The sequence below is a fragment of the Astyanax mexicanus genome, chromosome 12 (assembly GCF_023375975.1).
Source record: "Astyanax mexicanus isolate ESR-SI-001 chromosome 12, AstMex3_surface, whole genome shotgun sequence".
NCBI lineage: Eukaryota > Metazoa > Chordata > Actinopteri > Characiformes > Acestrorhamphidae > Astyanax > Astyanax mexicanus.
This window is the reverse complement of record NC_064419.1, coordinates 35,102,249-35,212,512: the sequence shown is the minus strand read 5'-3', so window position 1 is coordinate 35,212,512 and position 110,264 is coordinate 35,102,249. Positions and strand designations below refer to the sequence as shown.

General features: G+C 37.0%; 4 protein-coding genes across 5 annotated transcripts; 3 read left to right on the top strand and 1 right to left on the bottom strand.

The window, feature by feature from the left end:
- The first annotated feature begins 2,031 nt into the window (after positions 1-2,031).
- Positions 2,032-48,216, top strand: loxhd1b (lipoxygenase homology PLAT domains 1b). The gene is made up of 41 exons (XM_049485562.1): positions 2,032-2,577; positions 4,930-5,044; positions 10,575-10,655; positions 11,428-11,612; positions 11,717-11,815; positions 12,596-12,744; positions 13,620-13,743; positions 14,253-14,503; positions 14,919-15,054; positions 15,460-15,620; positions 15,717-15,803; positions 15,889-16,024; positions 18,364-18,518; positions 18,635-18,795; positions 18,912-18,988; positions 20,470-20,666; positions 20,760-20,952; positions 21,090-21,250; positions 25,018-25,336; positions 26,662-26,813; positions 29,634-29,767; positions 29,918-30,063; positions 30,495-30,599; positions 31,861-31,989; positions 33,436-33,600; positions 35,152-35,333; positions 35,893-36,009; positions 36,811-36,973; positions 37,190-37,344; positions 38,166-38,375; positions 38,519-38,645; positions 39,511-39,719; positions 39,885-40,070; positions 40,220-40,347; positions 41,359-41,476; positions 41,703-41,880; positions 43,036-43,221; positions 43,918-44,088; positions 44,460-44,598; positions 45,889-46,041; positions 47,418-48,216. The coding sequence occupies exons 1-41, from the start codon at positions 2,301-2,303 to the stop codon at positions 47,896-47,898; spliced, it is 6,798 nt and encodes a 2,265-aa protein (XP_049341519.1). The 5' UTR covers positions 2,032-2,300; the 3' UTR covers positions 47,899-48,216.
- Positions 48,217-50,224: 2,008 nt separating this feature from the next.
- On the bottom strand, positions 50,225-67,521 carry rnf165b (ring finger protein 165b). 2 transcript variants are annotated; one of them, XM_007247211.4, is made up of 8 exons: positions 67,239-67,521; positions 58,030-58,339; positions 56,579-56,713; positions 56,059-56,188; positions 54,639-54,743; positions 54,317-54,412; positions 53,859-53,962; positions 50,225-52,883 (listed from the first exon to the last, which is right to left on the bottom strand). In XM_007247211.4, exons 1-8 carry the CDS (start codon positions 67,297-67,299, stop codon positions 52,766-52,768), a joined length of 1,059 nt encoding a protein of 352 aa, XP_007247273.2. In that variant the 5' UTR covers positions 67,300-67,521; the 3' UTR covers positions 50,225-52,765. The 2 variants fall into 2 exon arrangements, with proteins under 2 accessions (XP_007247273.2, XP_007247274.2); XM_007247212.4 differs by having other exon boundaries at positions 56,579-56,710; positions 67,239-67,520.
- Positions 67,522-72,006: 4,485 nt separating this feature from the next.
- ppp2r2aa (protein phosphatase 2, regulatory subunit B, alpha a) lies at positions 72,007-83,640 on the top strand. The gene is made up of 10 exons (XM_015605303.3): positions 72,007-72,271; positions 74,918-74,992; positions 76,312-76,409; positions 77,710-77,875; positions 78,265-78,377; positions 78,899-79,076; positions 79,246-79,410; positions 80,211-80,380; positions 80,742-80,833; positions 81,934-83,640. Exons 1-10 carry the CDS (start codon positions 72,265-72,267, stop codon positions 82,211-82,213), a joined length of 1,344 nt encoding a protein of 447 aa, XP_015460789.2. The 5' UTR covers positions 72,007-72,264; the 3' UTR covers positions 82,214-83,640.
- Positions 83,641-85,039: 1,399 nt separating this feature from the next.
- On the top strand, positions 85,040-101,616 carry bnip3la (BCL2 interacting protein 3 like a). The gene is made up of 6 exons (XM_007247210.4): positions 85,040-85,174; positions 95,491-95,752; positions 97,342-97,423; positions 97,602-97,708; positions 98,301-98,456; positions 98,756-101,616. The coding sequence occupies exons 1-6, from the start codon at positions 85,120-85,122 to the stop codon at positions 98,802-98,804; spliced, it is 711 nt and encodes a 236-aa protein (XP_007247272.3). The 5' UTR covers positions 85,040-85,119; the 3' UTR covers positions 98,805-101,616.
- The last annotated feature ends 8,648 nt before the right edge of the window (positions 101,617-110,264 follow it).

The following is a 110,264-nucleotide window of genomic DNA, read 5'->3' as shown; positions in this document are numbered from 1 at the left end:
TTTAATTAGCAATATGTTTAAATAACAATCAGAGCACTTACCTTACGTAGCTCCAGTAATGGGGTTGTAGGTTCAATCCCCATACTGCTCATTGGTCTGTGAGAAGCTTGCTGTGTCCTTCCTGCATCTGCATGGGCTGCGTTTAGGTATTCAGGCTTCTTCCCACCTCCCAAAAAGAAGATAAAAATGGTAAAAGTGCCCATGAGGGGCCTGTATACAAGGCCAGTAAGTAGGAACCAGTCCACTTTCTCCACAGGATCCATGTTGGCCGTACATATGTATATAAGGGTTTTTTTTAAACCAGCACTATTTAATCTAATTGGTCTAGTTAAAACCACTCTGGTTCAGCACCCTTGGTGTGGGTGTGAAAACAGTATTCGAATTCAGGTGCAGACCAAAAACAACCACACTGAGACCCACAAGAGGAGGTGATTCTGGAGCAGGTTTCTGATAAGAACATGATCTGACCCTGATCCGACACAACTATCAGATATACTCCACTTGTTTAAGCTAAACGGCTGCTCAGGTGCAGTTTAACTTGATTTATTACCTAGACATTACTACAGCTATAAACAAGCAAAAAGTGTTTACCAATATGAGCCCCACGTGAGTATGGTGGATAGAGGAACTGGCTATGCCAAATTGCCCCCCATACATCTGCTACATGACATGTTATTGGACATGTTAGAAAAAAAACAAATAAATTAATAAGCAGATACTTTTATATAGCCTTGGATTTATATTAATGCCAGACCTCTTAAATATTATTACTGGATATTCAGAAAAAATACCATGAAAAGCTTAAAAGCATAAGAATCTAGGAATAAAGCAGCATTCATCACATTAGGATACTTTAAAAATAAAAACATTATTTTGTATGAAAATCAGTATCAGTATTAGGGATGCTCAATATTTACAACAACAAAACAACGATTTGGCAATATTTTGTTGTTCTGCAATATTCCTTGCAATATTAAGAAAACTTTTCACTAGATTTCTCTAGAATCCTGTAGAATCATTGAGAATGCCTTCTTATATTAAAGATTGAAGTAAAGTAAATGACAAAGCATTATAAATTATATAAGGCACATTTACTGTACCCAAGAAACAGAATTATACTTTTTTTGAGTTAAGCAGACAAAAAAAAAAAGAAAATTGTAATTTATCATTGCACATGACATGAAGATTCTAAAACTGTTCATTATGCAGCTCTTATCAGTATCATATACAAATATCAATAGTGCTGAACAGCAACAGTGCTTGGTTTGATTGTTTGGTGGAAAACCGATCCTGGATGAATGTCTCCACCATCTGGTGGAAATGTGTATATTACTAAACATCATAAAATCACCTTACTATTCACTCTACTCTACTGCACTTTTTCGTCTAACACTCTCTACTATTATCAGCATTTAACTAGATCCAAAATATATAAAGTTTAAAATTATTTTAACTAAGTATATTATAGTATAAATTGTTAATATATATATGAAAAATATAGAATATCTTTAAGAAAAAGTTTTTGACAACTTTTAATTTATTTTCTGATGGTCTATAAATGTACTTATGTGGTACAAAATCCAAAATTCAGTTTCAGAAAACTAAAGTGAACTTCTTTTAAACTAAAGCCCTTCCGTCTCCCAGTGCACGCCTGCATAATGACTGAGAGGTGGTAAATTTTAATGAGCCCGGTGACTTAGCTGTTTGGGACAGGGGAAGGCCCTAATGTGACAGCTCTCTTGTATCCCCGGGCCCTGAGCTGTCTCCAATGACCTGTCCAGCTGGCAGGTCTCCCTAGCCTCACAGGTCAACCTGGGTGTCCTTCACCCGGACACGCGGCCAACAGTTAAAGTTACAAGGTAGTAAATAAATTAAAGATGCCCTCAAAAGGAAAAAAAAGGCGACAGGAAGACGAAACCCAAGAGGAAGATTCGGACGGAGAGGAGAGGCAATCAAAGTTGAGAGGAAAAAGCAAGAGCAGTGCTCCAGATTCGGGAAAGAAACGGACCACGAAGGAGGCTGACACGGACAGTGATGCACCTGAGGTGAACAAGAGCAAGAAAAAGGGAGAAAGTGATAAAAACAAGAAGAAAAAGAGCAAGAAGGCAAAGGAGGAGACTGAAACAGAGGATGAAGAGGTAAGCAGAAACAGTGAGGATGAACACAACAACAACAACAAACCAAAACCCAAGCCCAGGAAAAAAAGTGTTGAGAAGATTCCCGATGTTGTTGAAGTGACCAAGGACAGCAAAAAGGACTCGAAGAAGAACTCGTCTAGAAAAGGAAGCCAAGAAAGTGCGATGGGAGCCAAAGACAAAAAGTCCAAAGACGAAGGCAAGAAGCAGAAGAAGGCAGAAAAAGAGGAGCAAGAAGAAGAGGACGATGACGCGCCGAAAAAGAAAAAGGACAAGAAGGCTAAGAAAGGATCCACAGACAGCGACGATGAGGGCAAGAAAGGAAAGGGCAAGAAAAAGAAGACAAAGAATGTTGACTATGTGGAAATCTATGAGAACGAGTTGAGGAATTATGAGGCAGAGAAGGTAGAGAACTATGAGGATGAATATCATAAAAAGAAGGGTAATTAATGACATTTATTAATTTACAATATTTGATTCCTTAAGATGACTTGTTTAGTATGTTCATTAAAGTTGCCACTGTTACAGTAATTCAAAACTTTCCATTATAAATTTACAGTTTTAATTTACACTTGCCAAGTTACTGTGTAAGCATGCATCTGCTTTCGAATGGTATTCATTCTCATAAACATTTAGGATCATATACTGTATTAGTACTGTATTATAAGGGACGTTCTAATTCTGATTTTAATTCAGTACCTAGAAATTTGAATCATTTCTTTACTTTAAATGGCAGTTTGGCATTAAGGTTTGAAATCACCTTAAATATATTTAGATGTATGTAATATGTTTGTTGTAAGTATAACAGTAATAGTAATAGTAATTTCCAGGGATGTCCCGATCTGACCCAGTGACTCGGGAACGGCCTGATCAAGGCCTGTTTTAATGGATCAGGTATCGGCTATTTTAATACTAATCCAGCTCCGATGCCGTGTCCGAAATGGATCTGGACTCCCTCATTAGAATTTTACTATATAGGAAGCGAATAGTTTACTACTGTAAGTAGCGGTTGAAACACATGTGAATTCGGAAACATCCTCATTATCAACCTGCGTCAGCACCGGTCACATAAACACACCCGTTCGATTGGCTGAGCCGTGTTTAAAGATTATTACACAATGTATGAATTCTGAATTACAGTGAGTTGAAGCACTGTGCTGTTTACTGAATAATATTTTACATCATCAAATTTGTAACCATCATTAGTTCCATTAGGCTTTGTTTGTTGCTTAGTTGAGTGTGGGGACAATGCATTCTGGTCCATATTCAGCTCATTTCTATGATGTCTACATTAAAATAATTTCCAAGTTTATTGTAAAAGTTTATAGTGCCCATATTTCAGTCATAGTCTGAGTTTTTGTCTGAACTATGGTGTTTAGAGTGCCATCTGTGGGCCTTAAGGTGCCATTAACAGTCATTATTAATCAGCAGTTCTCATAAAGTAAATCAAAGAGTTTAGTTGAAATCTGCTGTGTGAAACTGATTACAGTGAAAACGTTACGTAATATTTACAACTATAGCGTATTTATTGTTTACCCGACAGATGAAATACATTACCCTGATCATCTGAAACATCTGGAACATTCTACAAGTCACATCTACAACAGAAGGGATTTGGCCTTATTGTCACTATAACTAAGAAGGCCAATCTTAACACTCTTTAGTGTTACCTAAATTATTTCTTGGATCTTAGTTGCTTAATTTTAAAATACACATTTTGGGAAAATCACTAGAATATGCTCAGTGTCCTCATGCTATCAGCATAGCCGCCTTTTTGCTAATTCTATGCTAAAAAAAACTCTGTCCTGTTACTTTTAGTCATAAAACATAAAATAAATAATAACTGGAATGAGTGCCAGTACCAGGAGTGAGTGCCAGTAACAGGAGTGAATTCCCGTAACAGGAGTGAGTGCCAGTAACAGGAGTGAATTCCAGTAACAGGAGTCAATGCCAGTAACATAAACGAGTTCCAGAAACAGGAGTGAATGCCAGTAACTGAAATGAGTGCCAGTAACAGGAGTGAGTGCCAGTAACAGGAGTAAGTTCCAGTAAATATTAGCTAGTTTAAACCACTTTTTTCCAATACTGTTTGGTTTATCATTTATCTATTTTGATCATTCGTTAGGTTTGGGTCTTTTTTATAAGATAAAAAATTACATTAAGGAAAACTATTAAATTAAAGAAATTACATCTTCGGCTTAGAAACATTGTAAACAAATAAATTAAGCTGCCTGAGTTTGACCAGTACAAGTTTTGAATATGTTGAAGTGGAGTTGAATTTTTTTTTTTCTTAAATAAGTTTTTGGAAGAGTTACAACAAGCAAATGGCACCCCTTCGGTGGAATGGCCCACAAATATTAATTTGTTATCTGTTTAGCATTAAGAGATTTAGATTGGACTGAGAGGCACTATAACCTGATCGAGACATCCCTTACAATATAAATCTAGATAGATGTATTTACAATGACAAAATTACAAATAAAATATCTATAATTTATTATATTTTATAACATTCCCACAATGATATGTGTTATATTGTTAGCTTCACTTGCCAAGACGTGTTCATGCGTTCAGCCTTGACACCTTGGATATGCATGATGACACTGCACTTACCAGCCTCTTCAGGCTGCGCTCTGCTAAAGTGATCTAAGCCTGCTTAGCATCGCCATATGCCTCCATTCTATAGAATCTAAATTATTCACCTAGGCTCTTCCTAGAACCTGCTCCATGTGCATCACCTGATACTTAACCCCAAAATGTCTGAAACTTTCTCTGTGAACACATACGCCCACAGTGTATGAAGTGGTCACCATCACTGGAGACGTAGCCGGGGCCGGCACCGATGCCAATGTCTTTATCTCTCTTTTTGGTGAATATGGAATAACTCCCAAGTTGCACCTTGCCAGCAAGTGAGTCCATATCTGGTGTTACAGGTTTAACTACAAAAATATTACTTTTTGTAGTTGTTCAAGCTCTAGAAAAGTTCACAGATTATTTTTTTCAAATAATATCAACACTACCTCCTTGTTTCTACCCCACCATAGAGCATGTATTATTGGATTGTGGGTCATTCTCAGAAATTCAGTGACACTGACATGATGGTGGTGTGTTAGTATTTTTTGCACTTGTGCAAGTGGATCAGTCACAGCAGTGCTGCTGGAGTTTTTAAACACTGTGTTCTCTCTATAAGGTGACTATCACACCTACCTTGTTTGATCCGAACCAAAGAACCAGGTGTGAAACGGACCTGAGTTTGGTCCGACCAAAACAGGTGTTGTTGTTATGGATCTACTGAACCATGTACTTTTCTAGAAAGTTCGGATTTTCAGACTAACAACAGGAAGTTGAGTCAATCGTTAACAAACCTATAGTTCCTGTATCTACTATAAATGTAGATTATTTATAACAAAAATAAAAAGGATAATCTATTACACTAATTCTGCTGGGGGGTGAGCGCGTATGCGAAGGGAAGTAACTAACATTCTACAAACCAATTAATACAAAGTATGGAGAGATGCAGCCCACATAGCCGATGACAAAAAACAAATTAAAGTTCTTTAGTGTGCTCACTAAAATGCTGTCTGGACCAAATGAACACAATGTAACAAACACAAACCCTGGTGCACACTCTGGTCCAGACTTTCAGATGTAAAAACACCATTGGACATTCCTACCTAGCAGCTCTGTCTTGTATGTAGAGGCAGAAGCTCATCTGTTGCTGCATAGTTTGTGTTGGTCATACTCTACACTGTAAAAAACAAAACTTTTTCTCCTTAATGTTATTTTTACATCAGCTGAACAAAAAATACTGAATTGCATCGTAAATTATAGCAAACTATTTGCCTCGAACTAACATTATTAAGTTTCTTGTTAAAAAACCTAACCTAATCATTTATGTCTGCAAAATTTACAAATTTTAGTTGAACCCTAGTTGAGGCCAAGCCAAATGCTCTGCACATGCTCAGTTTGACACTTTAGTTAAATGGGGTCTAATGAGCAATTTTGCAGGGGTTTTCACGTGATGTTATTAAAGCTATTTGCATATTGGGCTTGTCCTCCCATCTCTTAGGCTGCTTTCACACCTGAAAGTCCGGACCGTGGTCCAAACCAAGGTTCATGTGTTTGCTACATTGTATATATTTGGTCCACTTATTTTTGTTTTCACACTGCAGTTTAGAGAGCGCACCAAAGACCTTTGTGTGATACTCCTAACTACTTTCATCATCACTTACGTATCGATGCGTTTTCCTTAACTTGACGCTGATTGGTTTTACAAGGACATGCGTCTCACGTTGGCGTGTTGACAATTCAGCTGGTTGTTCATTCGGCAGAAAGCCGAACAGAATGAACAGATTCATTTCGGCTCCATAGTAGTGCTGCTATTGTGTTTTTTATACCAGCAGCAGCAACTTTAAGCACAGTACTGTAGGTTAGTTCAAATTCACCAAACGAATGTGCTTGTCCTGAAGCATCTGTATCCACGGCTCATTTTTCCTGCTTTTCCGGTTATTTTGAGAAGGTACTGACTGCAGCCTGCAGGAAGGCGGAGTTGGACATTGTTAGCGTCATGCCATCCAGTCCCGCCCACTTTGTCAGCATCATGTCTTAGCTCCGCCTCTATACTGTGTATACACTACAAGCTTGCGAGACTGATAAGGCGCGGCGTGGTCAAAGTGGGTGGGACTGGGCGTCCAACTCCGCCTTCCCGCAAGCTGCTGCCAGTAGTAGAGGGTTATTTTTCTTCTTCTGCTGCCGTTGTTGAGGAACGCCTGCTCAGCTTCCTGTAACTGGTCCGAAAGTTTGAACAATCTAGAAAAGCGCTTTCACACTGCAGGCGAACCGGACCATGGTTCAGAAGATCCGGACCGAGACCACCTCTCTTGGTTGGACCAAAATCTGGTCCTTTGGTCCGGAACGTGTTTCGCGGCCCCTTTCACACCTGCTACTTTGGTTCGGACCAAACAAGGCAGGTGTGAAAGCACCCTTACTCACCATCAAGGTTTAATCATTCCCCACAGGCTGCTTATTATGTGAGTTTGATTTATGTAAAATGTGATCGACACAAGTTAATTGTTAATTGTTGGTCTTAAAGGATCATTAGCAGAACTTACCCAACACATTTTATAGAACCTAAATTAGGCCAGAAAAAAACAAAGTGATTTTTTAAGTGGTTGAGACTTAATAATAAAGTCAGTGTCACTGCAATGGTGAGAATACCAGCCCACCTCTGACCCCTACCTGCTCTGTTGTGGTCATGTGGTCCCACAAAGTGTGCACAAACCTACGATGGACCACAGTCTGTAATCATATAACTACAAAGTGCTGCAAACCAAGAGGGGTGTTAATGTTATCATTGATCTGTGTATACAGTAGGTTATACACAGGTTATACAAAGGTTATATCCTTTGCAATCAAACTGGATCTCTAAATCACCTCTAAAGTGTTGGATTTTATTAACAACTAAACACAGTTTGGTGAAGTTGTAGAATTATTTAGGCATGCATGATTTGCATGATAACATTTAATGGGACAAAAGCTTAGATTGTTTCAGTTTCGTTTCTGCAGTGCATAACTAAAAATCACAAATTAAGAAAAACATTAAAAAATATATATATATTTTCAAAGAAGTTTCAAAGAGATGAGGTCTTTATACACGCTTCTGCTTGAATATAACATTTTTTTTCTCCACTTTTGTCTTCTTTCATCCCCACAGCACTGAAAAGAGGTATGTGACTGCTGTTCTCTCTTACATAAAACTGATTTTGTGCTGTGATGTTTGTTTACAAGGTTCATAATATTCTAAACCCTTTCATCATAGCCTAATGGCTTGTTTAGAGGGGCTGTGTTTGATAAAGAGCAACTCTCATTTCCCTGCTGCAAAGACATTAGACTTTGCAGAGAAATATAATACAAAATGTATCACCATTCTGCAAAAACTCAAGGAAATGCTGTAGGCCAATATCATAAGGCTTGAGCAAGTGTCATCTTTATGAAAGGATAGAATATTAATTGGTGTAGCATTGTGTGTTAATATTGGTGCTAAAATCACATTTTGGTTTAGTTTCAAGTTGGTGCTGTCTAATACATCTTATTTTTTAGGATTATACTCTTGGAGTGATATTAACTAGATGCTACTGAATTTTCTTTATTTTTAGACTGTTCGCCTAATCATGAATTAACCTACTCCCAGGTTATTTGTAGCATTGTCAGCTTCTCTTCAGAATGTTTTTTTTTTTTTTTTATCAAGGCAAGGATCACACTACCCAGTTTTTGGTGAGAAGAACATATTTGCCAGTGTATGTTCCTTTAATGGGCAATGCACCAATAAAACAACACTTCCACTTTTGTGGAAGTCATTCACATTTACATTTTCTAGCCTGCATTGCAGATGTTTACTCAGTGTACTCAACCAAAAGTTAAATTAATGTTAACTTTCTTCACAAGATACATTTTGTAGCAGTACTACTTTTTTCTTGGATGGTGCCTTGGTGCTTTCTAAGGCATTCCTGACCACTCAATCCGATTCTCTATTAGCTGAGCGTGATAGTTGGGGTATTCATTGCTACCTTGCATCACCTTGTGGTTATGTGAATCACAATTGTATGTAAATATATACATTAGATCATATACAGGTCTGGAAAAAAATAAGAGACCACTTAAAAATGATGAGTTTCCTGTGGAATATAATCAAGAGGAAGATGGATGATTGCACCAGGAGTGGCTTAAATTTATCTAAAAGCAGTGTGTAAGACTAGTGGAGGAGATCATGCCAAGATGCATGAAAACTGTGATTAAAAGATGCATAAAACTTTTTAATATGAACTTTTCTTTGCATTATTTAAGGTCTAAAAGCTCTGCATCTTTAGTGTTATTTCAGCCATTTCTTATTTTCTGCAATGCTCTGCAATGCTAAATGCTCTAAATTTTGAATTTGTAATTTGATATGTTTTCTGTAGTTTATAGAATAAAACAACAATGTTAATTTTATTAAAACATATACCTATAAATAACAAAATCAGAGAAACTGATTCAGAAACTGAAGTGGTCTCTTATTATTTTTCCAGAACTGTATCCCTTTATTCAATTCAATTCAATTCAATTTTATTTATATAGCGCTTTTTACAACAAAGGTTGTCACAAAGCCGCTTTACAGGAAAAACAGGTCCACGCCTCTTATGAGCAGCACCACAGAGATGCCAATTTTATGGTGACACAGTGGCAAGGAAAAACTCCCTTTAAGAGGAAGAAACCTTGGAAGGAACCAAGACTCAGTCCGAGGAACCCATCCTACTCGGGTTGACCCGCTCAGTACAAACAAACAACAAACAAATAACAGAACAAAAACAGTACAGAGAATTAATGTGAGAAAGATAGAGAGAGAGAACAGAGAGGGGAGGGAAGAGAAAGGGGTTAGAATGGTTTTATAAAACTCTGCTGGAGTGGGATGGGCACTGGTAGCAGCAGCTCAGGACATGGGGAGAGAAAGAGAAAGCAGATGATTAGGACAGGGTTTATATTTGCTGGATAAGCTGTAAGAGGAAGAAAATTGTAATGTAAATAGAAATGTTTTGAGGCTAGATTTAAAGATTGAGAGTGTGTCTGAGTCCCATATATTAATAGGGAGGCTATTCCAAAGTTGGGGAGCTTTATAAAAGAACGCTCTTCCTCCTGCATAGTTTTTTCTAATACGCGGGACTAATAACAGGCCAGCGTCTTGGGAGCGGAGTGAACGCGGCGGATTGTAAGGAGTAAGGAGTTCCTGTAGATAATGCGGGGCCAGACCATTGAGGGATTTATACGTCAGGAGAAGTATTTTATAATCTATACGAAATCTAACAGGTAGCCAATGTAGGGATGAAAGAACAGTTTTACCAGGTATAATTAAGTGACCGTCTATGTCTACAGTATTAACATTTATGTTTTTATCAATATTAGGACCTAATAGAAGGACCTCAGTTTTATCAGAATTAAGTAAGAGAAAGTTGTGTGTCATCCAATTTTTCATGTCTTTAATACAGTCTGTTATTGGATTTATACAGAGCTCCTCGTTGGGTTTAGCAGATATGTAAAGTTGCGTGTCATCAGCATAGCAGTGAAAGTTAATACCATGCCTACGGATAATTTTACCCAGTGGTAGCATATAAAGAGTAAAGAGTAATGGATCCAGTATTGATCCTTGAGGGACACCATATTTTACTCTAGACTGATAAGAGCATTCGTTATTTAAGTAAACACACTGGAATCGATCTCTCAGATAAGATCTGAACCAGGTGAGGGCTGATCCTTTAATTCCTATAAGATTTTCTAACCTATCAAGTAGAATAGCGTGATCTATGGTGTCAAAGGCAGCACTTTATCTATATATCACATTAATGATAATGTATTCTGGGTTAGGCTTTTAAAAATGCTCATTCTGAATTGGATTAATTTTCTTTGCAGAAATCGTACTGCTTTTGAGAAAGGCAAGACGGATGTCTTTCGGATAAAAACTCACAACGTTGGGTCTCTAAAAAAGATTAGGTAAGATACACTCTTTAAAAAATATGCTAAAAAAGAATTCTTTGAGGGAGTCCATGGAAGTATCAGTATTGGTTGGACAAAAAAAACTATGTAGCTCACATAGCTTACACATTTATGGTGAGTTTTGTCAGCCATCCACCACATGTCTCCTACCTTTAACTCTGTTATCTCTCCTTCCTGACTCTCTATATTAGGGAGGGGGACTGGCTTCTTACAACCAGCAGAAAAAAATCTCTCTCCTCTGTTTAGTTTCTTCCTGAATTATTCAGAATCTGATGGCATGTTCTGAACTTTCAAATCTTCCAAATTTTTGTAGACAAAGAACCATTTTCACCATTTGGTTTAGACCCAGATGAAATTTGTTCTGCAGTGGGAGTTGAGGGCCTTGCTTGCGAGCCCAACCATGGCAGCCTTTTTTTAATTCTGGGTTTTAACAGCATCCACAACTGCTTCAGTGGTCTGACCACTAAGCCACTACTGCCAGAATGATATGAAGAATATGTGAAGGATATGTTATGTAAAGAAGATGCATAACACTTTAAACTTGTAAAGAACTATTACATTTACATTTGTTTAAAGGTTTACATGTTCTTTAAATATACAGTGCATGTCTTTTACAAAAAATTAAATGGGTTATCAATGGCATCATTAAAAATACCCTTTATTGCCTTTGTTTATCTGGATAAAGCTCATATAAAAATAATGTGATACACAAACAAATACATGATGTGCGCCTTAAACTGCTGAACAAACATTTTCATTTTGTGTTAAGGATTGAACATGATAACACTGGTTTAAATGCAAGCTGGTTCTTGGACCGTGTGGTGGTGACAGACATGAACAGACCCCACTTGCGCTTCTACTTTGCCTGTAATAACTGGCTCAGCAAAAAGGAGGGAGATGGACTTTTTGTGCGGGACCTGCTGGGCACTGTGGACCCCTCGGATATGCCAAAATGTGGGTTATGCTTAGCATATCTGTACCAACATTTGAATTATGTAAATATACAGATTGAAAATCTTTTTGTCTGTATTGTAAACACATGTTTTTCTTTTTTATAGATAATAAATATGTTGTGAGTGTATTCACTGCAGATGTCAAGGGCAGTGGCACGGATGCTGATGTATTCATTAATATATTTGGGGAAACTGGAGATACTGGTAAATAGCATGCCTACCACTATTATGCATTAGCAAAATGACAAAATTAGCACAATCAATTCCTGAATTCCTGATTCCTTTTTGTGTGACCACATTATTATAATTTTAGTTCTTCAAACTTGTAACTTTCCTACTGATTTCACAGTAATTCATTAATTATAGTGCACTCATTGATAAATAAAATAACACAACAAAAAGAAGTTGTTGTAATCAGACAAAATTTTTATGTGTTAATGTAATGGTGATTCAAGTGACCTCAAAATAAAAAAAAAGAAAACCCTGTTGGTCCCTAGTCTGGATACATGATAGGATACGGTTGAGCATGATGGCATGCAGGTTCCGTATGACATCCTGCAGCACATTCGCCCACAGATATTTGCAGCTGGCATGTAGCTCCTGCACACATGTAGCTTGATTGCTGATAAAATTTTAATCATTCTTCACAATGCGCTATACTCAAACCCAACCATCTTGAAACCCATATAGAACCTGTATACATCATAAAAAACCATATGTTCATTCCACTTTGTAGCAGTCCAAGTTTCTTTCTCATAACACCACTGCACATAAAGGCGACATTGATTAGCTGACTTATGGCCAACATGGAAATGGCAATTTAAAAAAAAAAAAGACTGTAATCAGACCTCACTTGTGTAAGAACTAACAGCACAGCGACATTTACAACACTCCTGGGTGTGTTATTTATTGTCAATAAGTGTACTTTTTGAGTAGATGGTATCCTGTTTACAAGTGCATGATTTTCTACTGTGTTTTACACAGGTGAAAGGAGACTGGATAATGACAAAAACAATTTTGAGAGAGGAACAGAGGACAAGTTTACCATTGACGCGCCAAACTTAGGAAGAATAAGGAAGATCACCATTGGCCACAACAACAAGGGCTCCTCAGCTGGATGGTTTGTGGAAAAGGTCCTGTATAATAGCAGTTTACTCAATAATTTTGGTATATTTTAATATATACCAAGAAATAGTAAAATAAGAAAACTGATCATTTTGAAGTGGTCTCCTATTTTTTTTTAGGAGCTTTATGCGTCAGTATTCAGCTTCTTTTGTGGTGGATGGGTGTTTCTTTTCAAGTGTTTTCAAATCTGTTTGAATATTTACAGACCCAAGAACATGACACGTAATTAACTAATGAGGGTGTCATTAGCATTAATCAGCAAAGTACATGGATGGTTAATGTTTACTAATTCACGTCTATGATGACTCGCAAAATTACCCAAAAAACCCAATATATATATTTGTATATTTTTGTCTAGTAAATTGTGTATAAAACTCAAGGAACTCTTGAACTGTTAAACAGACTGTTGCTAGCACCGTACGGCTTTACCATATCTGGCACGTAATGTATCCTAGGCGTTGAGGTTTGTGCACGTACCTTCTTTAGCATGTGTGTCACTCAAAGCACTTTAGGATGAAGTCATTCTCCCAGGCTGTAGTCACCTTATCTACGCTGAAAGGAAACACCACGCTACTTTAACGGATTGTTTTTCCAATTCATGACCCACAACTGAGAGATTCGCACATAGATTGCATACATTAACACCATTTATTCAAAACGCACCTAATTATAGAGGATCATGAATAATTGTACAAGTGTTTTAAACATTTTTTTAGAAGTAGCTGCCTATTTTATTTATGTATTTCATCTTTTAAGTTGCTCAATTTGCTCCAGGCCAAATGTAAATCCTTAAGTCCATCTTCTGGTTATACTAAACAGAGTTTTTTAAGTCTTCAATTCAGTTTTTTTGTCACTGACATACTTTTATTTGCCTTCACATAAGGTGGTAGTGGATGACCTGGGAAACAAGGCCTTGTATGAGTTTCCTGTAAGTCGTTGGTTTGCCATAGATGAGGATGATGGGAAAATTCAAAGGGATATTCTAGTGGGAGGAAGTCAGCCAACAGGTTGGTGATGTGATTTTATGATTTTTTATTATGTTTGGAGGCAGTCAGCTTTAAAAAGTTTAATCGTTTAAGCATATTGACCAAATGTCAGATAGAAAATAACAATATATATATATTTTTTATATATAACATTTTATGAGACTATTTGGAGGAAACTGATAAGTTTATAGGATTCCTTTGTCCGCAGACCATACTAAGCATTAAGCATGAATCCAAAAATTAATGTTTTTTATGTTTGCTACCAGCATGAACAACCAGCAAAGAACAAAACGATTGACGAGATAAATTAAAGTCATAGTTCTAAACTTCCATCAGGGTCTAAGGAACTGTCAGCAACTGTCAGCAGATCATTTGTTTAAAATAAAATCAGTGTGTATCTCGGTCACTTGGTCAGTCAGTCATGCTCTGTTTCACGTCACACTTTCTTTGTGTTATTGATTTTTGTTTCAGTGGCTTAAGACTCAAGCTTAAGAGAATCTGATTGTGCTGCCTGTAACTCTATCTTGCAGGCATTGTTTACAACGTGCAAGTGGTGACAGGAAACATCAGGGGAGCTGGCACCAACTCCAAAATCCACATGATTATGCACGGCTCCAAGGGCTTAAAGAACAGTGGAAAGGTCTTTCTGGAGGGAGGCAAATTTGAACGTGCCCTCACCGACATATTTAATATAGAGATTGCTGCTCTGCTCAGCCCTCTCAGCCGTGTGACTATTGGCCATGATAATGGAGGGGTTAATCCTGGGTGGTACTGCGATAAGGTGAGATATTCTGTCAGTTCCTGTTTAAGATCATTGACAGGAAAAAAGATGTACAGGTTCAAGTAAAAACAGTGCAAATGTGTTAAGAGTGACCCTTCATGTACAACTGTGTCCATATGTAATAATAGTAGGGAAAAACAACTGTAAAGAACTACAGTACAAATGAACTAAAGGTACTAAAAGACAGACCCCTGAGGGTATGTCACAAAGCCAAATTAACTTAATGCTTCAATATTCAATATTCTCAGTATATCTCTAACTTTGAATAAAGAAAAGTAAAGTGATGCCACAATCTACTACTGAGACACATTGTATTGATGCACTGTTACACACCTGCTAACCACTGACCTAGTGGCTTTGAGGTCCCTGTCATCTTTAACCATATTGTCATTTTCTTCATGCTCTACCATTTCAGGTTGTAGTCTTCTGCCCATTCACTGGGATTGAGCAGACCTTCCCTTGTTGTAGGTGGCTGGATGAGGATGAGGGAGATGGACTGATTGAGAGAGAACTGTATGAGATGGTCTCACTGCGGCAGAAAAGACAGAAGAGTGAGTAAAAAATGTGTTTAAAAAATGACAGAAAGACAATAAAGCTGACTGAACAAAACATGAAATATAATGGGTTAATACTGTCTGCCTTTTTCACTGTCTCTCTCAGTACACTGAATTACTCTCCACTACTAATAACATTGTAATAACATGGTAATAACACAATTATATTGTCTGTCTACTTTATCATACTGTCTGTTTTCATTTTTATTTATCTGGTCTGTTTAACTTTTCATTTCCTTTTTTTTGCTTCTCAAGCCCTGTTTTTTCATACAGGAAATGCATTGTTTTTTTATTTGCATTTCTCGTACATCCAAATCCTCTTAGACATTGATTTAGGCATCACCAGACTGCTCTTACAGCTCTAACTTCACCTGAGATGGTTTATATTTCTCTGTTCCTCAGAGCATCCATGGTCTCTTTGGTTATGGACGTCTGATCTTCCTGGAGCCGGAACGGACGCCTCTATCCTCTTTCAGATCTATGGAGACAAGGGCAAGTCAGATGAAATGAAGTTGAACAACAAAACAGACAATTTTGAGCAGGGTCAGCTTGACAAGTTTATGGTAATTATGGTGTTTTGGGAAATGACAGCTTTTCAGAGAAATACATCAAATGTGCTGATTTTCACTGATAGATTCAATATTGATTAATGTCTGTAGATTGAACTGCCTGACCTTGGAAAGTTGAGAAAGTTGCGAATCTGGCATGAGAAGAGAAATCCATTCGCAGGCTGGCATCTCGGCCGGGTAAGACAATGTATAGTTCATTTGATGTGTTGTTGGCTTTAGCAGTTGGGTTTCTGACATGTAAATAATAATTTTGTATCCAAAGGTGACGCTAATGAAGACATTAACGAAGGAAAAATTTAAATTCCCCTGTGATCGCTGGCTAGATACAAATGAAGATGATAACGAAGTGGTCAGGGAGCTTCCTGCTATGGGGGATCTTATTGAAGAGCCACTGGCAGGTAAGATGTCCAGATTTTTCTTTATAGATTTTTTTTTATAAGAAAATAACTCTAAATGTAATCAATCAAGCTATTTGTTTTGTTTTTTTACAGATTGCTTAGACCAATATTAAGTTTATTGTAGATTATGTTAGTGCTTAACTAACACTAAACCAAACAAAATATAGTTTAAAAAAATGATGGAATCCACTGACAGGCATGAAATTTGGTGGGTATTCGTGCCTGGTGTCATGGAGAGCGGTGCAATGTTGTTTGATGCCAGCTTTGGTCAACTTTAATCTTCATTACAGACATATTGATAGCCCAAATGTATATTAATGAGTAGCTGAAACCAGTGACCCACACCCATCCCTGATTGAAAATGTGTGGGACACTACTGGATGTGCTATCAACACTCATCACAGGGCACTGTTAGAAAACTATACAACTTTTTTCAGATGTCTGGCATGTTGCATGTCTATATTAGTCTAAATTTCTAGTCTAAATCATCTATTGTTCTTTGTAACCTTTATCTTCCTTCTGAATAGAATTAAAATATGACACTTTCTTCTGGGCATAACTATTTTTGCAGTCATTTCTTTGATGATGACTGTATAAGTGTATTTGCAATGTGGTCAAAAACTATTTGCACTTTAAATAATTTGATTTGAATATTACATTACATTACATTACATTACATTTGGCAGACGCTTTTGTCCAAAGCGACTTACAATAGTCAAGTACAATGTAAAATAAGTTTAAAGGTAAAACATCTTTGGATATGGATAAAAGGAGGACAAAGGGGAGTAATAGGATAGAGGAGTGAAGGAGAGGAAGAAGGAAATGAGGTTAGAAGTAGTTAGTGTGTTAGAGGTGTTAAGAGAGTAAGTGCTCTTTGAAGAGCTCTGTCTTCAGGAGTTTCTTAAAGATAGCGAGAGATTCTCCTGATCTGGTAGTGGAAGGTAGTTTGTTCCACCATTGGGGAACTCTGTATGAGAACAGTCTGGATTGCTTTGTGTGAGTTTTTGGCAAAGCGAGGCGACGTTCACTGGAGGAGCGCAGCGGCCGGGAGGTAGCGTAAGCCTTCAGGAGCGAGTGCAGGTAGGAAGGAGCCTGTTCTGTCATCACCTTGTAGGCGATTGTAAGAGCTTTGAATTTGATGCGAGCATCAACTGGTAGCCAATGGAGCTCAATGAGCAGCGGGGTGACATGTGCCCGTTTTGGCTGGTTGAAGACCAGACGTGCTGCTGCGTTCTGGATCATCTGGAGTGGTTTTACTACACAGGCCGGGAGGCCAGTTAGCAGGGCATTGCAGTAGTCGAGGCGTGAGATGACGACCGCTTGCACCAGGAGTTGGGTGGCCTGTTGCGTCAAGAACGGTCTAATTTTTCGGATGTTATAGAGCGCAAAGCGGCAGGACCGAGCAACTGAGGCCACATGGTGCGTGAAGGAGAGTTGGTCATCAACCAGAACACCCAGGTTCCTAGCAACCTTTGTCGGTGAGAGAGAGAGAGAGAGAGAGAGTCGATACTTATAGAGAAGTTGTGTTGAAAAGATGGTTTTGCTGGTATAACCAGAAGTTCAGTCTTTGAGAGATTTAATTGAAGGTGATGCTCCTTCATCCATGAGGATATGTCAGAGAGACACTGCGATATCCGTGCAGAGATTGAGTGATCTTCAGGTGAGAACGACAGGTATAGCTGGGTGTCATCAGCAAAGCAATGGTAGGAAAATCCGTGTGAGCGGATAACCTGACCAAGAGAGGTGGTGTATATGGAGAAGAGAAGGGGTCCCAGTACCGAACCTTGGGGAACCCCAGTGGATAAGGAGCGGGCTGAGGACAGCTGTCCTTGCCACGACACCTTGAACGAGAGCCCAGTGAGGTACGATCTGAACCATGACAGCACATTGTCTGCGATCCCCATGTTTGAGAGTATAGTTAGGAGGAAGTCATGGTTGACTGTGTCAAATGCGGCCGAGAGGTCCAGCAGAATGAGCACTGAGGACTGACCTGCAGCTCTGGCAGTTTTCAACGCTTCAGTCACAGACAACAGAGCCGTCTCGGTAGAGTGTCCTTTTTTGAACCCAGATTGGTTCTGGTCCAGAAGGTCATTCTGGGAGAGGAAGCCAGAGACCTGATTTAAAACAGCTCTTTCTAGTGTTTTAGAGAGAAAGGGTAGCAGTGAGACCGGTCTGTAGTTGTCAACCTGGGCGGGGTTGAGAGAAGGCTTTTTAAGCAGTGGTGTCACATGTGCTTGTTTGAAAGCAGTCGGGAATATATCACAGAATGCTGCAAATATTCTCAAGGAACATATGTACTGTATTATTTAACATTAACTTAATTTTTGTTTTTATTGCAGTCATAAAATATCGGGTTACAGTCTACACTGGAACTGTCGGTGGAAGTGGGACCGATGCCTCAGTCTTCCTGTGCCTGATTGGTGATTTAGGGGACACAGGTGACCGGGCCTTGATCAACTGCAAGAACAATGTGAACAAGTTCGAGAAGGGCAATGTGAGTTAAAAGTTGAACTGTACATTTAGGAAATGCTTAATAAGCTTAATGAGACTCTATGCATGCATGGTCTTAGTTATTTTATTTTAAGGCTTTGCATCTGTGTTCATCCACAGGCTGATGAATTTATAATTGAGGCCGTGTCAATTGGGCAGGTGCGCAGGGTACGCATTGGCCACGATGGGAGAGGAGGAGGTTGTGGTTGGTTTCTAGACAAAGTCTTGGTTAGAGAGGAAGGTCAGACTGAGTCTCAAGCTGTAGAGTTCCCATGTAACAGGTCAGTGGTAAATGTATAAAAATATTGTAGCAATAATATTGTAGCAATTTTATAGCTTACAGTAATAAAGTAGTCTTAGTTTTTACAGTACAGCGTTTTTTTTTTTCGCTATTTAGATGGCTTGACCGCAATGAGGACGATGGTCAGATTGTTCGGGAGTTAGTTCCATTCGCTGATGGTCAAAGACTATTTAGTAAGTGTTTTTCCTGATGCCATGTTTCTTAATTTCTTATAATACATGACTTTTATTAAACCCTTTAGATTACTAACAGGTAAATATATACAAAGCAATTCAAACTCTCTAAACTCTTCTTAAGTTATAACAGCAGAGGAAAGGCCAGGAACCATTGGTGGTTCTGAGGGCTTTAAAAGCTTTAAAAACTTTCTCTTGGGCTCTTGTGTCCACACAGCAGGTAAAAGTAGCCCGAATCCAATCTTTTTCATTATTTGTCACACCAATGTGTTATCTGTTTGGGAGTGTGAATGACAAAATCAATATTAAATAGGATATTTTCACTTCTGATTTGGGCCACTTTCATCTGTGATCCTGAAACGTGCAACAGGATTTTTGGCAATTTATTGCAGGTCTGAACAGCCAGATTGAAATTCATCCTAATTTTACGTCAAGAAGAAGGGAAAAAAATGTTCCATAAATTGTTCAAATAAAGGAAAAAATCCTGAATTTAACAAAGAAAATGCTTAATAAAATGCTACATATTCTATTGTAAGTAACTTTCACCTAAAAGTAGTTCCACAATAATAATAATAATAGCCTACATTTCTACGCTACAATATAAAAAGTACTGTGCAAAGGTTTTAGGCACCAAAAATTACACTAATCCATCTCAGCAATATGCCTGAAATTCCCTGAAAAAAACACCACACATGATTTGAACAGATGCAAATAAACATACAAACAGTAAAACGCAACAAGGAATTCTCATTTTTAACTAAGTATGTTATATCCTGTGATCTCATTAACAAATTAACCAATTTACCAAACCAGTTGGTGATATGATGAGAACTAGAAATAATTCAGATTAAACTATTAAACAAATTAACCAATTAAACTCAGACGAGGAGAGATTAGGAGCTGCTTTAAGGAAAACAGGGCTGTAAAAGCTCTGCTCTTTGTAAAATTGCTGTTTGTATTTATTGTAAAGTGTTTTACTGAGCTAATAATCACTTACTTCAGAGATAAGACACTTATTCTTTACTGAAATTCTCACAGGTGCCTAAAACATTTGCAAAATACTGTATATATGGTTTATTTGCCATTCACTATTCTCTAATGAGTTTCTCATCTGCAAAAAAATTTTTTTTGCAGGCTTAAACGTAGGGTCATTCTTCAAATGCCAGGACAGACTAAGTGGAGGTTCAGGTACCTGTTGAGTCCTGTGTGGAGTCCAAGATAACTACTGATACTTAAGACTCACCCTTTGTTGTGCAGACAGAACCATAGAACTGTCCACATATCAGGTTCAACTCAGCCTTTTCAGTTGGTGCCAACATGTTAGCGGACTGATTTTATTGTAGAAAAGCTATGCACACTTCTTATCTAATCAGACTGTGAGGTCGGAACAAAGTGTTGTTTGATAGACAACATGACAAAAGAAATGGTTAACTTAACTTGACAATACTTTGCTTATAAACTTATCAAGTTTTGGGTTTCAGATGTCAGCTATCATGTCGCAGTGAAGACAGGCAACATCAGCGGCGGCAGCTCAGACTCCAAGGTCTTTGTAAAGTTATATGGAGAGAAGGGTGACACCAGTCGAATGATGCTGGTCGTCTCCGACAATAACCTGGGGAACTACTTTGAAACCGGGAGAGTGGATATCTTCACCGTTGACACATATGACATTGGACAAGTGTGTATTTTTTTTTGTGGCAGTAGCGTTATGAGAAAAAACCCTGTTCCCAATCAATCTCTGAAAAGTTACTCTCTCTCTTTCTGAGCACAGATCAACCGTCTGATGATAGGCCACACCAACGAAGGCATGAGGGCAGGCTGGTTTCTGGACAGTGTGCAGATCATGGTGCCCAATCACGGAAATCACTACATGTTTCCCAGCCATCGCTGGCTTTCCGAAGATGAGGCTGATGGCAAAACTGAAGTGGAGATCTACCCCAGTGAAATACTGGACCTGGAAGAATGTACTCACTTCTACTGTGTAATCTGTGATGTCTCTAAAACAGTTATCATTTATTTATTATTGCACATGGCTTTTTGATATTTATTCATTAGGATTAGCAAGAACTTCAAATGTGCCTCTTCTTTTTTTTCCACACAGTGAAAAACTATGAGATCACAGTGTATACGGGTGACGTGTTTGCAGCAGGAACAAATGCCAATATTTATATCCAAATATATGGAGATCAAGGGAAGACTGAAGTTATCACTTTGAAAAGCAGGTCCAATAACTTCGAAAGAGGGACAAGTGATACATTCAAGGTAATGATGAATGTTTATGGATTTTGACAGCATTAGCCTATAATATATTTTTGCCTCTTTTTTTTTTTTTAGATTTGCCTTGTCATATTTTACAGTGCGTTTTGATGATGTCTGATATGGTAGTGGTCTCTGCTAGGTCTCTGTCAGGCTCCTCCCACATGAATCTAGATATTTATATATATATATATATATATATATATATATATATATATATATATATATATATATATATATATTTTTTTTTTTTTTTTTTTTTTTTTAACCCCCAAGAAAAGCATGGATTTGTCTGTTTGTTCAGGCCTCCTGCCTAAATGAAAATGCTGTTTTTGGTCACTCAGTCTGGATACTCTTCAATGTGCAAGATTTTTTTCTGTATTGTTGTGTGGATGGGAAAAACAGGGCTTTATTAAGATGATGACATCATAGTGCATGCACATCGTCTGGCAGAATATCTTTCTATTTACTTAACTATAATTGCACTATAATTACACTACGTTTCAAATTTTGACAAATAAATAAATTAAAATAATTTTCTGTTACAAAAATAATATATATATATATATATATATATATATATATATATATATATATATATATATATATATAACCAAATACATATTATAGAGAAAATATAATGCTTTGTTTAGATTAAGTTTAAGAATCTTTAATTGTGTGATTGCAGTGTTACACTGCATGGAAAGTAGTGTGTAATTTGGTATTAAATCAAATGCTATTTTTTTGTTAGTATGCTTATACACGCAAGTGTGTATTTGTGTTGACCAACATATTTTTATGGCACAACACATTACAATTATATTCTTCTATTCTGTTATATCCTACCTTGAAAACAAGCTTGAGTGCCTCAGACTGCAACTGAGTACACACAGACTAAAAACAAAATATGCTTTTAATTTTATGTAACCCTGTTAAAATAATCATCCTGTAGCTGAGCCATTCTGTAGAGTCAGCCGACCCCTCCCACCTTTCTCTCTTTCCCCTCTCCCCACCCTCCTACCTTCACTCTCTACCTTGTACTCTCCCAGAGTGAGTGTGTTTAGAGCAGGTGCTGAGTCGCCATTTTCGGGTGCTGATTTTCAGTTAAAAACGCTGTTAAATCTTCTAAAAGAGACCTAAAATACTTTGTTTCTGTTCTGTTGGTGTATATGAGCCACAAGTTGGATAAACCCTCGTCTGTCTGTTCTATTTTGTGGAGAAACTTCGGTTGTTTTAATGGGCTCCTTGCACTCACGGCTCTGACGCATTTCCGTTTTCAAATAATGCGGCTCAGACGTTTCCGGTTGTATTGTTTACATTCGCCTGTATAGGCAAAACGTAAATTTTTTACTAGCGAGAGGTCAAAATGAGTATCCAGCGTGAAGTTTTCAAGCCGTTTTCAGCACTGTTGTGTTCCTTTTTGCACGGCGTCTGCTAAGTTTTAAGGAAGCTTTAAGCTAATAAATCTAATAAACAGTGGCTAATGAACATTAGTCGGGACCACTTTACCATTTCGCCATATTAAAGGTCTGTAGCAAACATTTCATACCAGACTACCTAGTTAAACCAGAAACGTCAGAAGCTTGGAGACGACTGGCAAAGCATGCAGTGCCACTGCTTTTTAAATGGAATAATTAACGTTACAGCACCCAGGCTCCATGTATTTGGGAGAGGAGATCAGCGTACTTGCCTGAATGATCCACCATCTAGCATTTTTATTATTATTATAGCGAGATATTATTATTATTGTTGTTATTATTATTATAATAGCTAATTATTATTATTATTATTATTATTATTAATATTATTAAAATATTATAGCTAGCATTTGTATTCTTATTTTTTACTAATATAGCTAGCGTTTTTATTATTAGTATAGCTTGATATTATTATTATTATTATTATAGCTAGCATTATTATTATTATTATTATTATTATTATGGCTATATATTATTATAAATTGTACTATTTGTATTATTATTATTATTATTATTATTATTATTGCTAGCATTTTTATTATTACAGCCAGCATTTGTCTAATTATTTTTATAATGATTATTATAGTTTGCGTTATTATTATTACTAGCATTTTATTAGACTTCCATTTGATAACAGGAGAAACTATCAATAATGCACCTAGCAAGCTAGTTAGCTATACTAGCTAATGCTGAGCTATGTGGGCTAATGTAAAATATAAGAAAAAAAACTTTGTAGTGTGTAGGTATGATATAGTTTATAGGCATATAGTTTAAAGCCTTTCTCTAGTTTTCTAGTGGTAGGCTTTACTGGTCTCCTTGACGTTGAGGTTAATTTTTAGAAGTTCTTGTAAACACCAGCTGATAATACTGCCATAAAGAGTGTATTGGAAAAGCCAAACAGGAAACGCTGGAGCAGCACTGATGAGAATGCGGAAGTAGTTGTGCAAAGAGCGCATTGATGGGGAAAACGAGCGAACTTTTTGAGTCCAAGATGGCGAGCCAACCCAAGACTACATGTTCCAGAATACTGTGCGAGTGACGTCTGCAGCGTGAGCACGCAAACTGCACAGCTGAGAGAGAGAGAGAGAGAGAGAGAGGAGAGAGAGAGAGAGAGAGAGAGAGAGAGAGAGAGTCAGACCACAGATAAGAGGAGCCAAGCACTTGATACACACGCACACAATCACTAGTCTACCCGGGTAGTGAAGATCTAAATACACATTTCACACACTTTGGGACAAAATTACACACACAAAGGGAAAAGAAGAGGAAGCCTGACAGAACATCGTTTAAACTCAAAGACTGTGACTAAAAGAACACCTTGATATTTATTATTTTTCCTTTGTATTACTGAAACTGGCCATTTTGTGTTTTTTTCCTTAATTGTTTATTTTCTATTTTTAACTGATCAGAGCCCCATTGAACTATTTTTCTTATTTTTCATACCCCCCTTCTGCTACTCTAAAACATTTTATTTGTTTATTTTACCAAATACACCTACACTTACACAGTAACAACAAATCATTTGTTAATAAATCTAAATTGTTAATTTTTACCCTGTACACTGTGTCCTGTTGCAAATTCTGTCCAAGCCCTCCTTAACGTACCTAGAGCAAGATTTATACTGGTCCATCCCCTGAGATTAGACAGGCCAAATCTATGGGATACTTTCCCCTTAGTAAATGCCATTGTGATAAATCTATTGAAACTAAGTTGACGTAGCTACGGTGTTAATTAAACACGTGCTACATTTATTTTTAGTCAGCTTTTTCTATACTGTAAACAATCAAAATAAGCTAAATTGTTCTACAGCAAAATAGCAAAAACTAGTGGTTTTTAATAGCAAGAACTAGTTCTACTAGTGGAATTTAATTTCTTGAAAACAACAGAAAAATTCTATGTGGTGCAGTGGTTCTTAAAGTGGTGTCCAAGGACCCACAGGGGCTCATAAAAGAGAGGCAGAGTGACTGTGATTTTTTCTTTGTAAACTAGAAAACTAGTGGTTGCTATGGATTTTCTAAATGCAGTTTGTTCTAAATGTCTGGCTAGCAGTTTCTACAGTATTACTATACAGGGTGTTTAATAACAGGCTACATGTATAAGCACTGATCATTCTCTTTTCAGACCAAGTATTCTTGGTAGAATTGGTATTCTTCTGAGAATCTGCAGAAAAAGCTTGAACCTTCTGGTCTATATGATTAATGCCAGCACTTTATAAAATAACCTACCAACTGACACTTATAGTTAATAAGAAGAGCACAAACCTTGTGACACTTTTGCCCCTTTCTCTTGAAACAGATTGAGGCTAAAGATGTGGGGAGCATCTTTAAAGTCCGCATTGGTCACGATGGAACAGGAATTGGTGCTGGATGGTTTCTGGAGAAAGTAGAGCTAAAGTACCTGATTATGGCCCTGGTGAAGAAAGAGAAGAAAGAGGACAAGAAGAAAAACAAAAAGAAGAAAAAGAAGGATGAGGACGAGGATGAGGAAGGCGAGGAGGTGATGCAGGAGGTGGTGAAGACACTTACCTTCCCTTGTGAGCGCTGGCTGGCTGACGATGAGGAGGACCGGGAGCTGGTAGTGGAACTTCTACCTGAGGATAATGAGGACCTGGAGGGTAAGAAAAAGCATTTGAGTCCTTCATAGTCAAGTACAGACATTTATTCATATGCATTTTTACCCTTTCAACTTTATTTGACTTACTGTAGAAATATATAAATGAAGAAATGTATGTGGTAGAAGCAGAAATGTACTTGGTATTAAATTGCACCCCACTCTACCAATAATAAGTGTACCAAAATAAGTAGCCAGAATAAGTTTGTACCTAATTCCAATATTCTTTCTTTGATAGTTCAAACGATAAAATGCTGATAATCATCAAATTCTAAACTGTGCTAATGCTATTATTCAGCTAACAACAAATCTCCCACAGCTCAAACAAGCTAGTAACTAAAATAGCTAGCTAGCTAGCTAACTTAGTTAGTTACTAAGCTAGTTTACTTAGCTGAATACACAAGACTATGTTTCAGTTTTCTGAGGCAAATGGTTGTAATTTTTATCAACAAATATGGCATTGTTAGCAACTACATTAATACATGAAAAAACCCTACTTACCAAGACTTTTCCTGTTTTTATTGTTGTATTTTGGCTATTATCTAGTTTGGAAGTTTGGTTATTCGTATTTGGTCTTTATGAGAGTAGCTACATATTGCTACAAACATTTATTGCTGTCTTAAACCTGTAGCTAACTAGCTAACTACCTTACTTTATAGCTAGCATTGTGTGTGTGAGTGTGTGTGTGAGTGTGTGTGTGTGTGTGCGTGTTTGTGTTTGTGCATGTAAAAGCTCATGTTTCTGAATGTATTATCTTCACATTATCACCTTTCTGAGTGGCACGAATATAGAGAACCTTTCAAACTAAAATATGGATGACGATATTTTAGTTTTTATGAAATAGTAAAAAACTATATAAATATCTTATAATGTATATATTTAGCCTATGTTTTTAAATTTAAAGTAGAAATAAGTAAAAGAACAAAAAAAGCTTTTTCACTTGTTTTAATTTTGTATTCCAATATAATAAAACCAAAATAAATACATAAAAAATATATTTTTAATTTTTTCCTATTTTACATGCATAAGAAATCCCAACTGGACACATATGTCCCACCTCAAAAAGCTTACCCTTTTTTGTAGAACGAATAAAGACTTTTTTTTACTACCCTTTTACATATATGCCTCTGGTTGCATAAGGTGTAAACAGGTGATTTTGCAAAAATAGCTATTTTATTTTAAAAACAACACTTTTGCTGTTCCAGATAGCAAAAAACAGTAGATATTCAGTTCTCCCGCATTTGTAACTCTGCCTCAGATTATAGTAAAATAGTTAGAACCTTAATTTTTATAATTTCCATTTTTTCTTTTTTTTTACATTTTCCAAAGAGGTGACGTACGAGCTGAGTGTCTTTACGGGGGACATGATGGGTGTTGGGACCGATGCTCATGTTTTCATCAACATCTACGGCGAGAAAGGCGACACTGGCGAGCGCCCCCTGAAGAAATCCAACAACGTCAATAAGTTTGAGCGAGGCCAGGTAAGTGAGACTCACATTACGCGATGCCCTTAATGTGCGCTACTGCTGCACCAGAGATGAGATGCCATTGCTATGAGACTGACCTCTAACCAACAGGAAGAGCCCGGGGAACTTGATCGAGTCCCTCCTGTTATTCAAAGTAGATGTTCTGGTATTCTCTTACTCATCTGTTAATGTGAGCTAATCAATAATTCATGTCACACATTCAGCATGCCCTTCTGATTCAGGTCTGTTCTGCGCGTCCAATCAGACAACCCGTCTGTTCTGAATTTTTAAGGCGGGCAGATAGCAACAAGCACTAGCCTACTTAGAGCAATGGCGTTCCCATTTCCAGCATGTATTAATGTTTTCTTTGCTCTATTTATCCTAATTTAACCCTGTAAAAGACTGTCAAGAGCTGATTGGTTCGATCACATCGATTAGAGAAAGGAGACACCAAATTTTGTTGTGCATGAGCACACCAGGAGAATAGCAAGCAAATCCCTAGTTTCAATCAGTGCAGTTTGTATTATAATAATGCATATTTTATAATTTATGTTGGTCTTTGTGAAGTAATTTCTCTAGTTTTAAATAATAAATATCCAATTTGTTTGCTTAACAATGTATAACATCACTGTAATCTGCCAGTTCTTTTTACATTACATTATATTACATTTGGTAGACGCTTTTGTCCAGAGTGACATACAATAGTCAAGTACAAACATAATAGAAGTTTAAAGGTAAAAACATCTTTAGATAGGGCTTAAAGGAGGTCGAAGGGAAATAATGGGATAGAGAAGTGAAGGAGGGGAAGAAGGAAATGAGGTTAGAAGTAGTTAGTGTGTTAAAGGTGTTAAGAGAGTAAGTGCTCTTTGAAGAGCTCTGTCTTCAGGAGTTTCTTAAAGATAGTGAGAGATTCTCCTGATCTGGTAGTGGAAGGTAGTTTGTTCCACCATTGGGGAAGAACTCTGTATGAGAACAGTCTGGATTGCTTTGTGTGAGTGTTTGTTTGGCAAATCGAGGCGCTGTTCATTGGAGGAGCGCAGCGGCCGGGAGGTAGCGTAAGTCTTCAGGGTGATCAGTGCAGGTAGGTAGGAGCTGTTCTGTCATCACCTTGTAGGCGATTGTAAGAGCTTTGAATTTGATGCAAGCATCAACTGGTAGCCAATGGAGCTCAATGAGCAGCGGGGTGACATGTGCCCATTTTGGCTGGTTGAAGACCAGACGTGCTGCTGCGTTCTGGATCATCTGGAGTTGTTTTACTACACAGGTCAGGAGGCCAGTTAGCAGGGCATTGCAGTAGTCGAGTCGTGAGATGGCGACTGCTTGTACCAGGAGTTGGGTGACCTGTTGCGTCAGAAACGGTCAATGTTTTCTGATGTTATAAAGCGCGAAGCGGCAGGATCGAGCAGCTGAGGTCACATGATGCGTGAAGGAGAGGAACTTTTGCAACTTCAGAGTTTTTAAAATGATCAGTAAGAAGCTATAAAAAGCAGCTACTAGCAATTTACATTTGTGAAAAGGTGTCTCCCAGTCCCCCAGCCCCAACCCCTGATACCTTATCAGATTGAAGGGTTAATTAGGATCAGTGATCAGCAACCAGTGTGATTACTTCAGTTAATGAACAGCTCTGACTTGGCTAGTCCTTTCTAAGCGGAGTGTAAAATGAACTTCACACTGTTGTTTGCTATACTAGGCTGACCACATTTTGTTTTTTATTAAAGAGGACACTGGGGACTTACTGGTATCTGCCATGGTTGGGATATGACCGGGAGGAGTTTGTTTCAAACCCTTGGTGCCAGGACAGAGTTGGGATGTGTGTTTTCTGTGGGATTTGGGGGGATGGTCGGTCGAGCCGAGCTGCACTGGAAGCTCTAAGAGGTCTTGGTGCTGATCTGGCTTTAACCATTGTCATCAAGTAAGAAGGAGCTGGTCTGTTTTTGGCTTTGTAGGTCATTGTCAGGAATGTGAAACTGATATGGGAGGCAACAGGAAGCTAGTCCAGGGAATGCAGGAAAGAAGTCACATGACTGAACTTCGGAAGATCATTCAGTGTAATGCTGAATTGTTTATTAATTTAAATGGTTTAGGGATCTTGTTAAAAAGTCTGACAAATAGCTATACTTTTAGACAACATTGAATTCCTGGCCAATTGCATTTTTTTGATTAATGAAGTTTGATCAGCGTTCTGAAAACACAAAGTAGGACTAATAGTTGACAGCATTAAATAGGATTAAATCTCCCATTAGTAATACAGTTTAGTGTTCCAGAATCAGTTATCAAGATGAACAAAGGCATCATAATAAAATAGAAAACAGGCGAAAAACTGACAGAGCAAAATTTGTCATTTACATTTTGGGTGAATAGATGGCACTTTCTTTACTTATAACTATCGACATGGGCATCTCTTAGCTGATGTATCAGAACTGGGGATATGGCTGCCTACTGATGAGAAGACTTTATTCAAAACTCTTATAACTGGTAAAGTTCATAGTGTCCTACAAAAAGAGATACAGTCCTATACTAAATTCATCCAATCCACTGTGTCTGAACTGATTAAATACTGGCCAAAATCACTGCATCAAATTTCAGAAGAAATCAAATGTATCTTATATGATCCATTAGCCTACACAACTATAGAAAAACTAAAGTCTTTGAACCCAAGTCTGCATGTGTTTAGAGTCTTCAAAGAAAAGCATACATAGAATATTTGCTTTACAGTTTGCCTAATGACATGCCTGATAATGATATTTGACATAAATTACCTAAATCTGCATCAACCAAATAATATACATTCATACATTGTGTTATTACATCAAGCAACTTATTTGTGTAATGCAGGAAGACGTGTTCTCCATAACAGCGATTGATCTGGGGGTTTTGAAAAAGCTAAGGATCCGTCACACTAACAACCAGACCAACTCTGCCTGGTATCTGGACCGAGTGGAGATTACAGACAATAATGAAGACGTCACGTGAGTTACAGTCAGTTTGATACTATTGTAAATAATAAAACAGTAGGTTAGTGTTTCTAAATCCAATGTTCTGTGTATATTAGTGTTTCCTATATTAGTGTGTAGAGCAGGAAAAACCCTAAAGCATATAATACTTTAACCCCAATACAGGTATTACTTCCCATGCAATCGCTGGCTGGCTGTGGATGAAGACGATGGGCAGATTGCCAGAGAGCTGGTGCCTGTAGATGAGGCCTTTATGAAGAAGGATGAAGACGAGGAAGGCTCAGGAGCAACTCTAGGGCTTGAGCAGAAAGGTAAGGGTTTACACCGACATGCTAAATGTCATGTCTTGTCTGTTGCTTTGAACAGTTCTAGCCAGATGGCACTAGTCCTGATCATTACCACCCACTGTACTGTCCGCTGTGGATGATAATGCCCCTATGACGTATTCCTGTTACACACATAACAATTTGGAATGTGATGGCGCCACAAATTCGTAAACATCGAACACACACAAAGCCTTGAGCAAACTGTAATTAATGTCACTCATAAGAAAACACATCACAACTTACACAAGCGTGGGCATCCCCAAGCTGTCCCCTAAAGTAACACTTCATGATCAGCCATGTCAGTGTAGAAACTATGTAACTAACAATGTAAATGATAAAGAAACATATTTAAAATATAATATATCTATATTGTGACTGAAGGTGTCTTACAAATGTGCATTATCACTTGTCTGCAGCCATGTCAACCACATACACACTGCGGATCAAGACTGGAGAGAAGAAATATGCTGGAACCGATGCCAATGTTTTTGCCATTCTTTTTGGAGAGTATGATGACACAGGTTAAAAATCATACAGTTCATCACAGCAGTTTATTTAACCCTTTAACATTCCCCTTCTTTTCTATCTTTTTAATATCCTAGTTTTTAAACTCTAAAAACATTTGTGGTAAAAGTCAGAACACAGTCTACAAATGCAAAAATTAACTATACAGTGCTGTGAAAAGTATTTTTTATATTTCTTTTGTTCTATAGATGTCTTTTTTTTTTGCTTTTCTATTATACTTATATTTTTCAGATTAACAAACATGTTTTAAAATCATACAAAGATAACCTGAGTAAATACAGATAGCAGTTTTAAATGATAATTTCTTTCATTAAGGGGAAAAGTAAATCTAGGTAAAAAGCAATTGTGCCACGCACAAGCAACAACAGCAATAAGCGTTTGCAATACCTGGCAATGAGCCTTTCACATCTGTGGAGGAATTTTGGTCCACTCTTCTTTGCAGAATTGTTCAAATTCAACCACAATTAAAGGGTTCTCGAGCTTTCACCTTTCGAACGACCTGTTTAGGGTCATGGTACAGCATCTTAATCAGACTTTGACTTGGCAACTCCAAAATCCGAAGACAAGTGAGACCTGCAGTTCTTTAGATTTTGTTCTGACCTCTTGGATGAGTTGTCCATGTCCTTTTAGAGTAATTTCAGAAGGCTGGTCACTTATGGGGAGGTAGACCAGAATTACATGTTTTCTCTATTTGTAAATAATAGCTCTCTCTGTGGTTCACTCGAGTCCCAAAACTTTAGAAATTATTTTGTCACCTTTTCCAGACTGATAGATGATCAATGACTTTGTGTTCTCATCTGTTCTTGAATTTCTTCAGATCGACAAATAATGTGTTGCTTTTTGAGATATTTTATCCTGGTTCATGTTGTCAGACTTTACAGGATTTTACAGGTCTGGCAGCAATTATGCCTTGTTGTGGCTTGAGAAATTGTAGTTAAAAAATTGAGTTAATCACAGTTAGTTCATACTTACATACAGAGAACCAGGTTTGTTTGGATGAAACTATTATATGCTAAAAAAATAAAATGCGTACCCTTATAAAGCATCCTATTAAAAGATATATTGAATTATATTAGCGTCATGTACGTCTGCCAATTGGTAGAGATGTTTTTAGGTTGAGTTCAGTTCAGCAATTTCTTCAATAAGTTACAGGTTAAGCAGAATGTTAAAGGGTTTAGGAAAAGAAATTCCTCCATAGTTTCAATTTCTGCCTTCTTGACACATCATCTGCTTATCATTTTCTTTTTATTCCCATAGGAACAATTAACCTAAAGGCATGTAAATCTCATAAGAATAAGTTCGAGCAAGGAATGATTGATGAGTTCACGGTGGAAGCCGTTGATCTGGGAGAACTTCAGAAGATCAGGATTGGGCATGACAACAAAGGTAAGCCTTGGGAGCACTGAACTAAAAAAAAAATGAATAGAGTCAGTTGAATTAAAACAGATTTATTTCATAAAAGTGAAGGTGAAATGAATGAAGCGCTGCGACAGAGAGAACTGAGCGAGGCTGTGTGCTGACAGGATGCAGTCGGCTGCTTCTAAAAGCTGCGAGTAAAGACAACCTGTCTGGTATCAAGTTGCCTGGCAACCTTACAGGAACTCTGTCCCGCTATTCATGTTTGATTAGTTGTCGATGGAGCTCTTAAAGGGTCCATTTAGAGGCTTTGTCAAGCGTTGAACAAGCTAGAGAGAAAGGAAGCAAATTACTCAGTTATCACTAAAATCTAGGTGTAGTACAGGCAGGTACATTTACTACTTTAAAAAGTCTGTATGTGTTCTATTTAGCAGAGGGTTGAGGTCTTTCTTGATGTGTACAACCATAAAACAGTTCTGTACATAAAGACTAAATCACTATTTAAACGTTTTAAATAGGGTTGCAATAGTATGAGATTTGTAAGGCATACAGTATAGAGTGTGTAGAGAGTGTGTAGGAATAAAAATCAGGTTGTACAGTAGTTAAAGCTTTTCAAAATAATAAATAAGAAAGTGGCATGTGAGGTTTAAGCTCTTTTGAACAATTTGATTTCTAGTTACCAATTATTTTATTTCTGTATTCATATACTTATTTTTCTCTATCAATCGGTAGGTTGATTTTTTTTTAAATATGAAATACGTCAAATATCTATACGTATTTTTGCAATAATAATTTTTGTTATTTTGCCTAATTTTGCCAACATCCACCTCAAATAAACCGATCAAAGTGTGATAAAAGTGGAGCTTTATTTAGAGTTTGAATCTAAATTACAGCAATTCTTCAATTTTAACAGGCAGCTTCAAAGTAATTTAAAAAGATAACACAATTATACTGTAAATACAAGTAATACGAGTAATATTACTACAAAAAGTAAGAATATCTCTATACAATTCAGATTTCTTTCAGTTACTTCTATCAGCAGTCACATTGTTAGTAAACAGCAGTGACCCAGTTCCACTATAGCAGCTATGCCATGACCGAACCTCCACCATGTTTAACAGTTGATATGGTATGCCACTCATGATGAACCCTTCTTTTCCCCCTCCATGCTGAAGTTAATCTTGGTTTTATCTATCCAAAGAATCTTGTTTAAGATCTAGACATGCTTTATATTGAGGCCTGTCTTTTTTAGGTATTATCAGTGGTTTGCATCTTGAAATAAATATTTTATTCAGATATATAAATGCATCTTTTGCATTCTTGACTTCTCAATAATGTTGTTCAGCTTAATAAGTATAAAGTAAATCAAAACATTTAACCCGTGTTGTAATGTTAAAGAGAGATACTTAGTATAAACAAGGTAAATGTATAAAAGTAGAAATATGACACTCACAGTCACTCTTGCTTCTTATTCAGGTGGATCATCTGGTTGGTTCTTGGACTGGGTGGAGATTAATGCACCTTCACAAGGTCAGAAACTCCGTTTCCCATGTGGCCGCTGGCTGGATAAGGGAGAAGATGATGGAGCCATAGTCAGAGACTTGTATCCAGCTGAACTACAGACTGAGGTTTACACTCCATGTAAGAGACAATCTGTAATAAACTGCATATTCAAATATTTAGGGAATATTTAGGGAACTTGTAGCTATGGATGCACCAGACCTTAATATGACTGTGCTATACACTGCTTGCTCCACCTTTAGTTAAGGTATTTAAGACATTTGTTAGTTTAATTAGATGTGGTGGGTTAAACATGTGCTGCAATACGAGAATAATCTAAAGTCTTACTACAGAAAAGCCAGAGACATTAAACTAAATATAATATTTTTCTTTTTAGATCTGATGAATGGAGCGCAATTTTCTCTTATTTTCTAAAATATAAAAAGGCTGTTTATTTGATGAGAGCAGTTTTGATGGAGGTCCTGCTCAGTTGCTAGGAGTCCTATTTTCTCTTGTTTAAAAGCTTCCTATTTTGAAAACCCCTTGTTTTTCACATATTCTCCCTTGCCTCTTCCTCTCTTTATTCAGATGGGTTATTATATATTTCAAATTGTCTTAGAAATACAGTGGTGTGCACATGTTTTGGCACCACTGGTCAAAATACTGTATCTTTTGCTATCTTTTACTGTGAATAATGTTTGTGCAGCTTTAAAGCACTGTTTGTTGCCAGCTAGAAGTTTTTCAGTTATTGTTTGAGAGATTTTTACCTAAACTTGCTTGTGAAAGCATTTACTTTCTCATTATCCTATAATAACTTTGGGTTGGCTTGAATACACTGGTTCTTTAATGTCTATTCTCCAATGTTTTATAATGATCAGGTTAGGGGAGGGTGATGGTCTCTTTTAATTGCCTATTATGAATTTTTAGGGTGGTTTTGGATCATTATCCTGCTCTAGAAATATTCACTTTTTCTAGAGTATCTTTTGTGATATTTGCCACCTCTATTTCCTCCAAAAATGTTTTAAAATCGTTTTGTGGTCAAATACTTTCCAAAATGTGATAGACCTCCTTTTAAAAAAATGCAGAATTCTGTAATCTAAACACAGGAAATATTTATTCTGAAAATAATGAAAGGCTAGTCAAAACCCCTGTTTGACTGCAAAAGACTTAATAAGATTTAGCAGAGTATGTTGCTCTTCCTCCAAGCAGCAACACCTTCACAAATATGATATTCATGGAATTGACATGGAATTGTTTTTTTTTATTTGCCTTTCGATTCTAAGAGCAAAAGTTTATTTTGGCTTCTAGACCTCAACTTCCCCATCCCTGTTACTTGCCATTTCCTAATCACTATAATTATAAAAATTATAAATATGTTACCTGAAGGTGCTTTACCCACTTCTCATAGCGTTCTCCTGCTTTGTGGCCACCAATTATTGTAGTTTTTAGATTGCTAGGCAGCTTAGTCATGGAACCCATGCCTGCTGATCATTAAGGTACTGTTTGAGGACTGAGAGTACATTGAACAATTACTGTGTGCAATCCATATGCCAAATAACTAACAAATAATTAAGGAACTGGGAACTTTGCAGCTTTTCATTTGTCTGCCACTCATAAAAAACTGTATATAAACAAATTCAAAATTATTTATGAGCAACATATATATATATATATTTTTTTTTTTATCTGCAGTTGTGCCTTACGAAATCTCCATCTTCACCAGCGATGTCTTTGGAGCGGGGACGGACGCAGATGTCTTTATTGTTCTTTATGGACAGAACAGTGTTTGCACTCAGCAGAAGTATCTCTGTGTGAATAAAAGAGAAAGGCGCATGTACTTTGAGAGGGGAGCAGAGGACATGTTTATTGTGGAGGTAAGTGGAGTGTATTTCCTGCTTTTATTCATTTTGGAACATCCTTAGTGAATGTATTTTGTTAATGAAGGTCTTCCTTTTTGCAATTGTGGTTAGGCCTTTCATTATAAGATTTTCCTGTGGACAAATATATTGTCCCAGAAATGATTGCAACAAACAATATTATTGTCATTTTAAGACTAATAAATTCCACTGACATAGTGATAATAAAATAGCATAATAAAACAATTGTACCCTTTTAAAAGACAACAAAATGACTCATAGTTTGAGAAAGATATTTTTTTTTTTATACGTCTACTGCAGTCCTGGAGTCCACACTATAGACTTAAGGATGCAAATAGGAATTAGAGGGATAGGAGGAGGAAAGGATGAATTGTGGTTAGAAGTAGTTAGTTTGTTAGAGATGTTAGGAGAGTAGGTGCTCTTTAAAGAGCTATTGTACAATAATAATTTGATAATTTAGTTATTGTGACAGGCCTAATTACGGTTTAAAATCACAGATTTTGGAAAAATGTAATCAATAAACTTATTTCTGACTTTTACCAAACATCAAACATAGCTGGAAGACATAGGTGACATCATTGAGAAGATTCGCATTGGACATGACAACAGTGGCACAAACCCTGGATGGCATCTAGACCGAGTGGAAATTAGAAGGCTTTTAAGGAAAGGAAAGGTAACGTGGGTCTTTTTTGCTCAATTTTATTTCTGTAAATAAAGTAACAATTAACATAGTCGTGATTCAATATCCAGCAGTCAGTTCCCCCTCTTCCTGGTTCCCCACCAGAATAATATGAATACAATAAATACAAGCACTCATTTTTGGCTGTTTTAAATTACTGACATGCCAAAGATCATGGAATAGGAGTATCTAAATGTATCATTAATGTTACATCAGGGAATGGCTTGAGAACATCCACACCTGTATACATTATGAAGTGCTATCTTGTGAGTGAGGTTCGGCACACAGCATGCTTTTAACAAGGTGATGTGAATTATTGGAGTTTGGAGTGGGTGCCATATGGATTGAACCCATTGTCGTGTGGGCATTTGACATCTGATCAGTGATATCAAATGTGGGTAATAGGAATCTGACAGAAATGCCTTACATGCATATCCTGCAGGTCAGTGCAGCATTATTAAGGTATCATGCAACACCTTCACAAATATGATATTTATATAAGTAACTCAAGGGTACTGACTTGCCTTCTTGATCAATCCTATAAGCAAAAAGTAATTGGCCTACCATATCTCTAGTTGGCCTCCATTGACTTTTAAATACTTTATGAACTGAGGAATCTTATATCTGAATATGATTGGCTATCTGTAGCCTTTTCCTGCTTTATGGGCAACCTTTATTTTAGTTTTTAGAGTGATAGGCAGCTGCTTAGAGGAGCCAGTACTTTGGACATTGTTTACTGTATCCCTGATATTTAGTAAGGTTACAAGCTTCTCTGATGGTAGCATTTCTGTTCAGGGCTCAGAGACTACCATCTTTCCCTGTGAGCGATGGCTGGCTAAGTCTGAAGATGATGGTGAGACGGTGAGAGAGCTGGTGCCTTCAGATATCATCACTGAGAAGCTCCTGAGAGACGGAACATTAAAGACCACAGAGACAGAGGTGGATGATGCACTGGAGAGTAGGTTCTGCTTCTTGAATAAACTGTTAAGGATACAAACATAATTTTATATAAGTTTGAAAATAACTAGCTCCAAATGATGTTATTTCAATTTTTATATAGATCTTGACATTTTTCATTGCAAAAACTTGTAAACCAGTGGGAAAGCAGCGGTGGTTTGGAAAGTTTTTTTTTTTTTTTTTTAAGAATAGTTTTCTTTTTTTTGCTTTTCCTCAGCTCACACATATAAAGTATCTGTGAGAACAGGCGACATGCACGGGGCAGGTACGGATGCCAACGTGTTCCTAACCATGTACGGAGATCTTGGTGATACAGGAGAGCGCAAGCTCAGCAAATCGGAGACCGGCAAAAACAAGTTTGAGAGAGGAGCAGTACGTCTTTCATTATTCTTATTATAAAAATATTTTCAGAACAGTAATTTTCAGTACATTTTTTAAGGGGTTAATTACAACGCATCTTTTGGAATTTTCCCAAATGTTACAAACTTGATTTAAGTAATTCTTAACATATTACCAAAAACGTCATGTGCTTAATCAGCAGTGGTAGAAAAGTACCCATATTAAAAAAGTAATGCATTGAAATTACTTGATTCAGATGTATACATAATCTTACACAAATATATGTGAGAATAGACTCGCATGCTAAACGCCATGGGATAACTGCATATAAATTGATCACAAAGTGTAAATATGTCATCCTGGTAGTGGGTGCCAGATGGATGGGGTTCCATTTCCAAAATTGTGCAGGCATCTAAAAATTACTCTAACCACAGTGGCACATGTGTGCAGGAAATTTGTCATAGAAGGCATTAGTACCATGCACATTGGACAGCGTAGTGGATAGTAATGTCAGTTTAAACAGATAAGCAAAATCAAGCAGAAATCACATTCACAGTTAATGCTGGAGGCCCCACACTTGTGCCACAGGTCAGTGCAGTATTATTTAGTTTCCATGGGACATGGCAAAAGTCATGGAACACTATATTAATTCCTGCCCTATAACATATTGCATGTCGATATATTGCATCAAAATTTCAGTGTTCATAACTAAAACAATTGTTTTGAGGTAATACAGTGTATTCATGTGACACACTGTGTGTATGTGATATACTGTATGCTACAGTATATATGTTTATTGATTTACTCACATATTTCACATCAATTTGTCACTTATTGTCCTCTTTTGATTGTAGGTTGATAAGTTCAGCATTGAAGCCGTGGACCTGGGTCAGATCTTTAAAATCAAAGTACGCCATGACAATTCTATGCTAGGTGCAGACTGGTACTTGGACCAGGTAGAAGTTGTAGATATCGACACAGAGGAGGTCTACATGTTCTTATGTGAGAGGTGGCTGTCGAAAAAGAAGGAAGATAAACAGATCGAGAGAACATTTTTTGTGAAGGTGAAGCTATACTCAGTTCCTCTACAATTATTTTCTTTTACTTTTAATTGAGGATAATAGATGTGATAATGCAAATTGAATGTACAGTTACTGACGTTTGTTGTATTTAGTCATTTAAACCGAGACCTGTCCCATTTTGTCAGGGTTATGAAGGTGAACGAAATCCCCAAAACACGAAGAAAGCTGTACAAAACTCGAAATCAGGTCTGGATAGCAATATGAACAAAAAGAAAAAGAAGAAGAAAGCAGCGGTTGTAGAAGAGGGTCCAGGTAAACTTTGCTTTAATATATTTCAACATTCTACTCATTCTTTTAGCAAAGTTTGTTTTTGTATCTTTTTACTCTGATGGTTATATGGCGTATATGAACTATCTATGAACTGTTGATTTGTATTTAGTTCAACTAAGTATACTATATTGCCAAATGTATTTGCTCGCTGGCATTACGTCTGGTGATATTAGGCTTGGATGGAGCTGCTCAGCCAGTTTAACAGTTTAACTCCAAACCCAGCTTTCTACACTCTACTGTGCTTGAGCCAATCTGAAGATCACATGAAGTTTGGAGGACTGTAGTGATTGACTGTAGAAAGTTGGTGATCTCAGCATTCGCTGACCTTGCTCTGTCATTTTACACTGACAGGGCAGGTTGCTTTCATTCTCAGTCACGTCCACTTTGTTATAATATCACTGACAGTTGACTGTGGAATATTTAGTCGTGAGAAAATTTCACGACTGGCTCCCATTCGAGCCACCCATTTTTTCACCAATGTTTGTAGAAGAAATCTGTATGCCTAGGTGCTTGGATTTATACAAATTTCGCCATAGAAGTGTTTAGAACCTGGGTTCAACGATTTGGATAAGTGTGAGCGAATGCTTTTGGCAATATGGTGTATGTACTGATTTAACGTAGCTTTCCTACAGTAACCTAACACTCCTAATTTATCCTTATCCTAAATTTAACTCAAAACCTAGACTAATTTTACAAAATAACTCTTTGCTGCGCTAGTAACCGTTTGTAGATAAGTGTTTAAAATGTGTAGATAAGATATAAAAGATTATTAAAAGTATGTGTAAGCATCATGTTCTTTGTATTCCTGGTGGTCTGCTTTTATTAACAACGTAAAACAAATTCCCAGTGATTCCATACCACTTCACGATATCAACGGGGGCAGATCGGGATGCCAGTACCACCAGTCGGGTGTATGTAATCATAATGGGTCCGGGCGATCTGGAAACAGAGCGGCTCTGGCTCGACCTTCCTGAAGGAAAGAAGTGCTTTGCTTCTGATAGTATGGAGAACTTTGAAAGCTACGGTTTGGATGTAGGAGAAATTAAGAGGGTAGAGGTAAGACCACTGTATCAATGATGTCTGATTTAATTTTCATTTAATCGGCAAAGCCTTTTTTTATTAATCAGAAGCCTCTTTTTAATGAAATAAACATAATTACAAAGTGAAATTGTAATAGGAAGTGTTTTACATGGCTGTTTTACAAATGATTTTGTCCTGCAGTTAGGCCACAATGGAGCCACTCCAGAGAGTTGCTGGCTGGTCGATGAGTTGTCTGTGGCAGTGCCAACCAAGGGCATTAAGTACATATTTCCATGCAAGTGTTGGCTTGCCAAAGACAGAGGAGATGGTCTTACAGCGAGAGTCTTTAACATTCTTGATGCCACTACTATCAGTATCATTCAAAAGGTCAGTATGAATCCTTAATACAGTAGAGCTTATCTTATATCATGTAACACTGACTGATGTAAGAGTGACTGTTTTCAGAGTACTGTACTGTACTGGTATGGGTCTGTGATCAAATATGACCTTGCATATATTTTTACCTCTTTCTTTAGGTCATCTATGAGATCACTGTTGTTACAGGAGATACCCAATATGCAGGGACAGATACCAATATATTCATAACTGTGTTTGGGGCCAACGGAACTACCGAGGAGATCCTGCTACAGAAGAATGGAGACAGGTGCTTAGAAATAATTAGCACAGTAAAATAGTTGGAGTGTGGATTTCAGCTTTAATTCGAGGGGTTTATCCAAAATACTACATTAAACCTTTATTAGTTCCTGTATTTTGCAGCTCACAATATAGAAAAAAATAACTGTACATATAAGAATATTTTTTTAACTAATTTGCAGTCAATTGGTAGATAAATGTTTTTCCATCACTTGTTCTTTGTTTTAATTTTATAGGTGGATTTCATAAATTTCATATATTTTCTTGTAACAGTTCCATAGCTGGAAAAAAACACAAAACTATATTATTTCATAAATAACTGAATGGAAATCTAATATAAACATGCCATATATCATGGGACAGGAACTAGTATCTACTAGTATGAGGCCTCCTGCACTGAATATGGATGTGATTTGAGCCAAAGTTGCCAAGTTGTCTGTTTTCACAGACAATTCTAGCCAGAAAACACCAGTCATGATTATTATTACCATCCACTAAGCTGTCTACGGTGGGCAGTAATGCCATTTTTGGTTAACTAGATTATTTGATCCCACAAAAAGTTTTTGATTAATGGACCAACCAAAATTCTAAACTCTTTTTACATTAACTTTCATTCAAAGAGGGTTTTATCTCTCTCCTGTAAAGTTGTTGTTTTGAAGATACATGTTTTTATTGGACAGAAACAACGATATGCTCAGTGCACACTTGATACAGTAGATAAATGTTAAATACCCACACAACTTTGGAAATGGAATGTCCCATCCATCAGGGCCTACAACGAGGCCTCACTATAACTCCTTTCCTTGCCATGAGCATGCTGGCCAGTGTTCACCTTCTCTTCCATCCTCACTAACTTATACAGATGTTTGCAATCCCAAGCTGTTCCTTTGGGTAACACCTCACAATCAGCTTGAACACTGCTGTCCCATGACTTGTGGCATGTCAGTGTACAAGGCAGCACTGTAACTATTAGATTAGAAGTTTCATTTGTCTGCTGTTCACTGATTATAGTTTGCCCTAGGTTTGAGAGAGATCAGGAGGACACGTTTAACCTGGAGGTTGATGATATCGCTCCTCTTAAAAAGTTAAGAGTTCGCATTGACGGGACAGGAAGTCGACCCGATTGGTTCCTTGACAAGGTTAGTTAGATGCATCTGAATGACCTTTAAAAAAGGCTGTGGACATCCGTGTACATTTCCTCTGGCAGATATACTGATGCCAGCGGTGTTTCGTTTGATTTATACTGACAGAACATTGAGTTACGTCTGGAGACAGTGAGATGGTTAAAGATGGGTGATGATAAACGGTGTTTAGGGTTTGTGTTGCCTTGTTGTCAGTGTCTTCTTGTCCTGTTACATGACCTAGATTATCTTGCGGAACCTGAGTACAGAAGAAGTGTCAGTTTTCACCTATGAGAACTGGCTGTCCAAAACTAAAGGGCCCAGAAGGACAAAGGTGTGTGAGCTCCCCGCTGTGGTGGATGACGAGGAGATGGTGGAGAAAACCACCTACATCATTCAGGTTAAAACCAGTGACATCGCTGGTAGGTCAAACACACCTTTTTGCATTTGTTTATTCATTTATTTTATGGGCTGATGAAATGTTCATATATGTCTGAAGTTAGAAAGCAACTATGTTTTCATCTTCTTCCTCTGTCTCTTCACTATATTTCCCATAATTCCTCTGACATCACCAACATCTGTCTTTAATCCTTCAATCAGAAACTGTTTTCATGTTTTTTGTTCCTTGTGTATTGATTATTGGTTGCCAGACATAAGTCTTAAAAAAGAATTTATAATTTAAACTGTGTTTAATTTTATATTAGAGGAGTTTGTTCTAAAATGCTAGAAACCATTTGGAAAACATCTTGTACATTAGAGAAATAAGAATGAAGCTAGTATAGATTTTATTGATTTATAATTATAAAAACATCTGATTTAATTAACCTCACCAATTGAACTGGAAAACTTTCATTTTAATTCATTCAAAACTATAAATTCTCCAAGTGGTCCTGCGGGCTAAGCGCTGCCACTATGATCAGTAGATCGCCGGTTCGAATCCTGTTCATGTAGCTTACCATCGGCTAACGAAGCCCTGCGAGAGCACGATTGACCATGCTCTCTCTGGGTGGGTAGATGGCGCTCTCTCCCCACATCTTCCCACGTGCGCTGTGATGATACTCGGCAATGCTGCATCAGCAGCAGTTCGTAAAGAGACGGTGGCTGACTTCACATGTATCGGAGGAGGCATGTGCTAGTCTTCACCCTCCTGGTGTTGGGGCATCACCAGTGATAGGGGGAGTCCTATTGAGTGGGTTGGGTAATTGGCCGTGTAAATGAGGGGGGAAAATGGGGACATAAATTAGAAATAAAAGTATATATATAAAAAACTATAAATGTTCAGCTGGGATCAGTCCAGTGGTCACACACTTAAACACACTGAATTTAAAGAACTTAAAGAAAGTCAAACATACTATGTGAGGACCTTTTATTAGTAACCAGTCTATTTTAATATTTTTGTTTAAAAGTAATTATTATGAAAAAAAATGTGCAGGAACCAAAGAACCCTGTATTTCTTTAAATAGTAAGTTGGATTGTAAGATAATTTTAGATATTTTAAAGAAAAGGGTTTGTTCATTTAGGTCGAGTAAAACTTTTGTCCTTATTTTAAACACCTGTATTCTTTTGTGGATTTGCAGGTGCGGGCACAGACGCTAACGTGTTCCTGATTGTGTTTGGGGAGAACGGAGACACTGGCACTTTAGCACTGAAGGAGAGCACCAACAGGAACAAATTTGAGCGCAACCAAGCGGATGTGTTCCGCTTTAGCGACATCCTCAGCCTGGGAGAGCTTTCTAAAGTCCGAGTGTGGCATGACAACAAGGGTGAGCAAGAAACAAGAAACATTCAATCATCAATCAATCAATATTTTCACATTACAACATCTTCTGATACTCTCCTGATCATCAGAACAGTAGAAACTAACATGACAAAGACACATTGTTTAAAAACTCCAGCAGCACTGCTGTTTCAGAGAGCAACACACTCTTCTAATGCAGTGTTAAGAATGATGATCCACCACCCATATGATACAGTACCTGCTCTAGGGTGATCCTGTGGGGTCCTGAGAATTAAAGAAAAGGGAAAAATTAGGTTAATAATGAAGTATGCAGAAAAATTGATACAGGACTACAATCTGTAATCATAGTTTTGATGGTTTTCATGTAGGGGCTGGTCTATGAATGTTCATGAAGAGAGTTGTGAAGAGAGCAGTACTTCTTAGACATAGAATCCCCAACCCTCAGAGGAAAATCTCTATTTTAGCATTTTGTTTAAGTAATAATTAATGATAATGATTATATTGTTGTAGGGTGTTTACCACAGCATGACTTAAGAGATAAAACTTGGATGTGAGAACTCCCAGTAATACAGAATGACGGTTAAAATATCAGAACATAAAAGGATGAGGCAATAAGATTAATACCATTGTGTAACTAATGTAAGAATTAAAATAACTATAATAATACGAGTTTAATAAAAATAACCTGAGTTCCAACATATTTTTTTTCTTTTGCTGTCAGGTCCTGGTCCTGGTTGGCATTTAGAAGGCATTGATGTAAAAGACGATATCATGAATGAAACCTTCCGCTTCCCTTGTGACCGCTGGCTAGCCAAAAATGAGGACGATGGTCAAATAATGAGGGAGCTGGCATGTGCCAACAATGATGTTCTAGACCTTAGTGACAAGACAAGTAAGAGACAAGCTTCACAATTCCAGCTTTCATCTCATGAGCTTTGTTCAATTCAGTGGTCTTCAGTCCTCCTCCTGGAGAGCTATAGGATCTTCAGCTGAAGTTTCAGCTTCAACACAAATAACACTGCATTCAGGCAATCATGGACTGTTGAATTCAGTAATTAAATGGATTAGATGGGTTCGGATCAGCATTGGATCTAAAGTCTTAAAGAAGAATCCAGGAACAGGGATGGAGATCACTGATTTAATTTATGTGCTTTCCTGTACTCCTTGCACTAACAGTGATGTCTTCTGCCAAGTTTGCATATTTGGCAACAGAAGCACATAACGCTCTGTATTCTCGCTCCTACTTTTTTTTTTTTTCTTCAGAATATGAAATTGACGTTACAACAGCCAGCTCTGACGGAGCAGAGACGAAGGAGAATGTGTGGATAGTGCTTGAGGGGAAGCGAGCCCGTTCAAAGGAGTTTATGATGGAGAACTCTTCAAAGAAAAAGAGATTCTTGCGGTATGAACTTACATAGAGTTCCACTAGCCTAGAGGACATTAAAAATCCAGTGACTGATGTTTAATTTATTTCTTGAATATATTAAATTCCGTTTTTTGCACTTGCGTACTCTGTTTTGAGCTCTGTGTAAAGCATTCTGATTATGAGGGCAACAGTGCTAAGAAGAAACAGAATTATACTATACTGTATATATATATATATATATATATATATATATATATATATATATACAGCTCTGGAAAACAAGAAAAGTTTCTGATGATTTTGCTATTTATAGGTATATGTTTGAGTAAAATGAACATTGTTGTTTTATTCTATAAACCACAGAAAAATGTCTCCCAAATTCCAAATAAAAATATTGTAATTTAAAGCATTTAATTGCAGAAAATAAGAAATGGCTCAATTAACAAAAAAAGAACTTTCAGACCTCAAATAATGCAAAGAAAACAAGTTCTTATTCATAAAGTTTTAAGAGTTCAATCTTTGGTGAAATAACCCTGATTTTTAATCACAGTTTTCATGCATCTTGGCATGTTCTCCTCCACCAGTCTTACACACTGCTTTTGGAAAACTTTATGCCACTTCTGGTGCAACAACTCAAGCAGTTCAGCTTGGTTTGATGGCTTGTGATCATCCATCTTCCTCTTGATTATATTCCAGAGGTTTTCAATTTGGCAAAATCAATGAAACTCCTCATTTTTAAGTGGTCTCTTATTTTTTCCAGAGCTGTAGATTAGCCATAACATTAACACCAAGTCCTGGTTTTTAACTAACATTGTGCATATATAGGCATTTTAGTTTTATAAGTCCTGGCCTTAGAAGAATAGGATGAAAAGGGGATAGTAAAGAATGCAGAGAAACAGATACAGGACTACAGTCTGTAATTATAGAACAACAACGTGCTCCTATATGGTCAGTGGAGCTGATAAAATGGACAATATACTGTATATAGAACCAGGGAGGTGGTGTTTAATGTTATGACAAAAGAACCGGCAAATTATAGTTGATGGTCAATTTTTTTGATAATTATTAAGTAAATTTTGACCAAAAATACAACAAAGCAGCATGAGGCAGTCACCTAGCTCCTTTTCTGGTTTGATATGATGGTTAACTTACACAGCTTTCTCATTTTTGTAAAATTAATCATGTAGGTTTTTTAATTGTGGTTATTTTTATCAGTGACAATTACAAGAAATAACATGAGCATGTTACATTCCTGTTGGGTGTCAGGGTGTTAATGTATTGATATTTTTATGTAACCGATCATTGAGTCTTTCTTTGCCATTGAAGGGGTGCAACGGATTCGTTTGAGTTTTCCTCCAAAACTCTGGGAGAAATTGTCGGCATCACTTTGGGCCATTTAACAAAAGAAAAGAAAGTGAAGAATGAGTCGTACTGGCATGTTCATGAAGTGGTGGTGACTGAAAAAGAACTGCGGAATAAGTAAGTTGACATACTTTACATTCTTATTTTACCTTGTAAGATTTCAGAATGCTGCATGATTTTGTAATAACAGATTGTGATGACGCAGTGGTGTCCTGTCCCACAATATTGCACTGACACTGAGTGTGGTGATGGGCTTAAGAGCTGTAATGAATAAAACTTGAGTAATTTATTAACCTACATTTTAATACTCTCTTCTTTCACTGTCTTCTTTATTTCTCTCTCGATCTTGTTGGGTGCATAGAGGAAAAACTGGTTGGGCGTACTCACATTGCCACTTCAAATTAAAGTAGTTTTCAAGGACATTCAGGGGATATAAATTGCGTTAATGTCTGATGCAAAGTTGCAGCAAATATACATTAAACGATAGATGGATTAAATAAAATTACAGTTAAAATAAATATATAAATGTGATGGTACCACTTTAAAATAAGACTACCTTTATAAAGGGTTTAAAAATGGTTTACAATTAGTTTATTAATAGTTACTAATTAGGTTGTAAATGCCTTAAAAACATTAATAACCAGTTATAACACATACGTAGAAAGGGCAACAATAACCTGTTGTTTGCCAAATAGTGAACCCAGAGCCATCTATATTGTTGCCTTTTCTTTCTATGTGTTATAACTGATTATTAATTATTATTATTAATAGGCATTTACAACCTAATTAGTAACCATTAATAAACTAATTGTAAACCATTTATAAACCCTTTATAAAAGTAGCCTTATTTTAAAGTGGTACCAATGTGATAAACAAGGCTAGTGCATACTAGCCTATACTAGTGTATTAAAGTGGGGGAATGCCAGTGCCAGTATAAACAGTAGTGCAAAAATAAAGCTGTTAAAGTTCTGTATCCATAGTTTCAAATAAAATGCACTTTGCAGAGTTTGAATTGATTTCTAATTTTATGACGTTTCATAAACGTTTCACATTCTGAAGCATTGGCAGCAATAACTTTGCAGCTCTGGCCCTGATGGGCCTGACTAACTAAATACCCCAATGCAACATTATGTACCTAAACAGCAGTTATAGAACTGGTATTGATACTTTTTAATACAGCCAGGCTAAATTCTGCTGTAAATTTTGCTGGTGTAATATTGTTTTCATTGTTTTCTCTGAAATTCCACAGATTTTGCATCATTGTCTGGCTGACAATACCTAATAGATGTTTCATTATATCTTACAAGCTTGAATTAAATTGGATTAGTGTTTAGTACACCACAGGGACATAGCATCCGTGACTCATGAAGGAGTTTGTAATGAGTTGATGATGAGTTTAATCAGGTCTGTTAAATGAGGGTGAACACTGTGGACTCTGAACTGGGAGATGCAGTAGGAATAAGTGGTTTTATCCATTTCTTTCACTTCTACAGGTACGTTTTCCACTGCGATGCCCGCATCCCTCTATCTGCAAAGAAAGACGAGTACATGACCTTCGAGTGCAGCAAGTCCATTGAGAGCTTTGCCAGTAAAGTCCGCAGCCTGGTCCCCGTCAAATACGAGATCATCGTCATCACCGGTGATGTGAAAGGAGCAGGGACAGATGCCAACGTCTTCGTCACCATCTACGGAGTCAACGGAGACTCCGGGAAGCGGGCGCTGAAGCAGAAGTTCAGGAACCTGTTCGAGAGAGGCCGCACCGACCGCTTCGTCCTGGAGATGCTGGACTTGGGTGACCTGCTGAGAGTGAAAGTGGAGCACGACAACACCAGCCAAACACCTGGCTGGTACCTGGAGTGTGTGGAGATTACAAACACTGCCAACTGGGTGACCACTATCTTCGTCTGTGGAAAGTGGTTGGACACGGCTAAAGGGGATGGAAAAATTGAAAGGGTTTTGTACCCAAAGTACTGACTGACACTCACACTTTTTTATTCAGATTTGTTTACGCAGGTCAGTACTTTTGTTTCATTTCAGTTTAAAACAGACAAATGAGTTGTATTTGTACTTTTTTTAAACAGCAATGAAAGCCAATGTTTGCGAGAAAGCAAAACAGCTGTTTTATCTAAATAACGCACAGACTAATAAACCATTTTGAAGCATTTTAAACATTTTATTTGAAAAACACATACAAAAAGGTCATATACAAGACAAGAAATTAAAAAAGAAAGAACAGTTTGGGTTAAGCTATGCAACTTTTTGCATCATTAGTAATAAATACAGTACAAAATCCACCAAAAGTGAATCTAAGTGTTTTTTCTTTTTTTTTTTTACGCAATATACACTTAATCTAGTTATCGTACATGATGATCATCGAGCTATTGCTTAAATATTGTCAATACATATTTTTTTTCTACTTGACTATAAAATATTAATGTCAGAAAACATTGCGCAGTAACAGCAACAGCAGTGTCTTATACAAAGATAGCCACTTCCCTTTCACTGGCAGGTTATTCAATATTTTTTTTTTACGTCAGCAGCAGAAAAAACATCAGAAAGATTTATGGTAAAATATTTTTAACATATCTATCCATTCTCATATGTATATTAAAACCTGAGAAAGACATGCATTATAGAGCTTGTGCTTTAGGATCTACTGTTCATTCTGTTTTGCGAAACATAATACTATTGCTGTATGTCCAAAAATCTGCTAGGGTGGTGGAGCAAAGAATAAAGACTTTAAGGCTGGTGAGGCAAATCATAGGACATGGCATGTCTTCACTTGTACCTTTTCTTTTTTTTTCTTTTTTTTTGTTTGCAAATAAACAGAGAATCCCAAGTGTTCGTTAACCAAGAAAGAACTCGTTCTAATGGCCTGCGTCAAAATCCCATTTGGCACAGACAAAATGAAGCAGGAAAGTGTTTCGCCATCTTCGTCTGATTTTTGCGTGTAGTGTTTCAACGTTTTGCACTTTTCAAACAATATCAGTGGCTCGCAGCAAAAATCTATTTGTGTGATTCTTTTTCCTCAAGAGAAAGGTCCAATAACGATTAAAAAAAATGTTTTTGTCCACATCTTTGTTAAAGTATCAAAAGAAATATATTAATGACCATCTTAAATGCACTACAATTAGCGATAGATACATCTTCAGACAGTCGTTTAGCTCCAGACCCTGTTACGAAGAACCACACACAAAAAATATAGTAAGGTAACAAATGGGAGGGGCTAGAAAGGGGGTGGAGTCACGTGGGCATCACAAACAGAAGTGTAAAACTGATGTGATCGTTTTCTATGTAATATAAATCCAGCTAATGTATAGCATTAGGGCGACTCATGGCTAATCACAGTACACCACACTCTGCACTAAGCTGTGTTTTATTTCCACCTTTTTTAAAAAAGGAAAACAAGAAAAAAAAAAAGTCAGAAAATTGAAAGTAAAGAGAGCATGGTGCACATTTTTCCAAATGCCAGTGAGAGGGTAGCCAAGCCGAGAGTGCAAAATAGGAGATACATGCAAAACATTTCCAGTCTAAAGCAGTTTGTCTACTAAATCACAGCTGAAATTGCATTAATGGAATGTAACCAAATCCACAGCACCACACACTAACACATTTCAGCACACCCTTTTTGATTTTTTTTTTTGTCTCATTTTGTCTCTTTTTCTCCTTTTAAAGTACAAATGCATGCAAAGCACTCCCATTAAAGTATGCACAATGAGGTATTTATACACGTTATGTCTATGTAAATAAATAAACAGATTAAAATCAGCAAACTAAATCAAAACTTAAATACGCACCCATAGTAGCTAAAGTTAGTCATAAATTATGATTGTTAAATACTTAAGGCATTTTTTTGACGCACAACATCCTGTGTAAACTATAGAATGCTGGACACAGGACACGAGTAAAAAAAAAAATAATTAAGAAAAAGAAAAAGAAAAATTTGCTCCGTACCCTCTGAAGTAAAAACGGACACTGAAGCCACAAAAGGAAGCTCGACGGAAAGAACACTGCTCACACACAGAAGAAGGCTAGCAAGGGTCAGCAACACTAAACTCTCACTGAGACAATCATAACAGTAATGCCAATTCATCACTGAATTAAAAACAAAATATACAAGTATGGAAGCCTGTTTCTGTGAGGTAGGAAGAAGAATAACTACATTTCCTTGTCCTCCTGTTTCTAGGAGCAATATATCACATGTTTGACTGATAACCTTGAGGGTTTGACATTTTATTTAAAATCAAACACTTTTATCAAACATTTAACAGATTTTTCCATACAGTTTTAACTTTAACTTAAAAGTGCTTTTACTGTTAAGAATAATAATTACAAACAATTACAAGTATAGTGTTATTATAGAAGAATAATAAACAATCATTTTTATTGTTTGTGTCAATCATACTTTGGGGCACATGACTTTTCAAAAATCATTAAGGGTGAAATAATATTTTATTCATTGAGAATTTTCTTCAATAATATTGAACCCTGCATTTAAAAGTGTAGTTTGTTGTAATTTTTGTTGAAATTATGTTTGTAAGAAAGCAATAGTAGTGTTTTATCTTGTAAATTTCAAAATAGTGAGTGGATATACTAACATGCCAAAAGTAACAGGATTGCAGTATGTAAATTCCTGAAAAAGTCCATGAAAAATCATTAATAATCTGATTAGAACTGTCAGTGGGAGCACTGTCCCATACTAATCCCATATCTCATGTGTAAATCATAACAAGGTCATTTATTAGCAATTCATTGTTTTAAAAGCTTTAAAGAACTTCAAGATAAAAAGTCAAACTTTCAACATTTAATGAGAAACTTCTGATACACAGCTGCCAGAAACCGAAAGCAGGAAAACCTACTTCTATCTCATAAAAACAGGCCTCCATACAATAAAAAGTTCTCCACGTCTTTCCTGCACAACTCGCCACAATGCTCAAAGTGGACACCTGGGAAGGTTGGTGTTAAAACAGAAGCGAGCACATTATGTGGGTCACTGCATTATGGGGTCTCAGCGCATTGTCGCCAAACCGTCTTCAGAAATGCTACCGAGCCATAAAGCCACATACAGTACATTAAAGCGTGACTGATGAGGGTTCAGCTAATGCTGTGGATACAAGTGGAGCTGAGTGGTGGAAGTATGGCTACGCTACTGTTTTTTTCTTTTTGGATGGAGTTTACTGTGAGGACCGCAGTGTACACGTTTCAGCACTGGTCAAGGAGACAGGTCACTGAGTGCAAATGCATAAGCAAAGGGACGAGAGAAAAAATTCACAATCACATCGAAGTCAGGCAACCTCATAATATAGTGCATTTACAAAAATAACAGCTAGCTACATTAAGACAACAATAAATATTATTCCAGCATTGCAGCTACTTATTTGAAATGGTGAGAAGCTGAACCAGCCCCACAGCTAGGTTGGCATAATTCATCAATAGTAGGGAAAAAGGGGAAAGAGGAAGAAGAAGAAGAAGAAAAAGAAGGAGAAGAACGAACGAAACAGAACAGGAAGAATGAAAACAATCAACTCAAAAATACAGCTTAGAAAAGTTATGTTTGGTATCTATAAAACAATGGCTTTTCTCCCTTTTCGTCTCCTCCAGAAATGGCAGCAACAGGTTTTCATGCACAATTTGACGTTAGAGCTGCTTTCTTAGCTGAGTAACTCTACATATACTGTACGTTCAAGCGATACCACACACTTACATTGCTAATGGAAACACTGAGAAGTAGGCTGTTGCTATTAGAATGTGTGCTTGTCCTACAGGCATTAAGGTATACATCTCACTCTTTGTTACGTCAGTGACAAGTTGAGAACACAGTGTCTTCAGAATTAGTAAGATATCTCTCATGCACGAACCATCCATCCTACCCATTATGTTCCCAAAGAAAAACAAAACAACCCCGAAACCGAAAACTTAAAGAAAACAAAAGCCCCGGCCACTTACAGAACATGCATTTTGAAGATACTTTTCTAAGCATGGAGATTTTTCACAAGCACAAATACATACTGTCACAGCTTAAGTCAAGCCTGGCCTTGCTGTCACCATGATTACAGAAAGTACATTAAGCATCACTTCTGATAATACAGTTAAGGATTGTTTGTTAGTATCATTTCATACAGTTGGATTACTTGACTTGTGAGAACAAGGTTATCCTTATGTGTTTCTAGCTTGGATTTTATCTGAAATCCATTTCGCTCCCCAATCTACAACTCATTAGGTTTCATAACGACACACAACATACCGTACCATCCCTATTCACAGATCATTTCCACGTAGCGCTCATTCGTAATATTTTATATATTGAGTTGATCGACTGCACGTCCCTAGGCCGTGGAAGAGACGGCAGTACACCTCTGAAATACACAACTGACTACATCTAATGTTTGGAGGTTTGGAGGTTTTGTGATGTTAATGTCGTAATGTGGTTGTAATTTCCGTTTGTCGACTGAAACATTGTGAGGGAGGAAAGGCTTTAGGTTATCTGTGGTCGAGACCTTCCAGGAGCTGCGCTTGCTGTCCTAAATACACAGGAGGTGCATGCAAGGGACCTTGATAGGAACCATCTCGATGACAGACTCGGCTAAAGCCCACTGAAGTCCCACTGAAAGCTGCCTTGGACGCTCGCGCAGATCCGAACATTCGTCCACCGGGAATCCTCCCGCTCCTTCCCCTTTTCGCTCAAGTTGTGGTATGTCTTTAATCCTACCTGCTTCACGTCTTCGGTTGGCTCAGAAGGCAAGGTCAAAGGTGAAAGGTGATGGAGAGACAGACATTTGGCAAAGTACCCAAGTAGGGATTGGGAGAAAGGGCAGGGCTTCAACCAGTGCTACAGGAGACATCAGCTGTCTGGAGTCAGCTGTGTCTCAATGTCCACCCTGCAAATTGGACATTTCTTATTGGTCGCAAGCCACTGGTCCACACAGGCCTGATGGAAGAGGTGCATGCAGGGTAATCTCCTGAGGAGGGGACAAAGATATGTAAGAGTTAATCCAAGGTGCTACAGAACCCATGTGCAAACAGAAGCAGTAATGGATCAGATATATTAAGTCACTGAGTAAATCTCATGTCATGTACAGAGTACTTAATTCTTTTTTTTAAATTTTTTTTTAATCTGAATACATCTATAGCTGTGGTCAATTGTTTATTGGGCTTTAAATATTAGTCTGAACTGTTCTTCTTCTGGGGCAGAAAAAGCTAAAACATAGTTTTTTTTGTAAGTTTTAATTTTGCCAGGGCCAAGACCTCTAAATGTCTTGATAGTGATCATGGTAGCTTCTCTATGTCCATTTTACAAATGGTTTGTTTGTGGCACTGACTGGGTTGACCAACACACAGTACAATAGGGAAAGTCCACAAAGCTTAGTTTTAATCTGAGAAGGAATATCATAGATTTGTACATAGATGTACAAGTCATGGATGTCTTATAAACAACTGCAGGTTCCAAAATCACCAGTCCAAACTGAGTACTTAGGTAGAGATGGTAAGGAAAAACCCTCCAAGAATCTTCAAGGGTTGCTATGGTTTGCCATGAACTGGAAGCCATTAGAACACCAGTGTCACTTTCTACAGCAGGGGTGGGCAACAGGGGCACGATTTCAGCACAGTTAGCAAATTTACAATTTCTGATAGACCAATAAACCTGTATATTCACAGTGGAGTTTATTCAAGGGTGCCTGACTAGAAAAGAAAAACAAAACACAAAATCGTGCATCGTGGGATCTGCCCGCCCAGGACATTTATAAAATGTTTGCCCCATGATAAGTGTAAGTAAATCTCGAACCACAACTGAATCTACAATTTTGAATTAAGATTGGATTTACCAACTACACACCATACTACAATTAGATCAGGACTTGATATTAGCAGACCAAAAGTCTCGATTGGGACATACCTATAAAAAATATATACAAGTTAAAAATGTTGTCAACTACCTCACATCCTCTCCATCCTCAAGCATTGACAGACATATTGTACACTTTTCGTCTGTGTCCAGCTCATCCTCGTCCATCCCTATTTTCAGCTCCAGTGGCCTTCTCTATAAAGAGAGTAAAAGAGGAAATATTATATACAAAGAAAACTACAAAAACAAACTAATTTATCAGTTTATCAATCAACAATGTGAAGGAGATTAATCCCATCCTCATTCAATACAGGTCAGTGCAGCATTCTTTACTTTCCATAGACCATGCCATAAGTCGTGGAATACGATATTATGGTAGTTCTGTTCTGTGTTTAATGGCATGTCAGTGTATATAACAATGAAATAAAGAAAAGTACATTCACTATACGTTATTACATAAAATGCATTTTAAAACACAATGCATGCATAATTATGCACATATTTCTACATACAGTGTACATTTCAATTAGAAGAGCTTTCAGTACGTACCTTTTTGTACTTATGAGGGAATGTAAACCTCTCAATGGTGGTTTGCACAGCCCCTCGGTTCACATTTCCGAGCCTGTCTTCCAGCTGTAAGAGCTCCTGGAATTAAAAACACATGCATTGGTGCTTTATCTTTTCCAAGTTGTCTTTAAAACAAGACCGCAGTGTCTAACAACCATCTACACAAAGCTGAGGGCTTGCGTTTTGGTCATGTCTAGTAAACTGAAGGTAATGTTCTGTGAATGAGTTGTTGCATTAATACAGTAAATAGAGCTGCATGCTGGGTTAATAATTGTTCAGAGAGAGACGACATATCTGACAGTACCTCGTAGCTTTCCCTCACAGCAGTGGCGTGGCGAGAGGGATTGAGGCCTTGCAGGGTCAACAGATGTAACTGGGGATAGGGGTAGTTTCTGATCTCATGGACAACCTGTAAAAGACAGAACCAGAACTTCATATGCCACTTGTGTCAGTTGCTTTGGGACTAAGTTAACAATTTAAAAAAATCTTTCTTTCTTCATTAACATACAGAAAACTGCAGGAAGGTCAGTGCCCATTAAAAAAATTACAAGAATTCATATTTGCCAGTTAAATAAAAAATCTGTTGTGAAACTGACTTTTGGTGCAGCTCTTTTTAAACATCATAAAGAGTACTAACTTTTGTTGAATAGCCCACCTTCGCTCTCCCTTAGCTTTCCGAGATCCGAGATCCAGGTTGTAAACAGTGTTTTTTAATAAGCTTCTTATGCCTTCTTAACCCTTGTGTGGTGTTCGGGTCTGTGGGACCCGTTTTAATTTTTCATCAAATGATACTAAAAAATATATTTTTTCTAACTCAAACTCATTGGCATTGGCTCATTTTTTGTGAGAAACATATATCAAAACACATTTTCGATAAACACACACTGTACACTCCCCACATACACATTTATGTTTGGCCAAGGGCTAATAAACATTGCTTCTTTGTAAATTTGAAACTAAACAAATTTTCTACTCATATCTTGAGTTTAATTCATTTTCTTTTACATTTTATTAAAAAACTAAAAAAAAAAAAAAAGAGTAGTACTTTTTTAAAAGAAATGTAACATAAGAAAGGTAAAGGGCAAATATTAACCATGTAAGCTGTTTATATTGCTTGCAATTTAGGTGAAGCAAGCATGTGTAAAGCATTTTAATGTAAAATTGCTTAATTTTGCTGAATTAAATACAAGTAACAAAGTAAACCAGTAACAAAAATATGAACACCACACAAGGGTTAAGTTATTAATGCCTCGTTTTGAATATCAGGGCTCTCTGGATTCTACCAATGAGGTGTGGAGCTACTTTGAGCCTGAATAAAGGTGTAAAAAGATTTATCTGCAGGGGAAAGTGGATGCCACGAAGCACCCGTTGTAAAGAGTACTGGGCAAAAAGCACAAAATTAGAGGATCTCGGAAAGCTGCAAACAGCGGAGGTGGGCGAATCAACAAAGGTTGGTACTCTTTATTATGTTTTACTACACCAAAAATCAGTTTTACACCCGAGTTCTCTGTTAAGTTGTTCAATATTTACAAAAGACCGCAGCAGGTAGTCTGAAGTTTGAAAATGACATCACATGCTCCTGTAAGATTATTAGTTGTTTTCAAAGTAGAAGACTGATTACTGTCTGACTTGTATGTATGTAAACACAAAGTTTTTCCCATTATCTTAAATTAGATTTGACAGTAATCTGATTAATTGATCCACAAATTAGATCTGGTACATACCACTTGTGCTGAAGATGCTGTCCTGGGAAAGTGGTGCAGCCTGGGAGAGGCCAAATAGTGCTGATAATGCTGAGGGAGCTGAGGGACATGGTACTGTGGGTGAGGGAGCCCTGGGTCCACACTCAAATCCCTAAGAAGTACAATGATGTCATCATTATTCATTGGAAAATCAGTTATTGTTTATTGCATTTAAATCAAGCATATTTCAATAACTGTGTTGAGCCACTGAGACTTACACTAAAATAATTACCAAGCAAATGGCAAAAGGCTTTACGATCCATATAAATGATTCTGTGATTGATTGTTTTGTGACGTCACAAAAACAGCAAGTATACACATATCCTCGCTCCACACTGAGGATTTGAGGACTGTATCACGCCAAATTTATTTTGAAATCAAGCACAATGCAGGACAGCCAATCAGTACACAGATCATGTATATCATAGCATTATAAAATAAAGCAATGATTTATAGGAAACCAAACTTCACTACAATAAAAGGGTCGTTCAAATTAAATTACCAGTCTGTTCCTTCAGCAAGGTAGCGTGGCTGCTGTGGGACGGGTGGCGGAGGAGGGACGTGGATGGAAGGAGCGTAATCATATGGTGGGCGCAGCGTCTGGGGATGGTGGGGCGTTCTCTCTTGAGCATGTCTGCTTAAAATAACCAGTTCCATTTGGATTAATTTCTAACGAATATCAGCTCATTAAAACTGACACTTTTATTGTACTGTTTTTATTGTACAAAAACATGTCACATTTCGAAACAGCTGAACGCTTCCCTCTCAGCAAACAAAACATTTAGTTGCAGTAAAGGAATAGGAATACCTGTACACCAACTTGTTTTCTTTCGTTTTTTCTAGCTGCCTGCATCAAGGCATGATTCCAACTCACAAGTCTTTCTTGAGAGGAACAGCAAGTATGTTTTCTGTACCCAGGCTTTGGGTGTCTTTATTTAATTGGCAAAAATCTTAAAAACACACTTCAAATCTTATATGCTTACGTGAAAAAACGTTTTGCTGCAGTTGTTATTTGCTCAGTATGTTGCATAAAAGACATAGAATGTGCTACTGTTTGTGTTTTATTAGATCAGATAGTTAACGCTGCAGTTAGAACAGGGTTAAAATATAAAGAGCCCTGTAAGTGTAAAATTTCCAATTTCCACTCACTAGCTAGTTAATTACTTGAATTTATTGCCCCATTAATGTATATAAGAGCATCAGATATGGTGTGAAAAGGTACAGTTGGTATACAGTGAATAGCCCTATTTGAGTAATGTTCTAATACATATTATGGTAAGAACTACTCAAGTAAATATACTTTAATATACTTTAAAAATACTTTAAGAGTATTTCAAGACTTAAAAGTATTCTTAAGTGCAGTCGCAAAGACCATCAAAAATGTTATGATAAAACTGTTTTTCATGAACGGGCTAACTGTTTCTAATCCGGCTACGTTTTGGTAATGTTGGCTGATTTTAGGGTTTATACTGGCCATATTCTGGGTGACCTTTGCCTAGAGAATGGCAGAAGTATGTTGGGCCAGAATTGGCCCGTCATTCTAAACCGCAACCAGGCCAGAAGAATATGGCGGATGTGGGCCAGATCTGGCCCGGCAAAAGTTTGCTATCTGGGAGGACCGCCAAGGAAAGGAAAACCAAGTGTTCCCTCTGTTGCACTAGATAAGTTTATCAGAGTAAAGTTAGCCTTAGAAACCGCAAGTTAACAGCACCCCAGATAAGAGCCACTTAAATGCGCCAGAGTATTTTGGTTTGTTTAATACTGTTAAGTTTACACCATAATTCCTTATGTGTTCCTTCATAGTCTGGATGACTTCGGTGTTAATTAAAAAATGCAAAATCTGACTGGTACTGTATTTGATTACATTTTGACACCAGGTATGTCAACTGTCTAGCTTGCGAATTAACAAGAACTTTCTTTTTCCTAGATGTTGCAAATACACTGTGATCTTACCTGGGCTGTGGAAGGATCCTCCTGTGCTGTGCCTCCAGGATCTGCTGCTGGATGAGGTATTGCTGGTGTAAAGCCTGAGGTAGGAAAGGGGGGCCTTGGATGTCCTGGAACTGTGGTGCTGGCATGTGGCTGAGGGGCGGATGGAGCGGGGCGGCTGGCTGGTGCGTCGGGGCGAGGTGCGGGTTCATCCCCGTCTGAGATTGTCCTGGATGGGGCATTGGGAAGTCAACAGGGATCTGGGCCTGAGGGCCTACGTGGAAATGCCGGCAAGAGGTAGCATGGCTATGCTGATGCCTGTTAAACTGAGATCCTGCAAGAACAACGACACCACGTCAAATAACATCAGAAACGGAGTGGCTGGTCTTTAGGTGAAAGTTTGTGCCCTGTTTGTTGGCACCTATCCTAAGCTTCCAGGGTTTCCTCTTGAACTAAAATCCATTTAGATTCATGACTGGTGGTAATGAGTGTGATCGGGGATGCAGGGGTGAAGCGGGGTGCTTTGTGTAGACTTTACTGACTTGAAATACTACCAGGGCTTCTCGTGTTAGTTGGCAGCAGTGCGTGTGCTTTGCTTTTGGTTCTCAAGGTCACGTCTCACCTCCCAGCAGCTGACACTTCGACAGATGTGAGCGAGCCTACTATTATTTACTGACTATTCCAAGCAGCTAGCCGAGCCTCTCAGAGGGAGTTCTTTTGGCCAGCTGATGGAGTCCACACCTGCTGCTTCAAGTGCTCTACTAAATCTGTGGCTTAATTTGACCCAGACTGATTCATCAAGTCTCCTCATGGTGGCTCCTAAAACTGTGGTAGCAAAGCATGCAATAAAATGTTAAAGCAAATAAACAAACTAAATCAAAAGAAAAGGGCCTGGCTTAGCTATATCACATAAAACAGACGTTAGCATGCATTAAATAAATAAGTATCTATGTACATATTAAGTGCTTAAAACATAAACATTGTTTAAATGCTGGTCTTAGACACAGCTAGCTACTATGCTAAGTTAGCTATGTGATTGTACTGAAATACACAGTGCTAAATGTTTAAAAATAATAACAAAAACTAGCTAGAATTTTGTTAAATCAAAATATGTTGACCTTATTTGATGTTTCTCAACATTTCCGGACAAGTTCCATGAAGATGTAAACATAAAATGGTGAATCTAATGTGGATGAACATGTCTACACAAAAAGAGAGATGCGTGTGAACCCCAACAAGCGTTAGCATTAGCAAGTAATTAGCCAGCAAGGTATGATCCATGTGTTTTTCACCCACTTAAAAAGTTTCTTCTGCAATCCCACACTAATTCCTGCATACTTCAGAAAAAGCTGGGACTTGCCCTGCTTTCTTTTCATTTTATCACTTGGTTCTCCGCCTACTTCTTTGAGTTTCTCCAGCTTGTCTAGATTTATGCTCCACATCCGCGTCCAAGACCACATACTGCCATTCTACACAGTGTAAACAGTGCATCACCATTAACTGGGGTGCATTTTGGAATGTGAAAAATGCATCCTTCTGGGATTTCTAAATAGTGTAAATTGCACAGGGTTTCACACTGATTTAATGTCATTGTTTGCTTCTACAGTTCACTTCTACTGCCATCCATTCTGTGTACAGACATTAACAGATTTATACCATGTTTAAGAGCAATAATAATAAAAAAACAACCAACTTGGACATTGAACCCACACAAGTTGTATTTATAACCTGAGTTGAAGTGGCAGAAAACAAAAAGAAAAATAGATGGTACATATATATTTTCTATATATAATTATTTAAAACAGCTCTGGGAAAAAATAAGTTAACTTCAGTTCCTGAATCTGTTTCTCTGATTTTTGCTATTTATAGTTATATGCTTGCATTTATCTGCAGAAAATGAGAAATGGCTGAAATAACAAAAAAGAAGCAAAGCTTTCAGACCTCAAATAATGCAAAGAAAACAAAAAAGTTCATATACATAAAGTTTTAAGAGCTCAGAAATCAATATTTGGTGGAATAATTCACAGTTTTCATGCACTGTTCAAGACACTGCTTTTGGATAACTTTATGCCACTCCTGATGCTACAATTTAAGCAGTTCAGTTTGGTTTAATGGCTTGTGATCATCCATCTTCCTCTTGATTATATTCTTAATATTTTCAATTTAGGAAAATCAAAGCAACTCATAATTTTTAAGTGGTCTTTTTTCCCAGAGCTGAATATTCTATTTATAATAATAATCTATAACATGTCTGCATTAAACTTGATAGAGAACTGTGCTATTTATTGTTTGTATACTTTGCTAGTGCAATGCAAGTGTTTAGAAATATTAAAATATTAAATTTCTCATGTTGCTCTGACAACAAAGCACTTAAATGTAACATGCTTGTTATTCTGACTTACCAATTGGGATGTAGATCCTCTGACTAGCACTCCACTCAATTTTCCCAGACAGGGATTAAGTCCATCAAGTTTCTGCCTGATATCACACGGCTAAATCTTTGGGAGTTCTATTCAAGCAGTAAACAAAAGGTTTTATGTATGATATTAAATGTTACTGAAAATCCTAACTGTAGTAAATCTGAAACTGTAAAAATATAACAATTTAAACCAAACCATTTGTTTCGTTACGGATGTCCAGTTTTATGTCTATTTTCAAGTTTAAGAATTTTAAGTGAGTGGACAGGCAGTTTCTCAGAGTGTCCAGTTGGAGTCTTTAACACACTTAAAGTTTTCAGAATGTAAATAAGAAAAAAATGGGTTTTGGGTACTGAGGGTTTTTAAATGTGTTGGTAAATTATTATTAATTTGGAACATCCATTTAAAGTCATGTGCTTCTTTTAAACTACAGAATCATTTTTGATAGAGGCCAATTAAAAACTTACATAATGGATGTACATATCCAGTGTACTAATTATTTATAATGTGCTGGTGATTCATTTCAAGATTTGTATTATTTAAAAGAAAAGTGAAAAAAAAGTGTTTTGATGGTACTTTGTATACAACAGTCTTCATTCATTTCTGATTCCTGTGTTTTCAGAATGGTAAATGTCCTTGACTTTCTTTGGATTTGGATTTAAATGAACTCACAAATTAAAAAAAATGTAACGGAAACTCTATTTTCAAGTTTAAGAATTTTAAGTGAGTGGACAGGCACTTTCTCAGAGTGTCCAGTTGGAGTCTTTAACACACTTAAAGTTTTCAGAATGTAAATAAGAAAAAAAATGGGTTTTGTATCACCTACACTTGTGGCCTGTAAACGGACCAAGGCCTGTTAAAGGGTTAAGACTAGTTTTAGACAGAAAGTGACTTTCTGTTGAAAGGACAGTATAGTCTATGTCTAGGCTTAATCACTGTCCCACCTTCTCTTTATCACTATCGGTATGTATGTACCTACAGCTGCATCACCCATTGATGCCTAAACACATTGGTATATAAACACCAAACAAGTTATGTTTGTCTGACTATTACAATGTATTGGTGTATTCTGTTTTGGTATGAAAATGAAAAGCTTTCTGGAAAAGGTGAACTTTACTGATTTTAGACCCTCAAGTAGAAATTAAAGTATAATTAATAAATATTTATGCACTAATGTTTAACATAGTTGCCTAGTTTTGGAGATATTCTAGAAATATCCCCCCTTTCCTCAACCAAACACACTGCCATGGTCCTGAACTTCGACTTACTTAAAGGTACCCAGAGACAACATCCTAAACATTTTTTTTTTTAGGTAAAAATATGGTCACCCTACATTAGCAGCAAATGCAATAGAAAAGGCAGTGAAACCAATGTTTACGTTAATATTACGATAATTACAATGTATTTACATACTTAATTATGTAATTATGAATGTGGTACTAATCCATTTTACCCATTTGTAGAATTGTAGAATCTGTATATATTTTATATTTGTATATTTAAAATATTAATGACCTCAATACAATATGCTGCCCTTAATATTGACCATTTAAAAATATGCTGCAGACTTCTGACAGGCAGCATGAATTTCCACAAAAAACTCTCCTAAATTGTCACACTGCCTTTCTGATACATTCTGATAAAATATGTGGCTTAAATATGTTACTCATATAAGTTATATTATGTTTCAATTTAAATTCAAATTCTAGTATTCTTTATTTTTATTTTTTTTACTTTTACTTATTTAAAATTGGGCAATTGCATTATTATGCCACTAAAATCTCATTATATCAGTGATATAAAATTGTCATAAATTGACAATAACACTGGCTATTAATTATTTCGGGAACAGTATTATCCAAAAAAAGGTTATCATGAAAGGTCTATTGTACCGTATTTGACAAAACATTTCACACCATTCTGCATTTAAAAAACACAGTAGCTTTAAGAAAATGGACCTACATACATATAGTGTACTGAGGGTTTTTAAATGTGTTGGTGGGCTTTTTGTCAGCTTACTTCTGAAAATGATTATTAATTTGGAACATCCGTTTAAAGTCATGTGCTTCGTTTAAACTACAATATCATTTTTGATAGAGGCCAATTAAAAACTTACATAATGGATGTACATATCCAGTGTACTAATTATTTATAATGTGCTGGTGATTTATTTCAAGATTTCTATGATTTAAAAGAAAAGTGAAAAAATAGTGTTTTGATGGTACTTTGTATACAACAACAGTCTTCAGTCATTTCTGATTCCTGTGTTTTCAGAATGGACAATGTCCTTGACTTTCTTTGGATTTGAATGAACTCACAAATAAAACAAATGTAATATAGTAGTGCTCAGAACACATTCAGCACTATAATTAATATTCAACTGGTAATCCATATCTAACAAATACTTAATTATTTGTCTTAACTATTTGCAACACATTCAACACAATTAATATTGCACTGTTCATCCATATCTAACAAATATTTAATTGTCTTAACTATTTGCTTTAGCAAATCTTGTGCAAGTCCCACAATTTAAAAGCCTAGGTAACTAATATTTGACAATTTCATAATTAGGAGGGATCTAATGTGAGAACTAATGTGTGGTTTAAGGTCTTACTTGCTGCACCAACATCATCAAACAATGTGGCCACATTGCAGACCTGTTTGTACAAAATTTCACTAAAATGTAGTGATTATATGTTCATGCTAACTAACTATAAATTAAATACATGAATTAAATACATTAACAGTATACAGTATAGTAGTATGTGGTTTTGGACACAGTCAGTGTTTACCCATGAATGCTGCTGGGATCTGGGAATTCATGATCTGGGTTAGGGCACCAAGCACTGGATTGAGACAAGATAGTACTGTAAAGAAAAATCATTCATTGTTGATCATTTAGTAGACAAGCATGGCTAAAAGCACTGACATCAACTTGCTCAGACAAAAGTGATATAGACGATATCACTAAATAATACACCCTTCAATTTAGCATTAGCATTTCAGTTCAAAGCTAATGGAGTCTGGATTAATGAATGATTATTATGTTAACTACATAATAATACAACCACTGAGATGTAAATGGTAATTAGACGCCTGGCCACACCTTCTGCAGTTTCTCAAGGTTATTGATGGCCCAAAGCAAGAGGGCTAAAGACATAAGAAAAATGAAATGGTGAACCTGATATAGATGAATAAGCACACAAAAGGAGAAGTGTGTAGACCTCAAAAGCAATGTGATTAGCAGGTTATGGCCCACATGTTTTGGGAGTGTGCACATTTCTAGTGTATCTTCAGCTCTCCCTACTCACTCACTAAAGTTAAATTAAATTAGAGTTAAATTACACTCCCAGGATCGAAGACCAAAGTATATAAATTGTGAACCAAAGGAAAAAAGAAATGGCTGAGGCATTGGGAGTGAGAGATGTACTGTAAATATGTTTAAATATATGTGCAATGAATTTCACCCAGTGCCAAAATGTGTTCCAAGTGTTAGTGGGGAAAAGAATAATCACAGAGATGGAATGTTTGGATACCTCCACACACCACAGAATTGGGACAAATCTACATTGCATCAGTATCGTTTGCTGGGAGAAGACTTAAAGGTGCAGTTCTAAATTTCAATAGCCAATAGCACATTTTCCAATTTGGGAAAACAATTATTAATAATTGCAGTTCAGTAAGTCCAATGCAGAACTGTGCAGAATTGTGCCTGAATGCCTTTAATAACGAACAATTTGTCCTATATAAATCTTCATACTGCACCTTCAAGTGCCTACATAATCAACAAAAATTACCACATATAAACTCATTAAGGCCTCATGATGAAAAAGCAAGGAAATCAATCTATCTTTCACAGCAGGAGGGAGGAGGTGGGGGAAGACAATAAATGGAAATCAGCAAGAAGCACACTGGAGGTTAGGAAAAATACTATATTCTTTATTGAAAAATATTAGTATAGGTGGATCTGTGTCATAATAATAATTCCATGCAACAAATAAAACAACATTGACCAAAGGCAAGGCCCACCATGCTCCGTACAGGGTTAACAGAACAAAAGCAGCATCCAATGAGCAGATGTGTTGGCTACAGCACATTACAGTACAGCAGGGTACATCTTTTCTACAGAAAGATTACATTGGAGTCTAATCAATGTAGAATAAAATAATATGAATAATGTGATTCATGCATTGAAGTCTATTACCAGAACAAAAGGTAGAGAAACCACAACCAAACAATAGACATTTCCACTCTAATAGAGGATATTTTTAGCAGTGCAAGGAAATAAACATCCCTGTGAAATGGATAGCATTTTGGAATCTGTTAGTGCAGAGATTGGGTAAAGTGCTTACTTGTTAATTGGTGTGATTTCTTTTTAGGCTTGCATTATTGGTAAGCTTTATTTACATTATATATATTCAAAGCCATGTATGTGCTCCATGTCTGGATGATAAACACAGGTGCAGTGTAACAAATCTGTGTGTTTTTTTTTTTTTTTGCTTGCTTCTGCCTCATTCTAATTCATTTTGAAACTTCTGTTTAAAGTCATGTGCTTCTTTTAAACTAGAGAAATAACTTTATTTTTATTATCATTCTTAGCCCAATTGGAAAACAATTGAAGTCCACATAAAAAATAGTCAGAAAGGGTTACAATGCACCTTTGTGTGTTTTTTGTTTTGGTTTGTGAAATTTGAACAGCAAAATGCATCCACTTTACAGGAATTTACACATGTTGACTAGCTACCAAGGCTGGATGGGAGGTACATGAGTCACTTGTCTAATGTTACTAGCAATATAAATATATATATATATAAATATGGGCTACTGCAATTTAACATAGAAAGAGACAATTTGTTTTTCTAATGTGTTAGCTATAATTAATTTTTTTAGTCTTTAACATAAGGGAGTACAGTCTTGGGTGCTCAAATACCAATGCCGTCTTCTGATGGAAAGAGGAAATGAAGAAGGGGATCACAAAACAGCTAAATGCAGAGAACAGGCAGAGGCCACACCACACAGCAGCAGATGATCATTAGCTACACAATGGAGGGGGGACGACAAAGATCTGATAATGCAGAATGTAGAGCCAGCCTCGATACTATGAGACAGGAAATAAGAACAGAAATAAAAGCACAATGAAATCGTTGATGCCACTCCATGGAAATCAGTGCCACGCCAGCTTTAGCTAGTAGTTAACTGGCTAGCTACGTTCACTCAGCTAGCTAGTCAGCCGGGCAGCTAGTAGTAGGACGATGTGAGCAAGCTAAAGCAGAGTTAGCTAGCCAGCTAGCGGCTAAGCTAGCGTCTCACTGACGCTAGATAGCTTAGTTGGCGGAAATCCTCGCCCGTGGGTAACGCTAGGCTAGGTTACCTAGCTTTGCTAGGCTATGTGAGATCCGTGAACAAATGTGAGCAAATGGCGACTCTGTACAAGCAGCACAAATATAACTAAGCTAGCTTAGCTTTGTAATTCGCTAGCAGGCCAAAACCAGGTGCCAGTGTTTGGTTAACGTTATTATGAATGGATGAGCTGTTAGCTAGCTAGCCTAGTTAGCTGCTAGGCTACCGATAGTTTATAACGCTAGTTATGAGGGTAACTAACTAGGTAGCTAGCTAGCAAACCTAGCTTAGCTAACTAGCTAACTTACATGGGCCGTAGATAGCAAACTAGCGTTAGCTAACCTATAATCGCTGTTAACCCTTTATGGCATAACAAAAACATTATTACCTTATTTTTAATTAATGTATTTGTTAATGTATTTTTATATAATTACGAGGCACATCTAAGTACGTCCAATACAATACGAGTGAGTCATAAATAAATGTGTGTGTTTGTTATTACACGTGCAAGAACATGTAACGTTAGATTAAAGAATTAGTTACAGTTTGGCTGTTTAGTTATATTATTAACACTATCTTAACACTTGTTGTATAGTTACCACAGTTATTCATTTACTGCCTTTGGGTAACGTTAATTAACTATGTTAATTTAACTAAAAAATCAGTTTGTTATTTAAAGCCAAAATAGAAATGTACATTTTATATATTCGCATGCACTCCCAAGCTTTAAAAAAAATCAGGTTACATTCCTCCCAAACATATTAATGCTATAGAGGGTTAACCAAACAATGCTAAACTAGGAATGCTGAAGGAACGCTTAGACAGCAGACAGAATTTAACTAAGTAATTAAACATCTAGGTTGCCTTGTTTTTGTTTGTTGCTGTATTAGTTTACCAGTTACCTAGCTTATCTAATACAGTTTTAGCAACGTTATATATGTCTGTGTATTTTTTTTTTTCACAAATGGGTCGCAGAACAGATGTAAATAGCTTAGCACGTACACCAACCAGCAAATGGTGCCTGCTTAGCTAACCTAGGCCTACGTTGTGGATTAGCTAAAGCTAGCTAGCCATCAAGCCCATTTATATCCAAAATGCTTCCAGTGCTTGACCAATCATTATCTGCATTTTACTAAAAAAAATCCATATTTCATAGCTAGCTGGCTAGCAAACACATTAGCTTGCCCTGAAAACAGAAATCAGTCATGCAGCGGTTCTGTTGAAACCCTCCCTGGCCGTTTAGCTTGCTTGCTAGCTGTTAGCTAGCAAGAAGAGGGCAAAACACAACCAGTCTGTTTATCACTAGCACACGACCTGAATCCTAACATTTACCACCAAGGTCGACTAGATCTATCTGCTCAAAGTGGTGGTCGTGTCTGGCTACGACAGCAATTTAGTGCTACATCTCCCGAAGACTCAGATCTTCATAACAATATTAGCTACGGGTTCAAGACAAGTAAACGGAATAAATACCTCTATTTCGTACTGAGCCGAAAACTGGAAGAACCAGGTATCCAACGTGTACTAACACCATCGTTCAGTTCCTCGTATCGTCTAACAGTCTTTATACAGATGGCTCAAAACGCTCCCCACTACAAAAAAGAAAGAAAGAAAAGAAAAAAATATCTAGTTAACGTTACATTCAGGCGGACCGTGCAGTTGCCTTGAGGACAAAGAGCGAAAACGCGGCGGACTGCTGTACGCTGAGCACAAAGCTCTGACATGAGGCTGTCTCTGCTGTAAGTCACCGCTGGGGGCGCTGCCGCACCGAAAACAGACCCCCACACAGTATTATCGAGTATTTTTTATTAATAATACTTATAACGTTACTTATTTTGTTTACGTACGTACGCACGTCCAGAAACATATTACTCTCATATTATGAGAAGTCAAAATGTATTTTATTATATGTATATATATGCAGTTTAGCTTGGTCCTGAAGTCTGAGATCATTCATCTTTCTCTTGATTACATTCCAGAGGTTTTAAAATTTATAAATTTAAAGAAACTCATAATTTTGAAGTGCTCTCTTATTTTGTTCCAGAGCTGTATATTCTTGATTTGGATTTAGATTTGTTTCAGTTCTTACATAACAACATAACATGCAAAAATAAGCTCCTTGTATTTAAGTTAAGTGCACAATATGAAAATTGTTGCCTAAGAAAGGAGTAGCCTACTGGGATTCTCTTTGACAGATTATACTGTATATGCAGAAATGTCTCTTTAAGAAAATCACATGAAAACAGTATTTTGATCAATCAAACTAATTTGATTAACCTGCTAGCACTAGTATCTACAGTTTTGATATACAGTCTGACCTCAAGTATTAAAAAACTGAACAATGGTTTGACATTATTAAATTTTAATTTACAAAGGTAATATGATGCTGATATATATATTCAAACCAAACATTTTCCACGTACAGAGAAAATCCAGTGTCAATGTGATTAATTTCCAAGCTACTTTTACAAAATCAAAATTGCAAAACGTTTGTAACAAGGTTTCACAAGGTCTCAGGGTATACATCAATTAGGATTAAGATATTTTAGATTTCAGAAGTCAAATAATGTTTTGGGTAGAATCTTTGTATTTTAAATGTGACTTCCTATTTCTGTATTAGAAGATAAAGTAAATTTTTTTCAGTCTAGATCACAGATTTGTTCCAGTAAAATGTAAGAAAGTAACATATAGGCCTGGTTTTGCAGACAGGGATTAAGCCTAGCCCTAGACTACACAGATTCTCTATTAACAAATATTTAGTCCAGGACTAGGCCTGATATCTGTCTGGGGAAACCAACGTATAATGTCTCTGAGGTAAAGCACAAATGTGTTTGCTATTGTTCTTCAGTTCAGAAGAGAGACATATTTGACCAGTTTTGGTATAGTTATAAAGAGATTTCTGGTTTCTCTAAACAGCGCCTCCGCGCTCACTGAGGGTTCTGTATTCTGTATTTTCTATGTTTAATGTTGTCCTGTGATCATATTTCTGTAAAGCTGCTTTGTGACATCAGTTGTAAAAAGTGCTAATCAAATAAATTTGATTTATTAATGTTAATACAGGTTTATTTAAGAAATGAATTGAATAGGCTCTATAGAATCTTCTAGGTGAATAAATTAATTGTGTTAGTAGTAAAAATCAGAGGGACAGACAGATATTGATTTATAATGCCTGGATTTATGGATCAGTTTGTAATCTGCAAGGCATGTTGATACTTACCTGTGCTTCATCTTTTTAAATGAGTTTATTAGTCAGGATTTAAAATTCAGGAGAATGGTCCCACGGTGCTAAAGTGGTGACATGTGTTTAAGTATTTATATGTCCACTCTGCTTGACTATAGAATATTAAGAAGCTGAAATAAGCTGTGGTTTGTAGAGTAAATATTCGTTGCTGTGCCGGAATGATCTAACAGTAATAACTGTTTCCACATACGGTTGTGTTTACAGTCATACAACTTTTGTTTCCATTTTAGCTTCCAAAAGCCACAATCCCCTGGCTTAGCTTTGTTTTCTGTCTTTTGTGACTAATAATACATTCTCCAGAAAGATGTTTTTTGTGGATAGAAAATCCTTTTCACAGTTGTATTTTTTCACTGTCCCAAAGGGCAAAAACGAAAAATCCAGTTGTCTCCATTCTTTTCATCCATTTAATCCTGGACAGGGTTGTGATGGGCCTATGTGAAATCACTGGACACAAGGCAGAAATAACCCATGAACAGAGCACCAGTCCATTGCAGGTATAACTGTACAGGTGAAAGCAAAAATGTATTGTTTTTATGTAAGTGAATATAAAAGGGTTTTATTCAAAGTAAATTTGGAGTATTTCTGATGGTCCATTAATCACATTTAATATCCACAAATGTCAGCTAGTCTGTTTATGTAAGAAGAATTAGTAAAACAAATGTTGGCTGTTTAGCACTGATCCATATTTGACAAAAAAAATCCTATTCTTTTAATATTTTAATATGAAATTACATTTACTTATTACAGACTCAAAGTATGCCAACATTTAGAGAAATCACATTTGTGTGATGTCAAAAATGGTATGTTCATAATTAAACACAAAACATATAATATTATTAATAGGAATAACAATGTGTCTTTTGTAATGTTTATAGTATTAAGATACAAAGCAAATATTTGAGAACTTTAAGGCGGTGAGAACTTCAACATGGTTCTTTGGACAGATGAAGATTAACTATATTAGCTAGAAAGTAAGGAACAGTTAATGATCAGAAGTAATCAGCTCATCAGTCAAACATGCTGGAGGCACTGTGATTACATGGCCGCAGACAGTAGGTCACTTGGGTTTATTGTTGAATAAATGTTGATGGAAGCAGCTGGATGAATTCTAATGTATATAGAATTATACTAGTGAAATATTGCAAAACTAGGATGGTGTTTCACTATGAACACTGTGTGTTGCTGTTGTGTGTGTTTACTGCAAATATGAATGGTAAATATGGTTGTGTTTGTCTTTTTTCTTTTTATGTGATAACAAATAAAAATAAGTAAAAAAAAAAAAAAAAAAAAACAACATAGTTAACATGTTGTCATCCAGCATTATGACATGTTTCAGGTTTTTACTAGTGACCAAAAATGCCTTTTGATATGAAGACAGGATAGTAAGAAGTATAGGTGGTCAAAGCAAAGCAACTAATGGACGAATTTACTTGACATCACCTAACATACAGCAAAAATAATATAATCATTTTTAGCATATTTTAGGAATAAACTGTATATAAGGGCTAGCATATCTATATTATCTTTATTAAAAGCCCTGTATTGTTAAAATATATTTATTGTAGAACAGGTGTTAAAATTAGCATTTGTATTAAAAGGGTTTGTATTAATACATTCGTTGGTTTGTATTGAAAACTGGTTAATTACTCAGAGTTTCTTTAGCAGGATAGAAATTGTGACATCTGCTGGCAAAGTACATGCTGTACAGTCAGGAAGTATGCACTGCCTGATCTGGAGTTCATTTAGATGTATGTGTCACTCTGCACGTGCACATTCTTAAGAGCAATTTCTGAATGATCTGTAAGGTTGATATATGTTCAAATGCTGACTAATTATTTAATGACATTTGTCATGGATATGGTGTACATGATTGATTACAGGCATGGTAGGCTGTGTACAGGCTGTGCACTTACATAGACTTACAAATGATGTGCAAGCATGTAGTAGGAAAATGTATAATTCAGGGATTTATAATAATACTGAACTGTAACACGGATCAAAATCACTAAATTGGTATATTGTGGATTTTATGGCATGTTAACATGGATATCAGCTAAATTCAAAAGCTTCATTTTCTGCATCACCAGCCAAACGATGACACTAACATTATAAAATCAGTAAGTAACGCGCTAGGACATAAAAAACAAGCTGCTGGACATTTTTCTAATATACTTAACCAGCTAGCTTCCGGACTCTCCCACTCCTGAACAGAAGTTAAAATGTACATACAGATGACAAATAGCAAATAATATGAACTGTACCACAGCGTGGCCGGAGGTAAGCGCAGTGACTCTGTTGCGATACATCTGCTCACAGTCGCCTTGTGCTGATCGACACCACTCTTTGGAGTGATGTGGGGGGAGAGCGCCATCTACCCACCCAGAGAGCAAGCTGCATAAACAGGATTCGAACCGGCGATCTCCTGATCACAGTGGCAGCGCTTTAGCCAGGTAAGTCCCATGTCCTGTATATATATATTTGATTATTTATTTATTTATTTCTGTTTTAAATATCTCATTTATACTTTTTCTTTCTTCATTTACGCTTTTATTAATTAATTTTATTTTTATTTTGAGAGTTCTAGTCCTCCATATGAACCAAAGACAATCAATTAAAATGAACCCATGATTGTCAAATTGATTAATGAACAAACTGAGTTTACATAGATAGCAACTTTTTTATTTTTTTATTTTTTACTTTGTTACAAAAATGAACAATAGTAAAGAAGACATGTTTTTTTAAGAATTTGGGGAAAATACGCTATAAAAATAATTATATACATTTTGCATAATAAATCAATGCATTTATTTTCAATTGTGACATTACTCTTGGAGGCAATTAAATGTTTAAATTAAACTTTTCGAGTTTAATAAATGTACATTTTTAATTGTAAAGGAAAATATGTATAACGTGTATTATAATTTAAGGGCACTTTTATTTTGCTTTTTGAGAGTCGCCATCTCCATCTTAATGTAAAAATCAGTGCTTTTACTTTGAAATCTCCAGCCGACGTGACTGGAAGTCGGAGTCGCGGCTGGGTCAGCTAGCTACTTTTCGCCTGAGTAGAGATGGTGTGGAGCTGCTCTACAGCGAAGAGCAGAGGACTGTCCGGATCTTTAGCTTTGTTTGATCGTATTTAGAAGCCGGTATCTTGCTTATTTGCCCATTTTGTGGTGTAGGAACCATCCAGAGCTCTGAGGAATACCGAACATCTAGCAAACACGAGAGGGCCCGGGCTCGGGAACATCCGCTCCTGTCATGGAAGGTAACTACGCTAGCCACAGCTTTAACCGCTGGATACGAGGAAGTGACTTTAGACTGTGGATAACTGTATATATTACATTTCATCTGTTTAATAACACATTTCACCACCGCGGAATTTCACCAGAACTCCTGAATATAAATTGTGTTAGGTAGCCTGGTCACCTAACCTATCTAGCTTCCCTTTATCGAAAGCTCCATAACAGCTAACCTAACGCTAGCTAGCAGCAAACTACTGTTCAAAATGTGGAATCGCCTGCAATGTGATTTGTTTATTTGGCTGTAGGTAAATCACACAGGGAAGACCTCATATTTAATATTTTTAAATTCAATAAAATAAACTAACGCGCAAAAAAATAGAAATGTACATCTTATTAGCAAGTTCTATGAATTTTAATATCTGTACCTATAGCAGGCATTGTCATCATATTGTAACAATCTAACCCTCTATAGCATGGTGTTGTTCTGAGACAACAAAACACCTTTTTGGCTGTTATACTGTCTGTTTAATTTCTTTATGTTCGTTTATTAATAAAATGCCACAAAATACATGGCCCTGCCAAGTAAAATTAGGGGTAGAGGTGTGTTAACATTAAATCTGTATGTTGAACCATCCTCCAAAGCCACATGACATACAATGCCAGCAGTTGGTTCATACATAAAGATTAAGGTTTTTAATGTTTAATTAAATACCAGTAAAATATGTATATGTATTCATATATGTAAATAAATATTAGTGGGAATTTAAAGATACATTTTGTTTCCATACATTCAGTAAAGCAGTGTTTTTTTATATTTTTTTTTTTTTATTCCTCAATAAAAAAATGTAAGATCGCCGGTTCAAATCCTGTTCATGTGGCTTGCCAAAAGCTGCCGGACCCTTGAGAAAGCACAATTGGCTTTGCTATCTCTCCACATCGCTCCAAAGGGTGTCTGCAGCACAAAGTATCTGTGAGCTGGTGTATTAAAACCCAGTCGCTGCGCTTTCCTCCGAGCGTGCTGTGATGCTACTCGCCAATGCTGCATCAGTTCGAAAAAGAGGCGGTGGCTAACTTCACATGTATCGGAAGAGTCTTCACCCTCCTGGTGTTGCGGCATCACTAGTGATAGGGGGAGTCCTACTGAGTGGGCTGGGTAATTGGTCATGTAAATTGTGGAGAAATTAGGGTGAAAATTCTAGAGGGTTAATGTTTCTCTGCTAATAAAAAAAAAATCTGATTAATATGGTTGGCTTAGATTTTGCCCTGCAAAGTGTTCGTTTTTATTTAGGTTTTAAGGTGAGAAATTCGGTGTAAAATAGACTGAGTGTAGTAAAGCATTATTGAGTATGAACTTTTGTCAGATAGCCCACCTCCCTTCACCCCGACATTCTGCCCATGCAAAGAAATAATTTTTACACCATTAACACTTCATTGGAGAACTTGAAAGTGAAAGTGCACAGGTAGTTTATTTAAAAACTGTGTTTGTACACACAGAACTGTGAGGTAGTTCTCCTGCATCGTGAAATTGTGTAACAATAAGTCTACTGACAAACATGAACAAATGGGTAGGATAGTAGAACAGACTGTAAAATTAATTCTGTGGAAATGCATAATTATTAAAGTTTTTTTTGTTTTTTTTTTAGCAACAGCTGGAATCTATGCTATTCCACAGAATGTATTTTGCAATCTGTTTCTTTATCTAGCTCAAGGTACTGTTTTTATGAAAAGAATTTATAATTATCTACCTATGCACCTTTAAAGTTCTCAATGCCTTTTTTAAATTGTCAGGATCCTCAAAATTCTACCAATAAAGTGTGGAGATAAATTAAGCTTGTTAATTTGAATGGGCAACACAATGCACCTATTGTTGGCGACATAAGAATGTTGGGAAAATCGGCTAAAGAGTTGTGTTTCAGAATCCTGGATGAGAACAGAGTTGGACTTTTCTACAAAAGTCTGCACTTGTTATCATGTTCCATTACACCCTAAGTTTCATTTCTCCTTTAACTGCTTCCACACTCAAAGACCAGCTTAGACCATCTGAATCCAGCTACCAGCAAAATGTGGTCTTGAGCTGGGATTTTCAGCGGACATAAAATATACATGCCTCCACCTAAATGTAGTTTTTTATATTAAATGCGTTAAACCCTACAGCAAGTGTGTAGGCAGTTACAGAGAGGCAATGAATATTATTGGGTTTGTGTATATATTTGCCTCAGGTAGAGGCTTCAGTGCATTTTAGTTAGAATGTAGAGTGGCTTAATGACATTAAGTAAAAATATTATTTGTTGAGGAAAATAATGACTTAAGTAATAGTATCAACTAAATGACTTTTGGCTCTTTAGCACATTTGTCTAAGTTTTCTAAGGACTGCCCTTTTCTGTTTTGGTTTTAAATTAATTTACATTAGGAGTAAAGTTCTAACCAATCAGGACAGGCCTCCCAATACATCAGAACAGGAGTATGAGTACATTGGTATCATCTTGAATTTGTGGGTTCTGAATTAATTGCGTGCCAAGACCTAGAAGCTCAACACCATCATTTTGACCTGTACTTTCTGTGGTCACTAATTCTACTAATTCTACAATCAATACATGCAACAAAAATGATTGCTTGTCCTAAAATATGGTCTTCACCTTGCGCGAACAAACTCTTTTTTTGGTTTTCAGGAGATGGGGGCAGCGAGTTCAGACAGTGGTGTCTCTCTCAGGTCAAAGGAGCCATTGACGATGATGTAACAGAAGGTAAGAAAAACACATGCTATAAATCTGCTTTTTATTTTATTATTGTTGAAGTGTGTGACACATTTGGAACAACAGACCCTGGTGTTTATTTTGGAGCTGTGTGTACATGTGGCAGAATAACAAGAACCAAGGTCAACTTTGAAACCACATGACCACAGACTTTGCATACAGTTGCAAAGCACGCAGATATTTCTTACACCATGTTTTAATCCTCTTTTTAGATTTGGTACAGTTGTAAACTTGGTAAAAAAAATTTTTGAGTTTTGCAGCTGGGGGTTATAATATTCATTTGCAATCTGGAAAATTAATTTGCCACTTTTTATTTTTTAAGGTGATGGACACTCAAAATTTTAGGGGATAGCTTTTTGCTAATAAATGGCTTTTGATTAATAAGAGCGTGTTCTTATAATTGCCTTACAATAATTAAACATGTAGAAATCAGGACAACGAAAAAAAAATCTGAATTAAGGATATGTTCCACAAATGTAATACCCTAAAACCTTCTAATTCTAAAGCAATGACTTTCAGTATTTGCTTTTTATTTGGAAAAACAACACAATGGTAAACGGTATTTAGGCACAAGCTACTATGTTCAGCAAGGAATTGGAAATGTAATCAAATTTAATTTAACCTGTTACAAAACAGACCTAAAATAATAGCAAATGTCCAAATTAAACAGACTTGTTATCCATATCTTGTTCCCCCTTGTTACTGTTTAGAAGCTCTGTTTAACAAAACCTTAACACTCTATTTTCTACATATTCTCTGCTGGGTAAGGAGATCATGGCACGACCCAGAACCATGCAGCTGCCAAATAAAGCCTCAAGACAGAGAGACTGAGCAGAAGATAGAAGGCGATTGTTCTCTATGGATATGGGGATGGGTGGGGGAGATTGTTGTTGCAGTATTATGTAGTGAACTAGATGGCACTGTCTGCAGATGCCTTGGGATATTTTTATGTAAGACTGTGTGTCAGTGATGCTGAATCTTGCACACAGGGGTCTACCACTCTGGAGAGTTCAGACATCTGGCATCCTATTTCAGATGGTCTTAAATGCTTTCATGTCCTGAATTAACTGTGATTGAGTGTGATCAGTAGGACCAGGACGGGCTAATAAGTCTGTTTGTACACTACATTTCGGTGTTTCTTCGACTCCCAGCACACCTGGTCCAGCTAATAAGCTAATTTATAGGCCTGGATTGAGTTGTAGTGGGTGTGTTAAAGCAAGAAGAGCAGAAAAATGTACAAGGCCTTCTAGACTAGTGTTCACAAATTGTACCCTAATACAATGTTCCCTTGCATGTGTGTGTTTTAACAGCTGATATTATCTCTGCGGTGGAGTTCAATCATTCAGGAGAGCTTTTGGCCACTGGTGATCGAGGTGGCAGAATAGTCATCTTTCAGCAAGAGCAAGAGGTAAGACATCATGTGTGAGACATACAGTATGCCACTCTCACTGACGTAAAAAAAAAAAAAAAAAATCGTGAAACGTAATGTGTGAATGTAACAATATAAATAAGTGATTACAATAACAGAGTGAAAGGCTAACTAGGTTTACTGTCGGAAGTTTGTGTACAATTAAAAAAGGCTCCGTCACCCTGTTGGGCCGTCTCTAGTCTGGATACAAGATGAGATACAGTGTGCATGGAAGCATACAGGTTCTGTGTAGCATCCTGCAGCACATTTGTCCACAGATGTTGCAGCTGGGACTGTAGATTCTGCACACTCAGGTTTTCAAAGTACGTGCCCTAAATGTAATATAATATTAAGTGATATAAACGGTGATTAATGCCTCTGTCTTTAGGCAATAGTTGAGGAATTAAGATGTTCACACTGCAGGTAAAAATGACTCAAATCTGATTTTTTTTTTTTTTTTTGCACCTTAAGTGGCACAGATCAGATTTTTTCCAGGCCGTGTGGACATCTTAAATCATATACAGCTCATCAGTTTCTCTGATTTTTCTATTTATAGGTATATGTTTGAGTAAAATTAACATTGTTGTTTTATTACATAAACTACAGACTCCATTTCTTCCAAATTCCAAATAAACAAAAAGTAATTTAGAGCATTTATTAGCAGAAAATAAGAAATTGTAAGTTTGAGAGATTGTAAGTTTTCTCTCTGCAGTTATTTGTGATCAGGAAGAGAGCCTACCTGGCCTCAGCTTTTATTGATGGCCCTTTCTCTGGCCTATTCACTCTGCATTACATTAACCAGTGCTGGGATTTATTAAATGACAAGACAGAAAAATATATATTGTACAATACATATTAAATGTAGCTAAACAAAAGACAGAAATATTGTGGAAGCCTTAGCCTTTATGTGAATTTTCCCAATAGGTGACCTAATAAATGATTATCTTATTTCTGTTTTGATCACTAGTCATTTTTACACCAGTGACTAGTGATTTTAGTGAAGACATCTCAAATAATTTCCTAAAATATTCACTTACCCTTGTTTTTTTCTTTCTCGTAGTCATAAAAACACTGCATAATTCAATAAATACCAATATACAATAAAAACACACAGAGCTGCTTGTTCCGTAGCAGTAAAACAGTTAGTTTAGGTCTGCATCAGCTGTTAAGCAAGCTGACTGCCTGTGGGGGAGAAACCTATTACAGTCTCCCCTACTGAGTGTGTAGTGATTCTGTGAGCTGTAAGATGTGTGGTTGATGAGTGGTGTGAGATCTGTGGCTCTCATCTTGTTTCATTCAGAGTAAAGCTCTGCCTCAGTCTCGAGGAGAATACAACGTCTACAGCACCTTCCAGAGTCACGAACCAGAGTTTGACTACCTGAAGAGTTTGGAGATCGAGGAGAAGATTAACAAGATACGTTGGCTCCCTCAGAAAAATGCTGCTCACTTTCTATTGTCCACAAATGGTGTGTACTTACAGTTTGGTGGTAAAATATAGTTTGGTTCAGTCTAGTTGTCCCACTTGGAGACCTACATCCCTATACTTTCTAGACCTATACATCTCTACCCTTTTATGTCTTACCTTTTCTAATCCAGTTTTGGATTGAGTGTTGTATATTTGGGCTAGAGCAGAACTTTGGCTTTAAAAAAAAAAATATATATATATATATATATATATGTGTGTGTGTGTGTGTGTGTGTGTGTGTGTGTGTGTGTGTGTGTGTGTGTGTTATGGTAGTGTATGGTCAATAAATTCTGCTCTTACAGAAGATCTACATATAAGATTTATTATTACATTTTTGGTTTGTTTTTTTCCCCAGTTGCTATAACAAGTTTTTTGTTCTTTAATGTGCAGATAAAACTATTAAGCTGTGGAAAATTAGTGAACGTGATAAAAGACCAGAGGGCTACAACCTAAAAGAGGAGGATGGGCGATACAAGGATCCTACATCTGTTACTACACTACGGGTGTGTACACCTGCATAATCACATGCTGTATTTCTCAATTTCGTATTACTCAGTATAAGAAAAATAGATTGGGTTTTAGTATTGAGGAGTGTGTGAGTTCTGCATACGGTGACTATGACTTTAATCTTGAGCATTTATGGCATATCGTCATATGAGATGATGGCATCGAATTCTTGTCAAATTCTATGTCAGGAATAGTATAATGTGTGCTGCACTGGGAATATGTCTTAGAAGGAAATATCATCTACATTCGACAATGCAATGGGTTGTAATGATTGTGACCTGCATTAGCTGTTTGGATAGAATTGTCTGTGTAGCAGTTCTACTCTGGCAGAAATTTCATCCACATTCAATGCAGGAGCCCCATATGCATATTCTGCAGAAGAGTGCAGTGTTCTGTAGCTTTCATGGAACATAAAAAAAATTCATGGGACAATTCTATAAAACTAAACATTGAGCAGGTTCCAATTATGAAGTCTATGAAATTTGTATTTGTTTGTAACCCAGCTTGTCTTACACAGGTTCCAGTGTTCCAGCCCATGGACCTAATGGTAGAGGCCAGTCCTCGGCGGGTCTATGCCAATGCACACACCTATCACATCAACTCTATTTCAGTCAACAGTGATAATGAGACCTACCTGTCTGCAGATGACCTGAGGATCAACCTGTGGCACCTTGACTTTACAGACCGTAGCTTCAGTATCCTTCCTTTGTGTGTGTTTGTGAGATTGTGAACCCTCTTAGTAGCCACATACAGTATAGCCCATCTTACTGGCTGTAAAACTTTTCCCTGCCTGACCATCTAGTCAAAGGCACCGCCATCCATTTCTGTTCTACATTGAGCTCTTTAACCATCGATTTCTCACAGACATTGTGGACATCAAACCTACGAACATGGAAGAGCTGACTGAAGTGATCACAGCCTCAGAGTTCCATCCTCTCCAGTGCAACACTTTTGTTTATGGCAGCAGCAAGGGCTCTGTGCGCCTGTGCGACATGAGGGCGGCTGCACTCTGTGATCGGCACTCGAAATGTAAGTTACATAAAGCTGCGAACCAATTTCTGACTCTTTTTAATGGCATAATTTTGATTGGAGTAACTGGCCGTAGCTTTTATTGAGGGTCCTTTCTCTTCCACATTATTCTGCATTTTGTTAACCAGCCTTGGGCTCCATTAACTAATATAATAATTAGTGTATATTACATTCTAATCGTATGTAAAATGTAATGTAAAAAAAAAATGGCTGAAATATTTTGAAAGCCTTAATCTTAATGTCAATTTCCCCACTATGGGACAAATAAAGGATTGTCTCATCTACAGCTCTGGGGAAAAATTAATCAGTTGAATCAGTTTTTTCTGATTTTGCTATTTATAGGTATGTGTTTGAGTAAAATAAACATTGTTGTTTTATTCTATAAAGTACCGACAACATTTTTCCCAAATTCCAACTAAAATATTGTCATTTAGAGCTTTTATTTGCAGAAAATGAAAAATGGCTGAAATAACAAAGACGCAAAGTAAAGAAGTTCATATTCATAAAGTTTTAAGAGTTCAGAAATCTATATTTGCTGGAATAACCCTGCTTTTTTTAATGAGTCTTACACACTGCACCAGTCTTACACACTGCTTTTTGATAACTTTATGCCACTCCTGGTGCAAACATTCAAGCAGTTCAGCTTGGTTTCATGGCTTGTGATCATCTTTCTCTTTATTATATTCCAGAGGTCCTACTCTTTTTGTTTTGCACGCTTGCATTTTGTGAAAGATAGTAGTTTTTTTATGAAATGTGCGATGTTTAAAACTATTTAGCAGCATATGCTTCTCCTTTCTCAGTGTTTGAGGAGCCTGAGGATCCTAGTGCTCGTTCCTTCTTTTCCGAAATTATCTCCTCTGTCTCGGACGTCAAGTTTAGCCACAGTGGCCGCTACATGATGACCCGTGACTACCTGACGGTTAAGATCTGGGACCTCAACATGGAGAGCCGACCTGTGGAGACCTATCAGGTGGGACAAAAAGCTGTTCATTTTCGATTGAAGATGATTCTGAAACTGACTCTAGTGCTGGTTCTCTAGTTATGTTGGAAGCATAACATTGGTTGGCTATTAATTATATAATTTGCATAAAATCATTGCTGTAAAAACAAGTTAAAATATAAATGTATGATTGCCTTTATTTTAAAATGGAGCATAAATTAGACAGACGGCTAATGCTGTGTTTAACCACAAGGGGGTGCTAATGTTACTTGTCTTGAATGTTGATTTTTCCATTGTTCCCTTAGAATTTGGACCTCTGATAATGTGTACTATATCTTCAAAATTTAAAAATATACGTTTTAACAGTGATGTTATTTTTTTATGTCCTTAGGTTCATGAGTATCTCAGGAGTAAGCTGTGTTCTCTCTATGAGAATGACTGCATCTTCGATAAGTTTGAGTGCTGCTGGAGCCAGGATGACAGGTGAGTTAAAGTGTAAATAAATATAATGATATTTCTAATATGGTAAAGTGTTGTTATATTTTTTAAAACCTATAAAACTAAAAACCCATTCATTTGTTTTATTCAAGTATTTTCAAGTATTCAAGTATTTTACAATATTTAAAAATAGCAGCCTAATCACTTGAGCTTCCTCCCTGACTGCATAACTGCATTATTTTGCTTTTTCTGTCACCTCAGTCTTGTCATTGGCTAATTATTAACCCTTGTGAACTTCATCAGGACAGTAAAGTACATTGTTGGATAGTTCAGGGATGGAGCAGTAGTCCATTTGATTTACACCACCAGTAACCAACTACACCATTTTAGCAGCATATATAGTTATACCATTAAGCAGTGATAGTTAACTGAATTAGTAAAATATTATTTTAATTAGTAGTAGTAGTAGTAGTAGTAGTAGTAGTAGTATTTGTTGTTTTAATGTATTTTTACGTATCCTCTTGTTTTCTTACAAAAACTAACCTGACGTTTTCTCCAATATTTAATTTTGAGAAATGACTGGGCAGAAGCAATAATGCAAAAATTATTTTGATACTGTGATAAAATCCAAAAGGGTGCACCCTCCCCCATGCAGCATATGTTTAGCCCCCCTATCAGAAACCCAGCCTTTATCTCTCGCATACAGGGTGATCCCCATACGTCACATACGCAAATGAGTGCAAAATGGCACTCATGCACACCCAAGCTTTATGTTGATATTGCCTGATATGAGTCTTTCACAAATGACTGTTTCTTCACCTTCAGTTTGATTCATTTTATGTTAATGTTTTGAAATTGTCATCTAAATGTTGGTTGTAATGGTTCTGCTTAAGATAAAATCTGACTTAAGTAATACCATTTCTGCTAGAACAACATGTTCCTGTTTTATGTCCTTGTAAGGATTTATTGCTTTGTGCTCTTTGGTACACACAATTTGTTTGTGTGCTTTAATTTCCTGACAAAAAAAATGAAGCTCTGATATTTTATATCGGAGTTATCATTTGTAAAAGTGTTCCTTATTCGTATTATTTGTATATGTGAAATTAAAGCAGTTTTTCATGCAATTCTCTCCATCTCTGTTGCAGTGAGGTGATGACAGGCTCCTATAACAACTTCTTCCGGATGTTTGGTCGTGACGGCCAGCCTGGGATGACCCTGGAGGCCTCATGGGAAAGCAGCTCACCTCGTTGCCCGCTGAGGCCCTGGAGAGTGTGTGCAGGGAGCAGGCGCAATGATGACGAAATCGGGGTGGACTGCCTGGACTTCAGCAGGAAGATTCTCCACACTAGCTGGCACCCTCAGGATGGCATCATTGCAATGGCGACCATTAATAACCTTTATATATTCCAGGAGAAACTGAACTAGGACTGATTTGGCTTAGTCTCTGGTTCTAGCTCCAGGAGTTCCGCCTATGTGGATATCATCAGATATCCATAACCGGTCAGAAGCTAGGACTGTTTACACATTTTGCAGTCAACTCACTGTCTTACCATTAACCCACTGTAGCACCTTGGAAAAAATGCTTGCTTTAAAAAAAAAAAAAAGAAAGAAAGAAAGAAAAAAAAAAACCTCTGCTACAAGAAAACCCTCTATGTGCATTTGGTTGGTTGTGACCGTTAAATGGTTATAGTGTACAATTTGTTACTTGCCTAATTCTTTTCTTTGCTTTTTAATGCATCCCACCCTAGGTTTTCATCCAAAGACTTTTCTGCACTTAACAAAAAAACAATTGAAAGTGCCATGTTAGAATTATTTGATTTTCTTATCATATTATTCACACTCATCTACTTACAAGAGCTTCTTTCATGTGTTTTAATATAAAATAAACCAATTTCCAGGAGCACAATACACACCTCAGCAGTGAAACACATCACAGGATTCATCATGTAGCCTCCAGTTTCAGTTTAATAAACTCACAATGCCTCTTTGATTTAGTCCAAAGTTCGAAATCCATATTTGCAGTATGAGCCTTTTTGCGCCCACCAGTTAGCTCAGGCAAGAAGCAGCCCCTCCTCGGACTCTGAGTCCAGTACTTAGCACAAGTCTATAATAATGCAGTTATCTCTGTGTGGTCACTAAAGTGGCCGTTTCTAGCTTGTAATGCTGATAATGTCCTTGCTGGGCAAAACTAACAGTGGCATTAAGTTATCCAATACTGTACATTTCGTGACTGATATCAGTCTTTGTTTTTAAAGGGACAAAAAGAGCAGGATGTTTTTGTCTAGCCTTGTATTTGTGTGTACAGTTGTACATGTCTTACTTACAAATTTCCTATTATTTGGGTGTATTGTGAATAATTTTATTTGCAGCTTTTTTAACATGGTGGTTCCTATAAAGGTAAAGAGAGAATGACAGTTATTTTTTTAAGGAAATTACACATTTGAAATGACTTTCTCAGGGTATTTCAATGTAGTCATATCACTGACAGAAAGCTATTGTTAGCAGGGTCTCTTCGTGGGTTAAGACTCTTCGGAAGTGAGCAGACTGAAACGAACAAGAATGGAGTTGGATTTTACTCGTACAATGAAATATAGGGCTACTTGCCATAAGTACTCAACAGTAATACTGTCCCGGGTTCCCTGAATAGTTGTAAAACTATAGTGTGAAATAAAAGTTACTTAAGAAAGTTTAAGAACACTTGTTTTCCTATTCCAAACAGTTATACAGATATGGGGCCTTTACATATATGATGCTAATGATAACAGTACACAATGTTACCTAATTCTTTTTTTTTTTTAAGAAACATTTGCTCCACAGATGTTTTGAACAATAAACGGGGCATTAAAAATGTATATATGCCATTCTGTGTTAATGTGTTGTGTTAAACAGGGTGATAAATATCTGGAATATGACTGCTGTGAAGGAGTTTGTAAAAACATTTTGGCCTTTGAATAAATCATCACATTAAAAGAAGAGTTTAGTATCTTAGCTGCCAGTCCATCGCAGACAAACAGTTTGAAATTGTTTAAAAATGTTCCAAATCTTTTTTGTGTGTATTTTAGCTACTTCAACTGATTCAAATTTATTTTTAAACAATTGGGATCATTTAAAAAAATTGCTAGTACTATTTCTCACAAACTGTACATGCACAGTTTAATAACAATTACAACAATTATTTTTCCGGCTTTCGCTAGGCCTGTGACATTAATCTACTTTTTCTTACACTATATGTACATCAACTCAATAATTACAGACTTTAATATTGTTAATTATGCATGGAGAACCCATTACAGTAAATAAACAGGTATATTGACTAGCAAGGTCTGAATGTTCATACTTGCTAGGAGAACATTGCTCTTTATACGAGGACAGTTGCATTGTGCTATTATATTATCATGTTCTCGGTGACAAAGTTAAAAATTAAAGTAATCAGAGTTGACAAGTACCTAATATCTTTTCATGAATACTTTTTACATTTTAAACCCTTCCAGATAAATCTCTCCATCTAAATAAAGTAAATTAACTTTATCCAGCAAGAACATAGCAGATGTATGTAGCCTAGTATGAAGATGATATATGCAGAGACTCAGGAAAACTCGAGCCAAATGTCCAACTAAGCTTCTTTAACACACTATGTCACGAATTATGTTTTTGAGGAGAAATTTTTATGTATTTGCGATGTAGTAAAATGCATTTATTTTCAATGAGCATATATGCAGCTGAAACAGGGAGCACAGGGCATCCCCCATTTTTTTACCCTTATCATTTTAATATAACATTATAGTTACTATGTCTTTTAGAAAAATGTGTTTTGGGGAGGGGAGTAATGCACTATAGGCTCATGTTGTGCAGCATTCACTCCTTTCTCCTTTCATTACTTTTACTTCTATACTTTAAGTAGTTTTGAAAGCAGTACTTTTACAGTTTTACTTAAGTAAAAAGCTTACGTTGATGCTTTAATTTATACAGAAGTATTATAAATCCTAGTATGTATACTTTTACATGAGTAATGAATGAGATCTTTTTTACACCTTTGATCATTTATCATATTTATATCTGGGACAGTATATTGTCCATATAAAATGTGTTACTGTGACAGGTCTAGCTGTAAATAATGGATTGGACCATTGGATCAGTTTCTTTATGTACGAGATGCGAATAACAATTCTGAATCATTAAACTGAATCAGGTGATTGGCGGGAGTCGATTCAGCAGACTGACTCGAATATCCAATCAGAGGCGGTGACGTCGCAGCTGATTCAGTTGGAGCCACGAAGGCTCGCGAGGCGGCAGCGTGTGCAGGAGGGCGCGCGAGTGACTGTAGAGGCAACATGTCCGCCACAGCCGCCGCGCAGCAGAACAACAACGAGGAGCCCGGGCTGAACGGTAACGCTGCTGCTGCTGTTTCTATTGCAGAACTAACTGCGGGTCCGGGCGGGCACGGGGTCTGTTATTATCGAGTCCGTGTCGCGCTGTTCCTTTTGCTCGGGTTTAACTCTGTTATGCAACGCCTTTGTTTCCCTTTGGTCGCTAGTTGGAATTTCCTCCTCGCGCAGGGCAGGGCGGGGCCGAGGAGGGAGGACCGGACGCGTCACTTAGAAGAACCAATAGAAACGCTAGGGGTGAAGCTTTGGGCGGGAGTTTGACGTGATTGAGCTGTGGTGGACCAATCGGTGATCAGATAGTGTATTAGTGCTTTTTGAGGGGGCGTGGTTAACTCGAGGCAAAACAAGGCAGAAGAGGAGTTTGAGAAAAATGGTGGCGGGGGCGGGGAATGGTAGATAAATAACTAGGCAAGTGTTACAGTTTCAGGGAGAGGCTGTTTTAGTTTGATTAATTATATATTTTTTATATTTTTTTATAGCGTTTTTATAGCTGCTGGTAAAATGTACAGCACGTCCAAAATATAGTCTGCTGTTCATGTCAACATGGAGGAAAAAACACTAACCTTAATTAACCACATTCATTTGCCATGATCTAATCTGGAATTTTCCACCAACAAAAAAAACACATAACCAGTGATGTTTTCACTGGTTAAAATGGTTATAGTTAGCTTATTATTCTGGGTGAAAATGGCCTGTTAATACTTCTTCTCACTGCTGTCCTCTAAATGTTACTTAATACAGTTTAACACGGTTTTGCGCTGGTTTAAAAAAAAAAAAATATATATATATATATATATATATATATATATATATATATTTAAACTCTGAAAAATGCATGTTCTGCTGCAGGTAGAATGTGCAGCACGTCCAAAATATAATCTGCTGTTTATGTCAAAATGGAGGAAAAAACACTAACCTAGCTAAATAAATTGATTAACGCATTCTACATTTATTTGCCATGTTTTGGATAAGATCTGGAATTTTACAGCAACAGAAAGCATTTGTTTATCTGACTATAATAGATCAGTGATGTTTTCACTGTGTAAAAACTGGTTATAGTTAGTAGTCTGGGTAAAAATGGCCTGTTAATGCTTCTTCTCACTGTTGTCCTCTAAAAGTTACTCAAAACAGTTTAACATAGTTTTGCACATTTATTTATTTATTTATTTATATATTTATTTAGATCCCCTCACAAGGGGCTGCACTTTTTGTTTACCACACAGACTGATTATTATTATTTAAAAATATTTTTTTGCATTACTGGGCTTTAATAAAGTTTGTGACGTACTGTACTGTTAGGAGTACGTATACCACTAAGTCTATGAATTAAGGCTTTGATTAACTTCGTTATCAGAAAAACTGCTAAAGAATATTAACATTATACTTTTCAAAAAGAGATACACTAAATATTATAAATGATAACCAAAAATACTGAAAATTTAAAGTGTTCAAAGAGATATTTCTCATGGTCTATTGTACAAGTTAGACACAGGTTTAGTATCAAATTACACTTATATGTCATTCTTGAAGCCATTTAAAGTATTTGAGTAACATTAGCGGTTTATCAGTTACATTTTTGGTTTTACAGTCCAAAAATTCAAGCTGTACAGGTATGCTTTTTTGGGCAGTGCTATTCTATGCAACGCTGCTCCGTAGTGCCTTTAGTGATGTGGCGGTATGTGAAGAATGCATACCGAAGGGGAAATGAAAACCAGAATACCAAGTGAATCGATATATCGCCCAACACTAATCATGGGGTTACTGTGCTGTTCTGCACCCTCTCAGGCATAACTGGTTTTGTATTGTCCTGTGAAAAACATATTACTAAACAATCAGTAATGATTTGTAACTACAGTAGTTTAATCTGTGCATGGATACAAATCTTAAAGCTGTAATAAAATCAACACATTAATGCTATTTACCTACCTAAAAGCCAGTCTCTTGCCAGAGCATTTTGGACTAATACATTTCTCCAATATGGATATTTTATGTACTGTTTTAGCTAATAAAACTAGTCCTAGCAGTGTCAACTTGCCAGTGTATTTTGGTTCTATGTTGCACCAGCAGAGATTTTTGCACACCACACAGACTGATACATAGCTACAACATGGACAGATTCTGATTCAAATTACCTAAAGAAAAAAAAGCTAGTCCTTGGGTTACTTGCACCCTTTCAGGCGTAACTTGTTTTGCCCTTTGAAAATTAATCAATAATGATTTTTATCTACAGTAGCTTAATCGGTGCATGGATGGGCATTTGTAAGGGTACGTTCTTAAAGCTACAAAAAAATCACCATTTCATGCCAAGTAAGCAAACTAAACCCATTCTATATTGCCAGTACATTTTGGTTCTATGCTGCACTAGAGGAGATTTTTTCACACCACACAGAATGATATTTAGCACAATCATGGTTTATATACTGTTTTAGCTAATAAAAGCTAGTCCTGGAGTTACTGGCATTTTTAAGACATTTTAACTGATAAGGAATATGAAGCAGCACTGTCATTGAAAAAGAGCTTCAGTTAGCATTATTCAGTGTAGTTAGAAAATGAATGACTCATTATGTTTTGTTTTGCTTCTTTGCTGGCAGTGGGAGATTACATAAGACAGAGAACTATGAATAGATTTAAATCTGTGTAGTGAATTGTATCTGCCTGTGGCTGATCTTACTACCGGTATGTGTATTTGTCACAGAACATGCTAACAGTACAGCTTTCCCTTATTTTAACGGTTATGCAGGTTTAAATTAATAACAATTAAACTGGCCTAGTTGTTCAAACATTTGTATTGTATAGATTGTTCGGAGTCTGTGTCCACTCTGTACTCTGTTCTGGAGGCAGAGAGGAACAAGTCCACACATGTCTCTGGCTAGAACCTAAAGTCATTAAATCTGGCTTTGTTTACACAGCCTGCATATGCTCTACAACGTAATCTTGGTTTGGAGAGCTAGTCTCTCTCTTTTTCTGCATAATGATGACCCGCATTTTTACATATCAGAGTGTTCTAAGTCCTCTAGACCTTTCCGGCCAACATGACCAAGCTTTCCATACACGCATATTTGTAAACAAGGCACTGTCACCATGTTTCCCAAGCCCAAATTGGGTGTCAAGACACACTGTGGGAGGCTTTGCGACCTCCATGGCACACAGACAGAACTGGGTTACAGAGACAGTGGGGGATTGAATAGAAAGAGAGCGAGGAAAAGAGAACAGTTTGATTTACCTCAACACAGCATGCCAAAGATTACATAATCCTCCTCCCCTCCCTTTGCCACCCCTGGCCCTTCGGTGGATTCCATTAAAGCCGGTCTGGAAGCCAGGCAGTAGCACCGACGCAACCAGCAGCAAGAGAAGTCCCCAAACAGTGTGTTGTATAACTTGACCCACATGGCTTAAGTTGCTTGTGAATTATATCTGTGTAGGGGTGTCACGATTCTCTAAATCCTCGATTCGATTTTATTTCCGATTTTAGGGTCACGATTCGATTCTCGATTTTCTTTTTCTTTTTTTACAGCAGAGAGGCCTATGCCAGTTTTAGATTAGTCTATGGTCATTCATTGGTTTGATTCATCAAATTTACAGTATCTTATTTCAAAAGGTGGGCTTGATATAAGTGAAGCAAAGTGACTAATTTGACTAATGGTCAAATTTAAATCATTTAGTTAAGATATATATGTAATGTCATCTAGTGGCTTTCATTGGTAGCAGCAGTGTGCACTAGAGACCGACCGATATGGGTTTTTCTAAGGCCGATGCCGATACCGATCATTAGTGGTCAGAGTCAGCCGATGGCCGATGTGACCTGCCGATTTTTAGGGCCGATATGCTATCGTATTATACTTATTTGGCATGCTTAAAATCATACTAGTAAGAGGAGGATTACTTAGAAGCCTTTACACAATTCATTTAAGGCATTTTAATTATTCAATTGAACATGTAATGGCCAAAATATGGTAAAAACCAGGAAAATTTTTAGGCGCTTTTCAGATTTTCTATTATTTTTTTTTATTTTCAGACACATAAAATGAACTATTTATATGGATGAAGTGTTTTGACAGCTCTATATTTTACTATAATGTGTTTACAATCATCATATAAAATTTTTAACTGCTACCTATTACTGGTTAGAAGTTATAGTGATTTGAACCAGTAATGATCTTTTCTTTCTCCAAAGGACTGGAAACTTTATAAGAATAAAAACTACCACTTTTATAACTCATTTTGCAGTAAACTCTGGGTTTTTGTGTGGTCTACTCATATACAAACAGAAATCCGCAGTGTCTCTTTAAGAGCGGTTGTTCTGCTGAGTGGAAAGTCTTTAGAGAAAGTTTCTGTGGCCAAGCATCTCTCTTCCTTAGCCTTTCAGCTGGCCGAGCTCGCCACCTGATTGGCTGAGAGACCTCATTCTCATACCGTCATGTCCAGTAGGCTCCGCCCTGTCTGGCTGTGGGCCAGATTCGGCGTAGCGTCGAATAAAATGCTTTTAATTCGGAATTAAAGTTAAGATTCCGTCTCACATTATTCCTCGCGCGGGGTGGATATAACTGTGGATTATAGGAGACTGGATTGATGGATTTTCTTGAGTCTGGGCTCTTTTTGAAGGTAAGAGAGTGGGGGACGCGCTGGTGGGTGTTGGGGGGGGGAGGGGGGGTGGGGGGAGTGACTTTAGGCAACTACAGGACCAAACCTGTGCATTTTTCAACTCTGAACACGCGCTGCAACGCGCTCTTTCAGCTCTAATTCATACATCCTACACTAAAACGGAGCACAGTTTCGGAATCCGGAGAGCCAGACGGTTCGAATGGTGTATAACATGTCCGCATTCGATCAAATATGGACGTCCGATAAACGGAAATATGAAAATTATGATTTAATATTTTCATAACCAAGGCATATTTCGCCCTAAATGTTTATTGTCTGAAAGGAGATACAGCTTAATAGGCTATATAACTGAAAAGCAAGGATTCTAAGCTTTAAAATGGTATATTGGGTGTCTATATTGAACCTATAACTATTCATAAACACAGCCAGATATTAAATATCATATTTTTCTGGCCCGCCGGCGGGCCAGGGCGTGTTAAGAGGTTAAATACTGAAAATATCAAGTGTTAATTTGATTTTATTTACTTAGATTTTCGTTTCTGAAGAAGAGACGTCAGTTATTTTATACTAGAGCTTATAGATAGGGCTTGCCTTGCATAGTCAGATCGCATTCCAAATGCACTCCTGCCATCAACGCTAAGCATAGTTTCGTTTGGAGAGAAATGCTACAACACCGATGCAGTTGAAATTCTATTCTTTTTCAGTAAATGAAGCAACATCACAGATTACTAATCATGAGAGAAAATATAGACTTTGGGACACTGGATTGTAAAAATGGATGCCTTACCCGTTGAAAGTCTTGCTCACTCTTGAAACCTTGCGCTGCGTTCCAAGTAGCTGCCCGCAGATGTGCCGGATTAAAATCGGCGCGGCCAAATAAGAAAATCGGCCGATGCCGATTGATAAAAAAATAACAAAAATCGGCCGATTAAATCGGCTGGCCGATCGATCGGTCGGCCTCTAGTGTGCACTATTAAAACAGCAATGTGCAACATAAAATAAATAATAAAAAAATACAGGAACAGTCATGTACAAAATAATAGAACAATAAGAGCCTTAACAAACTGAACTCTATCCTACTATAAGAGTTAAACATGAAAAATAAGACTAAGACTTTTTCAGTCCCTGAGAATGACAAGTTTTTGTCTTTAACAAAGATATATTAACTTTATCTGAGAGAAAGATGCTCCTTAAGGTACCAAAACTATTAACATATTTGAGGTTAGACTGTTATTTTTATATTTTCAAGTTTTTCTTTAAGAAGATGAGAATGTCCACATTCTCTGGAGAAAGGGCTGCTCTTTAAGCAGTCACAATATCTGTGGCGTCGGCTACAGTGTGCTGCGCCATTTGCGTAGCGTTCTGCGCCATTTGCGTAGAGCGTGCGCGTGCTTGCGTAACTTAGAGGGAGGGATCGCCGTTCACCTTTTTGACTTCGATGCTTGAGACCATGACATACCGTATTTTTCGGACTATAAGGCGCACCGTATTATAAGACGCACTATCAAAGAACGCCTATTTTCTGCTATTTTTCCATACATAGGGCGCATCGCATTATAAGGCGCGTTAAGTGACACTAGAAAGGGTGCCTATATCAAAGTGAACAGGGGTGGCGCCATGTTTCCCTTCCCCCACCGGGGGTGGTCGCTTGCCGGTGGAGCGTCTCAGTATACAAATCTAGCTATTTCAAAGTCAAACGAGTGCTGGATATTAATCTACACAGATTCCTCTCCTGAAAACTGTTTATTTGGGTGAGTAACGTGCTTCAGTTTATTTACAGTAAGCTTAGATTTCCAGATGTCCACTAAGGCTTGCTGCACCAGCGTTAGCATAGCTATCCGCTAGCACGCTAGCTAGTCACCTAAACTAGTAAAGTTAACCCAAACTTAAACGACAGCGTTACACTGAGTAATCCTGCGTGTTCTGGTAAGACAGTGAGATATTAGCTAGCGATTCGTCCCCCGTAGCTTGTTTTAACACTGTAAACAAGCAGATTACAGGCTGATAAAACTCACCTCTGAGAGAGTTAGCGCTTAGCATCTAGCTAATGCTAGCCAGGCAAAGCAGCACAGACTTACAGGCCGATAACTCACCTCTGAACGGTGAACGCTTAGCGATTAGCATCTAACTCTAATAATACTGCTCCAGCAGTATTAAAAGTGCTAAATTTAGAAAATACTGATCTCTGAACAGTGAAAAAGCTAGCTAGCTAAGCGGTTAGCATCTAGCTAATGCTATTGCTGCTCTGCACGGAGTGTGTGTTTACTGCTCCTTACACCTGACGGGTAAAATTTAGATAATACTGATCTCTGAACAGTGAATAAGCTAGCTAATGCTATTTGCTGCTCCAGCCTCGGAGCTGCACGGCTCTGGACTCTGTATAGCACTGAAACTCTGTATAACGCTGCACGGAGTGTGTGTTTACTGCTCCTTACAACCTGACGAGTAAAATTTAGATAATACTGATCTCAGTGAATAAGCTAGCTAGCTTAGCGGTTAGCATCTAGCTAATGCTATTGCTGCTCAGCCTCGGAGCTGCACGCTCTGGACTCTGTATAGCACTGAAACTCTCTATAACGCTGCACGGAGTGTGTGTTTACTGCTCCTTACAAACTGACGAGTAAAATCCATACAAAAGGCGCACCGTATTATAAGACGCACTGTCAATTTTTGTGAAAATTAAAAGTTTTTAAGTGCGCCTTATAGTCCGAAAAATACGGTAATTAAAATATCGAAATCGTGACACCCCTAGTGTAGAGGTATTAATCTGTTCACATCTATGGAGTTGTTGACATCTCTGGATTTATTTATGTTCTTCAGGACATTTGGAGCCTGTCAGGATTGGATCCGATCCAGGCATGTTTTAATGGCTCAGTATCAGCAATTTTAATACCGGTTCAGTTCTGAATCTTTGTGTTAAACATGGTGTTCAGAGTGAAGCTAGTTCTCAGAAGGTAAATAAAGTCATCCGTTTGAATCTATGTAAACTGTTACTAAAAATCAACCAATTTTACTTAAGTATTAATCTGCAGCACACCTTATATGAACTGTGTGGCTGTATTGTTTACTTAAACACTGGATCTGGAGACTGTATCAGAGCAGTATTGGCTGATGCTCAGCGTTAAGAGACCTGACTGGGACATTTCCTCATTTCCCCTGTCCTAAAGGATAGTTCTGGTCATATTTTATCTCACACAGTAAATGCAAAGTTTAAATAAGGAATAACATTGCACTTTATTACTCATAGAAGTGTCACTGCAATACAACATTCTGGCTGTATTCTGGAGCCTTCCTGTATTGATCTTACAGACAGAATCAGCTCCAGCTTGGTCAGTAAAAGCTCTGGACAGCACAGTAGGGCTCGACTCACTGGTCCTTTTGTTAGGCAACTGGGCGGAGTGTATCCCTGAGGTTTTTATTGTTTTAATGCAGGGTGACAACTGATGGCCCTCTGATGAAAAGCCCATGGAATGCTGGACTCATGCACTGCCATGGCAACTGGTCTGGCAGTGGGCAAATACAAAAAGCCCCTATAATGTTGTTGATTGAAAGAAGGGGAAAAAACACAGGGTGAAATAAAGGACGCTGTCTTATCAACAGGATAAGATCCGGATGTTAAAGTGGAGATGTCGGGTTATGCTTAGTCAGTGCCAGCTCTTCATTAATGTAGCATTTTTCCAAAATGCCATCAAGCCCTTGGCAAAGACCCTTGCTGGCTTTTCTTGCAAGGGTCTGGTTCTATTTTAGTGCAGCCTTATTTGTGTTCTTACTAGAGAAAGAAAGATTGTTTAGCTGTGGCTCAGTATTCATTTTCAGCTACTGATCTATATCTAGTTCTTAGCCAAAATATGCGATTAGCAATCCGATATTTGTCTACATTGTCATGTAGTATTCAGAAATTACGGATTTTCACAGTTTTTTTGTATTATCTGTATCAAACGCATTTATTTGTCAAATGTGTTAGACTAACAGTCTCCTAAAGAAGAGGGAGAATAGCACCACTAACGGGATACACCTTTCAAGAGTACAGATCACATTTAAATACCATCAAGAGTACAACTTTTTGGATTATATGTACTATTTTAGCTTCACAGTGCAGTTCTGTATGGGAATTCAAAGTGTTTTTAATTATTTCAGAAAGTAAGAAATATTTCATCTTAAGAGGCAATAAATATGCAGTAAATCAAGTCCTGTATGATTAGAAAAGGGTAATTTGTCATTTAGCCCCATCATCTACAGTCAGCCCCGGCATCTACAATCAAACTGATAGACCATCTTAGATCAAAATCAGCCCTGAAGATTCTGATTAGGCTATCTCTGCATTAGCCACTTAATATGGTGTCTGGAATGTGTTTAAATTTAAACAGTAAAGTACAAAAGGAAAAATAAACTTTGCGTATAAATTGCATGTGTAGAACATGGCTCTAAAGCATGTTTCTGTCAGTGACTTTATGTATGAGGTGCTTCTGCCCAAAGACAGTGTTGCTTAGCAACAGCAAGGGTCAGACAGCACCCAGACATGTCTCATGTATATGCTAAAGCCAACAGTAGAGCGTAATCTGTTGTGAAGTGCAGTTTCATATAAATAGTATCTGATGTGTACTAGCCCATTTCTTTGGAGCCCCCTTTTGAAGGTTTGAATGTTAGCAGGGCCATCATATAATTAGGGGTGTTCCAGTCTGATACTGATTTCTGTATTTGTCTGATACTGGATCAAATGTCGAACAGATGAAAATTATAATTTTATCTGATCCAATAGCCTACATAATCGTGTAAATGCGTAACCCTAGAACTATGTTTGTCACATTAGTTACGTTATATTCAGTCATTTTGTACACTTATATATTGACCATTGTGGGATGTTTAGCAAGTCGGCCATTAAAGTGAATAAGCCTGTATAGCTGCAAAAATTGGTAAAAATTGAGATTACAATATTTTGTTTTTCTGCAGTGTATTTCTAAATTTTATATATTATAAAATAAATACAGAAATGTTCACCAAACTTCACTAGTATAAACTCTGTGGATCAATAATTGGATTAAAATATATGATATTCTCATGTAAAATGAGAATAGTGTGAATTTCTATTTGTATTGAGCAGCAATATTTTTTTTTTTGGAAAATGTCATTTTACATTGCAAAAATGTGTACATTTTGATATTGATGCTAAAACAATATATTGTGCAGCCCGGTGAACCAATCAATACATTTTAATTTTTAATTCTAATGTCTGAATATTCCTAATAATTAAAAGTACATTACTTTTTAAAGGGTTGCAATTATATTATTATGGTATTACATTAACATGTATCAGAGAAACGAACTAAATAACTAAATTGTTTATTGCAATTAACACTTGGACAGTATTACAAATGCATTTTAAATGTAATATATTTGCAGACATTAAGTTTAATAAAAAAAATATATTAGAATAAGACAATAGCACGAAGAGCTGACATCCAGTCATCTGCTTAGTTAGTATGCAGATTTTCTGGTTGCACTGGTTTTTCTACTGCTTTATGTTTTCATAAGCTCTGTAATTGGTCTAAATCTTTGGTCTAAATGCTTTGTTTAACATGCACCTAATGTGGTAATATGCACAAAACTAGTTGTTGCTGCTTACATTATCACAATACTTTTTATTTGACTTGTTAGTTCCTCATTACTTGTAAGGGGCATGTAAGAATTTAGCCTTTTCTTGGTTGGTTTCCTCAGGCTCCTGGGTGGAGTTGGAGTTGAATGGGAACACGGGGACAGCCCCCCAGCAGCTGACCCCTGGCCTGGCCCCCCCTGCCGGCAATGGAAATGTAGGAGAGTCCTCAACTCCCCTGCAGGCTGTACAGGAAGTGGAGGAGGAGAGCCTGGTAGGAGGCCTTGAGCATGTCCCTTCATCCTCCTCCATCCATAATGGAGACATGGAGAAAATCCTGCTGGACGCCCAACATGAGTCCAGCCCCAGCAGCTCCTCCTGTAACAGGTAAGAGAACTGAGATCAGAACAGAAGACATGTAGTGTCAATGCTAGATATGCATTGTAGTACATGGTGAATGTTTAATGTATATGTAATATATACAACATACAGCTCTGGGTAAAAATAAGAGGCCACTTAAAAATTATGAGATTCTTTGATTTTCCCAAATTGAAAACCTCTGGAATATACTCAAGAGGAAGATGGATGATTGCAAGCAATCAAACCAAACTGAACTGCTTGAATTTTTGCTTCAGGAGTGGCATAAATTTATCCAAAAGCAGTGTGAAAGACTGGTGGAGAAGAACATGCCAAAATGCATTAAAAACAGGGTTATTCCACCAAAAATTGATTTCTGAACTCTTGAAACTTTATGAATATGAACTTGTTTTCTTTGCATTATTTTGAGGTCTGAAAGCTAAACTAAAGTGGTCTCTTAATTTCCAGTGCTGTATATGTTTTAGTCATATACTGTACAGCAGGTCTGACTGTGCCTTATTCCTATTCCGTTTCCTATTCTTATTGGAGCCATACGTGCCTTAAGTCTCAGCCCATATTCCTTAATTTGTAACATTGCAGTTAGTGGGTGATTGTAGTAAAATAATTGTCTTGGCTTACCAATTATTTTGATAATCAGTCAATAAAGCCACAAAAAGCCACAAAACAAAAGCAAACAAAAAAACAAAAAAGATGAAGTAAGCAAAAACAAATAATTTGAACAAAGACTTTGAAATGGATGCTATGCTGTGCGAAATATTTTATTACAAAATAAAATGAGCTAGATAAATCTAAATCAAGTTGGCCTTTTAAGGTGAGGGCAGGAAGAATCGAAAGATAGGTTGTCTATGGTGCTTCTAAGACAAACTTGTTTTTGTAAAAGATGGGCAATAAAATCAGGTTCAGTGAAGTTTGAGGTTAAACCCTGCCAGTGGATAAATTAAACTCACTGTCAGTACTCTAGACAGTCCTGCCAGTGCCACTGAGGATTTGAAGGATTTCAGGGGCTGTAAGAGCTTTTAGGAAATCTGTGTTTTTTTTTGTGCACTTCTTAAGATTACATAAAGTAACACTAAACAAGATTGACTGTATATTTATTTGCTGGAGATGTTTTGAATTACTTACATTAGTCACATGCAAGCTCTTCATCACTGTCCGAAAGAAATAGACAAATATTTGTACATTTTGTATTGTTTAAAAATTCCATGATAAATAGATCAGCATAAATGCTCCAGCTGGACTTGGAATAAAATGTTTTTACATTGGCTTTTTTGTGGCTCATATCTTGTCCAGTCTTTAACATCATGTCACACTTTGGGAAGGTTTAAAAGCATGTTTCAATGTCCTCTATCCTATGGACTGCACAACTAAATGGTACTGTAACATTTTATTTAATTACCTGTTCTTGCTTCACTGGGTGCTTTGCTTGATTTTTCACAGCCCAAGATTTGTTTCAAATCAGTAGCAGTGGTTAGCGATTCTGATTTTGCTTAGTGCCACAGTGGCTGTTTTATTCTGGTTGCTTGCAATAGCTGAAGTTGATCTTTCCAAAAAAAGTTTTATTTTGACAGTATTTTTCATCAATTTTGTATACTTTGCAGTCCCCCCAGACCCCACAGTCCTGAGCACGATGAAGGTCTGATCACCTTTGATGTGGAAATGCCCAGTGAGAGAGATTGTCAGGTAAGACTAATGACTACTTTTGTCCTCGTGCCATTCTTACTGAATAACCTCTTGAGCAGCAGGTGTTCACTTTGTGATTAACGGATAAGATGAATGAGGGACATTGTGTATATTGTTTCCTGGTTTTAATATGGATGTTTCTCATTGCTGTCTCTTATGTTCTCCTCCTTGTGTGCAGTCAGAGGACGACAGTCTGGATAAGGACAGAGAGGACGACATCCTCATGAATAAAGGCGAGAGCTGGGTGTCAGACTGGTCCAGTCGGCCTGAAAATATACCTCCCAAGTGAGTGGCCTTCCACTGAATGCAGGACATGCATATCCAAGTATAAACCTTTCTGTACCCACATGCTGTAAAATTTTGAAAAATTATTTAGAACATGTACAACAGGTGTGGGACAATACAATGATTCCGCAATATGTTTCGATTGTGTCTCATCGATATATGGCATCACATAAATGTTCTAAACTCCTTAAGACTCATCCCCCCACCCACCAAATGAGACTTACTAAAGTTACTGCTTCATTACTACATTTGATGGTGCTAATCGAAAGAATAAGACAAACCTGCACTCAAGAATTTTAGTTTTGAAATTCTGTGTAACTGACACCAATAAATCCATAATTATTGGGATTTGCTTATTAAGATGTATTTTATTCATCTGCCATCATAGAGAATTGTCCACAGGCATTACCATGTGGGTCAGCCAGACCTTTTCCTGTACCTTTTTTTTTTCCAGTTTCCAAGAGTCTTTTGAATGTGTAGGAAACAGTTATCACAGCTCTCTGGCTTCTTCTGTAATTTCTCTAAAGTCAATAGGGATTGATTGATTGTGTACAACATGATTTATTTATGTGATACGACCTGCTTTTCACAGGGAGTTCCAGTTCCGACACCCAAAGCGTTCAGGTTCGGTCTCTTTGAGTATGAGAAAGACTGGAGCTATGAAGAAAGGAGGGGTCTTCTCTGCTGAATTCCTCAAAGTGTTCATCCCCTCTCTGCTGCTCTCTCACATTCTCGCCCTGGGACTGGGGTGAGTGTCAGTGCAATTTAGAAACCTGCCTGCTTATGAGATATTAAATAGGCATTAAAATCATTTTTGAAAACGTGTGACTCTTATATCTGTAAATTTTAGATTTTTTTCTGCTCCCAGCACACCTGATTCAAAAAATCAGTTTATTAAAAGCCTATTCAGAGTTGCATGGTGTGTGTTAGAACAGAAATCCACTAAAATATGCAGGGTAGCTCCAAGATAGAGTTCAGGAACAGTGACTTGGATACTCTTTGATCTGATTATCTATCTTTTGTGTGTGCGCTCTCTGTTCTTTCTAGGGTCTACATTGGCAAAAGGCTGACCACACCCTCCACCAGTTCCTTTTAAACCCAAACTTATACCAGTGCCTGAAAGCTCCATCAGACGCAGTGGTGGCAAAGTTGTGTCCAAACATCTTCGACATCTTTGTTAGATACTCTCTCTCTCTTCCCTTCTGCCTCGTTCTCTCCTTCCTCCCACACACTTTCTGTCTCTATTCTTCCCACTCATCATTCTCGTGTTTAGGACCCATCACCAAAAGAAGCTGGGAGAAGATCTACTTGTCGATCTAGTCTTGTGTTGATGTTTTACTTTGCCTATAGCGCTGTGGCTAACTAACATGTTTAGGTGTTTTGTTTAAAGTTTCTTGTTTTAACATGCAGATAGTAGTTAGTAACTGACCTTTCTTACCTTCTTTTACACTGGTATGCAAACTGCGTACAGAAGTAACATCTGTGGCTCCCAAAACCTACACAATTCCTACAACAACTACAACCAGCAGCACATTACTGTCACAAACTGTCACTTTATATTCACAGTGTGCTTTGTATTTAGGATACAAATGCACGGTCGTGTTGTTGGGTTTAGTAGTGACCTAGTAGAATTGTAACTGACTGATGCTGCAGTTGCTTTTGGAAGTAGCCTAGAATATTTTGCAGTCAGCTCCCTTTTTTTTTTTTTTTTTTTTTTAAGCGCCTTTAGACAGAGAGATTGTGTTCGAAGTTGATTAATTAAGATTAAGATAGCTGTGCCATCTATGGAGAAAATCCCAGCATGTACTTAATTCTTCAATTCTTGTCATTTTTAATTGAACTACACCAACACAGTTTTTTTAATTATTACTACATAGATATATTTATTTTCTCAATTTTTTTAAAGCGTAACTTAAAAGTGAAAGCTTTCAATAGACTGTTAAAGCTAGATGGAATTCTTATCTGAACATTCGTGAGTCATATGCTCTCTACTATAGTTTATATTGCAACCTATTGGTTAGTTGATATTCTTCAATGGAGCAGTTGCCACTCTCTGATTAATAGTTTTCACTCCATTTCTTCTTCTGATCAGCAAAAAGGAGCTCACAATCTGGAGGTTTGATAGGGAACTCAAAATTTACACCCTAATTTTATAGGTATGGAGAATGATTTTTTTTTTTTTTGTATACTGGAGGGATAAACAAGTAGATAAGCTGAGGATGTGGGAGTTAAGGAGGGGGAAATTTGACATGTATTTCCTCCTATTGGATACAACTCTTAGACTTGTAGTGACATTTAATAAAGTTCACAAAAGTTGTGGCCATCGCAAGTATAGGCAGCACATTTAATGGATTAAAGGTTTAAAATGGGTAAAAATGGGTGTGATAGACGGATCATGGTGCCGCTCACAGACACCTGTGCATGTTCTTCCTAATTCCTAAAAGATACATGACTGGTCAGTCAACACTTATTTGCCTTGAATGCATATTATGCTGTCCTAGACCGGTCTTGCAGAAATCTACGTACTATGCTTTCTGGTGCCAAAGGGCCTCTCCACTGTGATGCTTACATGTAAGCACATGTAAGGCCCAGCATCAACACATTTAAACAGTACATCTTGCACATACTGCTAGGACCCTTGTGATATGTTTGAGTTAATTGAGTTTAAGTCTCTTATCAATTATTATTTTTTGTTTGTTTTCTACTCCATTTTCATCTTTGCCCAACACCTTTTGAAGCTTTTTGGTTTTGTTGTGGAGGCCCAGATCCATTCATTTATTTGTGTAGAATGTGAAGCATTTCTGTGAACATCTGTTGTATACAACAATGTTTAAGTGAAGTGAGAATATATATATAGATATATATTTTTCGTTCATCAGAACTTTTTCATTTACAAGGTACAATATACAGTCAGCAATTTTGTGCTTTTTTGTCATCTTGTTTGTTTTCCCCCCTACTTATTCCTTTACCTTGCCAAGCTTAAATTCTAAAATGTAATTTAACCTGTGCTCACACTGCAGTTAAATCAGATTTGTTTCTCAAACCTGTGTAAGTATTCATATCGGATTTGCTTTTCTGGTCATCAAAACGTATCTTCAATAGATATGCCAAATATTGTTGGATTTGGGCTGCCAGTCTGAACATAGCGTCTGACACTTACATTGATATAAATTACAAATTAAATGTATATTTAAGTCTCTTATTTTAAACCCTTTTGACCCAGAACAGTTGAGGATTGATGCATCACATTGACATCCCATTGTATCCACAGATGCATATGCTAGATAAATCTAGGAAATTCAGAGCTATTACCTCACCAGTCATCCCGCCTCTTTAGCATTACTCACAACATACCTAATTTCACAACTGTGACATCAACAGCAGTGATAGTCCACCATTACCCACACTGTTCTGATTCCTTGTACATGTTTTGTTTGGTCCTGAAGGAGAGGGGCTTCTTTATGTTAGTGATATTCTTAAACACCTCACGCATTTTGTTTGCGCCCATTTTGTCCCCTTTTGCATGAACACATCATTCCAAGCTTTGGATCTGCTTTGGAAGATGGAACCCTGAATTGGGACAAAAAAAAGAAACTGTGAATGAAGAGAAGAGTTGTAGCTCATTACAGCGAAATAAACTAGACCCGCCCTGTGTTGAAAGGTGGGAATATTGTAAATTTTACGCACATTATAGTTTTTTTTTCCGTTTTGCATCTTTGTGTATTTCTCTTATTATTATTTTTTTTCTTTTTGCTTGGATTAGAATGACTGGAATATGTTCAGATTGGAGGGCAGGGCCCTCATGGTTGGCAACCCCTGGCTGTGTTTCTTTTGAATATATAGTAGTTTTATTTTATTTGACCACATATTGAACGAAAAACGCATTAAAAATTCCAAGTACAACCCAGCATTCTCACGAATACATGTTTTTATTTGTGTTTGTCATTTCATTCATATGTGTTGCACGTTCCACTTTAGTTTGACTGAAAACTGAAATATTACCAGTGATCTTGTGATTTTATATACACAGTTCAATCAAAATATTAATATTACCACCTCCGTTATGTCAGCTTCACTGATCATAATGAAGCACTTTGTAGTTTTATAATTACTCTGATATCTATGCCATCTGTATTCTTTTTTTTACCCTGTTCTTCAATAGTTAGTACTTACCAGAACCATCATAGTGTAGCTATTGTATGGGTGGTGGATCATTGTCAGCATGATGGGGGTGTGTTAGAAGCTCCTTTGTTGCTGCACAGTTTGTGTTGATCATCCTCTAGTCCTTCAGAAGCAAAGTGCTCTGGTTATGTCAATAAAACTGATAAGATGGTCAATTGATGTGGAAACAAGGAGATGATCACAGTATTCTGACTGAACTGTGTATAGTATTATGAAAAAAGTTATATTACAGTGTATGGCCTAAGTGGGAATCACAAACCACGGATTAGACACATTAAACAGTGGTTTAAATGCATTTTTAGCCAGAGTTTAATTAAACGTAAATTAATTAAATGTAATTAAAGATTAAAGAGTGACAACACCCAAAAATCTTTCTCACAGCTAAACAGCACTTTCCTAATTTTGTCATGTTTTTCATTCACATTTCATTTTAGATGTTTAAATTTTATTTAACTGAACAGTGGAAAGCCTGTCTGCGTACAGATGGAAGTAAGGTGTTATTTAATTAATGCATGTCTGACTGTGTGTGTGTGTGTGTGTCTGTGTGTGGGACGTGTGAATTCTTTCCCTTGAGCTCCGAGTGTGAATGCATGGCTTTGTCGGTGCACCGTTACACTGAGGTTGTGTGTTTTTGGTACTCTGTCCCAGCAGACAGGCAAGCATGTGTCCTGGAGTCTAGTGGTGGTTTCTCCTGTCCTGATGCATGTAACGGATATGGAGAACACCGTGTGCATGGCAGCGGAGGGGCATTCTTCAATTCTTGAATAAATAACTTTTTAATTAATAAATAACAGAAACCTACAGGTTAACCCATTGAGGCACAGTTAGTCACCTAGTTTTATTTATTTACTTTGCTGTTGTGTTTAGATGAAAGAGGAAGTGTACACTTTATTTTAAAAAACTGATTTATGGGCATAGTTAATATGAAGCACACAGGAAAAAAAAGATGTAAGAACTGTTGTTTTTCCTCAAAGCTTGAGCTACATTCTCAGAGCAATGTAAAGGACACAACTGATGTATCCTTCTAAGCCTTCTGTTACTGACAATTCAGTACGCTTGTCCGCTGTGAGAAGCTTTGGTCTGGCCCTGCTAACCCTGATGTTTTGACCAGCACAGTGAATATTGTATGTCTTTTTGAGCACATAAACCAACCTGAAACTTTCCAGCCTGCTACTGTTATTAAATAAATAATGCAAGTGATCTAGTCAATGCCACTTGGTGTTTAGTGGTTACTCAGAGAAGCCACTTTAGTAATGACAACCCAAATCTGCTTCAGTAAATCTGACAATTCGACAGACTTTGGTCTGTTCGTGCCTGAAATGGTTAACCAGTGTTACTGGTGGAATAAATGCTTTTGTAAAACTGGAATATCAAGTGGACTTTATTATGCTTCAGTGAATTTTTCAGATCAGTGTTTTGAAAAGAGAAGTGTTTCAAGATGTTAGGGGCCCTTTTGCTTTATTACAAAACAAGACAAAGGCACAAGCCACGACTGGAACGGAGACTTTATCATTTGTTCATCTTTTGTTTGGGTTGTGTCTCTTTGTTTTTGGTCGTTTACCAGGTTCCAGAAGAACTCTGTCCATTATTACGTCCATCGGTTGAGTAATATTTACTCGTTTTTTCGTTTTGCCAGCACCTCTGCTCCATTTTCCTCAGCCTGCCTTAATTACTGCATGCTGGAATTTTTGTTCACAAACTTGAGCCTTTAAATACAAACTTTTCAACAAATCAACTCCCAATATGTTATTATTATACACATTAAAGTGAGTATTACAGAGCAATTTGCACATTGAAATTTTGTTTGCAGCAAGCCTCCTCAAACAATTCCTCAAAAAGACTCCAGAGAGGGATTAAGACTATACTGGGACTATACAGCGCTGAGAACAGAGATTCTCAATTGAAGGAGATTTGTAGTTTAGGACTAGGCTTAATCCCTATTGGGCCGTTTCCCTGATTGAGATGAAGCCCAGTTCGTAGACAATATTTCATTTTTAATGTGCAGTCCAATACTAGTCTTAATTATGGTGTTATTGGGGGTGTACATCAATATCGATCCTGAACACCCCTTCTCAAGCCTATCCTTGGCATTGGGCTCCATGACCTTTAGCTGGTTCAATTGTAATTAATGTTATATAATCTGTGTTTGCAATTGAATGCCTTTTGCTCAATGGCAGCAATGTCATCGCTTAAATACTTCCATATAAAATAATAATATATTACATAACAACAAATAAATAAACAATTTAAAGCTTGATAAGCTGAATTCATTCATTAGAAATTGTTTGAGTACTTTTGAACATTATGGGGCATTTCTCAGCCAGGGATTAATCCTAGCTCTGGATTGCGCAACATTTTAAATTAGTTTTTTTCCATTGAAGTATGAATAATAAAATAAAAACTAGGAATATTCTTAATCCCTGTTTGGGAAACTGCCTGAAAAGTCTCTTCCATGAAAATAGATTTAACCAGCAATAGTAAAACTCAGCTGGTGTGGCTACAGGTTTTCATAAAAAAAAAAATAGTTTAATCAGCTGGTCAGTCTGTTGCCATGTTTTTCTGCTTGGCTGGAATGAAAAGCTGCAGCCACACAAATTCTTTGCTGATATGACTGGTCTAGGCCTTGACTTCAGCTTATACAATATTTGGCAACAAGTATGAATAATAATGGTTCAGTTTAGTTTGCCAATTTAAAATTCAAAAGCAAAAACAGTATTTTTGTTTAATTGTGAGCCCCAAAATGACCTAGAGTATCTTTTTCTTGAAATCCTGTTAAAATATGGACAAAGGGTTCTGAACTTTCCTTACAGCCAAAGCATTTGTAAGACCGTCATTTGTATGATATGTGATGAATGATTCACCACACTTGTATAAAGACTGTATTTCTTGTTTTGTTTGCATTAAAGATAGTCAATATGGTGATTTTCTTCTTGCCTTGGTTTGTATATTCACATATGCCTTTAACACATCCCTGCAATGGATAGACAAACACACACACCCTGCGATATTGTGAGCTGTGGGCAGCCATCACTGTGGCTCCCAGGGAGTGGTGAGGGTTAAGACCCTTCCTTACTAAAGTGGTCAAATGTGATCAATAACTCATTGCTGTTAACTGCTGAGCCACCACTGTCCTATAACAGGTCAATGTTCTAATGTTGCAAAGGCAAAATGTGTTTAATGTGTCTTTATCACAAAAATGCAGTGTTCAATACAACTCAAAATTATGAGTTCCTTTGATTTTACCAAATTAAAAGAACTCTGGAATATAATCAAGAGGAATATAGATGATCACAAGCCATCAAACCAAGCAGAATTGACCAACTGCTTGAATTTTTGCATTAGGAGTGGCATAAAGTTATCCAAAAGCAGTGTGTAAGACTGGTGGAGAAGAATATTTCGAGATGCATGAAACTGTGATTAAAAACCAGGATTATTCCACCAAATATTGATTTCTTTTAACACTCTTAAAACTTTAAGAATATAAACTCATTTTCTTTGCATTATTTGAGGTCTGAAAGCTCTGCATCCTTTTATGTTATTTCAGCCATTTCTCATTTTCTGCAAATAAATGCTCTAAATGACAATATTTTTATTTGGAATTTGGGAGAAATGTCCGTAGTTTATAAAATAATGCAATAATGTTTATTTTACTCAAACATATACCTATAAATAGCAAAATCAGATAAATTGATTCAGAAACTGAAGTATTTTGTTTTTTTCCAGAGCTGTATGTGTATATATATGTATATAAAATACAAACCATGTGAGGTCACATTGAATGGAGGTAAGGAGGTGATAGTCAGTGTTTTAATGTTTAGTGTTTTCCTGCTTGAACACACACTTTAACTCAATAATGGTGAGTTAATGAGCTGAATAGGTGCTGTGTTGGGTAGTGTGCCTCTAATGCCAGGGATAATAAATACTGCTTTAGGGTGTGGGTGAGCATTTGGGCTCAGAGTCTGGACTGGACTCACACTTTGCTTTTTTAAGTGTTTTTTTTCTGCTTTAAAAGAACAACTTTAACTCATCAATGGTCAGTTAATCAGCTGATTCGTTTGATTAGGTGTTTTGGAAACAGGAAAAACACTAAAAGGTGCAGAGGAGTGGGCCTCCAGGACCAGGGTTGAGAAACATTGATCTAGTGTTGGGTGTTTTGATGAAGCAAACAGTAAAGAACAGTGTGTGACCACAGTGTGTTACATTTTTGTTACTGCCCCGGCTTTGGTCAATGTGTTAGCGGTCAACTGGTTGTGTAATATTCTTATTTTTTGTCATCTCAAGCATTTCAGGCATATTTTGGTTCAAGGTCAGCTTCTCACCCCAGAGGTTTCTGGCAAAATCTGTGTTTTGTTGCCTACAGAAAAATGTAGGATACACAGTACTGACCTCTTATGGTGAGACAGAGAAATATAAAAGAGATCCTTTGTCTTCTCTGATGAATTAATGCTGGTAAACTGGTAAATGTACCACAACAGACATTTATAGGTAGGAGGACTGCAAATGACTGCTCTAGCAATTATAAAAAATATTAATATGTATATTACTCATATTTAGCTCTGGTCAAATGAGACAGGCCTGCTTAGCTTAGATTGTTTTTATAGTTTCTTTTTCTTTTTATATTAAAAGCAATCTCATAAAAATAAATGTTAGTTTTTGAAAATTGTTTAAACATAAAATAACTGTGTACACATACAATTATATTAAATTTACGATAGAATTAAATGATTTCTATGTTTTTTATCCAGATGAATTGGCCGTAGCCTTCTAAAATGTAATGTGGTGGGACTATGATTGATCCTAAAATTTAAAAAAAAAAGTGTTTGCATTACTTAGATAGATGAAAGTTTTCTAAATAATGATTTCATTTGTTTATCCTGTAATGTCAAAAATATTTCTTATTTTTCTGTAAATCACATAAAACTGATAACAAAATAAATAAAAAATGTATAAAAACCCATTAACTTTAGCATACTCTATAAATGATTAATATTTTATTTACAGAAATTAGATTTTTTTTTATTATTATTTATTAAAGATACTGTTATTATGGGTCACACCACATGATTTTTGACACTTAAAATAAAGAATGTTAAGTTAAAGTAAGTGCATATATAGGAGAGGAACTACAAGTATATGTCATTATTTGATGGCTTTTAACCTTTTTAAACTACAAGTAATGCATACGGTTATAGATCCATGTATAAAAACAGTAAAAAAATAATAATCTACTGTAAATGGAATATACAGCTCTGGAAATAATTAAGAGACCACTCCAGTTAATTTAATCAGTTCCTCTGATTTTGCAATTTATAGGTATATGGTTGAGTAAATTAGAGTCATTTAGAGCATTTATTTGCAGAAAATGAGAAATTATCAAATAAAAAAAGATGCAGAGCTTTCAGACCTCAAATAATGCATAAAGTTTATAATTTCATAAAGTTTAAAGAGCTCAGAAATCAATATCTTGGCATGTTCTCCTTCACCAGTCTTACACACTGCTTTTGGATAACTTGTGATCATCCATCTTCCTCCTGATTATATTCCAGAGGGTTTCAATTTGGTAAAATCAAAGAAACTGATCATTTTTAAGTGCTCTCTTACTTTTTTCCAAAGCTGTATATGTAAATAAAATATACAAAGTATTTTAAGTGCTGCAGTCACAAGTATGCTTAGAAGAATGTGTAAACCTGAGAATAGAGTTTGACCCTTATTTCGACTGCAGTAGTAGCAGCCTGTATGCTTCCTAGAAGGCTTTAAACCCGGCTAGACATTTGAGCATTGTTTTGAGTATTAGTGAGGTCAGGTACTGATGACGGATTAGTTCTGAATCACAAGTGCCACTCCAGCTCACCCCAAAGGTATTTGACTGAGCACCATCGATCACTCTATCGAGAATGCAGTCCCACTTTTCCACAGCCGAGTACGCCCTGCCCAATGACAGGCCCTGTAGCTGAGGCCTGACTCTGGACAGAGTGACCTTAGGTGCATGTTTGGCTGCTCCAGAGCATTCCTATGCATTACGCTATTGGCAGTGCTGGTGTACCTACAGTAACTGAATACTTGTCGAAAACAAATTCACTTATTAGAGCTGGTGTCTGGACACTTTTGGACAGTTTATCTATAAGGCTGCTGACTGCACTGATGTAAAGATGAATAAGTTGTGTGTTATTGGGTCACAGAGAGACAGTGAATGTCTTTGCCAGTGTTCATTGTGTTTATTAATGTGAAGCTGCTTTAGAAGACCCTACCAGTGTGCCATGTAACCCATGGCAACCATAGAAGCCCAGTGGGAGGAGCCTGTTGTGTGGCATCCCCATGATTGGCTGATGGCAGGTGTTCTGAGGTTGCATGTGCAGGGGTGGTGGTGCTCTGTGTGTGTGTGTGTGTTTCATGGACTAGTCTGTGACTGTATTTTTCTCTCTCATACAAATACAGATGCTTATGTGTAAATGACTAAATTACTGTTTTCATTTTTGGATTCATTTTACTTCCAGGGGCACTTGGTTTATTCCACATAATTTGAAAGCATTTTTTTTAAATTACAGAATTATTTCTACACTGTATAGATATATATATAGCAGTAATAAATGCTCAGGTATATATCACAGTTCTTCATATCTAATTTTTAAAAAATATATTTTTTTTTTAGCAATGCATTTTTAGCAAATGCACAAATTATTTTTGACTGCTATGATTTTAATAAAAATACATTTTAAAACTTATATTACACAATTAATGTTTAAACACTTTAAAGAAAAACAATAAGCAGAACAGTAGCAGAATACTTGTATAAAAATTGACACTCAGGCCAATGTGATACCTCATGTGTTTGGTTAGGTGTTACTAGTTTTCATCACTTTTTTTTTTCTTCTTAGGATGGCATTTATTTGTATGCATGTCCATGTATAGTACTTCTCTTTGACAATACACACTGTTTTAAATATACTATATAGTATATATATATATATATATATATATATAAACTATATAAGATCAAATTCACCGTCGTTTTGATCTGCACTCATTTATTTATTTATTTATTTTCATCCCTCGTTACTCCCATTCACTCCTTTCCATTTTTACGCCTACCAAATCTCAGTCTGTGTTTTGTTTTGTGTTTTGTACTCCTTCAAGGCAAGTCTCTAAGTTTGTGGATTGTGGTGTTTCATTCCCCCGTTTCTCCAATTCACTCTCAATCATTTTTACACACACCCCAGCCACAGTTTCTGTCCCATCAGCCATCAAACTTCATGCACTCCCCTCAGGGCAGGAGCAACACCTAGCAACAGCTTAGCAACAGCAGGGAGCTCATAAGGAAATGCATAGCATCACCTAGCAACAACCAGGGAGCACCTTAGGAAATGCTTAGCAACACCTTAGCAACCAACCAATCACCATAGCAATAGTGTAATAGTAACCACTTACCAACACTTCAACAAACACTTAGCAACCAACAGTTATACCATGCCAACACCTTAACAACCATCTAGCAACACCACATCAACCAGATTGAATGCCGTAGCAATTACCTAGCAACACCATAGCAGCAACAACATGGCAACCAACTAGCAAAACTATAGCATCCACCTAGCAACCAATTAGCAACACCACAGCAAACACCTGGGCTACCATAGCAACCACCAAGCAACACCATACAAACCAGATATCAACCCATTGGCAACACCATAACAACAAATGTGGATACCATAAGCAACAACATAGCAACAAGCTTAGATAGCATCTACCAAACACCGTAGCAACCAGCTATTAACAACTTATGTAGCCGCAACCATCTGGGATCTGGGCCAGGAACCAACTCATTCCATTTTTTATATTGTCCACTGCTGACATCTTTGCAAATTTGCACTGCTAAATTATCTGCGTAATTACACTGTCTGTATGGCTGACATCAGTTATCCTCTCAATAGGCACAGCAACTGGTGTACACTACAAAGACACTAAAGGACTCTTTAATACTAATTTTATTGTATATTTATCTTTATTATTCAATGTAATCCTTCTTTTTAACTTCTGTGTACTATGTATATCTGTGACTGGATGTCTAGAATTTATTTGGGATCAATAAAGTATCTATCTGTCTATCTATCTATCAAAAATAACCACTTACCAACACTTCAGCAAACACTTAGCAACCAAAAGCTCAACCATGGCAACACCTTAACAACCACCTAGCAACACCATATCAGCCACCTTGGACACCATAGCAACCACCTTCCAACATTATGGCAACAACCTTGAGAACCACAGCGACCCCCTTGCAACACCATAGCGACCATCTGGGACACCATACCATCCACCTAGCAACAGCGTAGCATCCAGCTAGCAGCCAATTAGCATAAAGCCCTGTTCTCCT

What these genes read in the sequence shown, in the direction of transcription:
- loxhd1b (XM_049485562.1), top strand. Translation starts at nt 2,301, where the DNA reads ATGGGAGCCAAAGACAAAAAGTCCAAAGACGAAGGCAAGAAGCAGAAG. An exon ending in CAGGCTGGCATCTCGGCCGG is followed by an intron (nt 15,804 to 15,888) that starts GTAAGACAATGT and finishes TTGTATCCAAAG; the next exon opens with GTGACGCTAATGAAGACATT. An exon ending in GTAGAGTTCCCATGTAACAG is followed by an intron (nt 18,796 to 18,911) that starts GTCAGTGGTAAA and finishes TTCGCTATTTAG; the next exon opens with ATGGCTTGACCGCAATGAGG.
- rnf165b (XM_007247211.4), bottom strand. Translation starts at nt 67,299, where the DNA reads ATGGTGTTAGTACACGTTGGATACCTGGTTCTTCCAGTTTTCGGCTCA. An exon ending in CGGCTCAGTACGAAATAGAG is followed by an intron (nt 58,340 to 67,238) that starts GTATTTATTCCG and finishes TTGTTCTTGCAG; the next exon opens with GATCTCAGTTTAACAGGCAT. An exon ending in CAGCATCTTCAGCACAAGTG is followed by an intron (nt 54,744 to 56,058) that starts GTATGTACCAGA and finishes TGTCTTTTACAG; the next exon opens with GTTGTCCATGAGATCAGAAA.
- ppp2r2aa (XM_015605303.3), top strand. An exon ending in CTTTACAGACCGTAGCTTCA is followed by an intron (nt 79,077 to 79,245) that starts GTATCCTTCCTT and finishes GATTTCTCACAG; the next exon opens with ACATTGTGGACATCAAACCT. An exon ending in TGCTGGAGCCAGGATGACAG is followed by an intron (nt 80,834 to 81,933) that starts GTGAGTTAAAGT and finishes TCTCTGTTGCAG; the next exon opens with TGAGGTGATGACAGGCTCCT.
- bnip3la (XM_007247210.4), top strand. Translation starts at nt 85,120, where the DNA reads ATGTCCGCCACAGCCGCCGCGCAGCAGAACAACAACGAGGAGCCCGGG. An exon ending in CCTGAAAATATACCTCCCAA is followed by an intron (nt 97,709 to 98,300) that starts GTGAGTGGCCTT and finishes TGCTTTTCACAG; the next exon opens with GGAGTTCCAGTTCCGACACC. An exon ending in ATTCTCGCCCTGGGACTGGG is followed by an intron (nt 98,457 to 98,755) that starts GTGAGTGTCAGT and finishes TGTTCTTTCTAG; the next exon opens with GGTCTACATTGGCAAAAGGC.